Source organism: Balaenoptera musculus, chromosome 15 (assembly GCF_009873245.2).
Source record: "Balaenoptera musculus isolate JJ_BM4_2016_0621 chromosome 15, mBalMus1.pri.v3, whole genome shotgun sequence".
Lineage (NCBI taxonomy): Eukaryota > Metazoa > Chordata > Mammalia > Artiodactyla > Balaenopteridae > Balaenoptera > Balaenoptera musculus.
The window spans coordinates 23277320-23413733 of record NC_045799.1 but is presented as its reverse complement, the minus strand read 5'-3'; the positions used below and the strand labels follow the sequence as shown (position 1 = coordinate 23413733).

The 136414-nt window shown below is 51.0% G+C and overlaps 1 protein-coding gene across 13 annotated transcripts; it reads left to right on the top strand.

The window, feature by feature from the left end:
* The first annotated feature begins 64876 nt into the window (after positions 1-64876).
* On the top strand, positions 64877-134970 carry EPB41L1 (erythrocyte membrane protein band 4.1 like 1). Of its 13 annotated transcripts, XM_036825844.1 has the most exons (25): positions 64877-65126; positions 79370-79560; positions 80475-80639; positions 82562-82666; positions 83278-83320; positions 86673-86748; positions 92206-92424; positions 94760-94847; positions 95386-95538; positions 96809-96906; positions 97173-97348; positions 100012-100160; positions 101037-101072; positions 103445-103627; positions 105977-106081; positions 110083-112086; positions 112593-112700; positions 113747-114157; positions 115920-116024; positions 118084-118167; positions 122666-122752; positions 123470-123604; positions 125591-125671; positions 125984-126100; positions 131499-134970. In XM_036825844.1, the coding sequence occupies exons 2-25, from the start codon at positions 79384-79386 to the stop codon at positions 131505-131507; spliced, it is 4914 nt and encodes a 1637-aa protein (XP_036681739.1). In that variant the 5' UTR covers positions 64877-65126; positions 79370-79383; the 3' UTR covers positions 131508-134970. The 13 variants fall into 13 exon arrangements, with proteins under 13 accessions (XP_036681739.1, XP_036681740.1, XP_036681741.1 ...); XM_036825845.1 differs by lacking the exon at positions 64877-65126 and having other exon boundaries at positions 118087-118167; positions 123521-123604; XM_036825846.1 differs by lacking the exon at positions 64877-65126 and having other exon boundaries at positions 122669-122752; positions 123521-123604.
* Positions 134971-136414: the final 1444 nt, after the last annotated feature.

The following is a 136414-nucleotide window of genomic DNA, read 5'->3' as shown; positions in this document are numbered from 1 at the left end:
CTGAGTTCTTTTTTTTTTTTTTTTTTTAATTATTATTTATTTATTTATTTTTGGCTGCATTGAATCTTCTTTGCTGCGTGTGGGCTTTCTCTAGTTATGGCGAGCAGGGGCTGCTCATCGTTGCGGTGCGTGGGCTTCTCATTGCGGTGGCTTCTCTTGTTGCAGAGCACTGGCTCTAGGAGTGCAGGCTTCAGTAGTTGTGGCACACGGGCTTAGTTGCTCCGTGGCATGTGGGATCTTCCCGGACCAAGGCTCAAACCCGTGTCTCCTGCATTGGCAGGCGGATTCTTAACCACTGCGCCACCAGGGAAGTCCCAGACTGAGTTCTTAAACAACACACATTTGTTTCTCAAAGTTCTGGAGGTTGGAGAGTTCAAGATCAAGGTGCAGGTGGATTTGGTTCCTGATGAGGCCCTTTTCCTGGCCTGCGGATAGCTGCCTTCTCACCGTGTCCTCACATGGTGGAGAAAGAGAGGGAGCTCTGGTCTCTTTCTCTTCTTATAAGGACCCTAATCCCATTGTGGGGACCCCACCTGCAAAACCTCCTCCACACCTAATTACCTCCCTAAGGTCCCACCTCCAAATATCATCACATCGGGGGTTAAGGCTTCAACATATGAATTTGGGGCGGGGAGGAACACAAACATTCAGTCCATAGCAGGCTCTCACAACATGAAGCTGGATCTCAGCCAGTGTGGGCAGTGGAGCAGGGCAGGGGCTCTCAGGGGGCTGGGAAAAGAGACAGCAACAAGTTGCATGGAGTACTTATACCTCATTTACTTATTCATTCATTCAACAAGTTTTTTTTTTTTTAACTTTTTTTTTTTTTTTAAATTTATTTATTTTTGGCTGTGTTGGGTCTTCGTTTCTGTGTGAGGGCTTTCTCTAGTTGTGGCAAGCGGGGGCCACTCTTCATCGCAGTGCGCGGGCCTCTCACTATCGCGGCCTCTCGTTGCGGAGCACAAGCTCCAGTTGCGCAGGCTCAGTAGTTGTGGCTCATGGGCCTAGTTGCTCCGCAGCATGTGGGATCTTCCCAGACCAGGGCTCGAACCCGTGTCCCCTCCATTGGCAGGCAGACTCTCAACCACTGCGCCACCAGGGAAGCCCTCAACAAGTATTTTTTGAATACTATGTGCCAGGAACTGTGCAGGGCCTTCAAAGAGCTTAGATAGATGGGCTCCGGGAATCCTTTCCTGTGCCTCTCAACTCTGGTCCTATCAAGGCCAGTTGCTGGCCTTTTTGGACAACGTGCACAGCTGAAGGTGGAAGAGCTATTGTAGTGCAGTGGTTCTCAAAGAGTGATCACCTAAGAACTTGTTAGAAATGCAAATTCTTGGGCTCCACCATAGATGAGCTGAATCAGAAACTATTAGTACTCTATGTTTTAACAAGCCCTCCCAGTGATGTTGATGTGTACTAAAGTTTCAGAACCACTAGTGGAATGACTGTGTTAGCTCTGGTGTCAGACTGTCCACATTGGAATCTCAGCTCTACTATGTAAGAGCTGTGTGACTTGTGCAAGTTAATGCATCTTTCTGTGCCTCAGTTTTCTCATTTGCATAATCAGTATAATTACGATCACTTTAAACTCTTTTTGAGAGTATTAAGTCATATAAAGAAGTTAGCACATAATTTCAATTCTAGGAATGTATCCTGTAGACCTATTCCAGCATATGCTGGATGATGTATGTTCAGGATATTCATTGATGCATTGTTTATGATAGAAAAGAAACACCCTAAATATCTATCCATAGGGGACTGGTTTAATAAATCATGGTCCTGCCATACGAAGAATGAGGCAGCTCTTTATAGACTCATATGAAAAGATCTCCAGAATTTTCAAGTCAAAAAGCAAGGTACAGAATGGTGTGTCTAGTATGCTCCCATTTGCATAAAGAAAAAGAATCTATAGAATCTTTAAAAATGCATGGATTATCTGTGAAAGCATACTCAGGGTACAGCGGGACAAGAAATGGGCGGCTGGAAAAAGGGGAAGGAAGGAAATTTATTTTTACCATACATATATCTTTTTATGACTTAAAATTTGCAGAATGTACATGCATTTTCTGTTCACAAAAATGAAGTTTTTTAAAAAAGGAACTACTTAGCATAGTCCTGGCAGCGATGGTGGTGGCATGACAGCTCTAAGCAGATGAATCATTGCAGAAATGCAGCCCAGAGGTGTCCAGGGTGTGGCCACGGCCTCTCCTCCCTTCATTTTCTATAGTCCATGTTGCCCCATTAGAGAATCCTTGCACTTTAGAGATGGAAAGGGCTTTAAGATTCTCTGGTATAACGATTTTATTTTAAAGATGAAGAAACCAAGCCCCAAGAGAGGCCATAACCAGCCCAAGTTCTCCCAGAGGACTGAGGCTCAACCTGAGGCCTCTTTTGTAAGATCTTAAGACTAAGCTTTCAAAAATTCTGCTTTTAGAATCCCATCACCACTCTGCTTGGAAACCGTAAGGACTCCTCCACATGGCTGTTAAGACTAGTTGAGGTTTAGTTCCTAACCAAACTTTCTAGCCTTATTTTCCACCTTCTCCTGTGTTAATTCTCTACCCTAGCCAAATAGGTCTCTTCATTTACCCCAAATACTGCTGCTTTCCCGCCACCACAACTTGCCAGTTCTGTGCTCTGTCTGAAATGCCTCTCTCCTTCCTGTCTGTTTGTGGAGATTCTACCTACACCTACACACTGAGGCAGAATCACACCTAAATCACACTTCCTCTAGGAAGTCTTCCCTGATTACTCAAGCTCACGGAGCTCTCTTTTCCCTCTGAACTAATTTTAAAATTTCTTGTAAAACATCTACTTCTTAAGAGGGGAGTAGGATGGTTCTCTGCTCCTTGAACAATGGGAAGTGGACTAAGATAGAGCCAGCTCCTTATCCTGACTCCATTTCTGGAGAAAAGTGGGTAAATGACCTTGGCCCTCCTTATCGTCTCAGGGAAGCCCTGGGTGAGGATGCCACTGAGCCAGCCCGGAGCCAGGACCCTGTCTGCAGAAACTGCTGGGCCTGTTCCTACCCTGATGTTTACTTGGCCAGGAGGCCCAGCGCGATGAAACCCGGCCCTGTTGCCGAGCACCTTGGGAGGCCTCCCTCCAGGGTCCCTCTGTGCTCAGACAGTGGCCCTTTGTGGAGCAGAGGAGCAGGACTGAAAGTGGAGCCTCTGGAAACCCTTCCTCCTCACCCCACCCCCCCCAGCCACCCGCCCCCGGCAGTCATGGACCATCCTGCGCCTGGGTGGCCTCTGTGCAAGTCCATGGCTGGCGGAGTGAGGTAGGTCCTCCAGGCAGCCAGCTAGGCTGGAAGGGTGAGGAGGGGTCCCGCCAGGATGGCCTGCTGAAACAGAGGCTGCTTCTAATGGAGCTCTCCAAAGAGGAGACTGGTCCCCCTGTGGGCCAGAGTGACACTTTCACCATTCCCACCACTGCCAAATATGCCCCTAGGATTTAAGGCTGGCCCTCCCTTCTGATGTGGGTTGTCCCTTCTGCCCCTGTTTCACTGGACCCTATGCTTACTCGGGGGTGGGGTTTGGGGGATGGGGGATGGGAGGGCAGATTGGGAATGCTTAGATGTCCTCCCAAAGCTGGTGGGTAGGAATCAAGGGGAGGGACTAGTGACCACAGGAAGGAAGGTCAAGTGTGGTATAGGTGAAAGTGCAATCACTGGCCGGGGGTCAGGAGGCCTAGGACTCTAGTTCCTGCTGAGCCACTGACTTGCTGGGTGACAATAGCTAGTTGCTTTCCTTTCCTGTGCCCTGTGTCACTTTCCCAGCTGCAAACTTATGGAGGCAGAGTAGATGAATGTCAAGGACTTTTGCAGTTCTGATGTTTCAAAATTCTGTGATCACAGGCAGGAAAAGGAAGAGCTGGGCGTGGGTTGGAGGTAGGTAACTGACACAGTACTCGCCGTGGATTCACCAGCAGTCGCTAAGCAGCCTCTTCTCTGCCTCCAGGATTCCTTCCCCCTCTCGTTTCCACCCCACTTTGAGGGCTTCTTGTGATGAGATCTAGAAGCTGTTTGATTTGGATTTGTTTTATCCCATATTTTGCCCCCAGAGGGAGGGGACTGTGCACAGAGCAGGAAGGGGATCAGAAAATAAAAGAGAGAAGAAAAGTAAGAGGTAAGGGTGGTGGGATTTCCTTGGTGGCACAGTGGTTAAGAATCTGCCTGCCAATGCAGGGGACACGGGTTCGAGCCCTGGTCCGCGAAGATCCCACATGCTGCGGAGCAATTAAGCCCATGCGCCACAACTACTGATCCTGCGCTCTAGAGCCCATGAGCCACAACAACTGAGCCCATGCGCCGCAACTACTGAAGCCTGTGCGCCTAAAGCCTGTGCTCCGCAACAAAAGCCACTGCAATGAGAAGCCCGCACACCTCAACGAAGAGTAGACCCCGCTCACCACAACTAGAGAAAGCCCGCGCAGCAAGGAACATCCAACACAGCCAAAAATAAAATTAAAAAAATACAAAATAATAAATAAATAAAATTTAAAAATAAAAGAATGACATAGCCATAGGACATGACAAAAACTGGTTAGAACCAAGTAGGTCCAAGATGGTGGAAGATTCAACTTCCAGTAAACCTTGAGCCTCATTATATGCTCTTTGTAATATATTAGCATACTAAATGACACACCACTAGCACCATGACAGTTCTGAGGTTAACCATAAAAGGTCAAAACATGGGCCGTGGCCCAAATCGTGGAAATCTCCTGAAATAGTTGGAATAATCCTCCCACTCATTAGCCTATGAAATTACCCAGCCCATAAAAACTAACCACCCCATATTTTGGGGCCTCTTGTCTTCTGAGATGGCCCACACTCTGTGGAGTGTGTTTCTCTCTAAATAAATCCACTTCTTGGACTTCCCTGGTGGCGCAGTGGTTAAGAATCTGCCTGCCAAGGCAGGGGACACGGGTTCGATTCCTGGTCCAGGAATATCCCACATGCCTTCCTAAGCCCGTGTGCCACACCTACTGAGCCTGTGCTCTAGAGCCCGCGAGCCACAGCTACTGAGCCTGCGTGCTGCAACTACTGAAGCCCATGTGCCTAGAGCCCGTGCTCCACAACAAGAGAAGCCACCACAATGAGAAGCCCGCGCACCACAGTGAAGAATAGCCCCCGCTCATCGCAATTAGAGAAAGCCTGTGCACAGCGACGAAGACCCAGCACAGCCAAAAATAAATAAATAAAATAAATAAATTTATATTAAAAAAAAAAAAAGACGGTGGGTTCTGGCTGGGTTCGAGTCCCGGCCTATGGGTTCAAGTCCCATCTGAGTTGCATGGTTTCATAACCATATGAGTCAATTCCTTATAATAAATCTGTCTATCTCTCTATCTATTGATATAGATGTACATATATAGAATATATATCCTACTGGTTCTATTTCTATGGATAACCCAGAGTAATACAATTTGTGATTTTTATGTCTTGTTTAAGAAATTCTTCTGTATCCTGAAGTCCTAAATATGATTTTCTTTAGTTACTTCTAAAGATTTTAAGGTTTTGCTTTTCAAATTTAGGTCTTTAATCCAACAGGTTATTATTATGTATGCTATGAGGTAGGAATCTAATTTTATTTTTTTCCAAATGAATAACCAATTGTTCAGTATCACTTAAAAATAATCCATCTGTATTAATTTCCTAGGGCTGTCATAACAAATTACCACAAATTGGGTGGCTTAAAACAACAGAAATTTATTCTCTCACAGTTCAAGAGGCCAGAAGTCCAAAATCGAGGTGTGGACAGAATTGGTTCCTCATGGGGGGAGGGAGAAAATATCCATGCCTTTCTCCTAGCTTCAGGTGTTTGCCAGCAATCCTTGGTGTTCCTTGGCTTGTAGACACATCACAGTAGTCTCTGCCTCCATCTTCACATTGCCTTCTTTTTGTTTCTGTGTGTTTTCTTGTTTTCTTATATGGATAGCAGTCATTGGATTTAGGGCACACTCTAAATCCAGGATGAGTTAATCTTGAGATCCTTGACTAATTACATCTGTAAAGATTCTATTTCCAATAAGGTCATATTCTTTTTTTTTTTTTTGGCTGCATTGGGTCTTCACTGCTGCCCATGGGCTTTCTCTAGTTGCAGTGAGCAGGGGCTATGCTTCGTTGCGGTGTGCGGGCTTCTCATTGTGGTGGCTTCTCTTGTTGTGGAGTACGGGCTCTAGAGTGCAGGCTTCAGTAGTTGTGGAGCCCGGGCTTAGCTGCTCCGAGGCATGTGGGATCTTCCCGGACCAGGAATCGAACCTGTGTCCCCTGCATTGGCAGGCGGATTCTTAACCAGTGTGCCACCAGGAAGTCCCAAGGTCATATTCTGAGGTTCTAGGTAGAAATGAATTTTGGGGGTATACTATTCAACCTGTGACACCATCCTTTGCGAGCCTTTTGCAAATGTCATTTCTGTTGTATATCAAATGTCCATATATGTGTGGGCAGAGTGATCATTTTATAATGCAATTTCTGATGAAATGGTTATACTTTTTTCACAAGATCATCTTATTTAATCCTCACAACAGTTTTATGAGGTAAGTACTACTAAAATCACTAGGTTATGCTAAGTTATGATGTGACAACAAACAATCCCCAAATCTCAGTGGCTTACAACAAAGTTTTCTCCCTCAGATTACACATAGATAGCTGTGGGGGCAGCTGTGGGGGCAGCTGTGTGGCAGCTGTTTGTTGGCTGCAGCTCTGCTTTCTGTGTCTTTTCACTCTAAGGTCCAGGCTGAAGGCACAGCCCCCATCCAGGTCATGCCATTCCAGTGGCAGAGATTAAAGAGTTTGATTTTAGACTAAAACATGCAATGGTTCTTCAAGTTTCTGCCTAGAACTGGCATGTATCTCTCCAGCTCAGATTCCACTGGCCAAAGTAAGTCATGTGATCAAGTCTGACATTGGTCTGGGGAAGTGTACTCCTCCCTCTGGAATCACATGGCAACTGGCTAGAATGTGTAAGCTTACTGGGAAGGGGGAGAGCAAATAATAGGAGACAATGATATCTCTCCCAGAGGGGTTAAGTAACTTGCCCAAGGTCAAATAGCTGAGAAGGGACAGAGCCAGGATTCAAACTCAGGCAGTCTTTCTCAAAGCCATAGTGCACTCCATACCTCCCTATTGCCTGCTAGATGGTGTGCAAATACATCTAAGCTTTAGCGCTTCTGCCTGTGCGTTCCTGCAGCCTGGAGTGCCCCTCTAACTCTGCATGTTCAACTTACCTTTTAAGACTCCACTCTGATCTCAACTCCTTTGTGAACTTCTCTCCTTGGAATTCATCACCATGTACCCCCATCACTCTTTATAAGTGTATATTATTTTGTACTCACTGTCCTATCCCCTCTGAAGGGTGGGAATGCATTCTGATTTCTCACGTCTCCTCTGCCCGCAGGCCTTGCACAGTGTCCCCTAAATGTCTGCAGTATTTGGGGATGAGATGAGTAGGGGGGTGGCCTGAGCTGCAACTGGGCCGTGCTCCTGGGGATGAGAACACTTGGCCTACTTTTCCACCCTTCTAACCTAAGCTTAGCACCTGATGCTCCAGTGACTGGCAGGTCAGCTCTGCGTGACTCACTCTGTAAGCCTTCAGCACTGTCACCTCGAGGCCCTGGGCTGGGGTGTGTGTGTGCTGGTGGTGGTGAGTGAGGAGATGGGAGTTAACTTTTGCCTTTCAGAAATCCTTCCCTCCCCCTGCCCCAGGAAAAGGACAAGTAAAATGGTCTGGGCAAGTCCCTACCGATCAGGCCTAGGAAGACTGGGGAGGCCCTGGAAGGTGCAGGGAAGGAGGAAAGCACTGCTGGGTCATAGGAGAGGAACAGAGAACAAGAAAGAGTGTGAACTGCACGTTGAAAGCCTTTACTAACTTGTCCAAGTGACTTAATTTAAACTTTCCGAGCTTCCGTTTTCCCACCTGTAACCTGGAGACCGTACTGATCTTGCCCTCTTCCCTAAGCAGTTGTAAAAATACATAGTAAAATGCTAGAAGCCTCTAGGAATGCAGGCTTGACATCACACAGACCTGTATTGGAATCCCCCTCATAAACTATGCAACTGTGGGAAAATTGCGAATCTCCATGAGCCATGGTGTCCTCATCTATAGAATGGGGGTAATAACTAGAGCTACCTCCCAGGGTGAGAAAGCTATGTAAGTAAAGTGCTTAGCACATAGTGCTCAACAATATTGGCTGTTTTCATATGCGTTGACGATACTTATTATTTAAGGGAAGGACCACAACCGGTGTCATTTGGGAACGTTAAAAGGAGGGGAACAGAGCCTAACTTTTCCTAGAACTGATTGCTTCCTTTAGCCAAATATGAGGTGTGGCTCAAAGGAATGAGGAAGCAGTTCATGTGGTGACAGCACACAGCACGCTGCCTTCACAGATCTTGGGGGAGGAGTAGAGAGGTTAGCTGACGCTCCCCAAAGATCGGAGGTCCTTGTCCCCTGACCCCACCCCCTACACATGCAGTCCATTGACTCCTTCTTGTCCCCTCCTACCAATCTAGCCACCAAGTTCTGGGGAGGCAGCCTTTGTAATAATAATGATAGTATGAGACTAGTGATATTGTTCCTTTGAAGCATATAAAGGCTGTCTACTACATTGTCCCAGTTAGCCTTCATAATCTCTTTCCCATAAACAGAATCCAGAGTTAGCAGGGACTTGGAGATTATTCTGAATTTCACAGATGGGGAAACTGAAGTCCAGAGAAGGGAAGGGATTTACCCCATACCCCACAATAAGTTAATGGCAGAGGCAGGACTAAATCCTGTAGCTCCTGACTTCCAGCCCAGGGCCACTGCTTCTGTCACCACACACCTGTCCTTGGCTTTCCATTCCCACTGCCACCTAATCTATTCTGTTATCTTCTGGACCACTGCAATGGTTCCTAACTTGTCCTCCCTGCCTCTGGTCCCTTCATATCAATCTGTTCTATATATACAGCCGGGTAACTGTCTGGAAGCATGGCCTTGATCTTGTCTTTACCCTCCTAATAGAACTTAATCATTTTTCGGTTTGAGGGGTCATCTGATTCCTAGTTCAGCCTCCAGTTGAAGACCCAATCTTTCTTTGAATACATTTATTGGCAGGGAGTTCATCACTACCAGGGTGGTCCATTGTTTTCTTGGATCGTGTTGACTGTCAGAGATCTTTATAATAAGCTGAAGTTCTCCTCCTGGATGTCCACCCACCGGAGCTGAGTGGAATTCTTTCACATCCATTTGTCAGCAAATTTGTGTTTAATATGAGCCAGGTCCTGGGTGGATTAAGTGCTGAGGGGAACAGAAAGAGGAATTAGACATGGAGAGGGGGGCTTCGGGGTTCGCAGAGTTTTTTATTTTGTTTACTAGACCTAAATGATAAGAAACAAATCAAATCCCCTTTCTGTATGACAGCCCTTCAGATGTTTGGAGACAGCCACTATATCCTCCAGTGCTTTACCTTCTCAAGGATATTTAAATCATTCACCACACAACATGGCATCCAGGTCCTCAGCATTCTGGTCTCTTCTAGACTTGCTCCAGTGTGACAGTGTACTTACTCCTCAGAACGTGTGGCCCAGAGCTGAGCCCCGTGGTCCAGGTGTGATCAGCCCAGGGCAGCATAGAACCCCTAACAGAGGCTAACACAGTTAGAACCACAGAGGTCTAGCCTTTTGTTCCTTTGATACAGTTTATCATGTTCACTCTCCTCCACTTCCTTTTTTAAAAATAATTAATTAATTAATTATTGACTGTGTTGGGTCTTCACTGCTGTGCGTGGGCTGTTTCTAGTTGCCGAGCGGGGGCTACTCTTCATTGTGGTGCGCGGGCTTCTCGTTGCGGTGGCTTCTCGTTGCGGTGGCTTCTCGTTGCGGTGGCTTCTCTTGTTGCGGTGGCTTCTCTTGTTGCGGTGGCTTCTCTTGTTGCGGAGCACAGACTCTGCTCCGCGGCATGTGGGATCTTCCCAGACCAGGGGTTGAACCCGTGTCCCCTGCATTACAGGAGGATTCTTAACCACTGCGCCATCAGGGGAGTCCCTCCTCTTCTTCCTTTTTTCTTTCCTCCTTCCCTCCCTTCCTTCTTTCTTTTTTTGCAGCCACATTGCATTGTTGAGCTTGAGGTCAATTCAAACCTGTAAGTCATTTTCACCGAAACCGCTCTTCATCTAGATTCTTTCTACCCTGTATTTCGGGTACTTGTCCAATATGGCAGCCACTAGCCCCATGTGACAATTTACATTTAACGTACTTAAAAAGAAAAAAAGAAAAAAAAAGTTAAAATTAAAATTTTATAATGAATTGAAATTAAAATTTTAGTTTCTCAGTTGTAGGAGCTACATTTTAGGGGCTCAACAGCCACAGGTGGCTCGTGGCTACTACATCAGACAATGCCGATTTAGGACATTCCCATCATCACAGAAAGTTCTCTGTGGGACTGCTGTGGTTTGGACTGAAGGGCAGGAGTTTACATTTATCCCTTGTGGTACCTCATCTTGTTAGTTCCAGCTCAGCTCCAAGGCTGCCGAGATCTTTTGGAAACTAATTTTGGTTTCTGGAGTGTTTGAGGGCCCTCCCAACTTCCTGATGGCTGTAGATATGATTAGCATTTCATGCCTTCTTCTGCTTCATCTAAAACCACTGATAAAAATGCCCAGCACAGCAGAGAGAGGTGCAACCAAGCCCTGCACATGGCCCTCTGCACTCCAGCCTCAGTCATGCAATAGTTTAACAGATGAGCCTACATTCCAGGCCCTGTGTACTGGGTACCGGGTACACACAGCGAGACAGAAGATGGCACGTAAAGAGTCCTGCTGTGGTGGGTGCCCTAAGAATTCAAATGCCTTTGCCTCGCATTCAGGCCTGCTTCTGTCTGGTCTGTGGTAGTTAGTGCAGGCTTGGGAATCAGCTTCCTGGGTTTGGATCCTGGCTCTGCCACTTTATAAACTATGTAATGTCTTTGTGTTTCAGTTTCCTAAAAAATAACCTCCATCCCACAGTGTTGTTATAGGAGTAAATGAGTTAGTGCAACTGAAGCTCTTAGAACAGTGCCTGGAATACAGTAAGTGCTCTAAACACATTAGCTATGATTAGTTCTCATGATTAATTATAATTTTCCCCTGGACAAGCCATACTCAGTCCTGCTTTGGGGTCTCAGTGCCCTCACTTCTGCCCTCTTTTAGTTTGTGGAAGTCTTTCCAGGCCCAAACTAGGCCCGTCCTCCTTGATTTCTTATGTTCTTAGCTGCTCACCTGGCACTTAGTATCCTATACTGGAGGTGGGATCTCAGTGAAGAACTTGAATAATTGTTGGGCTTCATCTTGGTTCTGTGCTGCCTGCTGGAGAGACCTAGGACAAGCTTTCATCTATAAAATGGGGATGATCACAGCTGCCGCATAGGACCACGGTCAGGACTAAGTGAGACAAAGTAGGTGAGAGTTCCTGCACTTAGTAGGCCTTTTCATCCAGTAAAACCTCTGAAAGTGCTTCTTCCACGTCTCTGTGTTTTATGTAGTATCTAACAAAGGAGGTCAGGCTCATTATTCCCTGCAGTTCTGGAGGGCCTGCCCCTGTCCCAGGAGCCCTGGGCAGGAATTCCCTGTTTCTTCTTCTATGTAATGTGGATATCTAATCTCTTCCCCACCTTCTCCTCGCTGCTATCTCGGGCTTGCTGACCTTGGGGTGGTTCCTCCCCCCAGAGCCTCAGTCTTTACTAGGACCTGAAGGAGCACCTATAAGGGCAGTGGTGATTTTAACTCTAATTTAGGAAAGCTCTTTACTTTGGGCGTGCCTGAGATTGTGGAGGGTGGGCGTCGGCGCCCAGAGCCAGGGTCCAGCCCTTGGGGATCCCCTCCCCAAGGGTCCAGAGGTATCGCCACCTGAGGGGGGGTTGGAATGCGCGGCGCGGTCTTCCTCGAGCTCGGGCCGCGGGAACAATGGGAGGGCGGCGGGGAGGCGGGTGGGCGTCGGCCAGGTCAGGGCTGGAGGTGGAGGAGGCCGGCGAGCTGGGCGCCGGGCCGTGGGGTTAGCCCGGGGCACCGGGCGGAGAGCCGACGCGTCTGGGCCAGGGAAAACCGAGGTTGGCGCTGGCGGGGACCAGGAGGAGGCGGGGGGCGGGGCCCGAGCCCACCGGGCTGGGACGGGAAGGGCGAGGGGGCCCGGGGTGGGGTCTCCTCTTCGTCGCCCCGCCGCTCGCCCCAGCCTCCGAGCTCCGCGGCGGCACAGGTAGGCGCCGGCCCAAGTTGGGAAGCGGGTGGCGGGTCACCAGCGCCAGGCGGGCTCGCAGGGCTCAGCCCCCTCCGCTCCTCCTCTCCCCGGGGGCCCGCGCGGCTCCTCCCTACGCGCGGCCCCGGCTCGGGCGGCTCGGGCGGCGCTCCTCCGGTTGCTCGCTCGCTCGCCCGTGGCTGCCGCGGCGGCCGGGATCGCCGCCGCTTCCTCGCGGGCAGCCGGCCGGGGCGGGGCGGAGGGGGGAGACCGGGTGAGGGGGGCGGGCGGGGAGGGGGCTGCGACGCGGGAGGGAGGGAGCTAGCGAGCAAGCGAGCGAGCGGGGCATTTGTGCGCAGCTCAAGTGCGCCTCGGAGCCCGCCGAGCGGCCGCGGGACACACCGACCGAGGACAGACAGCGCCCGGAAGCCGTGCCGCCGCCGCCAGGTTAGCCGCCCCCGCCGCCTCCTCCGGGCCCCGGGGACCCCGCCGCGTCTGGGCTGGTGTGTGTGGGGAGGGTGATCGCCGAGGGCTCCAGGCTCGGTTTCCCGTCCTCGAGCACTGACAGGCCGGCGGGCAGGCTCCGGGGGGCTGGACAGCACCGAGGCGGGGAGCGGGCGCCCGAGCCGGGAGCCCCGGGCCTCGGTTTGTGCGTCTCAGTGCTGGCGCGGTATGTGTGTCGGGGTCCACGTCGCCGGGTGTGTGCTGGGTGTGAGCGCGCGTGTGCCCGTGGGTCTGTGCAAGTGGATGATCGGTGTGTGCGCGCGTGCGTGTGTGCACCGGGTGTGCATCTGTGTGTGTGTGTGAGAGGGTGTGTGCCCTGTGTGTCTCTGCGCGTCTGGACTGGGCAGTGTGTGTGCGCGCGTGTCTAAGCGTGAATGTGTTTATGAGAGGGTGTGTCTGAATGTGTAGCCGAGTGTATGTACATTTGGATGAGGGTGTGTGCCAGTGGCTTCGCTTGTGGCTGGAACCTGTGGCGGTGTGTGTGTGTGTGCGCGCGCGCCACTGTGAGTCCCCGTGTGTGCGCGTGTGAGGGCGGGTGTGCACCCGCGTAGCCCCGCGTAGCCCCCGTGTGCGTGTGCGCGGCTTTGTCTCCGCACAGCCGGGCGGAAGGGGTGGGGGCAGCGGCCGAAGCGCTGCCGTCGCCGGGAACCGGGCACCTGGCCGGGGCAGAGGGCGGCGGCGGCGGCGGCGGGAGCGTCCCTGCCGGGCCTAGACTCCTTGCCGGCAGGTGGGCGGCCACACCCCGGGGGCCGGAAGGAGCCGGGCTGACAGAGGGGCCCGCTGGAGCGGAGGGCGTGTCCTGCCTGGAGCCCGGGTGTGTGTGTGTTGGTGATGGTGGAGACAGCGGTCCCCAGGCTGGTGACCCAGTCGGTTCAGGGATCCATTTCCTGTCGTGGTGCGGGGACAGTCGGTCAGAGCCAGACCGGGCCTGGCCAGCTCAGCCGCACTCCCATCCTCACCCCTCCCAGCTCCCTGGGGTAGAGCCGCACCTTAGGTGCCCTGAAGGGAGGAGGGAGAACCACTCTCTTAAAGGGCCAGTGCCCCCCGCTCCAAGGAACGCCCCCTCAGGAGAGGTCTACTTTGAGAGAGGTCTCTGGGTGTGTCTTACTCCGTTCTCCATGTATCGGTGCAGCGCATGCACCGATGTGTGCATGTGTGTGTTCTCTCTGTGTGTTTCTTGTGCATTTGGGGGTGCAGATGTATTTTATCAGTGAACAGTGAATAATGCATTTCTTGAAGTCTATGTGTATGTGTTTTTTAATGAGTTTTAGTATATTTGTTTTTATGTACACATAGCTGTTTGTATGTTAGTGAGTCTGTGCATGTGGGTTTGCAAGATAAGTGGCATTTTGCTGCCAACTGGAATAGGATAGAAAAATTCTGTCCAGGGCCACCCTGTTTTAGAAAAACTGGGTGAAAAGGCAGTTTGGAAATTTAGCCCCCAGCTTTGTGGGTTTCAGATGCTGGTACTGAAATGTAGGTAGACTGGGATTAGACTGGATATGAGGATAGAAACCGAGACTCTTACAAGAAGAAGGAAGTGTTCTGGAAGAAGGCTATCCAAGTGTAAGAATTCACCCTCCACTTCCAGTTCTTCTTCCGTAGAACTTCACCTCCCCCTCTGCTACTCAGCTTGCCAGGATAAAGTGCACAGGATTTGGAGTGTAAAGGGAGGGAGCTGGGAGTGTGAAAGGAAGGAGGGTGGATGGGTGATAGGATTGGGGGCCAACAGCAGATTTTTGCAATTTTAAAAATGTTTCCCTACTGAAGGCAGCAGAAGCTGGGGGAAAGCTGAGCTTGCTGTCCCCTTTCCTGAATCCCTTTCCCAGGGCAGGAAAGGCTCTGGTCTGCAGCTCAGGAGCCCTGGAATTTGGTGCAGGGGTCTCCTTTGGACTTTGGTCAAATCTTTCATGTTTTTACCTGTTCACTCAACACATTTTTATTGAGCTTCTCTTATGTAAGGGTCTAAACCCCCTAAGCCTCAGTTTCCCTAGCTGAGCAGCTAGTAGGCTGGATTCTGAGACTTTGAGTCCCCTTCCCTTTCTCAGAGTGCTAGAGTTTATCTCATTGTTACCCAGATTTAGGAATCTACCCTTTTAGCCCCCAAGGATCCTGGCTATGGGCCCCACTCACCACTCCTCCTTGACCTTGTATATTCTAGTCTAGAGCAGTGGTTCTCAAAGTATGGTCACCCCACCAGCAGCAGCAGGGTTACCTAAGATCTAGTTAGAAATACAAATTCTTGGGGCTCCCACCAGATCTACTGAATCAATAACTCGGGGGGTGGGGCCCAGCAGTCTATGTTTTAACAAACACAGGAAATCCTGATGCACATTAGAGCTCAAGAGAGGTACAGGCAGGGAGCTGGAACCTCCTATAGGATGAAACACCTGGAAAGCATCTCCTGCCCCCTTCCACACACATACCTGAAGTAGCTGACAGCCCTAACCTGGCCAAGTAGAGGTTCTGGCTTCAAGTCCCAGGTCTTCCTTGTGATCTCGGACAAATCACTTCTTCACAAAGTAATTCAATGACTTGTTGATAGCATCTGCTCTGGGCTAGGTTCTGAGCAAGGGGTTTCCCTGCTCTGCCTCGTTTCTCCATTTCTTACGCTGATCTACAAGGCTTGCCTACCTCTCTAGAAACCAGTCACTCTGGCCTTCTTTTAGTTCATCCAGGCACCAGGAGCTCTTTTGCCTCTGGGATTTTGCACATGCTGTTCCCTCCGTCTACCACACCCTTCCCCTGCTTCTTATGTTGGTTAACTCCCACTCTTCAGATTTCAGCTGAAGAATCACTTTCTCAGGGGAGCCTTCACAAACAACTCCTTTAAGATAACTCAGTTTTTCCTGTTATACCTTCTTATAGCTCCCTGTATTTCATAACACTTATGAGAGTTTGTAATTATACATGAACTTGTTAGTTGTTTGTCTGTCTCTCCTCACTGGATTACAAATGCTATCTGGGCACAAACTTGCTTATCAGTCTTCCTAGTGCCCCCACACCCTGTCTGGCTTATGACTGGTGTTCAATAAATTTGTTGAATGGATGACTTTATAATATGGAAGATGGTATTAAATGATACCCTTTGTCCTCTCAAGCCCTGACATTGTAATATCTAAGCAGGCTTCAGACTTTTCTTTCTTGGCTGCGTCAGATCTTAGTTGCGGCACGCGGGCTTCTCTCTAGTTGTGACGTGTGGGCTCCAGAGCGCATGGGCTCTGTAGTTGCAGCACACAGGCTCTCTAGTTGTGGCGCGTGCTCAGTAGTTGTGGTGCGCGGGCTTAGTTGCCCCGCGGCATGTGGGATCTTAGTTCCCCAACCAGGGATCGAACCTGCGTCTCCTGAATTGGAAGGTGGATTTTTAACCACTGGACCACCAGGGAAGTCCCCAGGCTTCAGACTTTTTTGAAGTAGATTTATCTGTCTTTTTTACTGCTAAGTCGCCTGGCTATAGATTTGAGCCCCTATTGTGTGGCCAGGCCTATGCTGGGTTCTGCTCTAGGGGAGACGGGAAAAAGCTCTTTAGGAGATACAGCCTACCTTGTTTTCTGTGTCCTCCTGGATTAAGATCCTGCAAGAATGAGAAGAGGAAGAACACTGAATAAGGAATCTAAAGATCTAGGTCCACGTCTTGTTACCTGACTGTGGGCAAGTCACTCTTCCTTTCTTGCTTGTTTCCTCTTCTGTAAAATGAGGTTATTAGGATGGATGGTGTACCTAACATTGGTTACTAGCACTGGCGCTAGAGTATGGAGCACTGGCTTCGCTACCTACTAGTGGCGTGGACTTGGGCAAGTGACTTCATCTCTTCCTTTTCTCACCTGTAAAACAGCATCAGTAATAGCATCCGTTTCAAAGGGTTGTTTTGAGAATGAAATGAAGTAGCATACGTGGAATGCTCGGCACAGTGCTGAGCACATAGTAAATATTTGGTAAATGGTAGCAATTGCTACTGTTATGGCTACTCCACAGTTCAACATTCTTGAATGCCTTGATACTGGGCCCTACGCCTACAGTGACAGCAATGAATACAACAGTGTTCCCAGGCTGAGTGTGCGGGGCAGACCTGTAAAGATGAACAATGTACAAGGTGGCAGGGTATGGCTGTTCATGGAGGAAAAGGTGGTGTTTGGGCTGGATTTTATTTTCCAGGTAGTTGGAGCAGCATGTGCAAAGGCACCATGACTTGTTAGGGGAAATACAAATAGTTCCATGTGGTTGGAGCAGAAGGCGGTGAGTGGTGGGGACAGGTGGGGTGAGTGGCTGGAGATAAAGAGGAATTTGAGGCCAGATCTGGCACAGGCTGAAGAGCCTGTGTCCTACAGGTTGTGGGCAGTTAGGGAAGAAGATTAAGCTAGCCAGGAAGGATTGAATTTGCATTTCAAAACCACAGCTCTCCAGGTGGTGGTAGAGGCTGGCCTGGGTGGAGGGGGAGGATGGTCCACCTGGAGTCCGGGCTCAAAGGGTGCTTATGTGCATGATGGAAGGGCCCAGTGGGATGGCTAGACACCTGGGACATGGAAGAAGCCCAGTTGATGGACTTCAGGCCAGCCTGAAAACAGGGAAGTGAAGAGGAGATGAGAAGGACTCCTCCATGGGCCCCAGGCCTCCATTAACCTCCAAGGCTGCCTAATGAGTGGGAATCTGAAAAATGGAATTTAAGAGTCTCAGGTCTGCTGCTCAATGGACTCACTGTGTATTAATTTCCTAGGGCTGCTTAATGAAATACCACAATCTGGGTGTCTTAAAAAAGCAGACATTTATTCTCTCGCAGTGTGGAGCTAGAAGTCAGAAAGCAGGGTGTCGGCAATGTTGGTTCCCTCTGAAAGCTCTGAGGTGGGGTGGCAAGGGCATCTGTTCTGTACCCCTCTCCTAGCTTCTGGTGGCGGCCAGTAATCCTTGGAGCTCCTTGGCTTGCAGCTGCATCTGCCTCTGTTGTCACATGGCTTTCTCCCCTTTCTCTGGTGTGTCTCTGTGTCATCTCCTCTTCTTCTAAGGACACCAGTCATCTTGGGTTTAGGACCCACCTGTATCCTGCATGACCTCATTTTATTTGAACTAATTGCTTCCACAAAGACTCTATTTCCAAATAAGGTCACATTCTGAGCGTCTGTGTAGACATGAATTTGGGGGGACACTATTCAACTCAGTACATACAGGAAGATGGAAAAGAGTGCAGGTCTTGGAGTCGCACAAGCCCAGGTCCCAATCCAGGCTTTGCAATGGAGCAGCCATGAGGCTTTTTCTCAGCCTCAGTGTCCTCTTCTCTGAAACGGGGACAGTAGCACCTGCAGTGCCGGGTTCAGGTGGTGAGACTCGGTCAAGGTAACAGATATGAGTGAGCCTAGTGAGGTGACGTACAGCAGGCACCCCGTAATTACTGCTTCTGCTTTGGCTCCCCCTTCTCTACACTTAGTAACCTGGACAAGCCACTTAAATCTTTTTTTTTTTTTTAATTAATTAGTTTATTTGTTTTTGGCTGTGTTGGGTCTTCATTGCTATGCACGGGTTTTCTCTAGTTGTGGCGAGCGGGGGCTACTCTTCGTTGCGGTGCGCAGGCTTCTCATTGCGGTGGCTTCTCTTGTTGCGGAGCATGGGCTCTAGGCATGCGGGCTTCAGTAGTTGCAGCACATGGGCTCAGTAGTTGTGGCTTGCGGGCTCTAGAGCGCAGGCTCGGTAGTTGTGGTGCACGGGCTTAGTTGCTCCACGGCATGTGGGATCTTCCCGGACCAGGGCTCGAACCCGTGTCCCTTGCATTGGGAGGCAGATTTTTAACCACTGCGCCACCAGGGAAGTCACAAGCCACTTAAATCTTGCTTCACTTTCCTTATCTGCCAAATATGAATGATCATCGTCCAGCTCTACTTAACTCACCAGATTGTGAATCCCAGGGGATAATGAGAAAGCTCTTTGTAAACTGCTTTAGAGTTTGTGGCTGTGTTTTTAAATTATAATCGTCATCTTCATAATAACCCTTGGCCATTGCCACATCCATGGCACTCTCAGCAGAGCCCAGCTCGGCACACTCCTCTTTTGAGGCAAGTCCTCTTTGCCCCTTTGTGCTCCAAGGTATCCTACCAGCAGGATAGCTGCTGTCAGAGTTGGGAGAACCTTAGAGAAGCTCCTCGTCCTCCGTTGCCCTCATTAGCCAGAGGAAGGAAACATGCTCTGAGGGAAGTGACGCCCCGCAGGTCACACAGCTGGTCAGTGGCAATTGGAACACCTCGTTTGTGGTTCCTGTTTAGAGTCTGAATGGTGCTTTTTCCCTAGCTGCAACTTCAGCCCCCGAAGCAGGACCTTGGGGCAGGTAGAGGCCTGGAGAGGGCTCCGCATGGGACCCGGAGGTGGGGATCCAGTGGGGAGAGTCCTGCTGTGTCAGGATCAGAATCCACAAGGGGGTCCCTGAGTCCTAAGTGAGCGAGTAGTGCCTCTGCAGGCTGAATGGGCCGGTGGTTTTGTTCTCAGCCTGGCTCTGACCATCTCTGCCTGCTCCAGGGGAGGAGGCCGCCATGGGCAGGCAGCAGCTGCATGGGGAGCCAGAGCCTGGAGGTAACCCAAGGCTTCAATGTCCCTACTGACAGCCAGGGCGGTGCTTCTCAGCAGACTGTGTCCCTTTAAGCCTTGCCTTGGCGGGCCTAGGGAAGGCTCTGGAAAGGAGAGAAGGCTTATTCTGTCTTGGCAGTTTCCCTGAAGTCATCTTCCTTTCCCCCAAGCTGGGGAAGCCAGGCCGCTCCTCACCCTTGATTTTCCTTTCCCTTCCTCCCTCCTCTTCTCAGTTTTCTTTCTCTCCCTTCCCCTGCCTTCCCCTCCTCTCTCTCCCCATCATCTCTCCGGGTTAAAGTTCTAAAGATAAAGCCTCCAGACCCAGTTCAGGTGGGTGCTTTGGGGGTTGCTTGAGGCCACCTAAGAATTAGAAAGCCTAGAGTCTTCCTTGTCAGAGGCTCGCTCTGGTGACTGATAAACAATTGCTTATGTTTATTGGCTCACCATGTGCCAGGCCCCATGCTCAGTGCTTTATGTGCCTTATGTCTTTTAATCCTTGCAACTACCCAGTGAGGCAGAGATTACGGTCCCCATTTTATTAAAGGAGGCTAAATAACTTGCCCAAGGCCTACCCAGTCCTCAGCCAGCAAGTCGCACAGCTGGGATTTAAAGCCGGATCTAGCCAAAGCCCACAGGTGGTCTGGAGTCTTTTCTATACTGCCCCGGATGGAGCCTGTGAGAACGTTTAGGGGTCTACAGAGGGATGCACACTTGCTCAAATTTGGAGAACAGATTCTTGGCTCAGAGAGTGGGGTCTCCTGCTTCCTAAACCTATGCTGTCACCCCATCAGGGACTGGTCTTCCTACCAGGAAGGACAAGGCTCTGAGCCTCTCTGGTTCTAGGCAGCTGCCCACCTGTTGGAGAGATGCTGCATCAAGAGCAGGTAACAGGCCAGGACTGAAGGCACTTGGCTTTTTCTTTAGATGTTGTTTTGTCACTGGCCACCTTAGTTCTTCATTGATTATCTTGAGTCTCCCAATTAAATGAGCTTGTCATCTGCAAAGCATGATAGTTTTATCTCCTCAGAAGGGTGCTTGGGGGCTTGGAGGTCTTCTGTCAGGCTCGGTGATGGAGGGGAGGGAGGCAGAGGCTGCAGCCAGGAAATGGAGATTCAGGAGCAGAGTTGTGTTAGAAAGGAAAAGGAAGGGAGCCGGACCTGGCTGAGGGCCGGAGTGAGAGTCTGGAGAGAGGAAAAGAGCCTCTAGGCTGGGGTTGATAGGAACCCTCCTCCCACCCCAAGTGCAGCCCAGGAGTCCGGACTCCCTCCCAGGCAGGGCTGCTGATCTCAGAATGTCAATTCAGAATCTAGCCAGCTGCAGTCAGCTTGCTGGGCCTCCACTCACCCCCACCATGACCATGACCATGACCAGGGCCAGCTTGAGCAGCTGGCTCAACCAGAAGGGACCTTGATTAATGAGCAGTGGCTTTAAAACTTCTAGCCACGGAGCCCTCTCTGTGTTCAATCTGCGAACCAGCTAAAAGGAGAGCGGCTGAGCACCCCGTGGTGGGGGCCCTGGAATCAGCCTGTTTTAATAGGTTCCAGTCGAGGTGACTGGGACACAGAGGGTTCTCAGACTGCCCTCGGGGAACGCTGGTCTCAGATGTTTGTGAACTTCCGAAACGGCATGCACAATTCTGAGTGTTCCCTGTCCTCGGGAAAGGATCCGCAGGCACCACGTGAGTCTTTTGAGTCACGACCCATAAAAGTTCAGAACTGCCGACTTCAGGGCTGTTTTGTTGAGTGGGAGCCTAATGACTGGAGAAAGGTCGCTGGGAGGTCATGGCAGAGTGAAGCATTGAAGGCAGATTTCTCCTGCCTCTCAGCACATGGCTGGTTCTGCTGCGAAGGGACTGCAAACCAGTCTCTTCCCCTATCTGGGCCTCAGTTTTCCCAGCTGTAAAAATGAGGGTTGGACAGGGTAAGCCCAAGGTCCCATGCAGCTTTGTTCTGTAGTTCTGGAAGCCAGGTCTCCTGCTGCCCAATTCACAGTCTTTGCCCCTTTCCTTGTTTCCTCCCCAGCGTCACCCACTTCTGGTGGGACCACCTCCTCCCTTCAGCATCTCCCATCTTGAGAGAGTCTGTACAGAGCCTGGATTCTAGCCCCTTGAGCCCCTTCTGGCAGACCATGTGCCCAGGCACTCAGCCCTCTCTCCCTTTCCATGCCCGCTTACCAGAATGAATCAGCTGCCTGGGAGTCTGGGGACGCCCATGGTGGCCTCTCTTCAGGGCCGGACACCTGGGACCAGTGCCAAGGGAAGGGGCTTGGAGAATGCATTTGCTGTGGCTCCTGGGACACACCCAGTGCTTACCTGTGTCTTTGCCCTAACTTCCTGGGTTCATCTCTGCCAGGAATGCCACACCCCATCCTTCCTCAGTCACTGTTGAAATCCTGCCTGCCTTGTCAAGGCTCAGCTCAGATGCCAGCCTCTGTCTCCCAAAGCCTTGTGAGCCCTCCCGTCCCCAACCCCGCTGGGAGATTTGTCTTTCCGTCCTCTGCATTCCCTTAGCACCTTATCTGGTCTCCTCTGGGGACAAGTTCTGCTTGCTCTTGGCTTTATCCTGGGACGTGGCTTGTCTCTCTTGCTAGATTGTGAGTTCCAGAGGTCTCATGTAATATTCTGTGCTCCCAGCACCTAGCATAGGGCTTTGCACAGAGTAGGTATGCAATAGAAGGTTGTGAAGTTTTATTTACGGAATCTGCCTCTGGCCCTGGGCTGGGCTGGTTTCTGTGGGGCCCCCATGGCCCCATCACTGGCAGGTCACAGCTTCTCACATATCCCCTCCTTTATGTGTGGATTGGAGGAAGGCCAAGTAGAGCGGTGGATAAGAACTTAAATTCCAGTCTTATGACTCTGCCATCTCCTGGCTATGTGACCTTGGGCAAATCATTTCACCTCTCTGAGCCTCAGTTTCCTCAGTTGAAGACAAAGGGGTAGGAATGACAAGTCTACGGGGGGCTTGGGAGGATGAACTGAAATGATACGTGTAAAATGCTGAGATCTGAGCATTGTAAAGAATAAATGGTCAATAAGCAATTATAATTCATCATTTTTCAGGTAATGGTTATTATCATCGTTGTTTTAGCAGGCACCTACTGTGTTCTCACGGTGCTGGGGGGCAAGGGTGAGGGACAGAGAAAAATAATTGCGGGAGTTCCTTGGTCTGCAGGGTCTTAAGGTCACATAGGGCTGGTAAGCCTCTCCTCCGGGGAGCAGTGTCTGGGAGAGACATGGCTGAGTGACTTGAGGAGTGAGTGATCAGTGTAGACTCCGTGCTGGAGGTTTGAGCTGGATGGGCAAGAAGCGGGAGGGGGCCGTGGGGAGCAGGGAGACAGGTATTCCCTGTGGAGATAAAGGAGGCGAGCGCCAGGCTGGGCATGGGAGAGTGGGGCGCATTCTTGGAGCGATGCGGGCAGGATGCAGGAAAGGGCGGGGTGGAAGCCGAGGCAGTTCTAGAATCTCCACTTAGAAGGGCCTTAGGGTCAGCACCTCAGATGGAGGGGGAGCTTCAAGCTTTGTTTCACCAGGAAGAAATTGGGGGAATGGTAGCTCATGATGCCGCTACTGAGAACGACAGAGAGAAGACTGGAAAGGTGGGGCAGAAATAAAAAGTTGGGGCTTTATGGTGGAGGTAGGAGAGCCCAGTGAGCCTGCAGGGCCTTTGTCCCTCTGCCCAGGCTTGAGCTGAGAATGCTCAGGGGTGAGCTGCAGCTCCGGGCCTCTGCAGGCCTGTCTCAGAGTCTTTCTCGTAATATCAAGGCTGCCTGTTTCCCTGGCCAGGATCTGAACTCTGGTCTGTCTGAAGTTAAAACGCAAACTGATCCCAGAAATGTCAGAATCTCTAAATATCAGGAGAAGCGATCTCTTAATCCACGCCCCCTCACCTCCACATTACACAGATGGGAAGCAGAGGTCCAGAAGCGGGAGCCCCCCCCGCAAGAACGCAGAGTGAACGGGCCACAGTGAGTTTAGCGCCAGCCTGGTGTGGGGCTTTTGTCGTTTGTAGGCCTGGGTTAGGGGTTGGGGGAAGAGGGTGAGGAGGGGGCCCGAGGAGGGGGCCCAGGGAGGGGTGTAAATGACAGACAAATGCCAAATTAGGAGCCATCTGTTGCCAGGGTGTGTGTGTGATCCCAGGTGAGTGGGATGTGAGTGGGCTGGAGCCATCATCATCCGGGCTTTCCTTCCCGGAAAGGAAAAGGGCCACATAGGTGGGATCCAGGGGAATATTGGGATGTGGGGGAGTTCAGGGGGTGGCCTGAGAAGAGGAGTCTGCTGCCAAGCAGCGAGGGACATGGCTGAATTACAGCGGCACAGAGCATCCCAGCCTCTTGGGCCTGGCCTTGTACAGCCCTGTAGGTGATACCGTAGTGTTATCCGTCACCCCTTGTTTATGGGGAAGAAGGAGGGCTGCAAAGGTCACAGCTAGGAAGAGCAGCGCCAGGGCTGGGGGACTTCAAAGCCATTTCCCGGCATGTCCTGGGTGGCTCCCCTCATGGTTCTCAGCCCAGCTTGGTCTCAGCAAGGACCCAGGACAAGTGAACTTTTGCCTTCCTTCATTTCTCCTCCATCACTCCACCCCCTTATTTGTTAATTAGAAATATTTATTGAGCACCTACTATGTGCCAGGTGCTGTCTGTGACCTTATAGAACTTATGCTGTCACGCCTTAGCTGCCCCACACTGGTAGGTTGGGACCGGAAGGAGGAGGTGGGTTGCTTCACTAACCACCCCTTTCTCCCTTCACACCAAGCCCTTCCCCTCTATCCCCTTCCAAGTCCACCTACCCCAGATGGGACTTTTTGCTGGAACTGCCTCCTGCTGAAATGGAAACCAATCAGAGTTAATTGTTAAACCTAATAACTGGCGAGAGTTTCACCTGGTTAGGCTGGAGGGAGGGGGCTGAGTGCCAGCTGTGCTCCCCAGGAGAGGGGTGGAGCTGCCCAGGTTTTTCTGGTCTATACCTGCCACCCTTTCCCTACTCTGGAATCTGCCGCCAGGGCCTGTTCCTCCCCTCCTCCCCGGGGGGGCGTGGGGGGTGGACTGCCTCTTGGATCCTTTCCCTTGACTCCAGCTGAGGTGACCCTGGGAGGTGAGTACAGGCTCTGGCCCTAGTCCAGGGGCCTCTGGGTGAGTGTTCTTGGGCGAGATGTGGGGGAGGGCCTGGCGCCGAGCCTCGGAGACCCAACCCAGAGGGCAGGCGGCCAGTGGACCTTGCTGGCTTTGCCTCCTGCTGGGTAAGGGTGGGGAGGGTTGGGAATCGTACCCCAGTGGCCTAAGCCCCGTGTGCAGGACCATCACCCAGTGCAGCCCATGCCACTTCCTTCCCTTTTCCCCTCTTCACTGGGTGTCCTGTTAGGGACCATTCTTTGCCATTTAGACTGGGACAGGAGGGAATTTAGTGGCAAAGGCTAGAAGCCTGAGCCCCAGACCGGGCCCCTGCCAAGCTTTAGGGACAGAGCTTAGGCTTCCAAGTCAGACAGGCTGTGGGTCAAACCTGGGGGACCTTGGAGTGGTGGCCCATCCCTCGGAGCCATAGTGCCATCTGAGCAATGGGTACTCTGTCCCTTTGTCACCAGCGCTGTAAGTATAAAGGCACCAGAGGTAAATATTAATATCAGGCTCCGTAGGGGGTTGGAATGAGTAGACACCATTCTGTTGACATTCAACTTTATTTTGGGAGGCCTAGCTCTGGCTTAGGGCCAAGGAGGCCACAAGTCCCGCCCTCTAGGACTTGACCGTTAGAGCTGCCCCATACAGTAGCCGCCAGCCACGTGAGACTACTGAGCACTTGAAATGTGGCTGGTGTCACCAAGGAACTGAATTTGTAATCTTATTTAATTTTAATTAATTTAAAAAGTAGAAAGAAAACTCCAGTTACTGGAAAACTTCTATGTATGTCTGTGAACTTAGATTTGTACAAACACTTTTTCAACTGTAAAGGCGAAGAGACTCTAAATATCTGATAAAAATTTAGTGTCAGAATTGAGATGTGCTGTAAGTGTAAGGTGTACACTGGATTTAGAAGATTTAGTATGAAAAAAAAGATTGTAAAATATTTCAGTAATACTTTTGGATTTTTTCTTTTTTTTGGGGGGTGGGTCTCGAGGCTTGCGGGATCTTAGTTCCCCAACCAGGGACTGAACCCGGGCCCCCAGCAGTGGAAGCACAGAGTCCTAACCAGTGGACTGCCAGGGAATTCCCTCAATAATACTTTTGATATTGATTACATGTTAAATAAATATACTATTAAAATTAATTTCACCCATTCCTTTTTACTCTTTTAAATGTGGCTACTGGAAAATTTTAAATTACATATTTGGCTTGTATTATGTCTCGATTGGACAGCGCTGTTCTAGCCTAAGTTGAGTTGGACATATTTGAATAATCATACAAGAAAATAGAGCCTAGTTATTTGGGGAGGTTTGGGGGTGAAGGTGAAGTCGAGATATTCCCCCACTCACCACCCCCCATACCTGGGCCACACTCCATGGTGGAATGTTACGCAGAATAACTCCATAGCCTCAAGGGTAAAATCAGGGCTTCTGGTGTCAGACGAAGAGCCCCTGTCTGGGTGGCCATGCTATGCACTTGCTCTGTGGGTGACCTTAGGCAAGTCACTTCACTTTGCTGAACCTTAGTCTATCATCTGTAAATCTAGATTAAGGGTGGGATTTATCTCGTTGATGGAGGGGATCACCTGAGATATAATCCAAGTGCACGCTTAGCACAGTGCCTGCACATTTGCACGGCCAAGTCTTAGCTGTGGCAGTGGTTACTACTACTCCTGGTTGTGGGAGTTGTTGCTACTGCTGTTGCATCTGTCAGCTTGGACTCAGTTATTCCATTTGTCCAAATGGGACATGGGTCAGAGGGAAAGGAGAAGTTAAAAGAGCTTGAGGGTGGGAGCTGCGATGGGGATTGCTTGCCTTTAGGGGAAGCTCCTTGGATCTTCTGGTTCTATAGGTGATCAGGCAAAGATGTGTGCCCATTTTATAGATGAGGAAGGTGAGGCCTGTTGAGGGGAAGTGACCTGGCTATATAGCCAGAACCTGAATGCAGGACTTCCCTTGCCTATTGTAGGAATGTTGGAGCCAGCGTTAAGAGGCCCCCTCTGGGGCTCGTGAGAGCAGGGCCTGACCAGGAGTCTGGCGCTCATGAGAAATGGTTATGAATAGGCTTCTATAACTGCAAGGGATCTCGACACCATTCATTACAACTGTCTCATTCTTGAGTTGAAGAAACAGAGACCTGAGTGTGTGTATGTGTGTGTGACCTCCCTAGGATCAGCCAGCAAGTTGGTGGCCAAGCTGGAACTGTTTCTGTTTGTTTAGATCCAGCCCTCAGCTCGGCCCTGGCGGGACGGATGGCCCTGCTTGTCAGCCCCTCCTCTCCTGCCCAGTCCCCAGTGAGTGCTGAGAAAGAGGCTTTTGTTTCACCCGCTCCTTCTGGTTTCCTCTCAAGGTAGCTTCACCACCACCCTTACTCCATCTGCCCAGATTTGCATTTGTCCCTGTTCCAGGTTTAAAGGGCCCCGAAATCGGAAGCTTCTCCACACACATCTACTTTCTGGATAGCCGTGGGGGAGACCAGGGGCTTTTTCATCAAGGAGGCCTAGGTTCAAATCCCTCTTCTACCATGAATTCCCTCTGTGGCTCTGGTCAAGTCACTTGTAATTTTTTCGTCTCAACGTCTTCATCTAATAAAGAGGAACCCAGGGGCTTCCCGGTGGCGCAGTGGTTAAGAATCCGCCTGTCAATGCAGGGGACACAGGTTCGAGCCCTGGACCGGGAAGATCTCACATGCCGCGGAGCAACTAAGCCCGTGCGCCACAACTACGGAAGCCCGTGTGCCTAGAGCCCGTGCTCCGCAACAAGAGAAGCCACCGCAATGAGAAGCCCACGCACCGCAACGAAGAGTAGCCCCCGCTCGCTGCAACTAGAGAAAAGCCCGCACGCAGCAACGAAGACCCAACGCAGCCAAAAATAAAATAAATAAAATAAATAAATTTTAAAAATAAATAAAAAAGAGGAACCCAAATGGTTAGCGTATAACCTGGCAGTTAAGAACCTGAGCTCTGGGTCTCACCCCTGTGCTGATTCTCTAATGATCTTCAGTGAGTCATTTCAACTCCCTGGGTCCCAGTGTTCACATCTGTAAATGGCGGCTCCTCCTGGATTGTTGTGTTAAGGAACTGTGCTGAGTTCTCCACATGTAGCATCTCATTTAATCCTCCCGTTAGCCCTGGAAGCAGACACTACGACTCCTGTTTTCCAAATGAGGAAACCGAGCCTCAGAGAAGTGAGGTGACTTGCCCCAGGCCACTTTGCTAGAGAGAGGTGGGGGCAGAATTCAAACCGGTCTGCGTGGCTGCAGAGCCCCAGCTTAAACCACTGTCCTGCACTGCCTCCCGGGTCCCTCGGTACCTGGCCCCCAGGGTGAGCCTGGGCTCTGGGAAACAGTGGATGGGGAACCAGGTTGTAAGCTGCTGGGTGATGGATGTTACAGCTGCAGTGGCAATGTCCTGAGGCCCCTGCCGGCCTCTGGAGCAGGGGCAGGAATAAGTTGCTCCGGCACACAGCTTCTGCTTCTGCTGTTCCAACCTCAGCCCAGGTGGTCTTCCTATTTGCTCAGTTCTTGTGTTCTATGTGAGGCGGAAATACTTCATCCCACCTGGAGATTACTGTTCTAAGTGTGTGACTCCAGGGGCCCCGAGGTTTCTCCCTCCAACGATCCTGCCCACTGTGTACTAGGCCAGGCCTGCAGTTGGGGCTTAAAGATGATTGAAAAGGGGCTTAAGTACTCTGTGAGTGAATTAGACCAGAACAGAACATTAATGCTAAAAAGACCTTAGGGACCCCTGAGTCCAACCGTGTTTATTTTATTTCACTTTTTAATTTTTTTTAAATTTATTTTTTGGCTGCGTTGGGCCTTTGTTGCTGCGGGCGGGCTTTCTCTAGTTGTGGCGAGCAGGGGATACTCTTCGTTGCGGTGCACGGGCTTCTCATTGCGGTGGCTTCTCTTGTTGCGGAGCATGGGCTCTAGGCGCGTGGGCTTCAGTAGTTGCAGCACGTGAGCTCAGTAGTTGCGGCACATGGGCCCTAGAGCACGCGGGCTTCAGTAGTTGTGGCACGCGGGCTCAGTAGTTGTGGCTCATGGGCTCTAGAGCGCAGGCTCAGTAGCTGTGGTGCACGGGCTTAGCTGCTCTGCAGCATGTGGGATCTTCCCAGACCAGGGATTGATCCCATGTCCTCTGCACTGGCAGGCGGATTCTTAACCACTGTGCCATCAGGGAAGTCCCCAACCATGTTTATTTGACAGATGGGGAAACTGAGTTAAGGATAGGCCAGGTTGAGAGAACAATGGGTGTGTCTCGTCCTGGATGCTGGAGACCAGGGGACTGACATGAAATAGGCGCCTGAGGGGTTGGCAGACCTCTCTCTCCCTCATCCCCCCAGATCTGGTCCACTGCCGAAGTCTGGAGATACCACCACTCAAAGAGCTCTGGAATCCATCCACCTCATCCCAGCTCTGCTGTCCCCACCCTAGCCTGGGCCCTTGTCACATGTCCCCAGACAGCCACAACAGCCTCCTAACTCACATGCCTAAAGCTACTCTTGCCTGTTTCCAGTACATTCTCGACCCTACAGGTCAATGGTTTCTCATTGCTCTTAGTCTCAGGACTGAATTCTTTACCTCGGCCTCCAAGGCCCTTCATGGCCTGGCCCCTCCTGGCCGCTCCAGTTTCATATTTGTTACTTTCCCTTTTGCTCTGCATAGTCACACAGGCCTTTCTGTGTAACAGGTTCAGCAACTTCCCAAAGGTTCCTCAGAGAGTCAAATGCCAGCCTCTCAGTTTCCAGCTCCACGCTGGGTCCACGAACTCAGTTCGGCGGTGCTAACACTTTCCTCCTTCCAGGTGCCTGACTGCCGTCCTTACCCCCAGGGAGCTGGTGTGGTCGCAGCAGGGGTGAGTGTTACAGAGGCTCAGCCTCATCTTGGCTCTTTTGCTCAGGTTGGACAAATTTGGTCTTTCAGCCCTCAGGCTGTTTTAATATATTTTACTGCTGGGGAGGCGAGAGGGTTTGTCTACGCCACAGATTCCTGGTGGGTTTGAAAAAGCAGGGCAGTGCTGAGGGTCATCTCTGGTTTTGGCTTGTTTTGAGGAGGGACTGCAATGGGTATTCATTAAGCACCTCTGTGTTAGGCAGCATGCTTTGCCCAAATTGCTGATCCATCCACCATGGCTGGGGACGGATGGCCTTGGACCTGGAAGCCGGATCTGCTGACTTGCAGACCTTGTTTTCTTTTGCTTAACCATTGTGAGGTCGTAGACTAGATTCAGAAGAGGGTGTTTTCATTCTGTTCTGCCACTGACTCCTGCGTGACCCGGGGCAGCCACCTCCCTCTCTGTTGGCCTCAGGGTCTTATATACATTGTCAGGGCGTGGAGGTGGGGTCAGAGTAAATGAGTTGCTTTCAAACTTTCCAGCAGTGAAATCCCCTTTTCAAATGAACCCCAGAGAATCTCAGTGTACAAAACAGTAAAGGGGTGGGATTGCAGCCGTGGTCAAAGTTGCAGTGGGCCGGGGGACTCTAATTGGCTAACTCCTCAGCACCAGCAGCCCTCAGACAATGACGGAAACCCATCCTGGGCTCTGTGCAAGACAGTTTGCAAACTGCTGGCCTGGGACATGTCAAAGCCCCTTTCCACCTCCCGGGTTCCGTGACACTGGCAGGGTGAGGGTGTGGAGAGGGAACCGGGCCAATGAAGTTATACTGATTGGGAAATTGCGAAGTATTATGCAAATGTCATTGTGGGGTTATTAGTAAAGCACAACTGCCAGGGCTGTGATGTTGTCATTCTAGAATCCTCTGGTTTTTACTTTTGATTAGATGTGAGGCACCTCTGTACCTAGGGGAACTCTCCTGTGTGTGTGCGTATGTGTGTGTGTGCGTACGTGTGTGTGTATGTGTAGGGAGCAGGGGCTATGGGCGTTGAGGTGGGGCTGAGCCAGGCCAGGGCAGGTAGAATAGATGCCAAACAGAGCTGGGAGCATGTTGCTCCTGGGGGTGGTAGGGACAGAGGTGCTTTAACGCCAGTTAAAAGGAGCGATTTGGCTCTTTCCTGCCAGCGCATGGGCCCCACAGAGATCTCTGGGCAGGAAGCACTGCGAACAAGGAATCCTCTGTCCACAGTCACGGAACAGCCAGGACAGAGGAGGTGGATTAGGAGTTCCCAGGAGGGGGCCTGCCAGGCTTTCCCTGACGTTTGGGCAAATGGGTGGGGAGAAGGGGAACTAAGTGTATGTGTACATGGTAGGGGGAAGGTCGCGGTTGGTTCATACATTTATTCCACAAGTTCCTTGAGCTTCTGGAGCCCTCCAAGGAGCCAGGCTCAGAGGCAGGCAACTCTGTAGGAGTCAGAGCTGAGAAAGGTGAGACTCTAGATATTAACCACCATCAGTCTACCGGAGGAGACAGGAAATGTGAGAGATGATAGATTTTCACAGGCAGCCTGGTGCAGTGGAGTTCATTTGGCCTGCGAGTCCAGAGCCCTGCATTCAAGTGCGTGCTCTGACACTGACTTGCTCTGTGGCCTCGGCCTCATCACTGCCCCTTTCTGGGCCTCAGTTTTCTTTTTTGGAGAATGGGGGTAGACACAGCAGTCTTGGTTACTTCTTAATACTCTTCTGAGTATCCATTAGAATACGGTATTTCAAATCTTTTGGGGCAGCAGAATCCTGATACGTACGCATTTGCAACAGAACTGCTGTGGTTGAATTGGCAGCAATTTACACAGAATCTTGTTGCCCTCCTTACTGCCTTTCGTTCTGTGGGTGTTTTTGGAGGTGCCTCTGCAGATTCCCAGGGCTCCGGGAAGCAGTGTGTGAAGGCCATTGGGTCAGGATGATTCTTTAGAACATGCTTTGCGGACTGTCCTTTGTAGCCCAGATGACAGGGATTGTGCTGGAACACACAGGAGCAGTCATAATACTGCCTCTGCCCTGCCCTGCCCATGGCCAGCACAGACTATGTCTTGGTCAGAGCCTGTATAATTGGGCCTGGATTTTTCAGAAACAAGTGACAAAAACTCTATTCAAAGTGGCTTTGAACTTCAAAGTGGACTTCAGTGGATCCTGGGGCAGTTCAGAGAACTGAAGGATGAAGAATCAGATAGACTCTCCATCTCTCTCCCATCACAGCTTGTCTCTCCTCTCTGCCCTTATGAGGAACTGGCTGTCCACTGCCCCAGCTTAGCAACCCAAACAGAAAGAGGGAACTATTTTTCTTCTAGGATCTACATATCAACCCAAGGGAAGGACTCTGATTGGTTCAATCATTGTTGCTGGGGGATAGGGACATTCTCTATAGTGGCCAGGCCTGGGTCAAGTGTCTACCTGTGTAGCAAATGGAGGAGCAGAGCTAACACCAGAAGAAGGGGGAGTGGACAGAGCCATGAGAACATATGAACATGTTAGTGGAATCTTGGGTTATAGGAGAATGAATAGCTTATAGGCCTGCAAAGCGCCATAACTCCTCTCTTCAGTAATAGTAATACAAATATCAACAATGATTACAATAGGTAATGTTTACTGAATTACTGTCTCTATGCTGAGCATGGTCTATTGTTTTTCATGTATTATTTCATTTAATCCTCATGACAATCCTTTGGGTAGGTGCCATTACTCTCCCCATTTTATAGATGGGAAAACCGAGGCATAGCTAGTGAAGGTCACACACTGACTAAGAGGAGAAGCTGGGGTTCAAGTCCAAGGAGTCTGATCACGCTCTGATCACTATGTCTACTGCCTTCTGTCAGCAGTTCAAGTGGATCCTACATCTACTTGCATGCTGCTCCGTGACACAGAGCTCATGACCTACAGAGACAGCCCAGGCCCAGGTTATTCTGCTCTGGGAGTAGAGAAAGGCTTCCTTATGTTGCACACAGATCCACCTCCATAGATATCCATTCATCCGTTGTGTGGCTCTGTGGTAGGCTTTTCAGGAGATGTAAAGAAAACTCATCTGTGGGACTTCCCTGGTGGCACAGTGGATAAGACTCCATGCTCCCAATGCAGGGGGCCTGGGTTCGATCCCTGGTCAGGGAACTAGATCCCACATGCTGCAACTAAGAGTTTGCATGCCACAACTAAGGAGCCTGTGGGCTGCAACTAAGGAGCCCACGTGCTGCAACTAAGGAGCCGGTGAGCTGCAACTAGGGACCCCGTGAGCCACAGCTAAGGAGCCCATCTGCTGCAACTAAGACCCGGTGCAACCAAATAAATAAATAAATATTTCTTTTTTTAAAAAAGTGCAGGTTATTAAAAAAAAAAAAAAGAAACAAAGAAAGAAAGAAAGGAAGGGAGGGAGGGAGGGAGGAAGGAAAGAAGGAAGGAAGAAAGAAAGAAAACTCATCTGTGAACTTGCCTGAAGGGTCACCATAACAAATAAGTCACGTTGCTGAGCTCTCAAGCTGTGCCAGGCTCTGTGCTGAGCACTTAATGTGCATTGTCTCATTTAATTGCAACAACAGCTCTGTGGAGTAGGTATTATTATTGCCCCCATTTTCCAGAGGAAACTGAGGCTCAGAGAGGAGAAGTGACTCTCCCATGGTCAGGTGACTAATAAATGGCAAAGCTGGCCTTTGAGTTCAGGTTTGCCTAGCTCTGAGCCTGTGCCAGGAACCACTGCAATCACCTGTGCCCCCCAGAGGGGAATAAATAAATGTGTGCAGGTGTTGGCTGTGACACAGCCAACAGTGCACATTGCCACTGGAGAGGGACAGGAAACTGATGCTCAGAGAAACGGGGGGGCAGCGTGAGGCACAGCAGTCAAAATGTGCTTCCGGGAGGAGGGGACATTTGATCTAGGCCTTGGACGGAGCTGGATTGGGACGTTTGGTTCAGGGAGGGCTCTCCAGGAGGAGGGAGCTGCCTGGGAAAAGGCGTGGAAGGGAGAAGCAGGAGTGGTTCAGTTTGGCCAGAACTAAAGAGCTGGGGTTGGGGAGGGTGACTAGCCCATCATTCAGGCTTCCCAGAAAGACCCCTCCTTCCATACTATTCTCTTCAGAGATGTGAAGAAGTTTGATCGTCTCCAGCTGCACACAGGTGCCCAGATCCTTCACCTTTTATCCCACATAGATGGTGGACAAGGGCATCTGGGCACCAACAGGTGTCAGTCCTTCATTCCTGGTGGCGAATGATGGGAAGAGTGCTCCCCTGTGGTCCATTGCCCAGGGGTCAGCCTTTCCTCCAGGCAACACAAGCTCAAGGAACCAGGATTGTTTCTAAGAGCCTTGGAGAGCGGTAGGATTCCCCATCCCCTCCCCAGCCAGCAGGCTGAAGCATGTACCTCTAACCCACGGAGAGGCCCCCTTTCCTTCCCCCCGCCCCTTCCACACACAGCGGATCTCATCTACCTTGTTAGGAGATGGATATCGCCCCCAGGACCTGGGCTCTGTCCTGAAAGTGCCTTCAGATTTTTTCTTTAAATAACTCAGGTGGAAAATTGGGGGAAGAAGATGTCAGCACTGGGAGCCTCGCAGGTTTCACAGGATGGGAGAATGACAGGCATGTTTATTGAACTGGACTCACGGTGTGTCAGAGGCTTTATCACCCCCATTTTACAGAGGAGGAAAGTGACACAGGTACAGTTGTCACATGAAAGGTGACATCATTGCCTCTTGCAGGAGGGATGGAGGTGGGGGAGACTCAACAGGGGAGCACCTCCCACCCCCAGCAGCCTCCTCCCTGCTCTTGCCCAGAAACTCCTCTCACAGTGGTGGCTCGGAAATGCTGACTCTGGCTCCCCTGTCTGTTGCCCAGCCTCTCCCCCACGTGGATACTGACCATTTCCCCTGGCTTGCTGCCTGCCTGAGAGCTAGAGGGGCTGTCTCGGGGACGGGGGGGCCAGGCTTCACAAATGTCATCCAGACAAGACGCAGATGTCCAGTATTCCTTCTGTGACCCCTCTTGTCTCTGGGATCCCTGGATTTCTCTGACCCTTCTTGGAGGAATTCCAGCATTTCTGTAGGGGGAAAAGAGGTAGAAAAGGGCAGGGGAATTTTTTTCTTGGGGCGGGTGGGGTGTTCTTCATCGCCATGGCTCTTATCACCTGGACCAGAATCAAAGTCCCTTATATTTTTCCTATAAGGGCTTTTCTATTCATCATCTCATCAGATTTCCCCCATAATCCTGAGAGGTAAGGCAGGGAGGATAGGATTATCCCCATTTTGCGGAAGGGTTAACTGAGGCTCAGAGTAGGTAAGTGACTTCTCCAAGGTCATACAGCTAATGAGTGGCAGAGCAGAGCTAGAAGATAGAAACCAGTGTCTGGAATCCTGAGCTTTCTTCCTGTTGCTAATGGCTACAAGGACAGCCCCCTTTCTGGCCCAGTATGTGGGGGTCATGTCCCCAGTTCAAACTTTCCCAAGCTTCCTAAGGCCTGCAGAATAAAGCTTCATCACCAGTTCTGAATTTGATCATCCCCTAACCCAGCCCGAGCCGACTGCTCTTGCCAATCTCGGCTGACATAAGAGGATGGCCTTTATCTTCTGATAAGGTGGATGAGATTAGACATTTGTTGGGGAGGATCCCTCTGTGGAATGTTGGAGGCACATGTTTCAGCCTGCTGCCCAGGGAGCAGATGGGGAAACTGAGGCCAGGGGCAGCACAATCGTTGCATTCAGGGCAGCTACAGAGGCAAGGCTGGGAAAAGGCTTGGGCTTGGGCTGGCCTGATATAATGGGCCCCTTTCCCAGAAAATCCACAACTTTGTTTCACTAAGTGGAACACAGTGTCCACTGAGTGTTTACATTTTGCTCCACTTCTGCCCCAGAGAAATTCTTCCAGGGGCACCCTGGCCTTCTGGCATCTGGGCCAAACCAGGGAGGAGCCCTGTGTTCCTAGGAGCGCTGGGGCTTGAAGCTCAGCACTTGCTAAGTATAAATGGGGTTCAGGCGGGAATTAGTGGTGATGGTTGCACAACTCTGTGAATACAGTGTGGGCACGTTCTCTACCTCCAGACCTCCCTGGATTGGGGGCAGCAAGAAGCAAAGGCGCTGAGACTGGCTTCCTGGGCTTTATGGGGGCCTGGGGCAACTGTGTTGGCCTCTAGACCTCTTTGCTGACCAAGTTAGTTTCCCCATTTGTAAGTTGGGGACTAAGACTCAGACTGGGAAATAATTGGCGTCAGTTGCTGGCCCTGGATGCAAAGGGGGTGGGGCAGCTAGCAGTGGAGTGGGGGGCAGCATTATAAAACTAAAAGAGCAGACACTGCTTTCTTCATATGTGTGTCTCACATATGAAGAAAGGTCTCAGGAAAGATCTGAATGAATGACCTGGGCAGGTCCCTTTCCCTCTCCAGGCCTCAGTTTCCCCCTCGGGATCCACTCTCCACAGTCCTTTGTATTCCTGCTCTTCTATGATCAGTGAGTTGAGATACATGGTTGCCAAGTTTTCCTGGGGGTCAGTTGCCTCATTTGTCAAACAGGGACGACAAAATCAGCCAATCCTACCCATCTCAAGGGTTACTGCTGCAAGGGTCAGAGAAGTGACCATGTTGCTTTGGGCCACATCAGGCTTTGGCAAATGGGGAGTTGCTTTAGCAAGGTGACATGCTCCCACGGGGCAGTGGAATGAGCTGGAGCTCCAGACTCAGACAGACTTGGGTGTAGTCTGTCCCTGCTCCACCACCTATGGTGTGAATTTGAATACTTCATTTCTCTATGCCTCAGTTTTACCATCTGTAAAATGGACACAATAATAATTCTTGCTTCAGGGGTTATGGAGCCCAAATGAGAGAAGTCAGGCAACCTGCCTGGGACAGATTCAAGTGTTTAATAACTGATAGATTTTGCTATCAGTTTTTGGTGGCCATAATGATGATGATCATTGACCTTTAGAGATTGGGATTCTCTGGGGGCCAGCTGGGCTAGTGGTGGCAATGTTATTGTTATGAATAATCTCTTATGTCTCTTTGGCACTTTACAAAGCATGTTCACATGCATCACTGTATGTGGCGTTCAGAGCATTCCTTAAGAAGGCGTCACTATCTCCATTTTATTTATTTATTTATTTAAAATTTTATTTATTTTTGGCTGCGTTGGGTCTTCGTTGATGCGTGCGGGCTTTCTCTAGTTGTGATGAGCGGGGACTTCTCGTTGTGGTGGCTTCTCTTGTTGCGGAGCACGGGCTCTAGGCGCGCGGGCTTCAGTAGTTGTGGCTTGTGGGCTCCAGAGCGCAGGCTCAGTAGTTGTGGCACACAGGCTTAGTTGCTCCGCGGCATGTGGGATCTTCCCGGACCAGGGCTTGAACCTGTGTACCCTGCATTGGCAGGCGGATTCTTAACCACTGCGCCACCAGGGAAGTCCACCATCTCCATTTTATAAATGCAGTTGTGAGTCTTAGGAGAAGTGGCGTGCCCCTGATTTTAGCTCAGGTCTTCATGCTTTGGGAGCTCAATTCCTGGCCAAGTGTGCTACGGGGATCAGCTCTGGGTCTGGCAGCACGGCAGCACCGACAGGGAAGTGGGGGATGATTGTTACTGACGCTCATTTTTACCGCATAAGTTTTGGAGAGTGAGGGAGCAAGTGACTGAATTAAATGACAGAGTAGCTGGCTTAGTGGCCTTGCCAAGTCACAGAAACACACACACAAGTCTTTTATTTTGGCCGTGCCGCGCAGCACGCGGGATCTTAGTTCTCCGACCAAGGATCGAACCTGCGCCCCCTGCAGTGGAGGTGCAGAGTCTTAACCACTGGACCGCCAGGGAAGTCCCCCCCGCCCCCCCCCACAGGTCTTTAAGTCCATACATTCAAGGTGATTGGGGGCAACCTGTCTCTCACTTTGGGGCCCAGGATTTCTGAAGCTGTGGGCCAGCAGTGTCCCTGCTTGTTCAATGCAGCCTGCCTGGATCCTGAGCCTCTTCCGTTTCTCGCTTCTGTTTCCGGCTCCCCACCCCCATCCCCAGGGCTGGGGCCTAGAAGTGGATTCTGCCTCCAGTCAATCCTCCACTGAGTCTTGATTTAGTCAACCAGTGTGCACGGAGTTCCTGCCGTACACCAGGCACTGCCCAACGTGCTAGGACACAGAGGCGAAGAGAGCAGGTACACACGTGATCCGTATTGAGCGGCAGAACTTCGTAGCAGTCTCTGGCAGTTTCCAAGCAGTGGCGAGGAAGGTGTCTCTCGGCTCCTCCGTGGGATGCATGATTTTGAATTTGGGAAAACGTGCTGTGGGAGGAAGCAGGTGCTGGAAGCCCTGGGCTGAGGGGTTCCCCCTCTGCCGTGGCCTTGCTGTGTGACCTTGGGCAAGTCCCTGCCTCTTTCTGGGCCTCCTCCTCCCTGTCTACCAAGAGAGGGCACTGGTTGAGATACGAGAACAGTCTCTGACGTTTGTGGGGCACCTGCCTGGCCCATGTGTCCCAGGCTCACAAAAGCCCAGACTGATGCCAGGGTCCCTTCCTGCCAAGCGGTTGGCTTCTGGGTCTTGCAGGCCTTGGGAGTGGTCTCTGAACTGGGTTCTGAGCACTTGGGAAAAGTTGATTGAATCATCAGCCCCCCAAATAGTCTGGCCTGTGGGCCCCGTGTCCCCGGCTGGCACTAGTGCTGACAGAACAGGTTCCGGCAAGGCAGCCCCTGACACAGAGGCCCTGTCCAGCAGGGGCCCTGCATACTGGTGGGTGTAACCTCTTATGCTTTCCTTTGGGCAGGAGGTGGTGAGAGGTGGGGTGGAGGTGGGGTGAGAGCAAAACTTAAAGGCTTCCTGAAACATGGAATTGACCTAGCACCTCCAAGGGAAGGGTGGCGAGATTGAAGACAGAGAGGGCAGGTTTTCCCAAGTCCACACCGAGTGTTGAGTGCTGCAGAGCTACCTAGGAACGCCGATCTCCTGCCCCCCTCCTCCAACAGTCACATCTTGTGCTCAGCTATTTCCTGGGTCTTGGTTACTGAGGTTGGGGGAGGGGAAGGGGTAGAGCATGTGTGTCCCCAACAAAGCAGAGAGGGTGGTGGGACTTCATCCTGGTGGCTGTGGTTGGGAGGGGAGAAGTGTTTGTGTGTCATTTTTGCCACATTTCCCTGCCTCCTGTCATGTCTCCCAGATAAGTTCCTGGGTCTCTTGCCCTGGTGGCACTGACAGCTGACATGTTGAGAGTCCAGAGGGGGAGGGGAAGCAGAGGGCAGGCCCTTGTGCCAGTTGGCAACAGGAGGCCTGGCAAGTCCCAGCTGTGCCTGATTCTGGGTGACGGAGCAGTTCAGCACTGAGCGCCCACCCTGGCCCTGGGGCAGTGCCTGTGTGGCCTGGCTGGCAGGCCAAGGAGGAGCCTCTGTGTCCTCCCTGCCCCTTAGCTCTTGGTGTCTGCAGCCTACTCACGCTCCTGTAGCTCTGGGCTCTGCCCCTTGGCCTGGGCACAGGCACTGGTTTGGCAGGTTTTGCTGCACCCATGAACAGTGGGAGGGTTGGGCGCTGGAGCAGGGCCGGCTGGAGGAGGCAGTGCTGCCCTGGCCTTGCCTCCCTCCCCACCCACAAGGCCAGCCTCACCTCTGCCCCCTTTGCCATCTTTCTCAAGGGAGGCTGCACGGGGAGCTGGAAAGCAGAAGCTGCTCAGACTCCTAGTTCTTTTTTTTTTTTTAATTTATTCATTTATTTATTTATTTTTGGCTGCATTGGGTCTTCGTTGCTGCATGTGGGCTTTTACTAGTTGCGGAGAGCTGGGGCTACTCTTCGTTGCGGTGCGCGGGCTTCTCATTGAGGTGCCTTCTCTTGTTGCGGAGCACGGGCTCTAGGCACACGGGCTTCAGTAGTTGTGGTGCACGGGCTCAGTAGTTGTGGCTTGTGGGCTCTAGAGCTCAGGCTCAGTAGTTGTGGCGCACGGGCTTAGTTGCTCCGCGGCATGTGGGATCTTCCCGGACCAGGGCTCGAACCTGTGTCTGCTGCATTGGCAGGCGGATTCTCAACCACTGTGCCACCAGCGAAGCCCTAGACTCCTAGTTCTGACTCTATCACTTACTCAGCATGTCACATCTCTTTCCCTTCTTGGACCTTAGTGTCTTCATCTGTACAACAGGGTTTTCAGCTCAGTAATCCTCAAACAGCCACATACTATGATTCTAGTTCAAGCTCTGCCATGTTCTTCCCTCCTTAGGCAGGTCATAGCACACTGAGTGCCTCAGGTTCTGAGTGGGTAGAATGAGGGCCACAACCCTTGTCTGTTTCCTGGGGAAGGTGATAGTATCAGCCAACATCCTAGCAAGTAGCCCATCTCCATCTATAGTCCGGCCTGCCCTTATCTGGCTCAAGCAGAGGGAGAGAGTGTACCTAGACTGGGGGCTTACTCCAGGGCGCCCACCACCCCGCCATCCTGAGCCCATAATTGCCTGGGAACCAGGCTTTCAGAGCTTCTCCATGAAGAGGTTGGGGGAGAACTTAGGGGGAAGGCCTTAGCACTTGCTGCCTCCTCTTCCTCCTGACTTTTACATCAACTGGGGGTCCAGTTCAGGGGAAAGAGAGAAGGCAGGAAAAGTCCACCACTGCTGCAGCCCCGCTATGTGACACTGGGTACATTGCATCCTCTCGCTGGTCCACATCTATACAGATCATTATATCCTCAGAAAATTCAAATTATGACAATGTATAGGTCAGAAGAAGCAATAGGAGTTAAAGAAGACATTTCCAGCCTGGGAAGGGAGTAGAGAGAGAGAGAAGGAAAAGAGGATTAACATTTACAGTGCCAGTTACTTTGCATACATTACATACATTATCTGTATTCTCAAGTCTCCTTTCCAAGTGGCAGGCAGAGTGGTCTTTGTAAAATACAAATCAGACCATATCACTCAGGGTCTTTCCTCTGCTCCTAGAATAAACTCTGAACTCCTTACCATGGCTACAGGGCCCTGAATGAGCCTGTCTCTGCTTCCCCCTCTCCAGTCATGTATCTCCTCATTGGTCATTTATTTCTTCTCTCTGTTGATTTAACAAATTTTTCCCCACCTCAGGACCTTTACCTGTGCTGTTCTTTCTGCTTTGAATTCTCTTTCTCTGGCTCTTTGCAGTCTAGGATCCTTCTTATCCTTTACAACTCCGCTTAGTTAGACACCTTCCTTGCCGGCCCCACTGCACTGCTCTCTACCTCCGCATCGATTCCTCACAATATTTACCACAATTTGTAACCATTTGTCTTTTATTTTTAACAGCACGTTCACTCCACATTGCATGGCACCTAGTAGATATTCAGTAAGTATTTGTTGGATGAATGAATGAATGAGTTGTAGGGAAATGAGATGCTAGTTAAGTGCCTGGCTCAGGGCATGGCTCTTAGTAGGTGCTCAGTAAATGGCAGCTTTTAATGAGAACCAACATGGCTGGGATGGTAAATACTCACCAATTTATTGTGGCTAGAGCACGCATGTATGGGGCCAGGGGATGCAGTGGGAAATTAAGGTTGAAAAGATGAGCCAGGGGACTTCTCTGGCTGTCCAGTGGTTAAGACTCTGTGCTTCCAATGTAGGGGGCACGGGTTCGATCCCTGATCGAGGAACTAAGATCCCACGTGCCGTGCAGCATGGCCAAAAAAAAAAGAAAAAAGAAAAGATGAGCTGGTACCAGATCCTGGTGATCCCTTGATGCTAGGCCAGAGAGTTTGGACTTCCTGAAAGACATTGCTGGGAGTCACAGCTGGGCCGTTTATGGGAACTGTAGAGCTCTACTTCTGAGCTGGGGGCTCAGACTCTTTGTACTTGAAGAGGTGGTGCTGTGTGGTTGGGGGAGAGCAGGGTTGGAGGCAACCTCAGAGGAACAGGCTGGGCTCTCTCCGGAGGTTCTCTGAGGCAGGCTATTCCCAAAGCCCAGAAAGAAAGGGCACTACTGGGAACAAGCTGTGTTTTCTGATACCACGTTGCCACTGCACTGTTCCTGGGGGCGCAGAGGACTGGGGCCACCTAAGAGCCCAATGCTTGGACTTCTATTCTGACTCCTCGCCTTATCAACCATGTGACTTCTGCCAGCTTCATTCACATCTCTGATCCCATTTCTTCAGCCGTAAACAGGCTGCGTTAAGTACCTGCCTCGTAGGGCCTTGGCGAGGATAAATGAAATGGTGCCTGCACAGGGCTTAGCAGAGAGCCTGGTGCATACTGAGCACTCAGTAAAGGTGAGCTATCTCCATCCAACAGTGGGGGGTTCAGAAAGGGCATTCCAGGCAAAGGGAACTACAAGTGCAAAGAAAAAAATGCACAGGCATGAAACAGGAGGGTGCTTTGGAGTGGTGGGAGTTTGCTGTGCACGCGGGGGATGACAAGAAAAGAAAAGTGGACCACAGGCTGGCCCAGGTCCTGCAGCACATGTGTACTGGGCCAGGAGCTGGAACTTGTCTGGAGGGCTATGAGGGCCACTGCAGGGTGTTAAATTGGGAATGGTGTGATCTGATTTCTGGTGGCGGGAGGATGGGTTGGAAGGGCAAGGCTGAGGCCTGGAGGCCAGTGGGCAAGCTGTTGGCGTGGCCCTCACCACTGTTGGCAAGCTGCAGTGGTGGGAAGTGATGGGCCTAAACTCGGGCATGTGGAAGGACAAAAGGGAACAGATGAGAGAGTGGGTGACAAGGGTGAGTGGATGGAGCACAGGGCCTGATGGGTGTGGGGCTGGGGTGGGGAGAGCAGCAGTATCCTGGATGGCCGCAGGGCTTCTTTCTTTCTTTTTTTCTTTTTTGTGGGATCTTAGTTCCCCGACCAGGGATTGAACCTGCACCCTCGGCAGTGAAAACACAGAATCCTAACCACTGGACTGCCAGGGAATTCCCTTTTCTATCTTTATTTTCTTTTTTTTTTAGGGTTTCTTGATAGGTGCCTGAGGGATCGTAGAGCTGAAAGCACGGCCGGTGCATGTGGGTTTGGATGTCAATAGGTTGACTTTTCTGGGAATTGAGAAGCTTCCTAAAAAACCTTTTTTTTTGTTCTGACTCTCCGTGTGGAAAACCTTTCTAAAATCTGAATGATTGACTCCTCCCTCCCTGAGTGACAAGAGAGCCTTCTGTGGGGATACTGCGCACACCTCGTCCCTGCTGGGCTAGGGACTCGGCAAGGGAAGGGGTGCTGGCTTGGCCTGTAGGTGGCCAAAGCTGGGGGTTTTATCTGGAAGCGGTTTTTCAGAGTCCATCCGTTTTCTTGTGATTTTCTTCCTTCTTCTCAAAGTGTGTACAAAGAGGTAACTCCGGGGAGTGGAATGATTTATGTATTCCAAAGCTCTGGACCAGCGGCCAGGCAAACTTTCAAAAGTGGTATAAGGGGGACTTCCCTGGCGGTCCAGTGGTTAGGACTCTGCGCTTCCACTGCAGGGGGCACGGGTTCAATCCCTGGTCAGGGAACTAAGATTTCGCAAGCCATGCGGTGTGGCCAAAACAAACCGAAACAAAACTAAAAAATAAAACCCAAAAGTGGTGTAAGGTAAGCTCCTGCCTATGCCCTGCCCTCGGTAATTTTTTTGGTGAGTGTAGACTGGGAGCTGTCCTTCCAAAGAACCATAGGTCTTAGATTTTACACTTTACAGATGGAGGAAATGAGGCCCCAAGAGGAAGCGGATGAGACTTGCTCAGGTCCAGTTGTGAATGAATGCCGGAGCTGGGCCTGGACCAGGGGCCGCCCTTGCAGCTCCAGGCTCTCCTGTGGCTCTGCGGCTGGCACGGCCTCTCAGAAGAGGATGGGGCTGATGAGCTGACGGACATCCACACAGGCCCCCCAGCCCAGCTCAGGGGCACACACCTGGCGAGAGAGGACCCCCGCAGACAGGGCAGGACTCAGCTATTGTCCTAAGTCCCCAACTAAGAGGCCCATCCCTACCCCTCCTCCTGATCTGAGATGGGTCCAGAGGCCTGGCTGGAGGTCGGAGGCTAAAACCAGAAGGATTGGATTGGTTCCCTCCTTATGAGAAAAGGAGCAGAGAGCCCAGTCTGAATGGGGTGGAATACAGTCTGCATCCTACTTCAGCTGATTGCTGTGCTGAGCAGAGGCCTTTGTCTGCGTTGCCAGGGGAACCAAAGCTTCTGCCTCCTTCCGGGGCTGTGATTGGCTCCTGGTAGAGCTTGAGCTTTGGTGAATGGAGGGGCTTCCCTCCTGCCTACGTCTTCCATGGAGGTGAGAGACTAGAGCGAGGCTGCGGTCCCCGTGGAAGCACCGCATAGGTTTTTGTGCTCTGCTCCTTCAGCTCTAGCGGCGATGGGTCCCCTTGTTCGTTCACTCTTTCATTTATCCCAGGCAGCATCCGCTCCAGGCCCTTCATTCTTCCAGGTCTAGGAAAACTAACCTATGAGTCAGAGGACTTGGCAGAGCCACAGACTCACTCTTGGCCTTGGGCGGTTCCCTTCCCCTCCCTGGGCCTCAGTTTCCCTACTTGTAAAAACAAAGGCATTGGGCTAAACTCTCCGGTCCTTCCAGCTCTGACTTCCCTGACCATACAGCTCATATCTTCTCCTTTCTGACTTCCCATCCTCCCATCTGGCCTCTTGTTGAGCTCTGATCATGTTCTTTTTCATAGGTGCCCATGCAAGATACAGGGCAGAATAGGGAGTTGCAACCAGCTCTTAGCATTGTTTCTTTTTTTTTTTTCCCCTAGGAAAGTTTTGTTCTCTGAAGCCTCTCCTAGAAGCCCCAAATCCTGCAGCCCCTCTTGTCTCATCCCTTTCACTTGGACCCAGGCTTGGGGTAATATGCCAAAGGAGTAGCTAACGATGGATGCCCATCTCTGCTCAGGGCGGGGCGGAGCAGCAGGCAGGGCAGAGCGGGCTGGGGCGGGCGGGGATGGTTGGAAAAGCCCTGGGGCTCAGCAGTCCTGGGTTCCAGGCCTAACTCAGCTACATGCTGGCTGGGTGACCTTGGTCGGGTTGCTCAGCTTCAGTTTCTGCATCTGGGACACAGGAGTGATAATGCCACCCTTGGGGTTTTGCAAAGGTTGAACGTGATGACATGCCTGCCCAACAGGAGGCACCGAGTCCCCTTCCCTGGTCTCTCCCCTAAAAAAGGTAGGGAGCTGGGGAAAGTCCAGACTGAGGAGGGCTGGGGGTGGCAGGGCCTGTGGTGCCACGTGGCAGACTGTAGCCGCTGCTGTTTCCTGGCAGTGCCAAAAAGCAGGGAGCAAAGTGTTGCCTTGGGCGGCTGATGTCTGAGTGGGGGAGGCCGCGTGTCAGAGCTAATGTTTGAATAACACTTTTAAGATCCTCCAGGGACCTCAGATAAGGATTTTTCAGATGAGCTGAAAATGGAGCAAAGTAATAAGGCTGAGCTCACTGGCAGGAAAGGGGGCAGCCTAATTGGTACTGGCCTTGTCTCGCCCAGCCATGCCCATCACCACAGGCTGACTGGGAGAGTGGCCCCTGCATCTGGACTGTGGGCTGCAGCAAGGAAGGTCAGTTTTCTCAGAACGAGGGCGTAATGGGTGACTCGGCCCTGCTTCTTGTTGACTCACTAGATTGATGGTCAGAGGTGGCTTCTTAGGTCACTGGTCTTCAGAGGCTGGTTTAGCGTTTAGCTCTGTGACCCAGCCTCGCTCCACCACTGGCCTGTGGGAGCTGCCGCCTGGGCTGGGCCGCCGCCTGCCCTGGGTGTGGTGGGAGGCTGGGATGGGACAGTGAAGTGGGATATGCGCACTGCTGGGGGCCCTTCCCTCCTCTGCTCAGGTCTGCCGGGCTCTGTGGTGAGGTGGGTGGACAGAGGAAGGGGCTTCTCAGGCAAAGAAAGCAGGCTGGTGGTGTGACTCTGGGCATGCTGGGTGCCTGCTTACACCACGGAGGCCCAGCATCTACGGGATGGGTCTCAAAGAGGCTGAGGAAAGGCCCAAGAAGTGACTGTGTGTGTGCGTGTGTGTGTGTGTGTGTGTGTGTGCAAATGCACCCACATATGTGCTTGTGTAGAATGTGGTCCCCACGGAAACAGGTGGCAGAACTGGTGAGTGGTTATGGACCAGGAGTGCCTTGTCCTGAAGACAAAGAAACTCCTGACCGGGCTCTTCTACCTGAAGCCTCCTCTGCTTTGCTGGGCCTGGGCTGGGAGCAGATGGCCGTGGGGCGGCGCGTCTCTGCTTCTCCCGGGTGCCTGGCTTCCACTGGAAGTGCTGCTCCTGGGACACCGGCCACTCTGAGACTCCTCAGTGGGGAACGTGTGCGCGTCGATGACTGATTCTTCCTGGTGCCTGGGTTGCTTTGTGAATGCTGTTGGGGACATAGGGACAAGCATCTGGTCACCAGCACCTCCCAGGTGCCTCCCGGGGATCCCCACTTCCTTCTCTTCCCTCATCTCCGGGACACCACTCCCTTCTTTCCAGCTTCCCCACTACCTCCCTGGCCGGCTCGAATTTGCCTGTTCCCCCTCCTCTCCTTGACTGCTCAGTGTGTGGCGTCCTCAGGGCTCCATTGCAGTTGTTTTTTGTTTTTTAATAATCCCTTTTTTAAAAAAAATGAGCAAACTAATCACAGTACAGAGATTTTGGAAAACAGAAAGAGGAAAAAAATGACTCCTGAGTATTGCTGAGAGTTTGGTTTCCTTCCAGCTCTTTTTTTACACAGTCATCGTCTTCCCCAGGTCATCTTCAGGGCTGTCCTGCGTTTTTCACTTAACGGTGGATGCGGAGCCACCTTCGGTGTCATTACAGAGGATTCCATTAAATACGTGATCCATTTACCCCTTTTCCTGTTGATGGATAGTCAGGTTGTTTCCAGTTTATTCTCTTGTAAATGACATGGCAATGAACATTGCCTAAAAGTGTTTTTTCTTTATTTCAGAAAAGGGTGGGGTCCCAGAAGGGGAATTCTGGGTCAAAGGCTGTGGATGCCTTTCAGGCGCTCAGTAAATCTTGCCCAACTGCTGTGCCACTTTACAGCCCCAGCGTCCAGGGTGATGGGACAGGAATTGCTCTGGATTCCTTTCAGGTCTGAAGAGCCTGTTCCTGGTGTCCAGCCCCTCATTCACTCTACGATGGGGGCAGAATAGGGCTGTGGAGTGAGGCTGCCTAGGTTCAGACCATGCTCCCCTCTTGACCTGCTTGAGTCTGTTTCCTCGCCTGTAAAATGGGCATGATGGGAGTGACCGCCTCGCAAGGTCATCGTGGGGCTTTATCAATCCGTGTAAAGCGTGGAAGCACACAGCCTGGCACTTGATAGATGCTGAGCCATGGTGACAGTGGCTCAGAGAGAGGAAGCTACCTAGTGACTCAGACTGAGCTGAGGCCAGCACTCAGGCTTCTGCCTTCCGGGAAGTCTCTTTCCCTGAAGCCAGCCTACCCCTGCAGATGGTCTGCCTTATGGGGATCAGGGTCCCTTTGTTGGAGAATGTGGTCAAGGGGCTGAGTCCGAGTGTAGCTGTAAGGTAGCGTCTCCCTTTCCTCCCAGAACCATCCGTTTTTCTGGAGTGCTGTTTCCACCAAAGGTGTCTCTCTAGCCTATTCCCTAGGGGTGATTCAGGGTATGTTCTGGCCCTAGGAATCTCCCTGGCTGGCCCTTGAGGAGAAAATTTCATGGAGGGTTTCAATCCTGGAGGGAAAAGTGGGCTCCAAGGCTATATTAATTTTCTTTTTTTTTTTAAGGGTTTTTTTTTTTGATGCGGACCATTTTTACAGTCTTTATGGAATTTGTTACAATATTGCTTCTGTTTTATGTTTTGGTTTTTTGGCCACAAGGCGTGTGGGATCTTAGCTCCCCGACCAGGGATCCAACCCACATGCCCTGCATTGGAAGGCAAAGTCTTAACCATTGGACTGCCAGGGAAGTCCCAAGGCTATATTAATTTTCTATTGCTGTTGTAACAAATTGCCAGGGAAGTAGTGGCTTAAAACAACCTGAATTTATTACCTTATAGTTCTGGAGGTCAGAAGTCTGAAAGTGGACCTTATGGGGCTAAAATCAAGGTGTTGACAGGATTGTGTTCTTTGTAGAGGCTCCAGGGGAGAATCCGTACCTTGCCCTTTCCAGCTTCTAGAGGCCACCCACATTCCTTGGCTTGTGGCCCCCTTCTAGTAATGACATCATTCCAACCTCTGCTTCCATTGTCACACCTCCTTCTCCGACACTCACTCCACGGCTTCCTTCTTTTACTTATAAGGACCCTGTGGTTGCATTGGACCCACTTGGATAATCCAGGGTAACCTACCCATCCCCAACTTATTAACCTAATCACATGTACAAAGTCCCTTCTGCTTTGTGAAGTAATATATTCACAGATTCTAGGGATTAGGATGTGGTCATCATCGGGGGGCCATTATTCTGCCTACCACAGTGGCCAATTCTGGGGGCATCTCTGGATTAGTGGACCCCCAGGTACTGCTGGAATTGTACCACCAACCTCCACGATGGAGGAAAGGTCAGGGGAACCCAGATCTAATTATGGTGCAGTTGGGGAGGGGCCTAAGAGACCGTATCACCAGGTTCTCTGTGGTGGAGGCCCCTGAGGGGAAGCAGTGTACCCTGCTGCAATGTGACAAAGGTGTTCCACAACGTAAGCATCAGAGAATGTAGCCCCTGGCCTTCACTGATAGGTGTGGGCCTGCTGTGAGGCACAGGAAGCCAAGCAGCCCCGTCCAAAAAGCGCCATCACTGCCATGTGTATATGTGTTTGTGTGTGTGGTTGGTCACTCATCTGCGTCTCTGCAGCAATACTCTTGGGAGGGGCCAAGGAACAACTCTTTAGAAAGGCCCTTTCTGTTCTTGTTCTAAGCAAAATAATTACACAAGTGACTAATTTGATCCCTAATCCCGTAATTACTTTATTATGTAACTGGTGAGAGGACTCCGAGCTGTGCCTATAGGGCCACTTTGGCTGCTGGCCAAGCTGGCCTGGTCCGGCAGCACGGAACCCCACCTTGCTTCTGCCCTGGGCCTTCCATGATGCCAGGGTTGCTGCTCTAGTTCCACTCTGGCTGAAGCCAGCTCTACTTTGGTATTTGGGGTCTAAAAGACCATCCTCCCTTTCCCCCAAATCCACGCACAAACACAGCTGCCTGGAGAGTAAGAGCTCGTGCTTATGGAATTAAGTCCGTAGGAGTCAGGAGATCTGGGCTCTCATTCAGCGTTCTCATTAACTTGCTCTATGACCTTGAGCTAGTCATTTCCCTCTGGGTCTCGATTTATCTGTAAAATGGGGCCCTTGCCAGCTTTAACATTCCATGATTCCATGAGGGGAGCTGAGAGAGCAAGAGCTTTGAGACGGAGGTACCTTCTTGCTACCTGCTGGCAACATGCTCCAATCATAGCATTAAAGATCGCAGTGCTGACAAGAGACATCACTTATTGAACAAGCACTGTACCAGGTCCTTTCTTAATATTTTTCTCATTCTATATTCAAATGACTGTACGAGGCAGGATTTACAGAAGAGGAAATGGAAGCAATGATTTTATAGGGACTTACCCACCAGGAAGTGGCAGAGCTAGGACTGTAAGCTCTGCTCTTAGCTGCTGCCCTCCCATTCAGCTGGGAAGTGGTGGAGCGGGGGTTTGAACCCAGGTATGTCTGTCCCCAAAGTTCTTGCCTTTCCCATAAAGCCAACATCCCAGAGTTAGACTTATAGGGGTGACTAAACCTCTTGAAATTTGAATATTTAAACAAAGTTGACACAACAAAAAAATAGGGAAGGCAAAATAGGAAACTCCAGTAGACCAGGGAGACAGGTGCCTCAGGATTGTGTTCCAGCTTTGCCGCTGGCTCACATTATGGCCTCAAGCAGGTTCCCACTTATCTCCAGGCTTCAGTGTTCCCATCTGTATGACGAGGGGTGGAATTAGATGGTCTCCAGAGGCCTTCCTGGTGTTGAGGCTCTGCGACTGTAGGTCACCTGGTTCCGGAAGTTGCCATGGGGTGGGGGTCAGCCCATGGTGTAGGCCAGCGGGTAGGTGAGTTGGCAGCCCTGGTAGTTTCTATTATGTCCAGTCCCGTGAAAACGGAGACTGCTCAGATTTCATCCCACTGGGCGTCTGCAGAGCCACTTAGGCAGGTCACGGAGTCAAGAACACAGTGGAGGAGGTCCTTTCCTGCTGCTCCTACATGGTTCCTGCCCAGCTTGGGCTCTTAGCGCTATCTGGGGTCTGGGTCTGGCCTCTGCCTTGCTCCAAAGACTGCACTAGACTCAGCCAGGGACAGACAATGGCTGCAAGTCTGTGTGTGGTTTCTGTGGCGGGTGCCTAGAGGCCTAAGCATAATGAATAATAAAAGCTACTTTGTGTTTCTTAGGATGACCACGTGCAAAGCACTTTTCTTGTGTTATTATGTTTGATTCTCTTAAAACCATATGACGTAGGTGCTATGGTCATTCCCACTTAACAGTTAAGGAAACAGACACTCAGAAGGTTGAGTGATTTTCTCCACATACACAGCTAGTGAAGGATAGAGTGGGATTCGGGATTCTGACTGTAGAACCCATGGTCTTGGCCTTATGTCCTGGTATCCCATGGGCTGAAGGAATAAGCATGAGGTTAGGAATCAGCTGGTTTTTAAATCCCTACTCTCTGTTTACCATCTATGTTTCCTTGGGTAAGTTACTTTATCTATCTGAATTTGCATTTCTTCCTCCATAAAACGTTAATACCTGCCTGTTAAGATTAAAGGTTACTGCGATGATGATGTAGGACAATGCCCAGCATGTGGTAGGTGGTCCGTAAAGGCCTTTTACCATTTGCCCCACTCTCTCCTTCCCACTTTCCTCTATTATCCCAGAGGCTCTTGCCACCCTGGAGTGCTCCCCACATGTAGCACATAGCTCAAGGCCTTTGCACATGCTGCTCTGCTGCCTGGAAGTTGCCATCTCTACACGTTATTCCTTCCTTCAGTTCCTCTGGGCTTTGATCCTTCCCTGTTTCTCTGAGGATTCTGGGCAGCGGTAGAGGAATGAGGCTAGATTTTCCCACAGGCTTGTGCTTCAGTGATGACCAGAACCACCACGCGGTGGGGACAGAATTGAGGATAGAGAGCCGGCCCTGAGCATCCTGGAGGTGCAGGTCCCTACTGAAAATTCCTCCATTTATGCTCAACGGCTTTGCAAGGGTGTGCGTGCAAAGTGTGTGTTTCCTCTTTGGGTCACCCCATTTCTGTATTACGATACTCTTCACTTTTTCAGTTCTTTCTCTAGCTTGGTCTCTTAGTCTTTTACTCTCTTTCTTGGTTTTCAGACTGGCACTTTTTGTTAAACATTTTTTATTGTGGTAAAATGCTCATAACTTAAAATTTACCATCTTAAGAGTAGAGTTCAGCAGTGTTGGGTACGTTCACGTTGTTTTGCAGCCGTCATCACATCTCTCACCAGAACTTTTGTCCTGTAAAACTGAAACTCTCTACCCATCAAACAATAACTTTCTATTCTTCTCTCCTCTCAGCTCCTGGTAACCACCATTCTACTTTCTGTATCTACGATTTTGACTACTCTACATATACCATATAAGTAGAATCATACAGTGTTTGTCCTTTGTGATTGGCTCATTTCACTTAACATAATGTCCTCAAGGTTCATCCATGTTGTAGCATGTGTCAAAATGTCCTCTTCTTTTCTTAAGGTCGAATATTCCATTGTATGTATATACTGCGTTTTGTTTATCCATTCATCTGTTGTCGGACACTTGTGTTGCTTCCACCTCTTGGCTATTATGAATAATACTATGAACAAGGATGTACAAACATCTCTTTGAGACCTTGCTTTCGATTCTTTTGGGTGAATTTACCCAGAAGTGGAATTGCTGGATTAGACGGTTAGCACTTACTTTGAAAGCCACTGTTTATTGTGTGCTTACTATGTGCCAGGAACTGGGTTAAGCACTTGACATGTCTTGCCTCATTCAGTGCCTACATTCACTCTGTACTGTGAATACAATACAGTGATAGAATTATCCGCAATTTGCAACGGAGACAATAAAGGCTCAGAGAGGCCAAGTTATTTGCTCAGTCTCCTAGCTGGGCAGCACTGGAGCAGGGCTTGGAGCTCTGACCTGCCGCCAGTCCTTGACCATCGTGCTGTACTGCCTCCCAGTGGCGTCTTGTTCTCCACCTGTCTGTCACATTTTCTGCCTCTGCTGTGTAGTTTCTCTCTGGTTCATGCTCACATTGTCATTCTCCTGCTTTGTGTGTGTTCACCCTCTCTGGAAACTTTGAGCAACTTGAGTAAAGCCCCTCTGATTGTTAGGAAGTTTTTGTGACTTGGAAACCTACAGAGAGAGGCCTGTAACTTGCTTTCTAATCATGGTTCTCTGTTTATAGCTGCCTCTCTCCCTGTGGCCTATGGGATCTCCTTCTGCGTCATGTGGTTGTGGATCCACAGAGAGCCTGCCTGGTAGGGTCAGTTCCCCCGGGGGCAGGGGCACTGTATCCCCCAAAGGGGCAGTGTGGGAAGGGAGAAGGCCCAGCCAGTCAGAGTGGGATTCTCCTGTCTCACTCGTTTCCTAGCAACAACACAGAGGAGGAGAATTTTATAGAAGGATGGAGGAAGAGAGGCTATGATGTGGGTTCCAGCACACTTGCCTTTTCCTGAACTTCAAAACAATCAGAGCGGACTTCCCTGGTGGTGCAGTGGCTAAGAATCCGCCTGCCAATGCAGGGCACATGGGTTCGAGCCCTGGTCCGGGAAGATCCCACATGCCGCAGAGCAACTAAGCCCATGCGCCACAACTACTGAGCTTGCGCTCTAGAGCCCGCGTGCCACAACTACTGAGCCTGCGTGCCACAGCTACTGAAGCCCGCGCGCCTAGAGCCTGTGCTCCGCAACAAGAGAAGCCACCGCAATGAGAAGCCAGCACACTGCAACGAGGAGTAGCCCCTGCTCACTACAACTAGAGAAAGCCCGCGCGCAGCAACAAAGACTCAATGCAGCCAAAAATAAATAAATAAATAAATTTATAAAATGGGATAGCCTGGTTAAAAAAAACAATCAGAGCAAAATATCCCCAAGTTTGGGTGATTTTACTGATTATCTAGTCCATCTAGACTTAAAATTTACATATTCATCAGCCATCTTTCTATAGTTCTTTTAAAACTGTTTTATTATGGAAAATTTCAAACATGAAGAAGAGTACTAGAGAGAATATTATAATGAACTTCCATGAACCCATTGCTCAGCTTTGACAATTTTCAGTAAATAGTCACTGCTCATCTACCCAACAGTGTGGAATTGAAATAGTTTATTATTCACATTTCTAGCTCCATGCATCACACACAGTAGTTGCTCAGTAAATAAGTAAATGCTGGATGATTACAAATCCTTTCCCCTCTCTGGGTCTCAGTTTCCCTATCTGTGTGGTAAGAGGGTGGGACCAGATGATTTCTAAGAGATACGGCGTGGTACGGTGGTCAGAGCATACGCTTTGGTGTTAGACACACTTGTTCAAATTTCGTTCATTCCTTAGCTGAGTGTCTTTAGGCAGATTACATCTCAGGTTCCTCATCTGTAAAATGGGGATGCTAGCTCCTGCTTCTCAGGGGTGGTTTTGAGCACTGAATAAAGTAACTCTTTTGTGGCTAGTACTTATTACTGCTATTTTTAATATTAATATTCAGATGGGAAGATTCCATGTATTTCAAAAATGCAAAAGTAAATTGGAATTGACCAGAATTCAAACCCTAGGATTCAGCTTCTTTTTTTGTCCCAGTCAGCAGATAGTCAGGAGCTCAAGAAAAGGGCAGTACAGCCAGAGCCAGTGCCCCAAATGTGGAGCTGGGAGCAGGCCCAGAGTGGGGGCCATGCAGGCTGATGCCATCTCCTCCTCTCCCTGCCCCTACCACACATGGGTGCCACAACCCCTGTGAGAGGAGCCTGCTGGCTGCACCCCCCCCTCAGTGAGACAGGCCCAAGCTGGAGAGCCCAGAGGTGGAGAGAGAGGCGCCACAGGATGTCTCGTTGCTAGGAGACCCGAGGAGGCAGCAAGGACCCGTTGCCAGAGCTGGAAGGGAATGATGGACTGGTGTGGAGATGCAGGGCATGTGGCCCCAGAAGGGCTTTTGTGGGGTTCTGGGCAGGGGGTGGTGGTATAGCAACTGTGAGCTCAGCTGGGAGGAGGGGCTCTGTTGAATTCGGCTCCTTAGAAGTGGGCTCAGGGTAACCTGTTCAGTTCTTCCATTTAACTCCTTCTATGTCGAACTCAGACCTGCATTTGAATCCTGACTCACTCTGTGACCTTTGGCAAATGTTGTGCAGCTATACTTCCTGGGCCTCATCTGTACAATGGGTATAATAATGCCTGCCTCACAAACCTCTGGGAGGGTTCAGTGAAATGTGTGTAATAAAGTGCTCTATAAAAAGGAAGACAAAGTATAAATGTGAAGGTTCACTACCACTCTTATCTTTATTATAATAATTATTATTTCTCTTACTGCAAAATGAGACACACTCTCTCTGGGATTGGACTCTCCCTGTCTGCATGAGATTCATGAACAGGGGGCCTTGGAGGAGGGGACTTCCACTGTGGAGGCCTGTGTCAGGGGGCTCTGGGGAATGGCTGGATGGGGCCCCCAGTTAGTGAAATCCCAAGGGGCAACTTGAGGAAGGCAGCAAAGTTCAAAGCCAGAGGGAGACTTGATAAGAGTGGTGGCTGAAGGGGGGGACTCTGCTGAGATTCCAGGAAGGGCTGTGATGGTTCAGGCCAGAACCTGTGAGTGAGGTGAGGGTTATGGGCCTTTCTTGTTGCCTCTCTCGTATAAATAATATATGTCCACACACATACAAACAGCAGAAAATATACAATGAAATAAAACCAAACCCAAACAAGCACAAAAGAAATTCCGCTATCATAAAACAATCCCTGGGAACATTATGTTTTGAATATTTCCTTCCAAGTTTTCTTTTTTCTATGTATGCATGCACATACTTTATAGAAATTGGGTCACATGTCCCATATGCTTTTAAAAACTCTGTATTATGTTATGAACATTATTACATAGAATCATATAGATCCATGACACTATATTTTAACAGCTGTATAGTGTTTCAGGATATGTGTTATCACTATTTATAGAAAATACCCACTATTTTTGGACATTTATATTAATTCCAAATTTCCACTTCACTCTGGTATACAAGACTCCTGTATACAACAGACAAATGTTCTTATGGCTACATCTTTGAGTATATCCATTGGTCTCACAGATAAATTCATAGAAGAGGAATTTCTGGATGAAAAGGTATGCACATTTTTAAGGCTTATCATGCACTTTTGCAAAGTGCCCTCCAGAGGGGACTTCCCTGGCGGTCCAGTGGTTAGGACTCTGCACTCTCACTGCCAAGGGCCCCTTTCCTTCAGAAAGATGAAACCAGTTGATGGCTGCATTGACACTATCCAAGTCTGCCTGGTTAACTGGGTGCCCATTCATAACCAGATTGCAGTGGTGTGGGAGTGGGTGGCTTACAGATAGACTGGGGAGGGGAAGAGGTATCAACAGCCACTCTAAAAGGACTTGTGCAGAGAGAGGCCCCTGGTGGCCTGGTGGCATAGGCTGGGCTGGGCTGGGCTGGGAGAGGCTGTCGGTCTGGGTCGGCTGCACTGACTCAGGCTGGGCGTCTTGCCCCTGGTGTGATCCTGGGCTCGTGCTGGTGTGATCAGCATGGTCACCAATCCAAGGCATTTGTTCCAGAAGCCAATACAGCCTCTCTGGCCATGCTGACAGATGTGGACATTCGCGTAGTGGGTAGTGATTCATCGGAGCTGGTGGTGGCAGCGGGAGCTCTGACAGAGTGGAACTGCTCTCACCCGTCCTGTCACTCAGCCTCTAAAAATAGCCCTCACCTGTTCCAAGTGGCCACACCGCCAAGTGTCTAGAGGTGCAGTCCCTTGGCTGTGGCTGTGCGAGGGAGGGCATGTGCGTGGCACTGTGTGTGTGTGTGTGTTTTGGGGGGTTGGAGGTGGCATCTTGGAGCGTCTTTAGTGATTGGCATCTGAGCCAAGGATTTGGGGTGGGGGAACAAGAGGCAGGCCAGACTCCTCCTCTTCTACCTTCTTGTGGCCGGGGACAATCTGTCTACTCTTTGGGAAGTGCCAGAGACAGCTGGTGGGGCAGGGGTGTCTTTCAGGACTATGTGCTCACTCTCTGCTGAGTCGGGGGGGGACAGTGGGGGGAGGCTACCAAGGCCATATGACAAGGGCGGAGGTAGGCTCTTGGAGGGATGCATAGCATTTAGCCGATCAACAACTGAATCTTATGAAAGCCCATTTCACATCTCATCTTTTTGGTGAAATTTTTAACATAGGGTTCCTTTAAATTAGATACAAGTATAGCTGACTTCTTATCATGATGACTAGTGACCATCTAGCCAAGGTTTCTTAACCAAGTGTCCATGGACCCAAGGGGTGAGCTATGCATGGGTTTCATGAGGTTTCTTGATGCCTGAAATCATAATAAGGTGTGTGTGTGTGTGCACGCGCACGTGCATGTGTGTGTGTGTGTCTGGATGTGTGCCCATGTGCATTTTTCTGGGAGAAGCTCTGCAGTTTTTATCGCATTTTCCAAGGAAACCATGACCCATAAAAGGTTAAGAACACACTAGTCCAACACCCTCACATTAGAGGCAAGAAAATTGAATCCAAAGAGGAAAATGACTGCCCGAGATCTCACAGCCAAGATCAGAAACCAGGTTTATTGACACTGTCCTCCCTGGCTAGTTCCCCGAGTCAGGATTGAGCTACCTGCAGTAGACAGAACCCCAGGTACCATTTCCTATGCCCTTTTGGCTGGCATGGATCCGAATGAACAGGCTTGAGGCTTTCAATGGCAGCGGGCAGCTGGGTGCTCACCTCCAGACATCCTATTCCCAGGTGGTCTTGTAGGGGAAGACTCCTGGGGCATCTCCTGACCTGCTTCCTACAGGGACATCTTAGCTCAGGACATTAAATCTGCCCCTTTTGCCTTGACATTCTCCCCTGGTGGAAATGCTCCCTTGACACAGGAAGTGCCCCTGCCTTCCGGGAGAAGAACTGGCACTCTGGGCCCGGAGAAAAGTAAATGGTGGGACAGGGAGTGGGCCTAGGAATATTGTATGATGGACAGGCAGGTAGAGACAGATGCTGGTCCATTGTCTGTGGGAGGAATTCAACTTTGTACCACAGGAGTATAGATGAAGTGGCCCATGAGGATTAAAAATAATTAACATTCATTGAGCACTTCCTATAGGCCAGGCACTCTTCTCAGACAAGTACATGTATTAACTCCTTTAATCCTTATAAGACTGAGGCACAAAGGAATTAAGCACAGCTAGTAAACAGCTGAGCCAAGACACGCAAGACATGGAGGCAGGTCTTCTGACTCCAGGTTGTAGAGTCTGGAACCAGAGTGGGCTCCTAGCTTCTATGCCGGGAGCATGCATCAGAATCAGGAGAGGGCTGATAAAAGCACAGGCTGCTGCTCTGAACCCTCAGTTTCTGACTTAGTAGATCTGGGATAGGGCCCGAGGATTTGCATACCAAGAAGTTCCTGGGTGATGCTGCTGTTCCAGGGACCACACTTTGAGAACCATGGCTCTCTGCTTTCCTGCTTCCTGATAGGAAGAGAGGAACCCAGGGAATAGACGTGGTTATTGATCTCACCTGGATTATTGCAATGCCTGCCCTGGGTCCAGGCCTCTCTTACCTCCAGGTACCTACCCTTTACCTGGGACAAATTAATCTTCCTAAAGCCCAGCTCCGATCATGTCGCACCTCTGCTCAAAGTCTTCTGGATTCTCTGCTGTGTGTACCGGCGCTGTCCAGTAGAACTGTCTTTGGTGATGGAGATGTTTTACATCTGCACTGTCCAATATGGTAACCATCAACCACACGTGGCTATGACTTTTACATTTTATCCCATTTTAATTAATTTAAATGTAAATAGTCACATGTGGCTACTTGCTGGACAGTGCAGGAAACCCTTGGTGTGCCATTTGAGGCTCCCATTGGCACTATATGCCATTCCAGCCCCAGCCTCAACCTTTGGCATCCTTGGTTCTGGGTCATTCAAGGCCAGTTTCCTGGGAATTCCCTGGCAGTCCAGTGGTTAGGACTTGGCGCTTTCACTGCCAGGGCCTGAGTTCAATCCCTGGTTGGAGAACTAAGATCCCGCAAGCCACGAGGTGTGGCCAAAAAAAAAAAAAAAGGCCAGTTTCCTGAGTCTACCCTGTACTTCCCAACCCTGTGCCTCGTTTTATGCTACCTCCTCCATCTAGACTGTCCTTCTGGTCTGCCTTTAATGCTCAACCTAAATGCTACCTCTGCCTTGAAACTTTCTTTGACACCTGCTCCTCTCTCATTTCTTTCTCCTCTGAACTCCCAAAACATTTTTTCCCTTTCTGACAACCTTTAGTATTTTAACCTTCTATTGCGGTTGGCTGATATTGGTGTTTCTTCTCTTTCCTTAAACTTTCAGCTTCCGGAGAACGTGACCGTGTTTTCTAGCGAGCCCGCGCCCCCAACACAGGTCCCTCCAGGCACACAGAGGCGCTCAATAAATCCCACAAACCTTTGCCCTGGTGCCTTGGGGAAACAGAGATGGATAACGTGCCCTTCCTGTCTTCAAGCTGCCACAGGCTCTCATGAGAGTCTGATTTGTGCCCAGAGAACCACTGAAGCCAATGGTTATTTTGGTCAGGAAGATAAAAGCCACAGAAGGCCCAGTTGGCCAGGAGAGTCCGGCAAGAGCCGCCCAAGCAGAAGGCTGGGTTTACATACACAGACGGCTTCTCTGCCCAGCCTGGCCTGGTACGAGGAAATGGGAACATCCAGACGTGGCTGCCTGGCCATCTCATGAAGCTGGGGATTAACAGTGATGCAGCGGCTGGTCTAGCTGTCTGGGGCAGATGGGTGGATGAGGAGAGGATTGCAAAAACTGCAGAGCAGTACCAGCTTCTGGAAGTTGAATATTGGCTAGGTGGCACCTGGGCTGGGAATGTAAGTGCAAGAAAATGTTTGTAGTCTGAGCAGCGGACAGACAGCAGGTGAAATTTTGCTGGTCTGGCTTGGGGGTTTATGAGTTCTTTAGGACAGTCCCTATTGAAATGGAAAGATGGATGAAAAGAAAAAAAACAAAACCCAGCTTTCTAGCTTCAGACTCTAATACTAAGAGTATTTCACACCCCCAAAATCTCTAGCATAGATTCATCTCTGGGACAAAAACATTAAAAAAAAAAAAACCTTATTGAAGTTATAATATAAATGCAGAAAAGTACACAGATCATAAGTTTACACATATTTATGTAACTACTTCCCAGACAGGAACTAAAACATGGCCAGCATCTTTAGAGTAAATTTGTGTTAAATCAAATGTATGCAGGATTAATGGTGGACAAACAAGCTCTGGAGTCAGGCAAACCTAGAATTGAATCCTGGCCCCCTACCTACTAGCAGTGTGACTTTGGACTAGTGGCTTATCTGCTGTGAGCTTCATTTCCCCCCCTGTAAAATCAAGGTGGAATATATAATCTCTGCCTTACAGAGAAGTAAGAAATTAAAAACTGAAAATGTACGCATATTGCTAGACACAGTGCCAGCACGTAGAGGAGTCCCAAAGGCTCTCTGCGACGCTGATGTTGATTGATGGTGTCGCTGCAGCATCTTCTGGCACAGGGGACCACAGACAAACACACATAGCCTTTCTCCTGTTGCCTCCCACTGCTCCCAGCCTCAGTGCGATCCTCTCCAAGGTCTCTTCTGACTGCAAGAGATCTGTGATGCTGTGATGATGCAAACCTCAGCTGACATTTCAGGCACCCGATGGGAGGCTGGGTGGATGTCTGAATCCAGTGGGAACGTGGCCAGATCTTTTATGTTCAGGCCCCAGGAGTATGGCTCCCAGACGTCTTAGGGGAGGGCTGATTTCCCAGGGGCAGCAGGAGCATGGAGATCCATTAAGAAATGTAGCCGAGGTGGAGTCTGGGTCAGCAGGACTCAGCAGGGTCCTGGCATCCGGGGTGAACTCCTGACTCGGGCTTGCTCCCTGGCCTCTGGCTCTGAGAGTGCAGATGTGTCCCAAGGGACACACACCATGCACATATTTTGAGCTGGGCACTGAGGGGAGAAATTCACACATCCCAGGGCTGGAGGGCAGAGTGTAGGAGGGAGGGGAGAGGCCAAGAGGTTCCTCCTAGCTGGGAGGGGTTATTGTAAAGAGGAGGGGATCAGGAAGGACTTCCTGGAGGATGGCTGAAAGAATGACCGTGGGAAAGGGAAAGAGGGTCTCCCAGGGAGAGAAAAGAACCCCTGCAAAAGCAGAGAGGCTGTGCCAGCACCGCCGTGCCCTGGGGGCCCAGAACCATTCAGTTTGACTGAGCTTCCCCGCAGGGACCCTGAGGATGAGGTTGAAGAGGCAGGTGAGGCCAGGCTGTGAAGGACTGCAGAGTCAGGAGGAGAGATCTGAGTTGCTTCATCAGAGAATGTGTGGCCACTGAAGGTTCTTCCCGCGAGGGAGCAGAGCGGGACCAGCTCCTCAGAATGTGCACAGTCATCCGACCCACATTGTTTTTGGCCAAAGATAGTGGCCAAGTGTTCAAGCCACTAGAGTGGGCTGTGAGAGCCTCTGGGATGCGCAGCCCTGTGCAGGGGCCTGGCTGTGGGGGAAGTGCAAGGAGAGGGGGAGGGGGAGGAGCGATGGAAAGGAAGGGACAGGCAAGGTTCCCACCTTTGACAAATTCAGTCCTGTTGGAGAGGTCAGAGAGCCTCATCACAACTGAACCCCAAACTCAGAAGTAGAGACAAGAGATGTGTGGCCCAGCAGGCTAGAGAAGGGACAGACTGGGTGGCAGAGGCATGGAGGATGAACTTCCTGGAGGAGAGGTGACCTTTGGAGGCTTTGGAGGGACTGAGGGTACCGCAGGGGCCTGCTAAGCCCTTCCTGGGTATTCTCTCATGTCATGGGAGCTTGAAGAGGTGGTGCTGATATTACCCCCATTGTACAGAGGTGGGAACTGAGGCTCAGAGAGGTTTAGGCCCTGCCCAAGGTCACACAGCTCCTGTACTATTAATGTAACTCCCCTGTCCTTGCCCCTGACCCCCACCCCGGAGGTAACCACTGCCCCCAGGCTCTTCACCACACTAAGGATGGAAAAGTGCTTCGTGCTTTGTGACCCTCTGTGCAGCTTCATCATCATTCCAGGCCAGAGTATGACCGAAGGCAGGAGTGTGTAGTTCCCACGGTCTGGGCTGGAAGGTCTGAGGGGATGGCGAGGTCCCTGGGGACTGTAGTGCTTTGGGAGGCTTCTTGGAGGAGACTGAAGGAGAGGCGGTAGGGGCAGCTGGAGCCGGGAGGTCCCTGTCAGGTGGGCACGGCTGCCCATCCCTCCACCTGCTCCCTACACCCGGACACAGCTGCCCTGCAGGGCCTTCCAGAGAGCACCAAGGATCAGTGAGAACAGCCTTGTCAGGCAGAACTTCCCAGGCCCGTAGATCACGCTGATCTGGAAAGTTTGGCTCTGGTAACTTCCTCCACGAGCTGGCCCAGCTCTCAGCTCCTGGGGCTGCAGCACAGCCCACCCAGGCCTGGCCGCCCTCTGGGACCAGAGCCAGAGGCCCTGCAGCTCTCTTGCCCTGGCATACCTTCCTCCCCATGACCTTGCCTTTAACCCAGTTCGGTTTAGGTGTCCCCTCCTGCAGGAACCCTTTTCTGAGCCCCATGGGCTGGGCTAGGACCTCAGAGAATCTAAACCTGTGCTGACCAAAAGAAATATGTGAGCCGCACATGCGAGCCACGTGTGTGATTTTAAATTTTCTGGTAGCCACGTGAAAAAAAAAAAAAGCCAAAAGAAACAGATAAAATTATTCTAATGATATATTTTATTAAACCTAATACATCCAAAATATTATAATTGCAATACAAAAGTTATTGAGATACAGTACATTTCTTTTATTAAATCTTCAAAATCTAGGGACTTCCCTGGCGGTTCAGTGGTTAAGACTCCGAGCTTCCACTGCAGGGGGTGATAAGGGTTGAAGCTCAGCGCTTGGCATCAGGCAGATCTGGCAGTCACATCCTGGCCCTGCCATTTATTAGCTGGGTGAACTTTGGAGAGTCGTTAACCCCAAGCCTCAGTGACTCCAGCTATGAAAGGAGTTAATAATTTCCATGCCAGAGAATTGTTATAAGGATTAAACAAATGTGTGACTGGTGCCAGGCACAGAGCTAGTACTCAGAAAGTGGTGGTGATTCATCTTACTGTACCCTCTGATGTGCAGGTTTGTGTGCCTTTGACCTCCACTGGACTGACGGTGAATTCAAGGACAGAGGCTACCCAATTCCTCTTGCCTTCCCCAGGCTCAGTGTGCACGTCACTGATTGCTGAATGAAAGAGTAAATCCTTGCACTACGAGTGCTTGCCACCCCACCCTGCCGACCCAGGAATCAAGGGGCCCCTGGTGTCTGGGAGTTGTGAGACCATTGACTACCTGGGGTAACCTTGGCAAGGTGCTGCTTTGCTCTGGGCCTTGGTTTCCTCACCTGAAAGATAAAAGGGGAGGGGTGGGAGGGGCCTGCCGGAGTATTTTGTTTGGTCTCTGCCCCACCAGTGGCCTTGGGGGACTGTAGCGGACACCATGTGTTTTGCCTTCCCAGCCAAGGGAGAGCATCACTTCCATCCTATTCCTGGCTTTCCTGTGTCCTAGCACTTTTGCACCATCAAGTACCCTCCAGTTAAAATTTAAGAAGAAAGACTTTCTCCTGCTTCCCAGGCAGACCCGAGAGGGGATGAGGGGTCCTGTCCTTTCTCTTCTGCCAGCATCTGCTAACCCATCACAGCAACTCAGCGACAGAAGTAGGGCAGGAAGAATTTCTCCCACTTTATAGGTGAGAAAACTGAAGCTCAGAGAGGTCAAATCATCTACCCAAGTAACACAGAAAGAAGTGGCAGAGCCAGGGCTGGAAGCCGAATTCAGAAGAGCCCCTCTTTACGGGGGGTGGAGTGGAGGCTCCTCATCCTTCACCTGGGACCCTAGCATTTCTCCATGGGGGCTTTCACAAGATGTGGTTCTGGGTTGGTCCTGTGCCTCAGTTTCCCTGCCCTGGGAATGAAGGCAGCCAAGTATCTGGGGTAGTGATTTCAACTGATGCCTACAGGGGGCCGTGTGTTCTTCAGAGAGTTCCCCCACCCTCCCGCCCCACCACAATCAGATTTCTCTGGAAAAGGTTATTGTGGGGTGAAGTGGAAGATGTCTGGTCCAGAGAGTCAGTGTTACTGTGCAAGTGCGACCTTGGACAAGTCACTCACCGCTCTGGACCTCAGACTGCCTGTTTATAAAATGGCGGGGGGGGGGGGTGACAGTATGTCACAAGATATGAGGATGGAACATGAAAGTACTTTGCAAACTAGAAAGTGCTAATAGAAATGTTAGCCAATAATAATAATAGAAAGAGAAATAATGATAACAGTAAAAGAAGCCCAGTTTTCTGTGTGGTCCCACTGACCTGAAGGGAATTGGGCCCTTCGGGTATAAAACCAGAACGATGGCTGGGAATGTTCTGCCTTGGTTTTTGGAATGTAGCCTGGATTCTTCTGGGAAAGTGAGAGGCTCCATCTAGCTGAGGAGGGTGGGAAAGTGGTCCTGCCCCAGGGGAGGGAGGGGAAGGCTGCTGCCTGGGGAAAGAAAGGAAGGGGAGGAGGGTTGAAGGAAGGAGAGTTGAACTAGGAGGAATGGAGGGCTCTGGCTTGGCAGCTCTGTCCTGCCCACAGGAACCCAGGGTTGGGAAAGGCAGCAAGCAGAGGAGGCTAAGAATCAACTTGGAATAAAAATACTTGAAGCAGGCAGTCAGAAATCTCTTAGCAGATGTGTGTATGAAACAATAAGTTCATCTGGTGTAACTCCTAAGTTTTACTGGTCCTTTCACTCATTCATTTGAATAAATGTGTGGTGAATTGAATTCAAGCAGAGCACCCCAGAGTGGCAAAGTGACTTGCCCAAGGCCATACTCCTGAGGGCCTGGGGAGTTCCTGGGAAGAACTGAATTTTGGAAGCTGGGGAACGAAAAGTCCAACGGCAAAGGAGAACATCTACAAGGAAGTCCGCCCAGCAGGACTCTGGTCCTTCTGGGAATTGGCCCTGTGCTGGTTTGTCCATCTTCCTGTCTCCTGTCTGGAGGGAGGGCATGTTCTCTAGGACTGGGAGGATCTGGTTTCCTTTGGCTCTCTGCTCTCTGACCACTCCTGAGCCTAGTGGGCAGCAGAGAGAGTGAAGGCACCGGAAGCTGTGTCTTGGGAACATCTGGTGAAGGAGTGTGTGACATTTAACTTGGAGAAGAGAAGGCTTGATTTGGGGGTGGGGAGAAGGGACATGGCTGCTATCTTGGGTTCTCTGAGGGGGGCTGGGGAGAGGGCATAGCCTTGTTCTGTGGAGGCCCTAGGGTTGGTACTAGGATCTGGGGTGGAAGGTCACTGTGATGGAGCATCCACCTTGGGAGAGAGGAGTGGAGGGAGGGGGCTGCCTGTTGCTGGAGTGTGGGAGTTCAGGTGGATACTGGTGAGGTGGACACTAAGGGACACAGCCCAGTGGTGAGGCTGACACTGAAGGAAATGCAGCCTGCCATGGGGAGGGGGTGGTGGTGCGGATGGCTTGGTTCACACCTGGGTGGCGTCCCAGCTTTGGGCCTCTGTGATTTCCGGTGTGGTGGATTCTGCAGTGCCTAGAACAGTGGCCGGCACATAGTAGGTCCTCAGGAATGATTTGAAGAAGGAAAGAATAGATGTGTATGCCTGGGATGGTGGCGGTGCTGGCTAGGGAGTAGGGGTCATGTGGGCTGCAAATGTGGACCCATGGGCAGAAATCTTTGGGGATCATGTTGTGGGTTACACAACCATCTTTCAGGACTTCCCCACAAACTGGGACCCTGAGAGATAGGTACATCCACCCTTTCTTTCACTGTTGGCAAAGTGAGGCCCAGAGCAGGAAAGCAACGTGCCCAGAGGTACTGGTTGGCCCATGACAGAGCTGGACTAGAAGCCAGGCCGTTGGAGGTCCTCGCTGTGGATCTCCTGAGTTGGTCTGGAGGGCTTTCTGAGACAGCGCTGCTGGAGAGGAGCAGGGCTTCACTTGGTTTTGAGCCAGGACCTCAGTGCCACAGGCCAGCTGGCCACCCCCCAACCCCACCTTCCTGGAGCCTGGATGCACACCTGGCACATCCAGAAACATCTGTACACGGGCCCACTCCCCACTGTTACACTTATGGTCATTGTCACCGAAGCACATATGAACAAATGCACACATACACACGCGGGATCCCAGGAGACATTTGCATGACCTCCTCCCCGGTGGGGGAGGAGCGCTGAGTCCCAGGGAAGTTCTGACCCGAGCTCTGAGCTGCCGGGGAGGTGAGGGTATTCGGCTGGGCTCGGTGGGCTGAGGCTGAGTCACCCCTTCTGAGTCAGGGATCCTCTCCTCTTCCTCTACCCTCCGCCCCCCCCTCCCCCGCCGAGCCCCCAACAGGGGTTGGCCCGAGCGGGGACAGGGGCTGTCCAAGGCCAGGGTGGGGTCAGCGGAGGCGCCGGACTTGGCTGCCGATGCACAGTCCCGCGGTGGTCCGGTAACTGCCGCTGTGGCAGCGCCCGGGAGGAGGTGGCCTGGGAGCCTGAGAGAGAGGGAGAGGGAGACCGGCAGGGAGGAGGCGGAGGCAGGGGCAGGGCCGCCGCGAGGGAGCAGGCAGGCGCGCGGCGGCTGCCCCAGGGCTGGGCGCAGAGGCCGGGCGGGGGCGGGGACTGGCCGCGCGACGGGCGCCAGGCCCGGGGCTGTAGGCACGGTGCCCAGCCCCCGGCGCACGCCGAGCCGCCGCCGCCGCTGCTGCAGTCGGCATCCATCAGCGGGCGGGGGTGTCGCGGACCAGGCTGCTCCGCAGAGCCCAACGCGGCCCGGCGCGCCCGCCCCGCCCCGCGGCCTGCCGGCCCGCAGGAGCCGAGGGGGCGCCCCCCGCCCAGCCTGCCCGAGATGGGGACCCCCAGGCCCAGGTAGGCACGTGCGGGGGATCAGGTGGAACGGGGGCCTAGGGGCTTGGGACCCGGAGGCCCAGCCTCCAGCCCTGGGGGAGGTCGGGACCGACCGGCAGGAACTGAGTTTGCAGGCTCTTGGCCCTCCGGCCAGTGCGGGGGAGGTCTTTGCAGTTCCTCCCTACCTCCCAGGTCTGCAGCCTCCCCGAGGCCTGGAGAGAGAGGTGGGCAGGCGAGGGGGCTGACGCTTGCTGTAGGGATGAACGATTGTGCTGGGTGCTGGGCTGGCCCGCTCCGTTCTCCGAGACCACTCCTGCCGCCTCCGTGGAGGCCGAGAGCGCTCTGGATATCTCCGTCCAGGCTTCCGATGCTGCAGGACAGTCTCTTGGCTGAAGATTGGGATGCTGGGGAGCTCTCGCCCTCACCCTCACCCTCACCCTCTGGTTACAGTCTTTTCCCCACTCGGGGCTCACTTCCCATCCCACCTCCCTTCCGAGTCTCCCAAAGCTGGGGGGATAGAACTTAGCCCTAGGACCGCTGAGGTTCTGGCCTGGTGTTGTCCTGACCAGAGGCTTCCCCTACCCGTTAGAGGGAGAGGACTTGTGGGTCCCAGTTGTGTCTGGCACCTTCACACTTGGGGACATCCAAGGGCCCAAGAGGCTGGGATCTTGGGGGCAGGCATGGTTGTGGTGGCGAGTGACTGCAGCCACCAGGGTACTTACCAGATGCTAAGGCCACTGTCTGGCAGAGCTATGGCTGGGGGTGGTCCATGGGGACCGTAGGAGGCTGGACAAGGACGAGGAAGGAGTACTGAGGATACTGGTCTCCTTTGCGGCACCGGCCGTGGTCCTTGCTTCCCAGCTCCCACCCCCACCCCCTCCCGCTCCAGAGCTCTGAGAACGCATTGGTGAGGGAGAGACACTGCCATGCGTTCCTGCCTTCACTTCTGGATCCTCATATCGCCTCCTCTGCACCCAGAGGTGGGAGTGTAAGAGGGCCGGGTTTAGGACCTCTCTGAGGCCCTGTGGGGTTCAGCTGCTCCATCTCTCTGCCACCTCCCAGCATTAGGAGTCTTCCAGATTCAGTAGCAGCTGGGCCAGGTTGAGAGCTAGGGACGCGAATGATGCCCTCAGAAGCTCCTGGAAGAATCGGTGCTGCCTGTCCCGGACAAGGGTGTGGAGAAGAGAGGCGACTGTGTGCCCGCCTGCCCACCCATTCCTCCATATGGAGCCTGCGGCAGTGGCGGCCTGTGCCAGCCTCCTCTCTGAGCCACTGTGGCCCAGGGAGGCTCTGCCAACTCCATGCAGAGATGAAACTGGCTTCTGCCGACCAGTCTGAGGTCATGCCTGCCTGCTGACCCCATGTACCAGATTTCTGTGTGTGCACATGGTTCCTTGAGGGGCCCCTCAAGGCAGTCCTGGAGGAGATCAGTGCAGGGGGCATTATTCCTATTAAACCCTTCCTGGGCCACATGGCCGTTCCCTGGGCCCAGTTCTGTGAGCTTCATGGAAGACTGCTTCCCAGAACCAGCATGAGTGGAATGCTTGGTCCTGTAGTCCTCACTCAGTAAATATTGAAGCGTTGAATGAGGCCTAGAGAGGAAGAATGACTTGTCCAAGGTGACAGGCAACTGGGTGAGAGAGCCAGCACTAATGTACCCAGCTCATCTAACTGGTTTGGGGTTCTTGCAGCCCAAATGCCTGCTTCTCTGCTGCCGCGGCTGTTCCATACGCAGGACTCTGATGGGCTGGGCATTATAGCCTGGAGCCTGAGTCTACCTCTTAGGAGGGGCCTTACATTGGTCTCCCAGCCCTTGCCCCCAAAAGGTGAGAAGGAAAGGTCAGGCTGCCCCACAGATAATGGGCCAGGGCTGAGGCATAGGTGGCTGGTAGCCCTGGTCCCTCTTGGGAGTATCCAGAGCCAAGAGGATGCTGGTGCCCAGGCAAGTTCTGGGCCTGAGCGTGCGGGGGCAGTAGAGAGGGTCTCCTGACTAGGCTGGCTGAGGTCGGAGGTGCCTCTGTGTTCGCTCCAGCATGGGTGTCCTTGTGAGCCTCTTGGACTTCTGTGTCCCCATTTATAAAAAAAGGATAATAATCTTTATCTGGAGTGATACCAATGATTACACAATCAGAGTGAGGACATTTACTGAGCACTTACTGTATGCCATGCACTGGGATGGTAAGTGCTTTGCATTATCTCACAGCAACCCTGACAAGTAGGTGCTATTATTATCTTCTTTTTACAGATGAGTAACTAAGGCTCAGAGAGATCGTGTTACCTGCCTGAGGTTACACAGCTGGAAAGTGTGTGGTTGAGTCCAGAACCCCTCTCTCTACCATGGCATTGTACCTGGGGCAGTGTCTGGGAATACCAGGTTGGTGTCCAGCAGAGCCAGACACCTGATGTGCCAGGGCTGGTCCAGGTGGAGAGGTCTGCATGTTGGATCTTGTGAGGCAAGGGAGGCTCTGTGGCCCGCGTGCTCCTGTGGTCCTGAGGGGTAGGGGCAGAGAGGTACTGGCTGGGAGCCTGAGAGAGGGGTTGGCTGTGGCTTTCTGCTTCCCGGCCAGGATCCCCTGGAACTAGGGAATGCTCTGGACTCCCTGCTCCCATTGGCTATGAGGGAAGACCGGTTGGCTCTGAGGCCGGTTGGCCCTGACACTCACCCCTGCCACATTTGATAGGAACCCAATGACCAGAAAATACAAGGGAGGGAATGCAGGGGCACCAGCTGGGACTGTGAAGAGGAGGCCCTGAGGGGAGGGGACGGGAGCGTGGGTGGGCGGGTGGGGGTGGGAGCACGCTGGAACCGCTTCCTTTGTGGGTGGGAGGCTTGTGGGTAAGAATAGTAGCAGCCAACATTTATCGAGCACTTACTACGTGCCAGGCACCTGCTTTAAGGGCTTAGCTCATACAATCTTCACAAAACCCTTTGAGGTAGGAATTCTTCTTCCTCCCATTTTACAGATTGAGGGAACTGAGGCTTAGCAAAGAAAAGACAGTTGCTCAAGGTCACACAACTCGGTCGTTGGGGAGCCAGGATTCAAATCTAGGCAGTGTGAGTCAGAGCCACATTCCTGATGGCAATGCGAGCCGCCCACAGTTTCTTCTCAGAGGTCATACTCAGTTTTGTTCAATTTGAAAAATATTCCCTGAGTACCTCCTGCAGGTCGTATATGTCCTCTGGGGAAGCATCCTCTCCTCAAGGGTCTCCCAGTCTAGCCTAGAGAGACACGGACATGACACAGGGGAGGTAAAGGAGGTGCTATGATATGGCCTATGTCAGCGTGGATTCCTATTCTGGTGATCAGCGGAGGCTTCAAGGAGATTGGGGCCTTTGTGCTGGGCACCAAAGGCCAAGTGGAATTTTGATAGCTGTGGGGGTAAGGGCACCCACTCCCCTGGATCAGAGGGGAGGGAAATAGGGGCGTCTTTGAAGAACGGGCAGTCTGGTGTGCATGCAGCAGATGGTGCAGGGAGCTGGGGGTGCTGGGAGGTGACTCAGAAAGTCAGCTTGTGTTTGGGTCTTTGTCAAAGCTCTGGAATCTGCCGGACCTGAGCTCTAGTCCCAGCTCCACTGTGTACTAGCCACGTGCCCTCGGGCTATCACTTAGATGATCTGAGCCTTGGCTTCCTCATCTGTCAAATGTGGACAAACACAACTATCTGACTGAGACCACGTTAGGGTTGTTATGTAAAGGACCTAGAGCAGTGCTGGCACACCACAGGGTCTCAGCTAACATCAGTTCCCACCCCCTTTAGTCTCTCTCAAATGTCAGACTAAGGTGTTTCCACTTGACAAGGAGCCTGGAGGCTGCCGGAACCTTTGCAGGTGTTTGGTCTGCACGGGGCACGCGTTTGGGGCATGACAGAACCGTGTCTGGGAAGGTCCCTTTGGCAACTGTAAGGACCATAAGGAACGGGTGGGCTCGGCCTTGCAGGAAAAACATCTGCACTGTGGACCTCGAGGGCTGGCGAGGAAGGAAGGTGGAAACTGCACTGAAATGTCCCCTGGAATGGTTGGGGGAGGAGCAGCTTGGGGTGGGGGGTGTGCATTTGGTTTGCAGCCTCATGAGTTTAAGATGAAGGACTGGTCTCCCTTCAGTCATTCCGAAGGTTGTGCAGCGTCTTTGTGCATCTGGTTTTTTTTTTTTTTTTTCTTTTTGCATAATTTCCTTTGGATGAATCCCCATCAGACTTCTCCCATAATAGTAGCAAATTGGGACTAAGTGCCCGACAATAGGAAGATGATTGAGAACGTTTGGGAACATCCAGTGGATAAAATAATATGCAGCCGTGAACAGCCACAGAAATACTTATACTTTTTCATTCTATATGCTGACATCTTTCCGTGTCAGTGTATATGAAATCCATCTCAAAAATGTTCACAATAGATATGTAATACTTTTGTAATTCATTTTTCTTTTTTTAAAATTAATTAATTAATTTATTTATTTTTGGCTGTGTTGGGTCTTCGTTGCTTCACGCAGGCTCTCCCCAGTTGCGGCGAGTGGGGGCCACTTTTCTTTGCAGTGTGCGGGCTTCTCATTGCGGTGGCTTCTCTTGTTGCAGAGCTCGGGCTCTAGGCCTGAGGGCTTCAGTATTTGTGGCACGTGGGCTCAGTAGTTGTGGCTCGTGGGCTCAGTTGTTGTGTCTTGCGGGCTCTAGAGCGCAGGCTCAGTAGTTGTGGTGTACAGGCTTAGTTGCTCCGCGGCATGTGAGATCCTCCTGGACCAGGGCTTGAACCCCTGTCCCCTGCATTGGCAGGCGGATGTCTAACCATTGCACCACCAGGGAAGCCCCTGTAATTCATTTTTCAATGGATAAATCCTAGTTCATTTGGCCATCAACAGGGGGTTGATGGACATGTAAAGTTGTTTCCAATTTTACTCTATTCTAAAAAACGCTGACAATGAACTTTCCTAGTGTTTAAACAAAATCAAGTGAGAGAGATTCAGAAACTGCGAGATCACGAAGCGTTGCCAGGGAAGGTCTGCTGCTTCTCCTGACTTCTTTCCCCTCCTTGCCTCCCTTCTCAGCGGAGCCCGGAACCCGAGGGGGCAAGGATACTGCTCCAAAGCCCATGTTTGTAAATTCAGTTCCGTGCTCCCTCTCACCAACTGCTGATTGGTGAGGTCCAAGCGAATGATGATAATAAACGCATCCTTTAGATTGTAAAGCACCCTGCATGTGGGAGGGGTTGATACTGCTGTTATTATTTCTACATCCAGAGCAACGGTAGCTTTGGTTACGTGGTTGACAGCAAGTCGGAGGTGGTGGGATGTAGCAGGATCGAGGGGGAAGAGCATGGGGCTGTGAGTCAGCAGACCTGGGTCCAAGTCCCGGCTCTACTCAAGCTGAGTAGCTGTGTGACCTTGGCCAGCTGAGCCTGCCTGGGGAATAAACCTACCTATCTTGTGTGACCCTTGTGGAGCTCAAAGGAGACGAAGCCTGGAAGGCAGCTAGCTCATTGTCCGGCTCTCAGAGGATGTCCCGCCAGAGGGAGGTCTCTGTCTGCCTTTGCAGTCGTCAGTGTGGTCCAAGCGGGAGGCACTTTTCCTTTCTGATGCTGTTACTCTGCAGTTCTGGGCATGTCACGTGGTCCCCGGCCTACAACTGCACATCAGTCTGTGGCTCCGCGGTGGCACGTGAAACCTTTGGGCAAGAAGCCAGTGCTGACGGGTGGCAGCCTCTTCACACTGCTTGGTTTTATTTAATGCAGTGCCCATGGGTACCGCAGGCCTCTGACAAATTGCCGTCTCCCCACTGCCGTGTACGGACCTGAGCAGCAGTGGGAATGACTGCAGGCCCAGCTCCTGTTTCCACCCCTCTGACTCCATTAGGGGCCCGGCTGGGAGGGCGGCATAGTCCCCCTCCTCCCTCCTCACAGGCGGTCATTTCATTCATGTCCACCTGGAGATTGTCACTCAAGGAAGTGAATGGTCCGTACTGGGGAGATCCCGATGGCAAGTAACATCATCCCCAGAGGGGAAGAATAGCAGGCTCTCTCTCTCTCTCTCTCTCACGGCGTTTTTTTCTTCTAATTCTTTTCTTCTTTTCTGACTCCTAAGTAATACATGCTCATAGTAGAAAAATTGTGTAACCCAGAGAACCCCCTTTAAAAAGCCAAAAAAATTCCTGCTCTAAGGGAATGGTATTGTTAACATTTGAGCCTTTAGACTCAGAACTCAAGATGAGAATTTCTAATATTTCTTGAGCACTAACTGTGGGTTTTGGCATGTAAGTGCTTTACGGGCATGGTCCAATTCTGTTTTCATAGTAAACCTGTGAAGTGGGTAAGATTATCATCGTGATTTTACAGATGAAGACACTGAGTCACAGCGAAGTTAAGGGAGTGTTCAAGGTCTCCAGTCTCCTAGTTTATCCTTAACCACTAGACTAGACTGCCTCTTCCCAATTTCTCCTCCCCTCCCTCTCTAATTCGTATATCTATTTAGGGTCAGGTGGTGTATCAGTCAGATTCTGGCAGAAAACAGAATTCCACTCAGATGCTTCAACTTGGAGAAGTTAATAAAGCTGCGAGCAGGGTTAAGGGAACCCACAAGGGGTACCTGCAAACTCACAGTGACAGAAGCTATTACCTCCCTTTGGCCTGAATGAACAGAGGGAGGGAATAGTGTTACCAGAATTCAGCGATGGCTGGGCCTGTGCAAGGAGCTGTCCCAGAGGGGGTTCAGCCACCACCAGAACCACAGGGAGGGCAGTTGGGAAGATACACCCCTGTCCCTCTCTGCTTCCACCCTCTGACCTCCTGCCAGTGCCTCCCATTGGCCAAAGGCAACCAGAGGTTAGCAGGCAAGGGAGTTCAAAGGATAGTCCAAGGGCTCATCCTCCCGCTTCTTTGAGCAGGGCATGGTTCTCGGGGTGCAGATGAGGACCAACAGCCCAGGAGATGGTTGGAGGTGGACGGGGAAGATGTACTCCCTGGTTTCCCCAAAAGAAAGAAGGATTATCCTGGTAACTCTGATCACTGAAAACATCATTCAGAACAGAAGAATCTCACTTTCTGCCTAGCATTCTCTTTGTTTTGGTGTTTTCCACACCCTGTCCATTTCTTTCTCCCTCCACTCCTTCCTACCATTAGTTCCTACCTGGTTCAGCATTCCCACAAACACCTGGGTAGAAGTCGTCAGTGTCTCAGATTTAGAACAGAACCTTCCTGGCTAGGGAGTGATTGTTCATGACCGTGGGCACTCGTGGCTGTGTGTGCCCTCATGCTGTTCCATTGCTATGTGTATGTTTGCAAAGGCAGGCTTCCGGTACACATGTCGTAAACATCTGTGATATACTCTCCCTTGTCTTTAGCGTGACTGTAACTTTTGTATTTCAAAGTCCTTTTGTTCTCTGAAACATCCTTTCTCTACACAGCCCTGCTCTGAAGTGGGAGGACAGGAGCTCTCATCCTTATTTGACAAATGGGGAAACTGATGCTCAGAAAGGGGAAGTGACTCACCCAAGGCCCATCAGATAGGAAGTGGCAGAACTGAAACAAGAAACAGTGGTCCTGATTTTGAATTCAGCTCTTCCAAGTGTATTTGCCTTTCAATCTTGGGAAGTTTTTCCTTAGCCAGCTTCACCCCTGGGAGAAATTATTCAGCACGAACCCCCTGAGGCTGCTGAAATGTCATGTAGTGGGACGGACTTTGGAGCCAGAGAGACTTGGCACACCTTATGACCTTGGGCAAATCGGTAGACCTCTTTGGGTCTTTGTGTCCTCATCAGTAAAATCAGGCGGATAATAATCAGGAGTTTGGATGGAAAAGTCAGCCTCTTAAGGTCTAATAAGTTGTCAGGACAGGCTGGCTGGCTGGTAGCCAGAAAGGCTCCCGAGGTGAATGCAGCCCAGGTCTCTAGACTTGTCTCATTGGTGTTCCATCCACCCATCACCCATGTGTTTTTCCATTTATCCATCTACCCATCCATCTGACCCCAGACTCCCTGGGTTTGAATTCTGACACTGCTATTTACTGGCTGCGTGATCTTGGGCAAGTTACTTCACTTCTCAGTGCTTTAGTTTCTTCTTTTGTAAAATGGAGATATTAAGAGTACCTATTATAGGTTATTATGAAGATTAAATGAGTTAATTGATGTAAGATGCTTAGATCAGTGCCTGGTAAATAGCAAACTCTATAAATGTTAGCTTTATTATTGTTATTTATTAAGAACTGCGCTAAACCCTGGGGAAAATGGCAAATGAGACAGATAAATTTTTTTTTTTTTTTTTGGGCCACGCTGCACAGCTTGTGGGATCTTAGTTCCCTGATCAGAGATCAAACTCAGGCCTCCTGCAGTGGAAGCTCAGAGTCCTAACCACTGGACCGCCAGGGAATTCCTGAGATAGATAAATTTTTGTCTTTGTAGAGGAGGAATAGAAACAAGTAAGTAAGTCAGTCAATCAGTATAAGTTACGTTTGTGAACTTATGAAAAAACCAAACCCGGCATGCTTGCTTCATGGGAACAGAGTTTCTGTTTGAGGGGCGATGAAAAATTTTGGAAATAGATGGTAGTGGTTATTGTACAACATTGTGAATGTAATTAATGCCCCTGAATTGTTACACTTAAAAGTGGTTAAAATGGCAAAAACAAAATAAAGCAAAACCGAAAAACCAGCTATAACCAAAAAAATAGAAGGAGGGACCCACTTTAGACAGAGTGATCAAGGAGCACATAGATTGAGATCTGAAAGGTGAGAGATGTCAAGAGACAGGGGACAAGCCCACTGTCCCTGCAGAGGGACCATTAAGGGCAACCCCCAAGACAGGGGCAAGCCTGGCGTGGCTGAGGTGCAGACAGAAAGCCAGTGTGACACCATCGTCACAGTGATGGTGGCAATAGGGGTGGGGAAGTGGTGGGAGCTGAAGCAGGGGCTGTGTGCAGGGACCCAGAGCTTTGTAAAGAATTTCTGTTTTATTTTGATGGGAGGTCATTGGAGGTTTTAAAGAGGGCATCCAATGGAGTTTTGAAGAAATCCCTGTGGCTGCTCTGTGGAGAATAAACCCTAAGAGGGCCCGAGTGGCTACAGGGAGGCCATGGAAGAGATAGGCCAGCCATGCAGGCAGGAGCTGAGAGTGGCTTGGACCTGGATGGAAGTGGGGATGGAGAAAAAGAACAAATCCAATTTACTGGGCTCAGAGATGCTGAGTCATGCTAACCCTGGTGGGACAGCTTGATGTATAAACTGGTCGATTCATTTTAAATGAGAGGTACAACTGCAGGCCAAGTGGATATTGCCTCTTCTGGGCAAGGACACCCTCTCCCTGCAGGTTACCGAGATGGAAAGCCACAGCGTCTGAAGGCTGCTTAGTGACCCCGGAAGGCAAACCCGGGGAGCCAGCCAGTGGTTGCAATGTTGAAGAGCATCAGAGGCTGACAGCCTGCTGAGCTGGCCCCAGAGGGGGCCAGGCAAGCGTGCTGGGCCTCACTGGGCCCCTCTCTTCCAGACAGGGCTGGCGCAGGCACTGTCAGTATTTACTTCTCTGGCTGACCTTTCCCTTTTCTAATCCTGTGCATTTGGGTTTTCATATGTTAGTGTCATCAGTTAGGCTTTGCCGGCCTCTGTCTCCCTCTATCCATCTGTTCTGGGTGGGCACTTCTTTTTTGTTGTTTTTTTTCTGGCCGCGCCATGCAGCATGTGGGATCTTAGTTCCCCGACCAGGGATTCAACCCGTGCCCCCTGCAGTGGAAGCGTGGAGTCTTACCACTGGACCACCAAGGAAGTCCCTGGGTGGGCACTTCTAAACTCCTGCTTCGCAGACCACTCCCCACTCTGGCTTCCCATTACTGCTTGTAATTCTGGACCCTCTCAGGGTTGTTTTATTGGGTGCCCTCTTTATGTTATTTTCCTGAATCTCCATCACCCCCCCCCCCCGAGAGGGAGGGAGGACTATCTCTGTTTTATAGGTGAGGTGACCTTGGCTCAGAGGAGTGAAGTCACTTGCCCAAGGTCCCAGAGTGAGCTAGTGGTGGAGCCAGGCTCCGTGTCTAGGTCTGACTGACCTGGGTCTGCCCCCTGCCTTGCTGCCCTGCATGGAGGGGTCCGTGAGATGACTGTGTATGGAGTCCCTGATGCTGGGCCTGGCCCGCAGTGGCTCAGCAATGGGAGTCTTGCCCTTTCCAGCAGAGTAACACTTCTGACTCTTGCAAAGCTGCCAGCCCCCATCCCCCCACCCCACTCCTTCCCTTCTCCCTGACTCCAGCCTGTCCCTCCTGCCAGGCTGGGTGGAACTCACCTTTATAGGCTTCTTGTTCCAAGAAGTCAAGATATCAAGGCTCCTCCCTGTTCTCCGCACAGCCCTACTTATTCCCACATCTGGGCGTTTGCCCGCATAGTGACTCAGCCCAAATGCCTTCCCTGCCATCACCTGTCTAGAGTCTCCCTTTTTTCAAAACCTAACTCCCTCACCCTGCACTCCCTACCCTATAAGTCTTCTTTGGGAACGCCAGGCCATACTCCTGATCACCAGGTCCTAGAATCTTCTAGAGGCTGAAATGTACACTGGCAAATCTAAGTCACATCCTGGGTGAGTATCATCCTCCCGTGTCGCAATGAGCTCCACAGGAACCAGCACATGTCCCTCTGGGTCCCCTACAGTGCCTGGCTGGCTTGGCCGCCCAGCGGGCTCCATCAGTCTGTGCTGACCTGGGCCTGGGCAGAACTGTGCCCATGTGACCGGCTGGGGCAGAAGCCAAGGCCAGGTTCTTGGCTCGCTTTCTGTGCCCCAGTGAGAGAACCATGCCATTATCCCTGGACTTATGAGATAAAGAAGGATCTCATCATAGCTTTAAAAAATAATAATGTGATTTTTCTTTTTAATTCATAACTTTTTTTAGAGTTTAAACAGATTTTATTTATCTCTTTCTCATCCTGTCATACCAGGCCATGTGCATTGGAAAAATTTATTTTTTAACTTCTAGTTTTTTTAAATCATTCAAGAAATCTCCAAGTATAGTAGAGGAAATGAGAACTACAGTTAAACAGAAAGAAGAAAAAAATAATTTGTATACCTGCCTTCTAGAAACAACCATAGTTAATACTTTGCTGAAATTTCTGTAACTGTATGTGTGCATTAATCAAAATAGGGTCAATCTGTACAAACTGTTGTGTATCATGCTTTTTCACTCAGGTGAAAATTTTCCATGATTCCATGATTTAAAAAAAGAAAAAATTTATTTATTTGGCTGCATTGGGTCTTAGCTGCAGCACACGGGATCTTTCGTTGCAGCACGTGGGCTTCTCTCTAGTTGTGGCGCACGGGCTCCAGAGCTCATGGGCTCAGCATTTGGGGCACCCGGGCTCTCCAGTTGTGGCGTGTGGGCTCTGCAGGGCGCAGGCTTAGTTGCCCCGTGGCATGTGGGATCTTAGTTCCCCAACCAGGTACTGAACCCACGTCCCCTTCATTGGAAGGTGGATTCTTAACCACTGGACCAACAGGGAAGTCCCTTCCATGATATACATATATATATATATATTTTTTAAATATATTTATTTATTTATTTATTTTTGGCTGCATTGGGTCTTTGTTGCTGTGCGTGGGCTTTCTCTAGTTGCAGCGAGAGGGGCTATTCTTCGTTGCGGGGCACAGCCTTCTCATCGTGGTGGCTTCTCTTGTTGTGGAGCATGGGCTCTAGGCGCTCGGGCTTCAGTAGTTGCGGTACACGGGCTCAGTAGTTGTGGCTCGCAGGCTCTAGAGCGCAGGCTCAGTAGTTGTGGCACACGGGCTTAGTTGCTCCGCGGCATGTGGGATCTTCCTGGACCAGGGCTCAAACCCGTGTCCCCTGCATTGACAGGTGGATTCTTAACCACTGTGCCACCAGGGAAGTCCCACTCAAGCCTCTTTTGCTCTCCGGGTCTCACCTGTAAAAGAAGAGAAGACTGAATTATCTCAGAAGGCTTCCAGCTCCTTTCCTCTGAGGTTCTCCCAGCACCAGGCAGTCATGCCAGCAGCCTCTGCTGGAGACCTGGGTGGTGAAAGACTGGGATATTTATTTGAGATTACTCTCCTGGCTATTTCCAAGATGATGCAGGCCCAGGGAAGGTTCAGAGAGTACGGGCTGAAATCAGACTGAGGCAGAGGTGGGAGTAGATATGCTGGAGTCTCTGGGGCTCCCTGGACCCATGAGAGGCATGTGGATTCTGCTTCTCCCAGCACAAAACATACAGATTAGTCTATGGGTTTTGGTTGTTTTTTTTTTTTTTTTTTAAGCAAAATTAAGCAGGCATTTATTTTCAGCGTTCTTCCCTGTAGGCCTTATCTAGCGTTTGGGCTGATGTCCTCCAGTGAGGGCTTAGAAGAAATCCAGAGCCAGGCAGATATGTCTCAGTTTGACACCACGAGGCTGTGAGCCCCCCTGGAGCAGCTCTTCTTGCTTTGAGCTCTGGCACAGAGTCAGCACTTAGTGTCATATAAGCAACAGAGAGCCTTTATTTAACTGTGGCTTTAAATTATACCCTTAAAGCCCGGGGTAATGACATGAGTGGAAAGCATTTTTGGGTGGGGATGAGGCAATGTGGACCAAGGTCTTCCCTTCCTCCTCATCTTGTTAACAGTGGCATCCGTAACAACAGACCCTCTCATTTGTGCTATGAGCTCCAGCTTACAAAGTGTTCCACTCATTATCCACGAGGTGGGAATTGAGGATGCTCGTGGCCTCTCTAGGGCCCTAGAGATGTTGGGTGGCTGAGTGGGGTGCTCAGGGCCCCTGACTTTCTGTCCAGTGTCCCTTGCTTTGGGTGGGACTGGTGACCCCTGGAAGGCAGGGGGAGAAACTGAAGAATAAAAAGGAAACGTGGGGCTGGGGCTTGGAGCATGTGCACAGCCCAGGGTGAATCCCGTGTCTGTCTGTCTAACTGCCCATCCAAGGCCCCAAGGTGGGTGGGGTGAGGGAGGGACCTGCCAAGTCTCATCTGGATCTTTCTCATTTAGTATGATGGATTCAGAGGAAGGCTCTAGACTCAGGGGTGAGGGTTCCTGCTCATTTCTCTGTTACCCGGTTTTAGCTCCAAACTTTTTTTTTTTTTTTTTAGGTTTGTTTTCACCATTGGGGGTCAGAAATGGGTGCTTTTGCCTTCCTAAAAACAAACAAACAAACAAACAACTTGTGGGTTAAAAAAATATAGATGTATTTTTAAAATTATACAAGTAATTCCAAAGTGTATGAAGTAAAAAATGAAGCTCCCTCTCTTATCCCACCCTGTGGAACTCTCTCTTTTTCCTCTATCTACTTCTGAATTATTAACTTCTCTTAACAGTTTGGTAAGTATCTTTTCAGATCTTTTACTACATGTGCACAAACACAAAGATGTATTGTTGAGGTTATTGGTATTTTTTTTTAATATAAAAATGGGACCATGCCATTCTTTCTTTCTCTCTCTCTTTCTTTCTCTTTCTCCTTTTCTCTCTTTGCAATTTGCTTATTCCAAAGAGCAGCTGGGCAACAGGTCCTTGATTCTCTGAAATCTCCTCACTTCCTGCTCTGAGGGGGAAATGATAAGAATAGTCGGTTGCAGAGATAATTTCTAAGTCCCTTGCTTTTTTGGATGAGTCCTAGTGAGACCAACCGACTGCCCATTTGTGGCAGATGTGGAGCCCGAGCCCAGTTCGCCTGACTTTGACATCATCAGGGCTATGCGTTTTTTAAGAGTACCTTCCTGCGTTATCCCTTTAAGTACATCCTGACAACATCCCTGTGAAGTCAGGGGGCAGGAATTATTGAGGCTTGGGGCATGAAGAGCCTTGTCGGACGTCAGGGCTGGAAAGGCCGGGAGCACAGGGCTCTTTGGGTTGAGTTCCATTTATCCAACATTGATTGAGGGGCTACCGCGTGCCAGGTGCTGTAGTGGGAGAGAGAGCCTGGCCAAGGGCCTGCCTGGAGGTGGTCACTGACTGTCCCTGGTGCTCTTGGCAGAGCGGGGCCACCTGGAGAGACTCTCCTCGCCCTTAGGAAGGGCCCTGATTCCAGACCTGGGCCAAGAGCTTGGAGTCCCTGAGGAGCTATATGGGCACAAGGGTGGGTGGGGGTCTGTGACCTCGGCTGTTGCCACTGACCCCTCACTTCTCATGACTCTGTCCCCATCCTCACTTCCTCTGTCTCTCCCTCCCTCCCTCCTCCTTCTCTCTGTGGCTCTTTGTCCATTTTTCTCCATCTGTCTCTCTGCATGTGTGGTTCCTGTCCCCCTCGCACCGTTCTGTCGCACCATTGCTGCCCCTCTCCCCCATCACATGCTCTCTCCTTCGTGCCAATGCAGGCGTGCTGGTCACCATGACAACAGAGACAGGCCCAGATTCTGAGGTGAAGAAGGCTCAGGAGGAGGCCCCGCAGCAGCCTGAGGCAGCCGCCGCAGCTACCACCCCTGTGACCCCCGCAGGCCACGGCCATCCCGAGGCCAACTCCAATGAGAAGCATCCGGCCCATCAGGACGCTCGGCCTGCTGAACAGGTGTGTGCCTGAGAGCACGGGATCCCTCTTCCTGCCCAGCCCGTCCTCCAGGAGGGAGGAAAGAAGGAAACTGAGATGTATTATTGACCCATTACATGCCAAGCACTGTGCAGGGGGCATAGTGTTCATTTTTATAATTAATTCTCTGAGACCTAAGAAGGTAACTATTGATTTCCCCATTTTACACTTGGGGAAACAGAGCCTCAGCAGGATGAAGTGAGTTACCCAAAGTCACATTGCTATAAAGTGACAGAAGTGCAAGTCAAATCTAGATCTGATTTTGAAAATCGGTGTTCTTTCAACCTTATTTTCCTATCCCCCAAGGCTGTCCATTCTAGCGGGGCAAGCCCAGGGTGACTGCAGAGCAAAATTCATCACCCTAAAAAGAGACAGGGGGCTTGGGGGTTCATCTAGCCATTGAATTCACACCTCCCCTAATTCACAACTGGACCAGAGAGGGGAGGGACTTGGCCAAGGTCATTGAGGGTGTCAGTGACAGAGTTAGGACCAGTGGGCAGGGCTCTGACCTCCCTTCCCTCCACTAGATCAGTCCCAGCCTCATGCTAGACCCAGTGACAGACTGAGAAGGAGGAGACCATGTCCTGATCACTCATGCACTGTTCTAGGCAGATAGGACAGCTCTGGCCTCTGGGTGTGGTTTTTGTGGGATGCTCCCGCCTGCAGGGGAGCAGTGGACCCCTCGTATGAGCCCACCCATTGTACGCAGAAGCTCTGACTCTCTTCCTGCACACACCCACCATAGACCGTGGTCACCTGGGGGGAGTCTTAGAGGGCAGTGGCTCTCATTTTGGGGTCTGTCTGAGCCCCAGCTGCATCCTTATTGCATCTCATTTGGATGAAAGGCTATGGTTTCTAGCTCGCTGACTAAACCCTTCCCTTGGTTGGACCTGCAGAGCCTAGACATGGAGGAGAAGGACTACGGGGAGGCCGATGGCCTGTCAGAGAGGACCACGCCCAGCAAGGCCCAGAAATCGCCCCAGAAGATTGCCAAGAAATACAAGAGTGCCGTCTGCCGAGTCACTCTGCTCGATGCCTCTGAGTATGAGTGTGAGGTGGAGGTAGGGAGCACCACAGGCCCCGTCCCTGGTCGACCGTCCTCAGAGCCAGGACAGGCCTCTGTGCGCATTCAGCCTGGGCCAAGCCAGAGGGCGTCCACTCTTCATGGAGGCCTGGACCGACTGCCGCGTCCTGGGGAGATGACCCGGCCAGCCCTCCTGTGCACAGATGGTGGCACTGAGGCCCGCAGAGGGCTCTTCTGATTGCAGATAGTGTTAGGCGAGGCACAGGGCTGGTGCCAGGAAAAGGCTTCTCAGGGTGGCTGTACCTTGGCAAGGAGTCGCCGTTTCAGGGCTGATCTGTAGCCTGGTAGGACCTGGGCTCTTTCATCTCGCCCAGCAGACGCTGAGGTTTCAACCAGAATCATTTTCATGTATATAACGGGTGTGGAGGAGGGTTCTTCCTGTGAAGCACCCTATCCAGGGCACCAGGACAAACTGGTCACTCGAGGCTTCCGTGGTGAGGTGTCCCCCAGGCATAGGGAGGTGGCCCATTGGAAGGACCCTCCCCCCCAGGCTGTGGAGACACCCTGTGGCATGGCTCTGGCCCACAGTGGGTGGCTGGGCAGACACCTCCTCTCTGGGGTCAGCCCTCCTGGCCCCACATGTAGCATCTCCCTTTCCTGTACGGGCTGGAACTCCCACCCAAATTCTGAGCTCTCACTCGCCCCCTTCGAGGTTCTGCCCCGGTCCAGGCACCATTCCTGGCCCGTCCAGGTGTATGGAAGAGTCCAGAGGGTGGCCTTACTGCTGAGAGTGACAGGACCCACCTCCCTTTCTCCCCCGATCCCTGGTCTTAACGGACCGACTTCTGAGGCCTGGGAGGCTGGCTCTGTCGTCTTTGCCGGGTTGGGTTTTTTTTTTTTTTTAATGTTTATTTCTTCCATATAAAGGTTGCAGGGTGGACACCTTGCCTACTCCTGGGCAAAACAGAGGGATATCTTCTCCCTCTTCCCTCCTGCCCATGGTGGCCCCAAGGTGCTGTTTCAGCTGCTCTAGAAGAGTGTAAGGGTTTGACCGAGGCCACTCTCTCTGAAGGTCTCCTCCAGGCTCAGGAATCCCTTGGTTTTCCAGCTACTCCCCACAGTCAGGCCTGGCGCCAGTCCCCGGTGGCCTACCCAGACCTTGCAGGGACCCCACCCGCTCCCTGGAGTCCACTGCCTCTTTGGGTAGTGACTGCTTCACACGCCCCCTGCCCCGTGATCTCTTTATTGATGCTTATCCTCACCCCTGTGGGTTTGGGGTACCCAGCCAGGTTCTGGGCTTTGTCTTCTGAATCCTCAGGCCCAGATGGTGTTCAGAGAGGTACCACGCCTTGCTGATGGGAGTTGTGGGGAGAAGGTGGTTCGAACGGTGCTGCTTGCAACTGAGGCTGATTTAGGCTCTGTGAGCCCCCGTGGAACCTCACTTGCGGCCTGGGTAGAGGTGATGCTCCCTTAGTGTAAGGGGAGGGGCCAGGGGAGGAGAGTCACGCTGTGACCCTGAGTCCCAGGCCCTCCCCTCCTCCCCTGCCCATGTCCCTCACAGGTCAGGTGGCTTGTCTCTTCCTCTCACACTCAAAACTCAGACTTTTGGTTTTCTGCTCCTTGGGTCCAACTTAGCCTGTTTCTCCTAATCACTGTACAGGAAGGAAAAATCAGTCACTCCCGCACCCCACTCTGGCTTTCCCCCAAGCAGGTCTGAGTTCTAGGAAGACCCCAGGAGGGCTTGGAAGAAGGCAGTTGATGGGCTAGGCATTAGTGTCCCCCCAAGATTCCTTAGGACTTGGAGAGCAGAGCCACGTGGGTGGCAGGAGTGCTGAGATCCTCCCCAGATGCTGGAAACCTCTTGCGGGTTTTCACGTCGTCCTGGTGGAGCCTGGGACATCTCCCCGCCCCACCCTGAGGTGTGTTCCGGCCTCACGGCAGCTCTGCTCTTCTCTTCAGAAACACGGCCGGGGCCAGGTGCTGTTTGACCTGGTCTGTGAGCACCTCAACCTCCTGGAGAAGGACTACTTTGGCCTGACCTTCTGTGATGCCGACAGCCAGAAGGTACCTGGGCTGGGGAGCGGGGCTGGCTGGAAGGCCTTCCCTGGGTGGGTGGGGGGGTCTCTTCCCTTAGGCCCCCATTGGCCTGGCCACATCCCATGGCTTCCATCAGCCCTCAGCTCTTCATTAGGTACCTTCTGTCTGCACGCCTCCAGGGTTCAGCCTGCCCTGTCCATCCTCAGTTCTCTGTCTCCCCTGTGCCCCTGTCCTTCCTTGGGGGCCTGCGAGTCAGCCTCAGATGGGTATCTGGAGAGCCGTGGCATGGCTTCCTGCGGGAGCTGAGGCACTCACCCCCAGCCCCTCTTCCCTACCCTTGGGAAGCTCCTGCCTGAGTTTCCTTCTTCCCACCAATCCCACTGCAGCTGCATTACCCGTTCACCGTGCTGCCTCCAAGCAATGCCAGGCCCAGGGCCCCGGGTCCCAAACCCTGAGTGAAGCCAGGCCTTGTTCCCTCACCTCCCAGTCCCAGGGGAAGGGACCCAGACAGCTCAGCCAGGGAAGGGTGTTCCCAGCTAAGGGGCTGTTGGCAGGCTATTTCGGGATGTTTCTCTCTCGTAGCCCTACCCAAGTCCCCTCCACTGTCTCCCTCTAAAGAACTCTATCTTCTCCTACAGAACTGGCTGGACCCCTCCAAGGAAATCAAGAAGCAGATCCGGAGTGAGTGACTTGCTGTGGTTGGAACTGGTAGTGGAAGGGTGGAGGTGGGGCTCCAGGCCTTGAGGGCCCTAGTTGTGCTGCTTCTTCCTCCTTTGGGAAGTGCGTTCGGACCCATGAGTTCGTTTGCTGTGTGTGGCAGATCTTGGGGAAGGCAGGGTATTGTTTTATAGATGAGGAGCCTGAGGCCTGCATAGGAGGAATGACCGTCTGGAGTCACCCAGCAGGTTAGCAGAGGGATCACAGCTGCCTTCAGGATGTCAGCCCTGGAAGGGACCTGCAGAGTCATCTAGGACAAGGGGACAAACCGATGGCCTCAAAACAGCCACCCTTCTGTCCAGGGCCAGGGCGGGCTTCGGTGGTCAGTGACCTTTGACTCAGATCAGATTCCTTGTCCCCACAGTACTCTAGGCCACTCTGCCAACTGAGAGGAGTGAACGTGTCCTGTGTTTAATGATGGGTGACTGAGGCCCAGAAAGAGGCAGTTATTTACCCAAGATCACAGAGTGAGGTATGGGCCACGCCAGGTCCTGAGCCCTGGCCTCCCAGCACCATCCTGCACTCTTTTCAAGGCCTGGGTCGAAGACAGATGAGCAGGCCAAAAACCTGTCTTTTCTGGCCCAGAGGAAAAAAGGCATGTTGGGAGGGGCGGGGCAGCCTTCAAACGCCAGAAGGGGGAGGTAGGTGGCCTCAGCCAGGGGGCATGCAGTGAGTGGGGACTTGGAGCCTAGAGGCAGCGGTGCCTCCACTGGGGGCTCCTCCCCTTGGCTGTGCTTGGGCTTCCTGGTCCCCTGGCTGGAAAGCTATAGCCAAGCCTGTTGCCGTGACAGCAGGCAGCTGGGCCTTAGGGATGCCAGCTGACTATGCAGGAGGGGGCTTGAGGGATGCTTCCTGCAGCCTCCTGTCAGTTGGAGATAAAGAGGCAGGCTCACGGACAGAGCCACCTTCTCTGGGGCCAACAGGGTCCTAGGCCTGGCCTTTATGCTGTCCCCAGGAACCCCAGCCCAGCTGGGAGGCCTGGCTCTCATGCCTGAAAGAATCAGAACGCACACCGTGGCTGAGAGTGTTTGAGAAGGACCAGGACCTTAGAAAAGAGAAGCTCCTGACAGAATCTTTGGGTCTCGGCTCCCTCCCCAGGGCAAGAAGTGATCCCCTCGGGTTATGAAGGAGCAGGGCTTCCTCCTTTATTTAGTAAAGCCACAGTCTCTGTTCCTACCCCTGCAGTTTCCACCCATTCACCCCAGTTCTGGCTTCTGGGGCCCCCACAGAGCAATTTTTTACCCACTTTCTTGATCTGTGACAACTCCAACCTTCTGAAGGTGGCACCTGAGTCCTTATGTCCTGGCCTTCAGAGTTGGGTATATTTCCTCCCAAATCTCAGGGCCCATCACCTAGGGCACTGGGGGCAATTCCTCCACCTCTCTGGATTCCCGCATCTCCCTAGCAAGTGGATTAGTGATTACTGCCTCACTAGGTGGGGATGAAGTTTCAGTGATGTGAGTGTGGACAACAGCCAGCACATAGTAGGTGCTTCACATAGTAGGAGGCAATCTGGTTGTGACGGTTTAAAAGGACAGACGCGGGAAGTAGACCGCCTGGATTTGAGTCCTGACTCCATCACTACTTCTCGTGTTATTTAATTGCTCTGTGCCTCATCATCTGTAAAGTGGGGGTAACCCTTATCTTTAGGGTTGTTGTGAGGATTAAATGAGTTATTAGGTGTTCAACACCTAAAAGGTGCCTGCCCATAGTAACACCCAGTTTGTATTAGCCATTATTATTTTTATTAATTATTACCATTATTCTCTCGCTCTCTTTTTTTCTTGGCTGTGCTGTGCGGCTTGTGGGATCTCAGCTCCCCGGCCAGGGATTGAACCCTGGCCATGGCGGTGAAAGCCCGGAATCCTAACAACTAAGCCACCAGGGAACTCCCCCATTATTATTCTTGAGACCGGGATTGTTTCCCCTTGAGGCTGCTGTTTCCAAGGAGTCAGCTGCAGTCAGGAGCCTAGGTTGTGGAGTCATATGATCAGAGGCTAGACCTGTTTTCTATTGCTGACTAGCTGGGTGATCCTGGGAGAATGACTTAACCTCTCAAAACCTTCATCTATTAAAAGGAAAGTCTACCTCAGGATCACTATAAAGATTAAATTCCAAAAACACGTGTCAAGTTCTTAGCAAGCCAAGCGACCAGCACTTAGTAAGTGTTGGAGACATGACAGCTGTATGGTGAAGATGGTGATGCCCACAGGGACAAGGATGGTAGTGATGGCATGGCCTCCAGCCCTTCTGTCCACAGCCCTGCCCTGGATGGGCCTCTCTTTCTCACTTTGTCAGAGGTCCCTTTAGAGCATGGAGCCCGAAATGTCCCAGGGGTGGTCTGACCATTGTTCTGGATTATGGCCTTTCATCAAGGCCTCCTCCCTCCCCCCCTCTTCTTAAGTGGTCATCCCTCTTCTTGGTTTGCAGAGCTTGTTTCCAGCTGAAACCTCAGCATTTATTTTTCTCTACCTTGTAAATGTGTACCATTGATTTTTCATATCTAAACGTGGAGGTTAACATTTACCCCTGTGAAATGTTCTTTGTTACTTTTAGCCCATTATATTTGCTTCTGGGTCTTGTTTATAATCCAATTCTGCCATCTGAGATGGAGTCAACATCATATAGGGCAGAGTTTTGCAACATGTTTTCTGAGAAACTTTAATCTGGAAGGATGCCCTGTGACAAATGGATGCAACAGGTCAAATGGATTTTGGAAACTCTTGAATGCATGTCCCCCTTCAAGAGGTGCAATGCACAGTAGCAGAGTGAGGGCTCTGAGAAGTCCAAAGTTAGGAAACCTGTTTAATGTGGTATTTTCTAGATTAATTATCTTCCCACTAATGTCCTGGGGCACAGACTTTGGTGTAGAGGGAAGAGCATGGGCTCTGGATCCAGGTGGCCTGGGTCTGAACCTCAGCATTGCCACTTCCTAGCTTGTGACCTTGGACTGGCCACTTTACTGCCTGGGCCTCACCGTCCTCATTTACAAAATGGGTTTAATCATAGGACTTACTTACAGGGATGTTATGAGGTTTAATGAAGCAATGTTTGTAAAGTAATTAACAGCATGCCTGGCATGCACCATTGTTTTCTTTCTTTCTACCTTCCTTCCCACTGCTAGTTCACAAGTCTGTTAATCTGGGCCTCAGTCTCCTCATCTGTCAAGTGGGAATAATGTGCCAGGGTCTCTTATTGGATTGTCCTAAGATGATTGTTATGGGAAGACTGAAAAATTGCCCATGGCGTGGTGCATCTGGGCCACCCACGGGGGAGATGGGGCCTCTCTGATCTCTCCCCCATCTTCTCCTCTCAGGCAGCCCCTGGAATTTTGCCTTCACAGTCAAGTTCTACCCCCCTGACCCTGCCCAGCTGACAGAAGACATCACAAGGTGAGGGCTGGGGAGGGGTGGTGGTGGAAGGGGATGGACACAGAGCCCTGGGAGACACAAGGTGGTATATGGGTACATGATGGCAGGTGCAAGCCCAGATGCCTACTGAGGCCAGGCAGACAGCATCAACAAGGGAAACCAACTCAGTGCAAGAGAAAGTGATGCAAACAGAGTGGTCGATGGCAACTGACCCTTGACTTCAGAGGGAGAGGTGTCACGGGGAACAGTGGGGCTCAGTGTGAATTCAAGAGGACAGATGCCGCTTAAAACGGTTGCTGTTCTGCTCGGGCAGTCACTGCCATGTGGGAATCAGGTCTGATAGTTGGAGTGAAGCTAGAGATTTGAGAGTAAAAACCACACTTTTAAAATATTGGAAACTAATTTAAACTCTTAAAAAGCATGGTGTGGGCCATCTCTGGGTAGGATAAACCAGACATGTCTGAAGGCTGATGTGCTGGCTGGACCACCAGGTTTTAACTTTGGGGATAGGAGGGATTAGAACACAGATGCCTTTGCAAGTGGGAGTTTGGTCCTGTGTGCTACTCTGTGCACATGGCAGGCGTGTGGGAGTCAAATGAGGCATGTGACCATCCCAGGGAGGCAAGCCCAGGCTGCTGGGGTGAACGTGGATTGTAGGTGCAGGCCTTGTGCCTCAGTGCCAGTAGATAACAAGGCTTAAAGATTAGAAGGGGGTGCAAAGCATCTCTCAGGATGAGAGCTTCCATGGGGCTCATCCTGCCTCTGAAATCCAAAACAGGGAGGGGCCTTTCTCTTTATCTAAGCCCCTTCCAAAGAGTTAGTCTTACTTTACAATATCCTGGGGCTGTGTCATCCGTGTACTGGGCCCTAAACACCCACCAACCATAGGATGTGGCTTGGAGTTATTCCTACAGCAGGAGAGGGAGCTACTAAGCCATCCTCTGTCTCCCATTGGGTCCCTCCTTAATCTCTGCCATTTGCCAGGCAATGGGCCAAGGTCAAGATACCGACTCTGGCCTTGGGAGATAAAACAGATATCCCTGGAATAGATCAGACCTGAGGCCTTGGCCTCATTAGCCCTGCTCTAATCCCTGAGGTCAGCTTGGGGCCAAGGTGGCAGCAGCAGGCTCTAAACTTCATTCCCGAAAGGGCTGAGAGCTTTAGACCAATACAGCCCCCATCCCCTGGTCTTGCCCACTGGTGCCTCTCCTCTTTGTGCTGGTCCCTGGACATTGGACCTCTAGGGACACCAGGAAGGAAGTTAGCCCTGCCCGATGTGGCTGGCCTCAGAGGATGGGGTGATAGTAGCAGCTGATTTAGTCAAAAATATTTAGAACCCAAATAAACTGGTCAGAATGACAAAGTGACTGAAATGAAAGACTGATCAGTGTGTTTGGTAATGATTTCTGAATTTGGAGACTTTTGAATGATATGCTTATAAGCCCACACTCGGTGCCTGTAATGTTTGAGCTGCTGCTGATTCTGAGCCTCTGCCGTGGCTCTGAGCACACACTGAGACCGCATGTATTGTACTTTTGGCCAGAGCTTCAGTTCTGACTGCAAAATAATGTCGTGGAGCAGTAAAAACTATACTAAGTAAAGCCACTTAAAAGGAAAAGAAACAAGCAATTGGAAAAAAAAATGGTGAAACATAGCAAAGTGGGCAAGGAGGTATTGCAGGCTGAGCATGAACTGGAATATTAAAAAAAAAATACACAGTAACTTAAAAAGCAATAAAAAGTGCTTTGAAATGGTTCTAAAAATTGTAAAATCATCCAAGTGTGCATGAAAGTTATAAAAAAAATCATGGCCTAGTGGTTGGAAATGTTTCTTTTAAACCAATTTGGACAATTCGTTTAAAGCTGGAGCCAAATAAAAAAGTTTTGAGAAAACATTGGCAAACAGTTTTGTCCAGACAGTGGAATATGGTGCAGAAGTTAAAATGAATAAAGTCAGGTCACGTGTGCTGACATGGGAAGGGCTCTAAGGCACATAGTTGGGAGTGAAAAAGCAAGCTATGTGGTCAGATATAGCATTTGATAGCATTTACATGATAAAAACACCCATGAACCAAAACCACATGCATTTTAAAAAATTTATTTTATTGAAGTATAGTTGATTTACAATGTTGTGTTAATTTCTGCTGTACAGAAAATGATTCAGTTATATATACATATATACATATTCTTTTTCATATTCTTTTCCATTATGGTTTATTATAGGATATTGAGTATCGTTCCCTGTGCTATACAGTAGGACCTTTTTGTTTATCCATTCTATATATAATATTTTGAATCTGCTGATCCCAAACTCCCATTCCATCCCTCCCCCACCCCCTCTCCCCTTTGGCAACCACAAGTCTGTTTTCTATGTCTGTGAGTTTGTTTCTGTTTCATAGATAAGTTCATTTGTGTCATATTTTAGATTCCACATATAAGTGATATCATGTGGTATTTGTCTTTCTCTTTCTCACTTCACTTAGTATGATAATCTCTAGTTGCATCCATGTTGCTGTAAATGGCAATATTTCATTCTTTTTATGGCTGAGTAATATTCCATTGTATATATGTACCACATCTTCCTTATCCACTCATCTGTCGATGGACATTTAGATTGCTTCCATGTCTTGGCTAATGTAAATAGTGCTGCTGTGAACATAGGGGTACATGTATCTTTTCTTAATTACAGTTTTTTCCGGATATATGCCCAGGAGTGGGATTGCTGGATCATATGGCAACAGTATTTTTAGTTTTTTGAGGAACTTCCTTACTGTTTTCCATAGTGGCTGCACCAATTTACATTCCCACCAACAGTGTAGGAGGGTTCCCTTTTTTCCACACCCTCTCCAGCATTTGTTATTTGCAGACTTTTTAACGATGGCCATTCTGACCGGTGTGAGGTGGTACCTCATTGTAGTATTGATTTGCATTTCTCTAATATTTACCAATGATGAGCATCTTTTCATGTGCCTATTTGCCATCTATATGTCTTTTTGGAGAAATGTCTATTTAGGTCTTCTGCCCATTTTTTGATTGGGTTGTTTTGTTTTTTTCGTTATTGAGTTGTATGAGCTGTTTGTATATTTTGGAAATTAAGCCCTTGTTGGTTACATCATTTGCAAATATTTTCTTCCAGTCCGTAGGTTGTCTTTTTGTTTTGTTTATGGTTTCCTTTGCTGTGCAAAAGCTTGTAAGTTTGAAAAAAAAAAAAAATCTTGTAAGTTTGATTAGGTTCCATTTGTTTACTTTTGATTTTATTTCTATTGCCTTGGGAGACTGACCTAAGAAAACGTTGGTATGATTTATGTCAGAATGTTTTGCCTATTTTCTCTTCTAGGAATTTTATGATGTCCTGTCGTATATTTAAGTCTTTAAGCCATTTTGAGTTTATTTTTGTGTACGGTGTGAGGGTGTGTTCTAACTTCATTGGTTTACATGCAGCTGTCCAACTTTCCCAACACCATTTGCTGAAGAGACTGTCTTTTCCCCATTGCATATTCTTGCCTCCTTTGTCGAAGATTAATTGACCATAGGTGTGTGGGTGTATTTCTGGGCTCTCTGTTCTGTTCCATTGATCCATATGTCTGTTTTTGTGCCAATATCATGCTGTTTTGATTACTGTAGCTTTGTAGTATTGTCTGAAATCTGGGAGGGTTATGCCTCCTGCTTTGTTCTTTTTTTTTAAATAAATGTATGTATTTATTTATTTATTTATTTTTGGCTGCATTGAGTCTTCGTTGCGGCGTGCGGGCTTCTCATTGCAGTGGCTTCTCTTGTTGCGGAGCACGGGCGGGCTTCAGTAGTTGTGGCTCACGGGCTGTAGAGTGCAGGCTCAGTAGTTGTGGTACATGGGCTTAGTTGCTCCGCTGCAGGTGGGATCTTCCCAGACCAGGGCTCGAACCCGTGTCCCCTGCATTGGCAGGTGGATTCTTAACCACTGCGCCACCAGGGAAGTCCCTCCTGCTTTGTTCTTTTTCCTCAGGATTACTTTGGCAATTCTGGGTCTTTTATGGTTCCATATAAATTTTAGGATTATTTGTTCTAGTTCTGTGAAAAATGTCATGGGTAATTTGATAGGGATTGCATTAAATCTGTAGATTGTTTTGGATAGTATGGCCATTTTAACAATGTTAATTCTTCCAATCCAAGAGCACGGGATATCTTTCCATTTCTTTGAATCATCTTCAGTTTCCTTTATTAATGTTTTATAGTTCTCAGCATATAAGTCTTTTACCTCCTTGGTCAGGTTTATTCCTAAGTATTTTATTTTATTTTTGGTGTTATTTTAAAAGGGATTTTTTCAGCAATAATGGAGCTTCTGCATGTAGAGGATTGGTAACTTGTTCCATGGTGGCAAGAAAGAAGTCTTTTTTTTTCTTGCTGTATAATGTTTCAGTTTTAATAATTTTGAAGCACTTGGATGCATTCAGAAATTAAAAATAAAAACCATAGATAAAAAAATAAAAGGGATTTTTTTTTTTTTACATTTCCTTTCTGATATTTCATTGTTAAGTGTAAAGAAATGCAACCAATTTCTGTATGTTAATCTTGTATCCTGCTGTCTTGCTGAATTCATTTGTCAGTTCTAGCAGTTTTTGTGTGGCATCTTTAGGGCTTTCTATATATAGTATCATGTCGTCTGTGTATAATGACAATTTTACCTCTTCCCTACCAATTTGGATACATTTTATTTCTTTTTCCTGACTGATTGCTGTAGCAAGGACTTGAAATACTATGTTGAACAGAAGTGGTGAGAGTGGGTATCCTTGTCTTGTTCCAGATTTTAGCGAGAAGGCTTTCAGCTTTCACTGTTGAGTATTATATTGGCTATGGGTTTGTCATAAGTAGCTTTTATTATGTTGAGATACGTTCCCTCTTATACGCACTTTCATAAGAGTTTTTATCATGAATCGATGTTGAATTTTATCAAATGCTTTTTCTACATCCATGGAGATGATCATGTGAAAACCACATGCATTTCTATACGTCCATGGAGGAAAAAGGTCTAACACCACAGGGATAACAGGAGTGACCTCTGGGGGAGGGAGTTAGGACTGAGAATGGACATCAAGAGGAAATTTAGAATTATCTCTAAAGTTTACATGTTTCCCACAGTAAGAGTATATTAATAGTATAATTAAAAATACATCACATTTTAAAAAAATGGTTAAACCAGCAAAGCAGTCCTAATTTAGCTTGAAAATGAGTTAGAAATTGAAAATGTTCCTATAGTAGGAAAAATCCCTCAAACTTAGAAGTGAACAAAAATGCTTAACGTTGCATGAAATGTTACATAACCATCTTCTAGGATACACCCAAAGTATTAACACACGACATGCCAGTGTCTGGGAACATTCCTCTTCTGCTGCGCTGAGCGTTGATCAGTTACCGATGCTGATGGATCGGTGGGCAGCTGTGCTTGGGGGAATCTAGGGAGGGAGTGGCCCCCGTGCCCATGCCAGCTCTCCCCTATGTCCAGATACTACCTGTGCCTGCAGCTGCGGGCGGACATCATCACGGGCCGCCTGCCCTGCTCCTTCGTCACGCATGCCCTGCTGGGCTCCTATGCCGTGCAGGCTGAGCTGGGCGACTATGATGCCGAGGAACATGTGGGCAACTATGTCAGTGAGCTCCGCTTCGCCCCTAACCAGACCCGGGAGCTGGAAGAAAGGATCATGGAGCTGCACAAGACGTACAGGTGAGAGGGCCTCCGCCCAGGCCTCCCCTTGCTCCTTGCCCTGTTGGCCAGAACCTTCCTGGCTAGGCCACCGGATCGTATGCTGTAAGTACCCCACCTGGCTCTGCCGCTAACGTGAGGTGTGTCTGAGAGCACATCATCTCATCAGATGGGAATGATGGTAACTTGCTATGTGACCTTAAATGACCGCTTGGGACCTCAGGTTCTTAAGCTCTTGTACTGGTGTGGTAATTCCCTGTCCTTGGCCTCTGAGAATCGGTCTCTTTAACTGCCAATTGGAGATGATAATAATGATTGTGTGTCCCTGGGTAAGTGTCCTGATGTCTCCGGGCATAAAGTTCAAAAGTTTACATTCTAAAGTCAGACCGTCTGGTTCACCTTTTGGCTCTGTCTCTTTCTAACCAGGGGATCTCGGGCTGGTCATTTCACTTTCCTGTGCTTTAGTTTCCTCATTTGTTTAATGTGGGCACTAGTAAAACCTATGCTGTAGGGTCCTGGAGGGGCTAAATGGTGCCTATTAGAGACACACTGCATGGTGGCTATTATTGTTGCTCTGTGATTTGAGGGGTTGAGTAGTTGATTGTGCAGTGGAAAGCAGCTTGTGCCAGGAGTTAGAAGATAGTTAACTACTTGTGTGATTATGGGCTGGCTATTTAACCCATCAGCCCGATTTTTTACCTGTATTTGTAAGGACGTAGATTATCAGTGTTTCTCAACTTCTGGAATTCGGGGCAGGAGAATTCACTGTGCAGGATGTTTGGCATCTCTGGGCCCCAGGCATTAAATGCCCATAACACCCCCTCAGTAATTGTAACAACCAAAATGCATCCCCCATTTCCAAATCCCTGCCGTGAGGGTGATACCCGCTCCCTGGGGGGCACCCCTGGAACTAAATGGTCCTTTTACGCTGGAAGTACTGTGGACTCTTTTAAGTCCAGGCTTGTCAGGGAAACCCAATGTGATAAATGACGTGGAAGTGCATTGTAAACTGTAAAGTGCTATGCATGTGGGAGGGGGTATGGTGATATTATCTCATTGCTAATGAGGATGGAGGGAATGAGGAGGGTTGCGTCCTGGGGAGAGAGGCCATCTGGAGAGAGGCCCAGGGCTAGAGGTGGAGGGATCATGTACGTGGGGAAAGAAAGCCTGCTGGGGTGTGATGGGACACGAGGTCTGGGTGGCAAATGTGTCTCTCAGAGGCTTGCACACCAACTCTGATTGGCTAGTAACGGCTGCTGTTATATTGTGTTGAGCAGGATACTGAAACCGTGCAGCCGGTTAGCAGTGTCTGCCTGGGCTCTTTGTCATCCCTGTTGTAGGCAGCAAGGTGTGTTAGGGATTCGCAAGAGTCCTAATAATTCAGAGAGGGAAGTTCAGATCAATATGGGCTGGAGAAATCCTAACGGCCATCCCTTCAGCTGTAACAGCTCTTTTGACTTAAAGCAGATTGACTTCCAGTGTCCAGGTATCCTGCACAAAAGCGCCCCGAGGTAGACAGAGCACAGGAAACTGAGGCTATGAGACAGATGTAAGCGAAGTGGCTGGGAGCATGAACCACGGAGCCACATTGTCTGGATTCACATCCTGACTTTGCTACTTAATAGCTGTGTGCCGTTAGGCAAGTTATTCAACCTCTCTGTGCCATAGTTTCCTCATCTATAAAGTGGGAATAGTGATATCTACCTAATAGTCCTGTTATGAGGATTCAAATGAATTAATACATGTAAAGTGCTTGGAACAGTAACCAGCATGTAGTGCTCAATAAATGTTACTCAGTAAATGCTGTGAGAGCATACGGTTTCCTGGCAGCCAAAGCAAAGAAGGAACTTGATGAATTACATAACTCTTCTTTTCAGAAAGGAGAGAGATTCCTCCTTTCCTCAAGGGCGATTAAGTGGTTTCTGATACAAAATTCTGCGAAAAATAGCCTTTGTGGGTAATAATTCAGGAGCCCCTGGGTGATAATGATAAGCAATGTCATCCACAGTGATTTCACTGTCATGAAGAAACAGAATTTATGGCTCCCATTTAATCCAGTGGCAGAATGAGGCAAAAATCCAGACTCCCGGCTGAGGCCTTGAACGCTTCCTGGAGAAAATAAGACTGGACCTGAGCTTTGGCAGGAGATGAGAGTTCAGTGGACTGAAGCGGGGGCTAGGGGTGCTCTGTCCGGCACTGAGAGCAGAGGTGAGGGACCGGGGAGGCCCAGCCACACTCCTGCTCCAGAATGCTTGCCTTCCTGGAATCACAGGTTCTGACTGCGGTCATCTTCGGCTGGCAGGACTCAGGCCTTGGTCCTTCCACCGACCACCAGCGATCGCTTTCTTTCCCTTAGGGGCATGACCCCAGGAGAAGCAGAAATCCACTTCCTAGAGAACGCCAAGAAGCTTTCTATGTACGGAGTAGACCTGCACCATGCCAAGGTATTGCTGGGTGCCAGGGTTCCCCTAGGTTCTGGGAGGTGCACCCGAGGAACTACCAGGGCCTTCTGGAGGGCTTGGTGTGCCAGACTCTGTGTCACCTCCAACCTGAAGCCTTTTCTCTTCTCATTTCTCATAACTTGACGTTCCATAACCCTTTATTTCCCCATGACCCTTATTATTTTCTCCTTGTATTATATTTATTTATGAATCGGTCTGTGCCACCGCTAGATTGGGAGCTTCATGAGGGAAAGACATAGGCCTTAACTTATTTCTGTATCCTGAGCATATAGCATATGACCTAGTATGCATAGGTACCCCTAACTGTTTGCTGGGTGAATGAATGATTGAGTGATTGATAGAGAAAATGATTGAACAAGTGAGTGGGTGAATAAAGGACAAAATGAATGAACAAATGGCTCTGTGAGGGATTAGTCAGTGGGGCTCCAGCATGGATGCTCAAACCCTGCTCCTGAGGGCTCATTACAAGCAGAGCTCAGAATGGGGTTTCGGGGTCATTCCACGGTTCCTTCTCACACAGGACTCTGAGGGCATCGACATCATGTTAGGAGTCTGTGCCAATGGCCTGCTCATCTACCGGGACCGGCTGAGGATCAACCGCTTCGCCTGGCCCAAGATTCTCAAGATCTCCTACAAGAGGAGTAACTTCTACATCAAGATCCGGCCTGGGGAGGTGAGCCTGCCTTGGGAATCCCTTCTTCACCGGGATCAACTAAAATGGAGGGGACCCCGGCAGCTGGGCCTGGGTTTTTTCCTACCCAGGATACATGGATGGAGGTGCTGGGTGCTGGGTAGGGAGACAGTCCTCTTTTGCTGAGGCTCTCTACATAGACTTTGCACTTTAGGTATGTGCCTGCACACACACACACACACACACACACACACACACACGGGAGTGTACGCATAAAGATAACCACATATATTCAGGTTATACAGATCAGGGAATGTATGTCCATGTCCCTGATTTGCTTACATGTGGTACTCATACGAAGATGCACACAGACACACGACTACACACACATGCAAACATGAATATGCCCACCCTCCACATCCCGCCCATCACAAAGTCCACTTGGTTCTACCTCTAGAATAAGTGTGAGCCCGTCTGCTTCTGTCCCTCTGTCCACTGCACCAGCCACCATCTCTCCCCTCCATCCCTACACTGTCCTTCTCACTGGTCTCCCGGCCTCCACTGCCACTCCAGGCCATTTTCCTCATAGCTGCTGGAGTGAGCTTAAAAGTCCCTTGCATCAGTTCATGTCAAACCCACCCCACTCCCACTCCTCACTTGAACCTTCTGAGAGCTCTCCTTAGCTCTTGGACTCAAGTCCTAACTCTGTCTGGCCACCTGCCTCTCCCACGTGCCTCTGCCCCTGCTGCCCCACGCCCACGGGCGCTCCAGCCCCTTCACCCTTCTCCAAGATCCTTGAATAATCAAACTCTTTCCTGCCCGAGCCCTTTGCATTTGATGATCCCTCCACCTGAAATCCTCTGCCCCGCCTTCTCACATAGCTTTGGTTCCTTTCCCATCCTCCAGTTCTCTGCTCAGAGACCCCCTGTGTGGAGGGCGTTCCCTGATCACCCTTTCTAAAGTAGCACCTGCCCCCCGCCCCCGTGCCTGCGCAGGCATCCCCTGTCACATCACACATCTCTATCCATTCCTTTGTGCCCTTATCAGTATCTGAGACGAGCTTGTTTACCCATTTATCATCACCCCCCACCCCCGCCAAGAATCTTCTGTCTTTGTCACCCTGGTGTCCCTGTTGCTTAGCTCTGGACCTGTCACAGAGTAAGGACTTAATCCAGCTGATTGATTAAATGAATGAATAAATGAACGAACAGGCCAGAGTCATACAGGCCTGAGAAGGAGGTTCAGAAAGGATGGACTGGTGGTGAGAGTGGGCCCAGGCCTTGCTTCTGACCCACCCTCCCTGGTTTTGCAGTATGAGCAGTTTGAGAGCACGATTGGCTTTAAGCTCCCAAATCACCGGTCGGCCAAGAGACTGTGGAAGGTCTGCATTGAGCATCATACATTCTTCCGGTGAGCCTGCCCCTGGGGTGTGGTAACGGGCTGAGGCAGAGGCTGTGAGTGGATGTGGGTGACATCTGTGTTTTGTCAGTAGGAGGAGCTAGTAGGGACTCTAGGAAAGCCCTCCTCCTCCTCTTTCCCCAAGTCTCGCACCTTCTGGACCACTTAGAGTTGTCGTAGCTGGTGGGACAGCGGGACGGAAGGCCAGCTGTGGTCCAGCCTTGGGCCTGGCGTTGCGTGTCTGATCCTCTCTCCTTGCCTCCATCCCTCCCCTGCAGGCTGGTGTCCCCTGAGCCCCCACCCAAGGGCTTCCTGGTGATGGGCTCCAAATTTCGGTATAGTGGGAGGACCCAGGCACAGACCCGCCAGGCCAGCGCCCTCATCGACCGGCCCGCGCCCTTCTTTGAGCGTTCCTCCAGCAAACGGTATACCATGTCCCGCAGCCTTGACGGAGGTATGCCCCACGCTGGAGGTGGCGGGGAGAGTGGCGTGTAGAGGGGGGTGGGAGCATGCTGGGTCCTGTAGAATGAGCAGTGGAGGCGGTGAACACATCACAGTTGACTTGCACCAGGCATGGTGGCCCCAGAGCACTGCTGCACCTGGTGACTCTCAGTGGGTTAGTCTAGCCTACGGTACCACTTCTGCTGGAATGTGACACTGACACTCTGGGCTTCTCACAACTTCCCTGAGTTGTGGCCTTTTGGGGTCCCAGGTTCAGCCATATGGTTTCCTGGGACCCCTTCCCAAGAAGCTTAGCAGTTCACAGCTTGTCACCATTCTGGAATGGTATATTGTAACTGCAGTGTGGAGCTGGTGATGCCTTACTGGAGGCGAAGGAGTTGTTCCCAAGCATTTTTTTGGTTCCACTGGGCTCTGGGCTGATTGACATCTAACTGCCATGCAGTTAGATGTCAATCTAACTGGGGGCTCCACTGCCCCCATTTCTCTTAAGTTGATAGGTGCCCTGACTATTAATGAGAATTGGCCAAACATTGCCCTGTATCAAGCAGACCAGGGCTTCTCAAAATGTGGCATCAGAACCAGCTGTGAGCTTGTAAACATGAGAAGTCCCAGGCCTTTACCTAATCCTACTAAATCAGCACCCTTTAGGGCCCAGAACTCTCCCAGGATATGCTCACGAGTTTATAGGAGAGGGTCAGAAGCCACATGGGGCATTGGGAGTTAGGCAGAGTTAGGTCTCAGCCTTGACACTCACCAGTTGCTCCATGGATGCAGGAAGTGGTCCATAAATATTTGAATGGAAGGATGGGAGGCCTTGAGCAGCTTAACTCCCCTGGGCCTATCTCTTCTTCTGCAAAATGAATAATACCTACTTCATTGTGTTATAGGGAGAACTAAACAAGTAATACCTCTACCACACCCAAAACAGTTCATGGCACATAGTAGGACCTTAATAAATTGTAGGACCACTAATAAATTATTATTGCTTTTAAGTTTATAGGGGGTAGCTTGAAGGTAGGAGATGGGGACTTTGGTGGGGGACCAGCAGATGCTCCCAGAACATATTGGGGCTGGCCTCCAGGCAAGGCAACAAATATTTTCTTAGTGTTAGATGTGTGCCAGGCCTTGTGTTAGGTCCTGAGTACGGTTTTTAGAATAAGTATGGCCCTTTCCTTTGAGGAGCTCACAGAATAGTAGGTTTGTCAGCATTCAACGTGATTCAGCTGGTGGGAGAAGTGTGTACAGAATACAGAGCAGCCCTGTGGAGAGAGGGTGACAGCTGGGCTAGAGTCTTGAAGGATGCTTAAGTTTGCCAGGTGATCAGGAGAGTCTGATACGTTTCCAGTAGTATGGAGGTGAGTCCTGCCCCAGGACTCCCTGGCCGTGTTCGGAGGACATGCAGTTTTGCAAGGGTCCATTTGGGGCTCGGGAAGCTCCCTATTCTCCTTGAGTAGGTACAGTGCTGAGAGCTGAGATTTAAGCAAAGGGAAAGGAGGGCTGTGCTGTCCTTCTGTCCTCCCCTGCAGCTCCCATTACCATGCTGGGGGCTGAATGAAACCCAGATTGTTCAGGGCAGCAAAGATTGGCCCAGAACTGGTGAAGTTCATCATCTAGGAAGCCCGGACTCTAAGCCAGGAGGCCTGGGTCCTTGTCCTGATTCACTGAAAGGTTACCAGTGGGACCTTTCTCCTTTCGAGGTCTCAGTTTATCCTCTGTAAAATGGGGATAGTAATTCCCATCCTAGCCATCAAAACAGAGTATTATGTGGATCTCATGAAATAATGTGCATAAATGGGCAGTTTGTCAAGTGATATATATGAATAAAAAGGATAATTATTCTTTAAAAAAAAATCTATGCCAATCCCGAGGATAATCTGTGCTCTGATGATTTTAATCCAGTATCTTCCAGCCATTTTTTCCACTGAGACACAAGCCCTGGGCATAGTCTGGGTTTTCCCAATGTCTGATGTAAAGTCTGTAATTCCATCCCTTTCTTTCCTGTTCAGAAAAGGACTTTGGAATGCCAGTGAGTGAGAAAGATGTTATTGCAGGGATCCCCTTGATTTCTCCCTAATTTATAAAGAAGGTAAATCATGTGCAAACCTCAGGACTTTAACTTTCACTAATAAAAGCTAATCTCACAGTATCTGTGTATTGTTAAATAACGGTCAAGCGAGTATCTGCTACGACCACCACAACAAAAACAGTAACATCTGTGAGCCAACACTGATCGAATTGGCTCACTCTGAGCCAGCCACTGCTTCTCTGAGACACATTAGCTTCTCTGTTCCTCCTCCCAGTTGTCTGAATTAGGTACTGTTTGTAGATGAGGAAACTGAGGCCCAGAGACGTTGTATAACTTACCCAAGATCACACAGCCAAGAAGAGATGGATTTGAGATTTGAACCCAGGCTCGAGTGCTGTAGAAATCAGGGGAGGCCCTGGCGCTGGAGGTAGCTCTGGCTCTCACCACCTGAGTGACCTGGGGAAGGCCGCTCCACTCCTCTGGGCACTGGCTCCTTATCCCCAGTGTGTTGAGGCTGTGGAGGTATCTGCTCTACGCCAGGCGTGGTTGGGCGGGCGGTGGGTTGGCTTCTGGTCCCTGTGCCTGGGAGATGACTCACATGGCTGCCCGGTCATCTCTGCCCACTTCAGCAGAGTTCTCTCGCCCAGCCTCGGTCAGTGAGAACCACGACGCAGGACCTGACAGTGACAAGCGGGAGGAGGATGGCGAGTCTGGGGGGCGGCGGTCAGAGGCTGAGGAGGGAGAGGTCAGGACCCCCACCAAGATCAAGGAGTTAAAGGTACGAGCCCGGCTTTCTTGTACCCTCTGACCTGGGGGTCAGGAGGCTGATCCTGGGTCTAGGCTCAGCCTTGGCCTTCAGGTGCCCCCAGCGGTGGCCAGGCACCCTTGCTGTGCGGCGCACCATGGACAGGGCCTTGCTCGTGGGCTGAGCTCAATACCTGGACCCCCCAGGTGGGGGTGGGGCACGCTGCCCACCCTGTACCCTTCCGCTCCTTTTGCCCTGCTTTCCTGGAGGGGCACTCTGTTCCCTGGTGGACTCTGGCCTCCTCCTGCTCACTCCTAATTTGCCCTTTTGCCTGTGATCTGGATCTGCACAGCCCCCTTTCCCCCATGATAGGGTGTCCCTGCAGGCCACAAGGGTGAGGTTCAAGTTCCTGCCAGCCGCCCCCATTTCCCACCAACCTGTGCGCACGCTCACGCAGGCCCGCGTGGCCTCAGACTCGCAGGTGTTCACTCACAGACGTGTACCACCTCACGCATAGGGTTATGCACCCAGACGTGCAGACAACGTGCACACGCACACGGGCATGTGCACACATGGGGGTGGTGGGTTTCCATCATGCAGCCCCACCTTGGGAGCACAAGCCCCTGAACACACACTGACAGCAAGAAGCATGACTCTCCAGAACCCCACGTCCCATCTGCCGAGTGTGATGGGCGGCTTTGGCTCCAGCCCTCCCGCCCCCTTCTTCGCCTTCCTGGGCTCCCTGCTTCACGCCCCGCACCTTCTGATGACCTCACTGCCCTGCTGGTGGCCCACCCAGCTTCCCAGAGTGCTCTGGGCTACCTGCTGGACCAGGCCAGTCGCGGTATCTCTAATCCATTTGCTCTACTGACCCTGCTGGTTCCTTTTCCTCCTCCCACGTCCCGCTAGCCGGAGCAGGAAACCACGCCGAGACACAAGCAGGAGGTACTGCATGGGGCCTGTCCCCACCCACCCAGCCATTCACCCCCCAGCTCATTTGTCATCACCCCACTGTCCATCCCAGGCTCACATCCCAGCACCACCTCAACTGCAGCTTCTCTTCCGCTCCCGGCCATCCTCCTCCCTCACCCAACCCCACCCTCCATCACCCCCTCCCCATCTTAAGCTCATCGAGAGACTCCAGCCCCCCAACCACCCATGTTTCCCTCCCTCCCCACCTCTCCCTCCCTTTCCCAGCTTCATGCTCCGCCTCTCCAGACCACCCCGTGCTTGCTTCCCCCCCCACTGACCATCCCCCACGGTGTCCCCCAGTTCTTCCAGACCATTCTGTGCTTTCACTGAGCTCATCTACACCCCCATCCCGCCCCCCACTCCCACCCCAAAGCCTTCCTTTGACTCCTCTCCTCCCTATACCACTGTCTTGTCATGCCTCCACATCTGTGTCCCCTGTGTCCCCCCCCCCCAAGCTTCTTTTTGTATCTATGGGCAACCAGATGTGGGAGTGGGGGGTGTGGGGAGGGAGGAGCCTCAGAGCACATCTGTCTTCTCAACCCCAGGTGCACCTCCTGCGGGCGGGGCCCCTGCCGCTCCAGCTCTGCCAGGAAAGCCTCCCCCTCCTCCTCCTCCCATTTGCTGCTTCTCCCAACACCCTCATCCTGTGTTAACCACTTCTCCTTCCCTTTCACATAGTGTCCAACTCTTCCGTTGATACTTAACTGCAGGAGAAGTGGGTCTGTTCTTGGGCTGCTGAGGGAAAGGCCGGAGGCTGGGGCGTCAGAAAGGCCTGGCTTTTGGGTTTCAGCCCCAGTTCTGCCACTGACTCTTTGAGGGTCTTGGTAAAGTCCCCTCAGGCCCCCATCTGCACAGCAAGGCATTTGGACTAGGTTTCCCCCAGGCCCTTATCCTTCAAGGATCCACTGCTCCCTTCAGCCTTGGGGAACACCACATGCCCACAGGGCCAGTGCGGCAGGTTCAAGATGGAAGGTCACCAGCCACGTCTTAGGTCCGTGGCGGCCCAAACCCACCCACCTGTGCACCCTCTATCAGGTTTGATTTCTCAGACAGACGTTGTCCTGAGACAGCTCTGCTCAGGAAGGGATGCAGGAGGTACAGACAGATGTCTGGAGGGAAAGCAGAGCCTCAGTGGCATCGGTTTCCTTCCTTAGTTAACTTAGGAGTCAATCATAGTGGATCCTTGGATGCCAGAGATAAGCCCAGGGGAACTCTAGCCTTGTCCAAGGGCAAGCTTGCCTTCCAAGTAGTTGTTCCAGAATACTGATCTGACTTTATAATAAGCTGAGGTTGTCTATTTCTTGTCCTGAGTCCTCAAACAGCTTTGCAGATAAGGGTCCTTGGGCTGCCAGCACACCTGCCCCGCCTCCAGAAGTAGGCAGACTACTGCTGGCTCCTGTGCAAAGGCTGGTCCTCACTTGACCTAAGGACAGATTACTGTCTCATGCTGTACTGCCCAGAGCTCCGACTTGGCGATTTAATAGGGACACTCCTATGACTCCGGCTGTACCTGGCTCGGTTCTTGTGCCCAGCCTTGGGACTTACCTCCCTTCTTCCTGGTCTCTAATTCTAATCTTCCTGAACACCCCACAGAGCCCTAGTTTCTCTGTCTGGCTGTATCTCACCCTGTCTGCCCTTGAGGAGTTGGTACCCACAAGGAATCTGGAAGATCCTGGGTGGTTGGGAAAGGTAGTGGCTCACAGCAGAGAGTGCTGAACATCGTCTCTGCCCCTGGTGTGGAAGGAGGGCACATGTCTCCGGACGTCCTTGGATTTAGAAGGGCCCTACGGGGCCTGAGCAGTGGCACACGTTGGGCTAGGAGTGGCCTAGACTGAGGATCCTGCTAAGCACAGTGGTCCAAGTCATGGCCAGAGGTAGGGACCAGGATCCAGGAGGCCAAGGAGTGGGCCAGAGCAGCCCAGTGAACGGGATTGGTGATTTCTCACTGTGCTTTGGTTGTAACCAGAGGGAAGTCACCTCTGCGCCTTGTGAAACGAAAGGGAACTTACCCAGACCTGTGGGATTTGGGTTGACTTAGGTGTTCCAAGGCCAGAAGCCAGGCAGGGGAGAAGAAAAGATGGTACTTGGCCAGAAGTCTCCTCTTCTTAACCTTAAGTGCTTTTTGCTCTTCTCTTTAATCTTGAGTGGTTTGTGCACCTGTTGGGGCTAATCATCCCTGCCCTGCTTGGCTTGTGGGACGCTGTGAGGGTGAGACAGGGCCGTGGATGGGAATCACCTTGCTGATGTAGGGCGGTGACGGGGACCGTTACCATTTTCACCACGCCTTGCATCCCCTTCTTGGAGCTGTTCCTCTGATACCTGACTGTCCTCTCTGTGCACCCTAGTTCTTAGACAAGCCAGAGGATGTCTTGCTGAAGCACCAGGCCAGCATCAACGAGCTCAAGAGGACCTTGAAGGAACCCAACAGCAAACTGATCCACCGGGATCGAGACTGGGAGCGGGAACGCAGGCTGCCCTCCTCTCCCGCCTCCCCCTCCCCCAAGGGCACCCCTGAGAAGGTCAACGAGGTAGGTCTCACCCGAACCCCTCAACTGGGGCCTTGGGTAAAGCCGGTGGGGAAGGTTGCTATGTACCGACTTACCCTCCCCCTCCACGCCCCGTTGCTGCGTAAGGTGGTGATGGAGATAGGGCAGCAGGTTAAGCTGAGGAGGACACATTCACTCACTCTTGGAATCCTGGGCCCCAGGGACCACCTTGAAAAACTCAAAAGACTCACTGTAGCGTGGTGTATTTCCCTTCCATCAGCCAGAGTGTAATGGGGAAGGGGTGCTGGTTAGAAATGCAGGTTCTGGGGCCCCAACTCGGACCTACTGAATCAGAGTATTTGGAGGTAGAGCCCTGGAATCAGTATTTTAAACAAGTACCCCAGGTGTTTCTCACACACACTAAATTTTAAGAATCCTGGTAGTTCTGTCCAGTAACCGGACCCCTTTGTGCCTATTGTGAAAACACAGATGGGGGGAGTGTTCCTTCCTAGGAAGATCCTCAGAGCCCACCAGAAGGGAACAGATCCTCTAGGAAAGTTAGAGCTGTTCCCGGTGCTCCAGAAAAAGATCCCACATGACCTGTCTTTCAGAGTGGAAAGCATGGGGTGTTTTCTCACTGAAAAAGAGAAAGGTAGGATCTTGAGAATTCCTGTATTTATAATCCCAAGCTGGTATTTTTAGCACTGCTAAATCTTGGCACTCTTTACCCCCGTTTATATTAGGTGTTTTCTCTCCAGTGCTACTGCTTATTGGTCTTAAACCCTTCTGAGGTCTAGACTCACAGTGCCTGGGTTTGAATTCTGGCCCTGCTGCCTGCTAGCTGGATGACTCTGGGCTTGTTACTTAACCCCTCTGAGCCTCCGTTAGGTAGAGATAATAAAAGTACCTAGTTCCCAGGACTGTTGTGAGCATCCAATGAGATAAAGCATGGAGGGGTCAGCAGAGGACCTAGATGCTCAATGTGCGTTACTTATTGTTTCATTTGGAGAGCCTTGGGACTCTCACACAGAAGGTTAATTTCAAATCAGAATCCTTTTTTAAAGTTCGGAAGGACCCTCGGAACCCAGTTGGTTCAAGGTAATCATTTTACACATGGGCACAGAAGCTCAGGAAGGGGAAGGACTTGATCAGTGTCATAGCTGATAGAAGAGGGGCCAGAATCTGATTTTCTTATGTCCCAGGCCACTGTATTTGCTATTAAATCACAGCTGCCTGGGAGCAAGACCAAATCATATGAAGACCAGGAGAGAGTCAATTGTGCCTGTGCTGCCCTTTAGAGCTTTGAAAATTGGTGATGCAGCTGTGATCTAATAAGTGAGCCTTTGATTGAATCAGCACTCCCGTGGCCTCGACATGCCGGGTAACAGAGGGCCTTGTCTAGCGAGGCTGCTGTGGTAGGTCCCTGGCTGGTGATTCACAACGTCAGGGATGCTATGGGGGCCTCTATGGCTGGTGCCATGGAAGGAGGGCAAATCTCTTCACCCACTGAGGGCTTCTGTGGTCACCGCTGGCACAATCAAGACACTGAAGACCCTGGATGGGGCCCATGAGGCTGGTCTAGTGATCCAGTTACACAGCCCCCTCCTCCTGCCCTGAGAGACACTTGACCAGAGTGGCCTCTAGTCAGTCCTGAAGTGGATAAGGTGGGTGCAGAGGCTTCCAAAAGGGTCAGACTCCAGCAGAGAAAGGAAGGCTGGGCACTGGAGAGCTGGACTCTGGGGAGTTGAGGTGCCTCTGAGGAGCCTGGCATGGGGGTGCCCCACCTGCTGGTGATAGCTGGAACTGCCAGAAGATGCATCTTATTAAAAGGTGGAGTCTCTTCCACCTCCCATCCCCCTACTGCCTCCCCGCAAGAAGTGTAGTCCATTGCTGGAGAGAAGTCTGGTCCAGGAGCTCACCTTGGAGCGATGGACCTTTTAACTGGCTTACAGGTCCCAGTGGCATTTAGAGGCTCTTGAAGATTTGGGAGATGAGAGGAGCTGCAGCCAAGGACTGGACTGGGTCCTTGGGTGAGTGACATCACCCCTCGGAAGCCTCACTGCCTTGTCAGTCCATCTAAAAGGGGACCAGAATTGCCACTCCACAGTGTTGTTGGGAAGGTCGAGTGAGATAATGGATATAAAAGCACTTTATAAACTGGAAAGTGCTGGACAGTCCTGGGGCCACTGCTGATGGTAACTGGAATCCCTGATCCAAATATGGGCTCTCATGGCGTGGCTCCTTCCTGAACTAAGGATGCGGGATTTACAAAGCTGGGCTATTCACGGACTCTGTGTGTGTGTCTCTCTCCTGCTTTCTCTCTCCCCCTCTCTGTCTCTCCTTCCCTTCCTCCCTCTTCCCCTCTCCTCCGGCCCTGGGCCTCCCCTGCAGTCCCAGAGGACCCAGGACACCTCTCAGCAGGACTTGGCACCTGAGCCTGGGACGGCCACAGGCTTGGAAGTGTTCACTCAGAAAAGCCTCGCAGCGTCTCCTGAGGTTACTGTCGTCACCTCCCCACCCACCCAGAACCACCCTAATAATCTTAAGAAAACCCTTTCTCTGGGCTGAGGGGGTGGGCCAGACTCTGCCCTGCAGGTGGGAGCAGTGGGTAGCTCATGTTGGCCCCGTGCTGTGACAAGTGAGCGTCCCCCGTCCCAGGGGTCCACAGTGGGCCAGCCCGTCCCTCATCCATGGTTTCTCAGGAAGGATAGGACTGAAACCATTCAAGGAAGACAGAATGGTCTGAGTCGCCTTTGGCTTAAAAAGAGCAGGTAGAAATGACCTCTCAGGTCCCGCTGAGGCAGGTGACCTGGAGGCAGGTTCTGACTGCTAAACTTGGGATCAGGGATCATGGCACCTAAATACCTCTGCTCTGAGGTCTTGCCTCTGTTTAGAAGCCTGAGTAAGGTCTAGCAGTGACTAATTAGCCCCTCCATCCCCTGCTTCCATTCTCTAAGCTCCCCTTGGAGTTTGGGTCTGTCAGGGTCCCCAGGCGGGCAAAGGTGGGCGTCTTTCACCAGGGAGCATCCTTGGGGTTGTACAGATGTCGGTCAGGCAAGCATTCTAAATGAGGTGAGCATTGCTTCTCTGCCCAGGATGGCAGTAGGCCGAGGGTCCTCGGATCTTCCTGTGCCCCTGCGTGGATGCCGGGTGGAATCCAGGCCCAGGAGCAGGGGGCTGCATCCTCCCTCTTTGCTGGGACTTCATAGACCGTCGGGATTGGAAGGGACCGATTGATCATCTGGGTGAAAATTCCTTCTCCCTGATAACCAACCCTCCTCTGTTGGCATAGTGTGTATGCGGGCATATACCGTTCTCTATTCCCAGAGAAAAATTTTGTAGCTGCTAGAAATGTCCTGGAACTGTAAGAGAGCCGTGAGTCAGCTACATAAGTGGTACAACATAAATCACAGTTCTACTCTGAATTTTTCCTAAAGGTAAAAATAAAAACAAAACTAGGAGCACTCTTGAGAGAAGTTGGACAGGAGTCCACAGCATCCCAAGGTTAGGGAAGCAGTGATGGCTTGGAGCACAGAGGTTCGCGTAGAGCCAAGCACAGGTGCCCTTACTTGAGGGGTTGCGGGGTTGGGAGGGCAACGTGCGCCCTTCACCAGCATCCCTGAAAATTGTCCGTCCAGCCTCTTCCACAAGGGGGCTCTCCCTGTTCTTAACAGCAGTCCATTTTGTCTTCAGTCATCTGTTGGGAAGTTTCCGTATTGAATTATAACCTGCCCTTCTGAGTCACCTGCCTGTGGGCCTCGCTCTGCCCCCCGGCGCCTGTAGTTCCACCCTGCATCCTCCTCCAGGAAGGCCCGTCAGAGTTCAGCATCCCCTCTGCCCCCCAGCTCCCACTTTCTTCCGCAGCTTCTCCCATGGTTTCTAGAGGGCTCCTTGTCCTGGACCCCTTCCTCTGGGGGTCTCCTGTAAATAGCAGGGCCCAAAATGTGACCCAGAGCTCCAGGTGGACCCTGAACAGCCCGGGGTCAGAAGAATCCTGGCTGGAGATTTTCTTCCTGTCAGCTTGTGTGGGAACAGAACTGGCCCCACTCCTGCTCCCAGCTCCCAGCTCCCGTTTCGTGGCCAGTCTTGCTGCAGTGGCTCCAGCTGACAGCAGGGGGTGCTCTGAGCAGGCACTAAAGGTCCCCTGGCTCAGTGGAAAGAATGGCCCGGCGGCTTCCCTGACATCATTTATCCTGTCAATCGGGTCAGAGAGCCAAAGCTTTCCTCTTTTTGTTCAGACTTTTTCTCTCTTCAGGATTTTTACTTGTTAGATGCAGAGCCTCTTCTTCCCTCTGGGAGCCTCAGTTTCCCCTTCTGAAATGAGGGTAACAGGACCTGCTTCACAGGTCGCCATTTGGATTAAATTTAATAACCTCTCCAAAGGGCTGACACTGCCTGGCACACAGTAACTAAATATAAGTACATGTTTCCCTTTTTCTTACTGCAGAAACTTTCTGTTCTGTGCCAGCTCCCACCCCACTCAACCTAGTTTCTAAGCTTCTGGTTGCTAGAAACTAGTTTCTAGTTAGACGTGGGGCAGGAGTGTTCCACAAAGGGTCTCATGGACCATCTTTGGCCATCATTGCCGGGCTGATGATATCAGTACAAGCTGAAATGGGAGCAGCTAAAGGCGCCTGCTTCCCAAGTAGAAGAGAAAGGAGGCTTTGTAGGCTCTCAAAGCTCTTCCCTCTGGGATGGTTCAAGTGTTGTTGTCCTGAAAGCTTAACAGCCTGAAGTAGAATCTCAGAAACCCACGCAGATTTTGTCTGGCCCGCCCCCCTTCCTTTTCTCTCTCTTTCCTGTTGGCAAGATTCTCTTAATGAGGTTTGATTCCCTGACAATCACGGAGATTTTGCTAAAATGGAGCAGGGGGAGGGGTGGGGGAGGTCAGAGGGTTTATAATGCTCCCTTGATCCTTCAGAATCCTTCAGATCTTCTGGGATCTGACAGACTTCTCACCAAGTCATAACCTGAATTGGAGCCCAAGCACATGGGAACCTGCCCCCTGCTGTTGTCAGGAGCAGTTTTGGGCACATCTTACTGTGGAGCTTTTCACAGGACACAGAATCAGAGAACGGGTTCTAGGCCTGCCTGCCTTTGCCTCTGGCTCACTCTCTGACCTTGGGCACGGTGCTTACTTTCGCCAGCCCTCAGTTTCCACGTCTGTGCCATGAGGGGCTTGGGTCAGAGCAGTGGTTTCAAAGGAGGGAGGCACTTCGGGGCACTAGGGCAGCCCAGGCCTCCAACTTCCACAGGGGGACCCTGTATCTGTGTTACATATTGGATTGCCATCAAGATTTTGTGTGAAGAAAGTATTCTGTGGTTGCAAGAAGATTTAAATCCCATTGGTCTTCTTGCTTTTTTGGTGGTGTTGTTGTTCGCACCTCGCGGATTGCAGGATCTTAGTTCCCCAACCAGGGATCAAACTCGGGCCCCTGGCAGTGAAAGCACCGGGTCCTAACCACTGGACCACCAGGGAATTCCTGGCCTTCTTTCTTTGTTAACAATTCTAGAAGTCCATCCTTCCCTCCTAAGTGTTGCTTGAAAAACTCTAGGGGAGGTAGAGGGCTGTTTTGTTGATGGTTGACAGTGCTGTACTCTCAGTGCTTTTGACCAATGATGATGCTTGGATCTTTAGATCTTTTCCTTCTATGATATGTTCTGGTCAGTCCTCTTCCACTCTTTCTGTGGATTTTGTTAGAATTCTCCAAGAATAGGCCTTGGTATTTGTTTCTTTGGGAATGAACTCCACAAAGTTCAAGCTGTTTCAGCCATTGTAGTGACTGGCACTAACCTCTAGAGCTGGCCGTTTGGTATATTTTGGTCTAATCTCTTTCCTTCCAATTAGCTCTTGCAGAAAGGTCCAATTCCAGGCTGTGGCCTGTGAAACTTAACTCAGTGCCTCCCCGACAACTTGACATTAGATCGCAGTTGGGACCCATATTCCATTGGTTGTAAGTCAGCAAGGCTCTCAGGCATCAAAAATCAGGCATTCTTTTCCTGACTCGACTAACTGTGACCTTGAAAAAGTCACTGACCTTCTCTTGGCCTCAGTTTACCTATTTGCACAATTAGGAGATTGGACTGCAGGAAGTCTTAGGAGTTCTTTTGGCTCTAGCCTTCAAAGATTCCATGTGATGTAAGCTACTTTCCCCTCTGACACTGGCAGCTTTATTATTAAAAGAGGAAGAGTCCTGGACCATCTGTGGATTTCCATTCCCTGATGGTTAACACGGGGAGGGTATGAGACCGCATCCCATTTTACCCAGTTAGGGTGGTGGTTGAGGGCATCAGTAGATAATTTGTTGGGTGCCTTGATGGGAAGAGTAGCCTTGATGAGGCTGACCAGCATTGTCATGCCTTCCTCTCCCCAGCCAGTTGACCTTGACCGAGGGGGCAGGTTGACCTTGGTCCCTTCTTGCAGAGGGAAAAAGTGAACCCATTCTTCAGGTGCCTGATATTTCATGTTAACTCTTCTTGCTCCAATTAAAACGCAGGGTTCAGAGCATTGGGTATTTATAGAAAGAGAGTACCTTAGGCCAGAAGAACTCAGTCTCCTAAAAGTGACCACCACACAGCAGGAAGAAAGGGAGGCAGGCCTCGCAGACACGCTTGCTGACGGCAGACTCTCCAAGGTAGACGTCCTGGTGGACAAGTTCACCTTTGAAATGGCCACAGAAGAAAAGGTGGGAGCCAGAGGAGCAAACATCCAGCGACAAGGAAGAATGATCGTGAGCCCTGAAGACTTCGAGTCAGTGTGGGGGGAAAGCCCCTGGGTCAGGGAAGGCCCAGGAGGGGCTTCTCTGGCTGCAGGCCGCACGCTGGCAGGAACGCTCCCAGAGGGCTCCTGGTTCAGGGTGGACCCTGGGGAGGCAACCATCAGGAAGCAGCGGGCCTCCGGGGGTCAGCTGGAGGGCCCGGCGGAGCTGAGGCAGGAGCGGGAGGAGCTCCAGGCTCACGGAAGACCCGCCGCCCCGGCCACCGGCCCCGCAGAGGTGGACGTCCCCTCTCCAGCCTCCGACGCGGGAGGACTCCGGTCGTTTCTGCTGGACCCAGCCTACACAGAAGCCAGAGCCGACTCGAGCGATGAAACCGACACTTCCTTTGCAGAGAGAAGCTTCTATTTAAACTATGGAGAGAAAGAGTCTGAAGACCAAGTCCTCCCTCCGGCCCTGGAGGAGAGAGAAGAGCACTTAGATGCCCCACCTGGCTGCGAGACCGGGCGGAAGTTCTCGGAGGAGCTCACGGAGAGCTCAGAGCTGGACTCCTCCGGCCCATGGGGCTCTGCTGCCGCTGTCGGCAGAAACAAGCACCATGAGGGTGAAGCCCACTCAGCTTCCTCAGAGGGAGGGTCGGGGCCCCCCAGGAACCAAGGACCAGATGACCTGGAGGTCTTTGTCAAGCAGCTCGGAAAGGGACCTTCTCCAGGGCTGATGTTTGCTGAGGACTGGGACGAAGCCCGGTGGGAGATGGAAGGAGAGTCTACCCACCCAGCATCCTCAGTAGCTGCAGAGGAAGAGACCCCCCAGAGTGGAGATTTGATGGGAAAGGCTGAGAAAAGTCCCCCAGGAGAATGGAACCACTCACCTCACAGAGGAGGGAGCGTGCGTCCAGACCGCCAGGCCTGTGCCCTTCCGTGGGCCATCCCTCCTAGTGATGTCAGGAAGCCAGCCAAGCCGGACAGAGGCAACTTCCTGACCAGAGAGAGGGGACCAGTTCACACCCAAACAGGAGAACCTGTGACAGAGGACAGCAAGGCCCCAGTGTTTCTTCAGATGGAGGCGATCACCCCCCTCCCAACCTCGCCCCGTCCCTTTGCGGCTCAGACATCTCCAGAGGAAGCTTCTTCAAGCCCAGCCCCTTATGGGTCGGGGGAGCCTGTGCAGCTCAGGGGCCGCTTTGGAGAACAGTCCCCTGTATTTCTCAAACATGCCCATCCTCCTAAAGAGAGCCCGGAGCCCAAGGACCGAGTAGGGCTGGCTGTGACCCCAGACGGAGGTGAGCGCAGGGCCCCTCCCATCGCCAGCAGGAAGCCCAGAGTTGTCCCTGAAGAAGCCCAGGGGTTGCTGTTCCCTTCAGGGAAGCAAAAGGAGATGACCTCTTTCCAGGCTGGGGGTCAAGAGGGCTCCCTGGAAGATATTAGCAAGACCTCTGTGGCCAACAAGATTCGTATCTTTGAGACCCACGGAGCTGAAACTCGCTGGGCGAGTCAGGGTGAAACCAGGGCTTTTGCAAACGAGTTGTCTTCGGAGGCCTCCGTGGGGCAGGTCGAGCAACAGCGGAGTAGGCGTTTAGACCTGGGATTTGCTCAGTTCCAGCCCCCAGGGGACTTTGCTGCCCCCAAAGCCACACATTCCTCCATGATGCCGCCAGCTACCAGACACTTCCGGGAGGGCATTTCTACCCCATCCCCCCGGGAAGGATGCATGGACGTCGAGCTCGTGTCCCCCAGTCCAGGCTGTGAAACTACACTGGAGGAAGCTACTGGGGGAACTGGCCACGTGAGCCCCCGCCCCCATGCTGCCCCCAGCCCGGGAGCTGACCGCATGCCGCGTAGCTCTTTAAAAGCATGTTTCTGTGGCCCCTCGTCATTACTGCCACCAGAGGCTGCTTGTCCATCCCTATGAGTTCTTTTCCCTAAACGGGCCTGAGCGTAGCCCAGGCGGAATGACGGTTTCATCTGCTTGGCCCATGTTAGTTTAGCCACACAGACCCTCGGCTTTTGGTGTGACCTGGTGCCCGGAGGGTCACACAGCGCCGGTGGAGAAAGTGGCACCCCCTCCAGCAAACTACACATTTGCTTTGCCTTGCTGCCCGCACCTGCTGGGTTCCTACCGTTTTGCTTGGCTTGTCCAACGATCTTCCTTCATCCTTTCCCTTCCCTGGTGCTCCTGCCCTGGGGAAGCTGACAGTCCAGAGGTTTCCATCCTTCACTTCTGGCTCCCTCTCGGTCCTAGTGCCAAGTTCCTTTCTGCCTCCTTACGACTAACTGTCTTCTCTAATCCAGAACAAACCCGGAGATGCGGTCAGGCAAGAGAAGCACGTTACCAGCTTAGCAGCGAATCCCCCAGGAAAGGGGGGGCACCTGAGATTCACCAGCCCCTCAGGCCCTCAGGTCTCTGCAGCCCCTCGGTGCCCTGATGACCTGGTCATCTTCGCCTGGCCAGGGTGCATCGCTGCCTTAGATTCCCCACCTGCTCTGGCAGCGCCTCTTGTGGCAGCTCAACTCTGGCTTGTCTGGAATGTGTCCTCACACCTCTCAACCTTCCAGAAACTGGCTAAATGGAGGCTTGTCTAGCAAGTGAATCTCTACGTGTACCGAGTCTCTAGAACCTGAAGCCAAGTACTTTAAAAATATTTGGTGGGGGTTAGATTGGTCTTCAAAAAGAATGTCGTAAAACAGCCAAAAATGTGTGTGGTGTTTAATCCCTGACAGGCCAGTTGAGAGGTATGTATGTCGGACAAGAGTTGCTGGTCCCCCTCCAGCACTTCCTTGGCCTGCTGTTGTCAATTACACTGATGGGACCAGAACCTCCACTCAACGGAGCTCAGGGTTGAAGTGATGTAGCACCCAGCTCCCAGGAATTACCCTGTGTTGCTCCTCCCCCTAGACGATGCTGACCCCTCCCACAGAGACTCAGTGGAATTGACAAACCGTGTTGGCTTCCTCTTTGTTCCTCAAAGCTCTTGGCTCCAGCCTCTCTGCCTCCCTGTCCTGGGTGGTCTTGAATCCCTGGGTCTCCCTCCTTGGTTTTTGCCTCCTTGATGTCCGCCTGCACGGATGGGCCTGGGGTCCGGGCTCCCATCCCTGCCTTGTGCGCAGTGCCGCTTCTGATAAGCTCCCAGATCCAAACCTTGGATGGGGCCTCCTGTCCAGGACCAACTGGCAGGATGTGTGCTTTGTACTTGCTTCTGCCGTCAGCCGGAGACCCTCGGAAAGGAGTGTCCTCACTCTTGAGAAGTGTTCTTTTTCTTTTTTTTAAGCTTATTATGGTGTCAAAGAACCTTTCCGGGGGTGTTTTTCTTTTCCTGACCTGCACTTCCATTTGGGGCATCGAATGGCCCCGAGATTTCTTCTGTCATTCACCATCTTGATTTCTCTCTTTCTCTCTCTCTCCCCCCATCCCACACCCCCATTCCTTTGATTTTACCTGGCCATAGAGAGCAGGGCTGAGGGAGGGCTCTGAGGAGAAAGTCAAACCGCCACGGCCCAGGGCCCCAGAGAGTGACACGGGAGACGAGGACCAGGACCAGGAGAGGGACGCGGTGTTCCTGAAGGACAACCACCTGGCCATTGAGCGTAAGTGCTCCAGCATCACGGTCAGCTCCACGTCCAGCCTGGAGGCCGAGGTCGACTTCACAGTCATCGGCGACTACCACAGCAGCGCCTTCGAAGACTTCTCCCGCAGCCTGCCTGAGCTTGACCGAGACAAAAGTGACTCAGAAACCGAGGGCCTGGTGTTCTCCCGGGATCTCAGCAAACGGGGCCCGAGCCAGGATGACGAGTCTGGGGGCATCGAGGACAGCCCGGACCGAGGGGCCTGCTCCACCCCGGATATGCCCCAGTTCGAGGTACAGTGGAGCATCATCGGGACCCGGGCCCACCGGGCACTGCATGTTCAGAGGGCCCTGGGCCATGTGTGAGAAGACTGAGCCGCCAGCCTGAAGCTCTGTTCCGTGTTGCATGACTGCCCCTCTGCAGAACAGCATGGTTCTGTGCTCGCATGTTCGGCAGCTCGGTCTACCCCTAACGTGCACTCCCGGGCGCTTTAACCCTGTGATCCCATCTCTTGCCTGAGGTCAAGTGATGACAGGCAGTCTGGTCCTACTCGACTCCTCCTCCCCCTGTCTGTGTTGCATGGCACCTGCAGAGACCGTGTGCTTGTGGACTCATGGGGGCGCCTGCAGCCTGCTCTGAAAGCCACATGGTGTTTTCTGATCCTGGCCCTGGCTCCTCTCCGCAGGGCCTGGGGTCTTGGGGTAGCGGTGGAAACTCCTAGAGAAGAGGAAACGTCATCACCTGGGGGACACAGGGGTAGACTGCGTCTGGGCGTCTCTGCTCCCTGTCCTTCTTTCAGAGGATCTTTGTTCACATTATTCCTTTGCTCTCCCACGTCTTCCAGCCCCAGCTACCTCCCACATTCCAGGCATTGAAACAGGAGCTCATCTACTCTGGGCTTTCACTCCATGCTGTACCCTCTGGAGAAGGTGTCGCCTCCCTTTCTCTGCCTTGCAAACTTGTCACGTTCCAGGGCCAAGTTCAGATAGCACTTACCTAGCAAACGCTTTCCTGACAACCCTGGGCAGAAGTGTTGCTGCCTGCTCGGCCCCCTCGCTCTGCAATGCTTCTGCTTCCAGCGATATCACAAGTAGTCAGGTTACTGGCTGACAGGTCTGCTTTCCTACCAGGTGGCAGCTCCACTAAGCTTGCACATTCCAGGCACTAATAATGATTAACTGAATGAATGGCTAGATCTCTGAGTTACAACCATCTAGAAGAATCCCCTCTTAACCACCCTCCCAACAAGCTAACTTTCATTCATTCATTCAGCTCACATATGTTAGCACCTGCTGTGTGTATAGCCATGAACTAGGTTCGATGGAGGACTCAGAAGAAACTAATCATTTAACATAAGACTTCTAGAGGAGGGGTTGGAAACTGGTGGCCCTGGGCCAAATCTAGCTGGCAGATGTGTTTTCTTTGACTTTGATTTAAAAATCAGGACATTGAATATAAAATCCAGGGATTTTTTTTTATATCATTAAAAAAAAAAAATCAGATGATCCGGTCACTCAGGCCAAACCTGAGTGGACCCCATGTGCTCTCCAGTTCACCCCGGTCCTCAACAAGCCGGCCTCACTCGTTTACATCTCCTGCCTGGCCCCACCGCCCGGGCCTCCAGGTGTGACTCCTTCTCTAAAGAACAGTTCAGAGAAAGCAGCTGGGAGGTGGTGGCATAACCACTGAAGTCATTCAGGACTATGTATATCAGGAAAATGCTGAGTGTGGGGCCCGGCACAGAGCATGTTAATTGAATGGTGAACGTTCTCTTAATGGTAGCCTGAAACCCAGCATGCAGCCACCACGAGGTGGTATGGCGACAGGGTCACGGGCAGGCTGTCCGGGTGCTGCTGGTGGTTCTGGCTCCCCTCTTGGACTGTTTGTCTGTGACATCACACCAGGCCTCTTTGGCCCTGGCCTTCGACCCCCTCTGGAGACTTGGTCAGCGGCAGTGGTGGGAGATAACCTGCTGACCCTACGCTGCAGTTGCCTGTGAGTAGGAGTCGTGCCGGGGCTTGAGATACAGAGTGTTCTTCCCTCATCTGCCTACAGCCCGTGAAAACAGAAACCATGACAGTCAGCAGCCTGGCTATCAGGAAGAAGATCGAGCCGGAGGCTGTACTGCAGACCAGAGTTGCCACTGTGGACACCACCCAGGTAACCTGTGCCTTCCTGTGCACGCTGAGCCTAGGTACTGGGCATTTAAGGGTGGGGTCCCCATCATGGCCAAGCCCCTTGGCCAACTCTTGCTGCCTTGGCTCCCCCAGAGCCACCATTTTAACCCTGATGCTCTTCTGAGCTTCATTGTCCTCCCTGAGCTCTGGGTGTGGGTGGTGGGATGGGTTCTTATCCTGGCCAGACGACACCTCTTAAAGCCTCAGTGTTCCCATCTGTAAAATGGGGAGGGTCATGTCTCCCTCATCCTCCTGGGAGTGTTATAAGGACTAGCGGTTAGTGGATTAGACCATGGCTTTCAGATCGCTTGAAGGAGGTGGAGAGGTTTCTTAAGATATCCCAGGGGAAGAGGAGCGAGAACCCAATTCAGCTTGGGTCAGAGCAGCTCACATTGGGTCATTTTTTTGTGTGTGCATGGGGGTTCCACATCAGATTGACAAAATGAACAAACTGAAAAAAAAGATAAAATGTCGTTTGTCTTAGCAAGATGAAACATACTCAGTCCCCTGGAGAAGCTGTTGTAAATAGACACAGGTGCATTACTTACAGTGCATTTCCTAAGTTCCTTTTTTGGCTTTTAAGCTTTGAAAATGGAGACTAAGGGTCTGATAGATGCCCTCTTGGTTCTTTCTGGCCAGAGGAACCGCAGTGCTGGGGACTTTTTTGCCCTGGAGACCAGTCTTTGTCTTAAGAACTAAGGAAAGATGTAAATCTACAAAATGTGGGCAACTCTGTCATTTCCAGAATTTTTTCTCTCACTTTTATAACATGCATAGAGGTTTATGAGGCTGCTAGTGCAGCTGTCAAGACTCTTGAGTTCTGACAAGCTGTGTGACCCCGGGTCATCTTACTCCCTCTCTGCTCTATTTTGTTTCAGTAACGTGTGTTGGTTTTGTTTTTATACAGAGAAATACAAAGAAAACTAAAAATGGCCCCAAATTTTACAGCTCAGTAACCCCTATTGACATCAAAACAAAATAACAACAAAATATTCACAGTTATGAAATTCAAACAGAACAAAATGAATTTTTTTCTTGTGTCCTCCTAGAAAAAAGATATATGCACATACCAACATATGTCCTTATATCTCTAGGTATTTAAATTTTTTACACAAAAGAGATCATTCTCTTTTACACTTTACCTTTTTTCTTTTTTAAATAAATTTATTTATTTATTTTATTTTTGGCTGCGTTGGGTCTTTGTTGCTGCGCACGGGCTTTCTCTAGTTGCGGCGAGAGGGGGCTACTCTTCGTTGTCGTGTGTGGGCTTCTCATCGCGGTGGCTTCTCTTATTGCGGAGCACAAGCTCTATGTGCACGGACTTCAGTAGTTGAGGCATGTGGGCTCAGTAGCTGTGGCTCGAGGGCTCTAGAGCGCAGGCTCAGTAGGTGTGGTGCACAGGTTTAGCTGCTCCACGTCATGTGGGATCTTCCTGGACGAGGGATCGAACCCGTGTACCCTGCGTTGGCAGGCGGATTCTTAACCACTGAGCCACCAGGGAAGTCCCTACCTTTTTTTTCTTATTACTTACCTTGGAGATCACTCCATGTTGGCACATGTGGCCCCACCTCACTCTCCTTGTTCCCCCTTAGGAGTGGATCCTGATTTAGCATGCCTTTATCACCCATCAATGGACCTGTGATGGTTTTTGTCTTTTGCAGTTAATGTTGAATGCTGCAGTGAACTTTTTTGTTCAGACTTCCTGGCGAAATTTTCAAAGTTTATGCCTGAAGGGTGAATCTCTAGCAATGGGCTCGCTCAGTCAAAGAATACCGGCATTGAAATTTGGATAGAATGTATCAAATTATCTGGGATTATTTTCCCTTTGTGAAATAAAATGATTGGAATGAGCTGGAGGACCTGTGAGGCCCCTTTGTAGTTTGGTCTGTGTGTGGACGTACCCCCTCCCCAAGTGCATGTTGGCTCACACTGCCTGTCACTTGGTACCTGGGGATGCCACGAGCCCAGGTGGCAGATGTTGCAGGCGTATCTGGTACTCTCTCTCTCTCTCTTCCCTCTCTAATAACTCCTCCTCTGGCCAGCAGGTTGACGGGACTGCCCCAGGGGGTAAGGAGTTCATAACAACTACTCCCTCCATCACCACGGAGACCATATCAACCACCATGGTAAGTAGGACCCGAGACCTCCCTCTCTGACCAGCCCCATTGCCCCTGAAACAGCCAGATAACAAGCTAACCTCGCCAGCTATGGCAGGAAGTCCTCATCCGCCCTCACAGCATCAGGTGTGGCACACACAGTCAAACTTTCATTGTCTGACACACAGTCAAACTTTTATTGACTGGCCACAGGACATCCAGTCAGACCTGTTTTGCAAATTGAATAATGTAGGAGGTGGCATCCCTGAGTCTCAGTCATCTGGACCATCTCAGCTACGGCAGGGATAAAGAGAGGATGGTACTATTTGATTAACTGACTGTCGGCAACACAGGAGGATTGTGCCTGAAAGTCCTCCCTGAGTGAGGTCCATCCTCCTGGCAGCCATGGCTCAGGATTTGGGACTGTGTCTTGAGGGACCCTGTGGTTCTGCTACCTATTTGCTGCCTGACCCATGAAGGAAGGTCTTTAGGTGTCCTCATCTGTAAAATGGGAGTACTCCCCGTTCTGCCTGGTTCACAGGCTCTTAAGAGAGTTCAGTAACATCAGATTCTTCAAATGATGACACAGCATAGCTAGCATTCAGCCACAGGTTATGATACCATGCAGTGCGCTCATGGGGTAAAACCAGAGCTGTGAAGTGGATGCTCTTTTTTCCCACCCTTTACAGATGAGGAAAATGAAGTTCAGAGAGGTACAGTGACTTACCCAAGGTCACACAACCAATACGTGGTAGAGCCAGGTCAAACCCAGGCATTCTGATTCCGGAAGCCCCACTGTCCACCTCAACCACTCTGCTCCCTCATCCTGACCGTTGTGAACAGTGGCTGCGTGGGGCTGGGGCTGGGGCTGGGGCTGGGGCCAAGCAGGTATCAGTGCCTGGACCAGATCTGTCTTGAGCTGTGGGAGGTTGTTTTCAAATGCTTTCTCTTGCCAAACCCCTGATATGCACATAGGAAGAAAATTACATTAATTTAGACTACCCAGCAGGAAGGTTTTGAGTAAACAAAGATTTTAAGAGAAATAAGCCCAAACCAGTTACCAGCTTGCACACTCTCCCCTGGTCACTCAGTTCCTCCTCTCCCCTCACCCCTTCACCACATGGCATCAGGATGCTTATTGGGCTAAATGTAAATTCGTACCATGGTGAGCAGGCAGTCATATCATTCATTTACTCATCCATCCATCCATCCATTCATTTGTTCTAAAAACATTTCTTAATCTCTACTCTGCCCAGTATGGGGAGTTGAAGAAAAGATACTGCCTGTTAGAACTCATTCATCGAAATAATAATCACAGGCACATCCAATGGGCTGTGCCTTTGTGTTTAGGTCCTGGGCACACAGTGGTGAACAAGGTCCAGCTCTCCCACTTCCTGGCTGGATGACCTAGGGCAAGTTACCCAAACCTTTCCAGACCTCAGTTTCCACTTCTGGAAAATGGAGTGAGGGGAAATAATAGCATATCCCCCAAAGGGTTGATGTGAGGCTAAACTAAGGTAATCTATGCAAAGCCCTCCAAAGAGTGCCTGGCACATTACAAGTGATCTGTAAATGTGAGTGGCCGTTATTTTTTCCTGCCTTTCCTAGGGGGCATAGGGTGTGGAGTGACACTGTAGGAGCTGGGGAAGGCTTTATCTAGGCGGTGACATCTGAGCTATTCTTGAAGGATAAATTAGGGTGCAGTCACGGGAGGAGGTTTCCTAGGCTGTGGGAACAGCAGATGTAAAGGCAAGGATGTGAAGGAGCATAGCATTTAGGGAAAGGAAGTGGTCAGTGAGGCAAGATGTCAAGCGTGTGGAGGGGGAGCAGGGGGAGAAGAGGCTGGAAAGGAAGGCTGGGCCAGGGCTTGAAGGGCCTCGAATGCCATGTATGAAGTTCCAGCTTCATCCTGGAGACCATGGAGAATCACTTCGACTTTTTAAGTAGGGGCATGATGTCATCAGATATGTGTTTCTGTGTTTTAGAAAGATTACTCTAGCAGCCCGTGTGGAACATGCCTGGAGCAAAAAATTCCTTCCCTTGGGGGCGTGGGTCCCATTTTTATTCTCCTTCCTTCCTTCCCCTCCTCCCTCCTTCCCTCCCTCCTTCCTTCCTTCAGCAAATATTTATTGAACACCCACGATGTGTGAAGTAGTGTGCCAGGCGCTGTGAATCCAGCTCTGCGGGAGACAGACAGCATCTCTGAGCCCACATTCTACTGGGAGAGACGGGAAGAGCAGGCAGGGAACTAGTTTAGGGGCGGGGGCAGGGCCAGGGTGCGAGGAGTTGGAGGCTGACCAGGAGGTCAGGGTTGAGGGTGCCTGGAGGGAGGAAAGTACAGGATTGGGTCACTGGTAGAACGTTCAGGTGATAGGAGGAAAGACGGGCCGCGACGCCGCTCACCAGCCCCGCTGGTCTCCGAGCGAGCGCGGCCCTGGGAACCTGTTAGAGAGGAAGTTCCCAGGCCCCGTCCCAGACCTATTGACTCAAAAGCTCCGGGGCGGGGCCTGGGGGGGGGGGTCTCTGTTTTCACAAGCCCTCCAGGTGACACCCCTCAAGTCTGAGAAGCGCTAATAGGAACAAGGAGCACGGGGTGGGGTGCTTTTTAGCGGCACGTGTGTGTCGGGGGTGGGAGGCAGCGAATTCCATTCTGGGTCTGATGAGTCTGAGGCGCCTGGGGGACGTTTCCAGGGGAAAGTGTCTAGGAGACATTGGTTTTCAAGTCTAGGGTTCAAGAAAGATCTGAGCTACAGATAAAGCGAGAGGAGACAGTGGCCTCGATGAGGCAGTGGAAGCCTTGAGTGGCTGAGGCGGCCCAGAGAGGGGCGGCGAGGAGGAGAGCCCGGAGTCCGCCGGAGGAAGGGCCGGGGGCGGAGATAGGGGTGTCACCTTAGCCACGGAGAGGGGCTGCGCCTCCTAGAGGCGGGAGAGGGGACTGGCTGAAGATACCGGAGAGGCAGGCGGAGCAGCTGGCACCTTGTTCTGGAATGACCTGTGTCCCCATCAGTGTGAACGTGGAGGTGAGGCTTTTCCGGGAAAGAGGGGTCAGTGGGAGAAGAAGAAGCTTGAGGGGAGAAGGGCCTGGAGGGACAATAGGATTCAAAGGGGCTAGTGGCTATTTCCTACCCTGGGAGAAAGGAAGCATTGAGCCTAGAAGGCTGCCCTTTTAAGGCCTGCTGCTGCTGGGCCACATTCTGGGACTGCCTCTGAGAAAGTAAGTGCCTTGTGGATGGAATGCCAGGTAACCAGGTCACCGACAGCCTCAGCTGGAGGCAGGCCTCGGGGAAAGGTGGGGCGAAGATAGAGGGCTTCTGTCCTCACCCGTCCCCTGGCAGGCAGAGGTCCAGATCTAGTACCCTGCAGCCCACTGGGGAGCTGCAGAATGGGCACAGCTTCTGGGCCCCTGGACAGACAAGGCTGAGCCCTGAGATGGGGCAGGAAGTAGGAGGTAGAGGCCAGCAGCTGGGCCCCTTCCAGATGTGGGCCAGTAAGTCTGGGACCAATTCCAGGAGTATCTAGCAGTTAGACTCCAAGGTAGGACCAGGAGAGCTAGCTCAAGGGCAAGTGTTCCAAGGGCAGAGTGGCATGGCAGAAGGAGTGCGTTGAATTTGGAGTCTGACCAACCTGGGTCTAAATCCAGGCTCTATCACTCACTTTCAGGAGGGCTTGAACAAGCCACTTAACATGCCCTGACCTTCCAGTTTCTCAACTATAAAACAAGAATATAAAAACAGTTTCCTATGGTTGTTCAGAGGCTTAAATGAGATCATGCATCCTTAACACAATACCTAGCACATAGGGAGTACTCAGAAAACAGTAGTTAGTATGTTCTTAGTAGCCAGCCTGTATTCCTATATTTACCTGACAGATTTCCGTTTGCAAAGCCCTTTCTCCTCTGTTATCTTCATAATGTCTCTGTGAGAGTGGGACAGGGGTCCCCTTTTTAAAAACTTTCTTAAGACTTTATTTTTTGAGAGCAGTTTTTCAGTTCGCAGCAAAATTGAGAGGAAGGTACAGAGATTTCCTGTAGACCCCCTGCCCCGGCACACACACAGCCCCCACCACCAACCCGTTATCAACACCCCTACCAGGATGGGACATTTGTTACCACTGATGAGCACACACTACAGGGGTCCCTTTATGTAGGTGAATCCATGAGTCCTGGAGAGCGGAAGTGGCTCCGTCCGGGTCACGTGGCTGGAACGTGGCAGGGCCAGGACCAGAACCTGGATGTCTCGACTCCTTTGTTAGTGCTTCCAGGGGGCAACACCGCGTCTTGTTCACCACAGTGTCCCTAACTCCAGGCACTCAGTAAATGTTTGTTAAATGAGTGGTAAGTGTGTAAGCATGTGTGTGAGCGAGCGAGGGATGAACAAGAGCAGACTGGACTGAACGATGCCTTCAGCTCTCTGCTTCTGACGTCACTATTCAATCTTGTGGCCGTGAGAGCTGCATGGCCACGTGCTCGAGCCATCCTGAGGGCCCGCCCACCTGAGACCTGGCCCTCTGAGCACTATTGTTTCCCCAGGAGAACAGTCTCAAGTCCGGGAAGGGGGCAGCTGCCATGATCCCAGGCCCACAGACGGTGGCCACGGAAATCCGTTCTCTTTCTCCGGTAAGTGGGCAGGGCCAGCCCAGGCTAGGGGACTCCAGGCAGAGAATGTGGACGCGGGTCCACAGGTGGTCTGCAGCAAGTACGACGTAGAGCGTGGGAGGCTGCCCCTTTAAGTGCAGCACCAGGAATTGGCATCACATTCAGATGCCCACAGGGCTCCCTGGTCCCCACCAGAGTCTCATCCATTGGTGGTGCCTGTGATGTGACAGCTGTTTTGCATCTGCGCTCCTTACTGACCAGGAGGAGCAATGGACTGGGAGTCCAGAAGCTTGGATTCTGGACCCAGCTCTGTTGGTGGCTGCCTCAATCGCCCAAGTCTGTCACTGTGAGGTCTCTTGCAGCTCCTGTGTTCTCCAAATCTGTTGTTTTCATCATTTAGTCCCAGAGAGAGCACATTCCCAGCCCTGACAGGGTGGGGGATTGGGAGGGCTCTGTTTCCACCTTGGATCCCTCTGTTCATTCTTCTAATATGCCAGGATTCTTAAATTCTAGGGTCTTGTTAGGATTCTGGACCTCAGGGATCTCAGGTCCTAGGAATCTTAGATTCCAGGGTTTGAGGATTTCACGGGTCTAGCATTCTGAAGATTCCAGTATTCCTGAGTTCTTAGACTCAGTGGCTCAAAGCATCTTGGCTTCCAAACTTCACCTTCCTGGGACCACCCCCCCCAAACCCCGACTCCTCACTTGGTTTACCCCACCCCCGCCCCCCTCCTGCAGAGTCCAGTGTCCTCACCTGAGCCCCGGGTGGGGGGTGGTTATATTCTGCAGATCATCGGGAAAGATGTCCTCACCAGCACCTACGGCGCCACCGCGGAAACCCTCTCCACCTCCACCACCACCCATGTTACCAAAGTGAGTAGCAGCAGGATGTCGTATGCCCCCAGCCTGGCTGTGGGGCTCGGGAAGGTCATTGCCATGGCTCTGCCTTGTAACGTGGACAGAGAAGACCTGCGGCGTTCCCAGTTTCTGGAATGCTGTGAGCTTTGTTCTGTGATAAGGGTCGTCCTAGGCGCCCACCTGCCCTTCAGTGTTGACAGCCAGGCTGGGGGGATGAGACCATCTCCTTGGAAGAAATTGTGAACCGTGGCGTTTGCGCCTTATAGATCCTAAGTGCTGGAGGGATTTAGAGGGGGGCGATTGAAGGAAGGCTCAAAGAATGAGGAAGGGTCTTCTGGAAAAAATGGGGTTTGTATAGGGTCTTGGGAAGCCAGGGCGGACTCGTGAGGGAGGATGCAGACGTTCTAAGCCACAGGGAAGATGGGAACAGAAACCGTGTGTTTGCTTATTCATTCACTGAGCAAATGTTAGTGAGCATCAACCTCACGCTGGCCTCTGGGCTGAGGGCTGCTGGAGGGGCTGCAAGCAATGCACATGGGGAAACAGGAGAAGCGGTCTCTGTCAGGAAGAAGCAGCACGTAGGGGACGTAACTGGGAAATTAGGTTGGACTGGAGGTAGGGGAAGCAGAATAGAGACAAAAGACAAATTCCAGGACAAATGTGACAACAGAGGGTCTGAGTCTGAGAGCCATTGGAAAGCCATCAAGGTTTTCAAGATGGGGAGTGACCCAGTGAAAAGGGGTTTAAGGAGAGGAGATTAGGTCCACCAGGATGTGCAGGCAGATGGGAGAAAGAAGAGAGAGAGTTATGGAGAGACTAGGGATGGAGGGCCTGGTGCAGGATGAGGGGAGGAAGAGGCAGGGCCAAAGAAGGGAGACATTCCTGGTGAGACAGCCATGACTTAGCCCATGAGGACAGAGGGCTGAGGACAGGCTGGCCAGCATGTCCATGCCTGAGTGGCCAGGGCCCAGGGCAGGGATGGAGGCCAGGGAGCCAGGATGGGTTGGAGGTTTTGCTCAAGCATCAAAGGAGGAGTCTGGTAGGCAGCGCTGGCCCTTGATGAGCAGAGACTGTCCCAGCCCTGCCCACTCCCATGCAGCACGGTCCCCAGAAAGCACCCACTCCTACCAAAAGCATCAGTGAGCAATGATGACGTCACTGAGAGCTTTATGGGAAGGTGTTCCATCACACACCCCACTGCATACAGCTCAGATAACTCTTCTTCCCAAAGTCCCTCCTAGCCCTGCCATCTGGGAGCACCCCCCTCTTCTTTCTGTCCACTCCTGACCCCAGCTGGGGTTTCCCTTAGCCCCCACCCGCCTTTAATATGCCAAGCAAGTAGATCCTGCCCCATCTTCTACTTCTAAACTTGCACCCGAACCCCATCCCTTCAGAAAACAGTGGCGGTTTCAAGCATATGTATAAGCACCATCAATGCAGTTTTCTAGTATTGTTTGAAGTCATTTAAAGTAGAACCTTGTCACCATTCACATTTCATTCATGTGTTCATTCAACAAATCCGCATTTAGCACCTGCCCTGGTCAGGTTGGACAGGGGAGTGGGGGAGGAGGGGATCCAGAGATGAACAAAGCACAGCCCCTGCCCTCATGGGCCCCAGCCTAGTGAGCAAGGCCAGGTCATACACACAACGTCAGAACAAGGCAGAGAGGCCCAGAACCGTGAGAGATATGAACTTGCCGCTCAGGGAGTACCGAGGCAGGAAGGAGGAAGGATCGCTCACCGGGGTCAGGGTGATAGCATTTGAACCGGGCTTGGAAGAGCTAGAGGGGACAGCTTGGTAGTTGGGGGAGTGGCGGCAGCCAGGAAAGATGTGCAGTCTGAAGCCCCAAAACCAGAAAAAGGAAAAAACCGAGGGAGCTAGGAGAGAAGGCGACTGCTGGTTCCAGCCTTGCCCTTGAGGGATGCTTTGGACCGGTCCCCTGTCGAGGCTGCTGCCCCAGCAGGACCCAAGGCTGACCTCACCTCCCTCTCCCTCTGCAGACTGTGAAAGGAGGATTTTCTGAGACGAGGATCGAGAAGCGGATCATCATCACCGGGGACGAAGATGTCGATCAAGACCAGGTATGGGGATGCGGAGCATGGCTCGCAGTGGCACTGCCCAGGCCCCAGGCCTTAGGCCCTCCCCTATTGGTTTACCCGTGGATGGCTGCATTTGTGAGCAGAGATGTCCACTTCCTACTGACCCTGTCCAGAGGAGAAGCCCTCAAGGGAGGGGCACTGAATGGGAGTCAGAAGGAGCCAGAAGACCTGAGCTGTGGCCTCTCCCCTTAACTCCTGGTCCTCAGCTGTGCGCTGGAGGGACTTGTTGGTCTCCATGGCCTCTCCCGTATTCCACATGCTCTGACTCCTCACTTTGCCGTTCTTGTCCTCCAGGCCCTGGCTTTGGCCATCAAGGAGGCCAAACTGCAGCATCCTGACATGCTGGTAACCAAAGCTGTCGTATACAGAGAAACAGACCCATCCCCAGAGGAGAGGGACAAGAAGCCGCAGGTGAGGCTCGTGGGGCTCAGCAGCCGGGAGACGGAGGAGAGAACGAGGTCCTCCGAGGGGCATTTCCATTTGAGGACCCACCAGGAGGCTTGGTCCCCAGCACAGCTCTGACCTCCCCAACCTTCCTGGTTTGGGGCTCCAAGTGGAGAGGTAGCTCCCTCAGATATGACGAATCAGAGTGCAGAGGGGAAGGAAGTCTGGTTCCTTGGTTTCTTTGGGGTTTCAGGCTCCAGACCCAGAAAAGTAAATCCAGAAATGGTCAGAACAGGGGAGAGAGGATTGACAGTGGGTACTGAGGTGGGACAGACAGAGACAAGCATACCCTCACTGGCCATTGCCTGTAAGCTGGAAGTCAGAAAAAGTCCTGCCAGGCCCAGGGCCACATTCCTGTCCCTGACTCTCTGTCTCCATCACCAGTCACTGGATGTTGCCAGGGAGGAATTTTTTTTTTTTTAATTGAGGTATAGTTGATTTGCAATGTTGTGCCAATTTTATTTTATTTTTTAATTTTTTTTAATTGAAGTATAGTTGGTGCCAAGGAGGAATATGATGGCCAGAGCCCTTGATCCCATCTGTCTTGCTAGACTGGAAACCCTTCTCAGGCCACCTGGGGCGAGAATCTTAGGGACCCCAATCCTTACTCTTTCCTTTTGGGCTATCAGTGCCTTCGTGAATAAGAGGAATGAGATGGTGCTGGAGCAGAGAGGTCTTTTAGCAGCTGAAATTGGGGGAAGCTGGGGGAAGGGTTCTGGCCCCTCTAGAAATTAACTGAATTTTGTCAGACCAATAATAACAAAATCTCACAGACATTGAATTGAGTGAAATAAGTCAAACACAAAAAGTACATACAATGTGAGTCCATTCATAGGAAGTTCAAAAACAGGCCAAACTAATCAGCGATGATCAAAGTCTGAATATCGGTTCCTTCTGGGATGTGACATTGACAGGGAAGAGCCACAAAGGGAACTTCTAGGGTGCTGGAAATGTCAGCGTCTTGAACTGGGGTGGTTGCATGGGTGTATATATATGTGAAAATGGGTCAAGCTCCACACTTAGATTTGTATACTTTACTTACTTCACACCGTATACCTCAATGAAAAATAAATGCATTTCAAAGTCCCCCACAAACAGCAGGTCTCCCTTTTGTCCTCTTCCCTGATGAAGAAACCCAGTGTTTTCTAGAAAGATACAGAATGTTTCTTTCTCATCCTTTGATTACCACCCCCTTCGTGTCAGAAGGAAAAGCACTGAACTTCCTGCAGTGATGGAAATGATTTTCTGTGCTGTGCAGTGTAGGAGCCACTAGCTGCACACGGCTGTTGAGCACTTGAAATTGGCTAATCTGAAATGAGATGTACCTTGAGGGTAAAATAGGTACCAGACTTTAAAGATTACATATGGAAAAAGGAGTATAAAATAGCTCAATAATTTTTATATTGATTACATGTTAAATGATAATGTTTGGATATATTGGGTTAAGTAAAATACATTATTAAAATTAATCTCACCTGTTTCTTTTTACTCTTTTTCATGTAAATTAAAACATTTGAATTTTTAGAAATTAAAATTTTCTATATAGCTGGAAAATTTTAGAAAACCAGAAATACTAGAAAATTTAGAAAATACTGTCTAGAAAATCTATTATCTAAAAGATTTTAAATTCCGTCTGTGGCTTCATTTCTGTTGGATAGCACTGGTCTAGAAGATGTATAAATTGATCATGGGCAGAGCCTGCCTCCCAGCCTTCCTCAGACTTTCAAGTAAATTGTCACTCCTGTCCTCTCAGTTGCCCAGTTATTGTTGCTTTTTGTCCCCCAGATCTCAGAGTGGTAGAGTGTAGGTCACTTGCCAAGCTGGTGCTGGGCTGGCAGTATCACCTGGGGAACACAGATACTAGAAAACTATTGCCATAAAGTCTGACTTGGAAGTGCTGGGCCAGGACCTGGGAATCTTTATTTATACGTTGGTCCTTAGGAAGTCCATGTGCAGCCAGGTGTAGGAGCCACTGATGCAAAGAGCTCTGTGCTGGGAATCAGGACCTGACTCCAATCCCAGCCATCCTGCTGACTTGGCTGTGTGGCCACTGGGGTCTCAGTTTCCTCATTTGCAAAAGGAAGAGATGGACAAGCCCCCTTCCAGTTATGTACAGTCCTCTGGCTGTTTGTTTGCTTTCCTAGCTTCTCGTATCTTCTCCATTCCCCATCTCACTCCTCCTCATCTTTCCTGGGGCATCCCAGCCAGCCCCCCAGGCTCCTGCCTGCCCGCGTTCCCTGGCCATTTGGAGCTCTCGTCCCAGCCTCCACGTCCTGCCCACCCCATGCAGTCTTTCACATCTGCCCCCCTCACTGCTCCCTTTGAGGTCTCATTCCCTCCTCCTCGCCCCTCTTTTAGTCCTTTCTTTGCTGCCATTGTCGCACGCATCACCACACACCCTCTCTCTCTCTTTTGGATCCTTCTGTAAAGGTCACCTTGTTATGTTGTCCTGGAGAAACAGAAGTTTCTCCCTTGCCTTTTCTGCCCACCTGCTTTCCCATTAGTTATCGCCAAGTAGGAACCACCTCTGAATTTTAATATAGTCAGACTCACTACTTCTGGGGGAGAGGTCTTCTCTGAATTAGAAAACTCTTTTTTAAAGTACTTGAAAAGTGTTGGCTTGATGGATGGATGCATCTTGGCACCCGGGATGATAGTCCTGACTCGAGTCTCGGTCCTGACCATTATTAGCTGCGCAACTTTGAGCAAGCTATTGAACCTTCTCGGCCTGTGTTTCCTCATCAGCCAAATGACAATGACAATGACATAGTAACAATTGCCGTAACTTATGGAGTCCTTACACTCTTCCAGGCACCTGGCTGTGCACTAGGCACAGTACTGTCACCTGCTCATTCATTTTACAAAGAAGGGAACTGAAGCTCTGAGATGTTAGGCGATTTGCTCACAGATTTGGAGCTGGGAACACAAAGAATTGGTTAGAGAGTCAAACCTCATCTGTTAGACTCCAAAGCTGCCTTATGGCCTTAATCTCCTGACCACGCTGACTGTTCGCAGTATCTATCTCATAGGGTTACTGAGATCATACATCTACAGTAGTAAGCACTGTGCCTGGCACATAGTAAGTGCTCAATAAGAGTTAATTATGACTATCATTACTATTAACACAAAGTAAGCTAACAAAATGCTGCCCGTTTGGACTCTGCTGTAATAAACAGAAGAATACATGATCATACAGTATTGTTTAGATGTCCCCGGTCCTTCTGAAGTGTCTATGGGCTTTAGAAGATATCCCACAAACCCAGAATCATGTTTACACTGAGTTTTGGGCAGGCACTTTATTAATCGATGAGGAAACTTAAGGTGAAGCCGGCACTGTAAGAAAAAATCCTCAGCAAGTAGCAGAATGGAGTAGAAAGAACACACCTAGCTTTGGACTCAGAAAGTGTGCCCAGAGGAACCTGCCTGGGCCTCAGTTTTCTAATCTACAAAATGGAGTTAATCTATAAACTGGAGCTGCTGTAATAATTAAACAACATCTATGAGTGTCAGAGTCCTCTCAGGCTGCTATAACAGAACACCGTAGACTGGGTGGCTTAAACAACACACACTTAATATCTCACAGTTATGGGGTCTGGGAAGTCCAAGGTCAAGGTGCCGGCCAGTCTGGTTCCTGGTGAGACCCTCTTCTAGTTTGCAGACAGCCATCTTCTCTGTGTCCTCACGTGGTGGAGAGCAGAGAGAGAAGTTATCTCTCTCACGTCTCTTTTTATAAGGGCACTCATCCTATTTATGAGTGCCTTCTAAAGGCCCCGCTTCCATATACCATCACCTTGAGGGTTAGGGCTTCAACATGTGAATTTCAGGGGGACGTAAATGTTCAGTCCATAGCAATGATGTACCAGGTGGTATCTCACATACAGAAGGTGCTCGGCGATGTGAAACTGCTTCCTTGTCCCAATAGTTTTGTCATGTTGAGGGGTTGATGAGAGCCCTGAGCAAGTCAGACCCTAAACTTCTATCACCAGCCTGGTGCACGAGGCCCTGTTTCCACGTGGGCATCCATCTTGCCAGTCTTCATCTTCTCTCCCCTGCCTGAATCCTCCAGGAACACCTGTCCCTGCTCCAGTAGATTTCTTTATGAAGTTCTTCCTCCTTGAAGTTCTTGCTGTGAGTGTGAAATCACGCCCATCTTACAGTCTTCTCTTCTCTCCCTGCAACTCACAGGCCAGATGTGTGGCTTCTGCTCCATCTTTGTTCACTGGCCCGTCTCCTTCAGGCAAGACCTGTCTCCCAAACATTGCCAGCAAGAGGGCAGCATCCAGCCAGCTTCCCAGAGCTTTCTTACTTTCAAATTTTTAATTAAATGGGCGTGGGGATGACCTATTCCAAAGCAGGAGCCTAGGGTTCTCGTCTTGTTTCTGCCACCAACTTGCTAAGTCATTGAACCCTCTGGGCCTCAGTTTTCCCATTTGTCAAATGAGCTGAGAAAGATCAAATTTCTACAGCTCCGTTAGCACCTGACCATATGTAAGTGGCAAAGGACAGGGACAATATGCCACTTGTTAAATGGTTTGGGGTAGTTGCTGTGTGTCAGTCATGGTGTTGGCCCCTGGAAAGACAACAATAAGTAAAACACAGCCCTTGCCCTCAATGAGATCAAATAGTATGTGGTTAAGTTAACAACAATAGTAATAATAAGAACAGCCGGTATTTACTTGAATCCTCCCTACAACTTCGTGAGGTGGGACCCATTTTACAGAGGGAGCAACTAAGGTCTAAAGAGGTTAGGAAACTTGCCCAAGATGACAGAGCTAGTAGACTGTGGAATGGGATTTGAAACTAGGATTGTCTGATTTCAGAGCCCATGCGCCTTAACCTCTAAGTTCTGGAGTCAAACCTGAGTTAGAATCCAGACTCCAGTTTCTTTACTTAAACACTCCTCTCTGGGGTTTAACCCCCAGGACACAGCAGGCAGTGGCAAACAGAAGGGAAAGACAAAAAAGGAAGATCTGCAATCACGACTAAACATTTCTTAGAACTGAGAGCAGATAGGAAGACAAAATGAAATGAGTATAATCTTAGCTTTCAGTGTTCAAGGAAACTTGGACAGGTTTTCCAGCCAAAGTAAAAGACCACCTGCCTGGAAACAACCCAGCAAACATGCATGGCCTTTGGAGTCAGAGAGTCAGACAGAAGTGGCTTCAGTTCTCAGCGGCCACTTTCTTACAAGCTGTGTGGCCTTGGACAAGTCAGTCTATCTTCCTGAGTCATAATAAAGGGCACACGGTAAAGAGAGGGAAAACAACCTCTTGCCATGTATTTAAAGATGAGTGACAAAAGTTACTAACTCTTCTTGTCCTCCTCCTTCCTTGGCATCTCCTCCCCGCAACGCCTCTGGCTTCAGGAATCCTGACCTCTGTGAAGAGTTGCTGGCGTTTCTGGTCCAACCCAAGCCAGAGAACCGTAAAGAAGGGGCCTTCATTCTGGATTCTCCAACTGAACACCGACGTCCCAGCTGCGACGTACTGTCCCTGATGAGAGACTGGGAAAGGAAAAGCATATATATATAGATATATATAGATATAGATATATATACAGGAAACATCACGTCCTTGCACTGCTGCCGGGGCTGGCCGAGCATTCGGCCGACAGCAACGGCCAACATCTGAACACCTACATTTCCTGTGCAGACAAATTGAAGAATTGGTAGGATTGTTCAGGAAAAAAAAAATTATAACAACAATAATCCCTTGCTCCGCCCCCCTCACCCCCTGCCGCGCCTGTCCCACCCCCCCTTGAAGCCCCGCGGAACCACCAAGGCAAGCCAGACCACGCTGATTGTAGAAGTACAATGCGACCCGGGTTCTGCACGTTCCATTCAGTGGACGAGCATTCCATTTCTTTTTCTCCTGCGTCTGTTGCCCACTCAAATGCAAAGGAAAACACTTTTGCAGCCAAGCAAGAGAAGCTGCAGCAGCAAGACACGCCCTGCCAAACGTTTTCCAAGAAAGAGAGAAAATTCCCTGCTCGGAAAGGAGGAGGAGGAACACTAGATTCTTATTTTTTGGGTCTTGACACTGGGCTGCAAAATCCACCTTCCTTTCTTCCGCCTCCCCTCCCCGTCGACTGTCACACATCTTGTCAGTCATTTTCTGTCTGGGTTCCCTCCTCCCTCTCCCCCACCCCACCCCCGCCTCACCTTCTGTGTCCTGGTCCTGCTGAGGGCCACTGCAGATGACTCTCACTGGAAGCGAGAAAAAGCAAAGCAAAGCAAGAATGTGAAACCAAGCCACAGGAGGTGAAGTAGACATTGTATGTTATGGGTTCTCATTATGAAGGTGCAGCTCGTAGATTTGTATGGATGTGCTTTTAAGTTATGTATATTACATATAACAGGAAACAAATATTAAAATAAACAGTGCTGGTAAGTATGAAGCTGACATTTTAAAATTATAATTATCTGACTGTGATTGATGTATCCCAAGGTTCCTAGATCTCACCGAACCGACCCTGCCAAGGAGACCCGGACTCTGGCTGTGGGTCGCTCACAGTAGGAGCTGGTTCAGTGTAGAAATACAGTGTGTGGTGTTTGTAATTGATTGATGGGTGGGGAGGGGCGGGGCCCCCAGGTGGAGAGGCAGGGATTTTGGCAAGAAGGAAGCAACACGAGTGTGGTTCAAGATGCCTTCTTCCCCCTGGGCAGTAGCGACCGGGGGCTGGTTTGTGCTCAGGCGTGGGGTCCAGAGTTAGGATTCTGCTGCACAGGTCTCCCGGCTCAGTGCCCCCGCCTCCCTAGGAGGCTTGCCTCCTTTCTCAATCTCTCTTTGTTTTGCCACGTCTTGCCTTTTCCTGACCGCATTGTGACAGCTAACTCCCATCCCGAGGGAGGTGACGTACCCAGCTGCCGCGGAAGACGGTGGCTTCCACCTGGCTGTCTGAACACCCCCAGCCCAGTCTTCTCCTGTACCACTCCTGTATTCTGTCTGAATCATTCTCTGTTTCCTGGGCCAAAGCAGCCATGGTAGAGACTGAACACAGGGCAGGCCCTGATAGGTCAAAACCGCACTCCCAAAGGCTTCGCCTGCCCCAGAGTAAGCTGAGGAGGATCTACGTATAAGACCCCGGCTTTAGAGAACTCGCCTTCAGTCGGCGTCTGCGCTCTGAGCCTGTGCCCTCGGAGTCCCAAAAATGGCCTTGAGACCACAGAAGCCCTTGGAGAAGACCCCCATCAAAAGCTTGGCATTGCCCTCTGGCACACGTGGGCTTTCCCAGGCTTTCCTGACACAAGCTGCTTCCCTGAGCTTAAAGAGGCCCCTTCTGAGGGAGTTTTTCCCCACTGCCCTTTAATTTCTCAGTCCCATTTCATTTCCCCCATCCTGCTTCTAAAGCAGGCGATAAATTCACTCAACAAATATTTATTGAGTACTTACTTGTGCCAGGCACTGTCATTAGGCTCAAGGAGAAAGCGTGGGGGGAGCAGAGGACCTGGGAAGACCCCTGAGCCAGCCTTACATCTCTAACCCCTCTGAGAACACTTCCGAATTCTCTCCAATTATCAGACATTGCCTAGGGATGTCCCAGAGAGGGGCTTGGCTTGCTTATTAGTTACCCCAGTGACACACATGCTTAGCTGCTTAACTGGTGCTGACCTGAGGCAGGACAAGAAACCAGAACAGTGTTTGCCTCTGTGGGCAGAAATGGGATGGCGAGAGAGCGGAGAGAGCCCCGCACCTGGGGCTTGGGTGGCACAGTCAGCCACATCCCCTCCGGGGCAGGCTGGTGGCCCACTCCGACTCCCCCCTGAGAGCGAAGGCACACTTTGAATGCACCAGGTTCTTTTTACGGTCCTGGGAGAGAAGCCACAGAGCCTCCTTCCTGTCCTCCTCAGCCTGAGAGCCCCCACTGTTTCTGGGCCAAGAGCTGGAGTGGCTCCACCCTCTCCGGGCCACCTGGAATTGGGCTCAGGCATCCCTGTCTTTGCAGGAACCAGGTGTCCTGAGCGCACAGGACATACCTCAGAGAGAGAATATTTGTTCTGGGTTCTGTGCCTGCCTTTAGACCCTAAGTGTGTGGCTTTAGGGCAGGGAAGATGTGACCAGGCTTAGCTTGTGGGCCAGCCAGGGTTTGTGGAGCTCTCCATCCCACAGATGTTCTGACCTTCCGCCAAGAGGCAGGCAGTGCCAGCAGGGAGGAGGGGAGCTGCAAAACTGAAATCTAGGGCACTGTTTCCTCCCCATCCTCCTCTTCATAGGGAATATAGACGTTTGTCTTGTCTGTCTTCAACCTACTTTTCCTTTTTTACATTTCTCATCCTTTCTGTGCCACCTCTCCACCCAGGAGACCATGTAGCATGGTGGAAAAAGTCCTGGAGGGCAGTCAGGAGTTCTGGGTGGCCATCCTGGCTCAACCCGTAACTCACCACGTGCCATTGAGCTAGTCCCATTCCCGCTTCGGGGCCTCAGTTTCCTCACGTGCAAAACGAAGAGGATAAAGCAGAGGCTCTCCATGGCCTTTTGTCACTCTGCCAGCCTACAGATCTTTGTTTTCCCTTCTTTTGCTTTCTTGGGACCTTTTCCATCTGAGGGTATAGGAAGTGCCAAGACCTGTTTCAGTTTTTGAATCCTGCAAGCACATTCCAAGACTGGCCTGAAATTGCATGAACAACATCACTCTAAATATATACATTTTTTTTTTTTTTTTCCAAAAGCACCTTCCCAACCAACTGCGATGCTGTCCTGGTCCTTTTTACTCGCACCCTTCTCTCCTCTCTTGTCCCCGCGCTCCCCCACCTCAGTGCTCCGTGCTGTATGCGTGTGCTCTCTGTTCTTGTATACTCAATAAAAGTGAAATAAATGTGTTTGATGCTGAACCACAAACTGCCTCGGCATCTCTCTCTCTGTCTCTGACCTAGGCTACCAGTACAAGTTGGCATTGTGGGAAGGGCTAAAGCTGGGTGGAGAGATCCCAACTGGGACACTTTCATTCAACCTACAACACTTTCATTCAAATATTTGCAGATCCCAATGTGGTCCAGGTCTTGGCTTTGGCTTTACACGTACAACAACAAATAAGACAAAGCCCCTGACCTCCAGGAGCTCACAGGCTAGTGGAGGAAACTGATAACAAAACAGGCGAGCACTCAAAGATGATTCCAGAGTGGTCAGCACCAGGAAGGAAATGCATCAGGGAAGGGGGTCGTCACTGAAGGAGACCACTTTAAATAAGGTGGCCAGTTATGGCCTCCCTGAGGACATGATTTTTGAGCTGAATGAAGAGAAAGATCGAGTAAGGTGAAGAACTTGGGTGAGAGCATTCTAGGCAGCAGGAAGAGTAGGCATGCGGACCCAGGACACAGAGGGGCTTGGTGTGTGGAGACACGCTTGAAAGAAGAGCACCGCCATTGGGGTCTTTTCCTACATCCTCATTCATGGGAGCCGAGTGGATAATGTATACAGCAAATGTTGCCATATCCCCATACATGCTACCCGTCCCGACATTGACATCATTTTTCTTTCAATTGACTCTCTGTAAAAAAAATTAAAAAGGAAACTATATTACTTCCACAAATGAAAAACTAGCATCACTTGGCAAAGGAAGGAGGTCTTCATAAAAGTAAATGCAAAAATATTAAAATTTAAAAACCATAATCCATGTGAAACCTAAATGTGTCCCTTGGGCTACCTGAGGTGCATGTACCAGCACTTTGCTTTCATTCTACCGGACAACTCACCCCAAACCACCTTTCTTTACTACCCCAAATCTCACAAGCAAGAACCACTGCTAACTCTTTGGTCCATTTTCTTCCAGTCTTTTCTCATGTATATGTATTTTATCAGAGTTGAAGTCACCTTGTACATGCTGTTCTAAACACTTTTTTGGTGGGGAGGCTGTGACGCAAGGCATGCGGGATCTTAGTTCCCCAGCCAGGGATCGAACCTGGGCCCCCTGCGGGGGAAGCCCGGAGTTCTAACCACTGGACCACCAGGGAAGTCCCCCATTCTAAATACTTTTAAAAACTTAAATCCTGAGCATTTCCCTATAACTTCAAACACTAAATACTGTCTTTTCTTTTTAAAGGTAATTCATTAAATGCTACAAAATGCTATGCAGTGAAAAGCAATTCTTCAACTCTCTCCAGACTCCTGTCCATTGTCAGAGGCAATTGCTTCCAGGAGTTTTGTGAATCCTTCCCTGAATTTTCCCTGTAGGTTTCCTTTAGTTATCTGTCACACCTGGGGTCCTGGAATAGGACAAGGTTTGCAAACATTGGGTTCCCACCCACGCTGGATCTGTGTCTCTGTCTCCCATAAATACAGAGTC

What these genes read in the sequence shown, in the direction of transcription:
- EPB41L1 (XM_036825844.1), top strand. Translation starts at nt 79,384, where the DNA reads ATGACAACAGAGACAGGCCCAGATTCTGAGGTGAAGAAGGCTCAGGAG. An exon ending in GAGCATCATACATTCTTCCG is followed by an intron (nt 96,907 to 97,172) that starts GTGAGCCTGCCC and finishes CCTCCCCTGCAG; the next exon opens with GCTGGTGTCCCCTGAGCCCC. An exon ending in AGACCATATCAACCACCATG is followed by an intron (nt 118,168 to 122,665) that starts GTAAGTAGGACC and finishes TTGTTTCCCCAG; the next exon opens with GAGAACAGTCTCAAGTCCGG.